This window comes from Styela clava, chromosome 11 (assembly GCF_964204865.1).
Source record: "Styela clava chromosome 11, kaStyClav1.hap1.2, whole genome shotgun sequence".
Lineage (NCBI taxonomy): Eukaryota > Metazoa > Chordata > Ascidiacea > Stolidobranchia > Styelidae > Styela > Styela clava.
This window is the reverse complement of record NC_135260.1, coordinates 8,086,542-8,222,656: the sequence shown is the minus strand read 5'-3', so window position 1 is coordinate 8,222,656 and position 136,115 is coordinate 8,086,542. Positions and strand designations below refer to the sequence as shown.

The window sequence follows — 136,115 nt, the reverse complement described above, 5'->3', positions numbered from 1 at the left end:
GCTGTTTGTGCAACAATTTGTTAGCTGTTTATCTTCCAAACAAGGCATGGTCAACCTATAGCTATTTCGCGACATGCGCACTGTAAGTAATTGGTATATATCTAACGCCCAAGGCTTGAGAGGGTATGTTGCGATATATTTGTGAAAGTCCTCGTCGAGAAGTCTATTTACATTGTTTGGGCTCAGAATGGCGACGTCATATGACATGACGTCTACTACGCTATTACCTGGCATCCACCTCAAAGCTACAGCTAGTCTAGTACTATGGCATGAGTTCTACCGCTGCATTTCTATCATTAATAAAAAAAATGGGGCCAAAAAAAAAATACAATATTACATATGATATTCTTAACTCCCATCTGACTACGTCATTCGAAAATTACGTCACTACGACGCCACAGTAACCTTAAGGTCCTCCAAACTATACCAACTGTCATCCAAGACGCGCATGCGATCACACGAAATCGAGCAAGCTATTTCTCTCGTCGTAACGATCCCGATACCTGGCGTTAATAAGTGAGTTCGATATCGCTGCCGAAGATGCCATTTCGGACGATTGTAGTTATACTCTGGCAAGCTCTTTGACGTGATTGTGAGGTTGTAGTGACGTAATCTTCGAGTGACAGAGCAAGGTTGGGGTTAGGAATAACACATGCAAAAATGGTTGTACCACGCCAAATAAAAGTACTTACGTCGTTTACCGAACATCGAAACATGCGCCAAAAATGAGTCTTCCGTCAAACTTCTGCAACATTCTGAATCGCACTTGGTGTTAACTAGTTCAGGCCGTGGAGAAATATAATTTGATCTAGAAGCCCCATTAGCCTTTTATATAAAAGTCCTCGCGGTGGTCGACGACATATGGATAGGCGCTATAAGCACCATTTAGTACTTGTTCATAGGTTCGTGTAAGGCAGGGCAAAATTATTGTGGCCGTATGTAATACCATGGACAGATTTACAATAAGGATTTTTATTAAGCATTGACGATATTTATGTACGGTTCACATAAACTATATATTAACAAATGAAATTATGAATGAAAATATCACATTGTGCAGTTGCCTGGTACATGCTATTTAACAAAAATTACCAAAATATTTATAGACTTACACCTAAACTCTTGCCCAAAAGAAAAAGTGGTTTTCTCAAAAAGGAAGCGGTCAGCGACTACAGATCAAACTATTCCACAAAAGCACCAGCTTCAGATCAATATTTTTTCAGTTGACTTTACTTTTCCTTCGAGCGTTTTAAGATATAAAAGAGCGTATGGTTTCCGTCACCATCTGCCTACACACAGGGCACACTCTGATGTTCCGTTCAGCACAGGTTGCACACGCAGCCAAGTGGGCACATGGCATAAGTACAATAGTCGCTTTTTCACGATGACATAACTTGCAATTTCGACTTTCTTCTAATTGTTGAAGCTGGGATTCAGAACTTGAAGATGCACCTTCCCCTTCTCCAGACTGTGAAGTTCCCGCTGCACCCTCTGGTGGTGGGTCAACTGGAGGAGCCGGATTTTCATCCAGTCTTGCAGCTTCTGTCTGGTATTCTGTCAAAGCTTCCACAAAATCTTCAATATTGTCGTATATTCCGCCTCCAGCTCGACACTTGCTGCAAAGTGGGGGTTATTAGTGGGATCATTTTGCCAATATTAACCGATTATACAACGAAATTTAGACGGATATCCTCATTATTAATAAGTGAAACTCGTCATTATAAACCAAAACATACTCGAAATACATTGTCCTTGAACTGTACTACTACTACCTAGTGTACTGTACTGTACAATAAGCGTAACGGAAACGTCGCAATTGAATACCCACGACAACTAAATACTCAAAATTACCCAATGCGACTTATTTTCATGATAAAGATATTTGGATGCTCATGATTCCTCATGCGAGGAAACCGAGTGTGTACATAACTTACCTTAACAAAACCACACGGATTACATCGTCCGTAAAACCCATATTTCGAGCGCTAGTTACAAGAGGTGAATTGGTCATTGCATTATCAACAGTTTGTTGATGTCGTTCAGCATCTTGGCCTGGATCGACGAATTCCGGCGCTTGCCGCTGTTGCTGCCGTCGTCCAAGTCGTCTTCCACCTCCCCCTGTTTGCACTATTCTGACATTATTCGTTCCTCGAACGACTCTATAAAAGGGAAAAGGGGGCGATAAATAAATATATGGACATGAGGGTCAAATAAATAAAAATGGGCTTTGAATGACTGAATAATCGGCATCATAAATTATGACTACGAGAAAATTTGCAAAGAATGTATAAGCTATTAAGATACTGTATTCATTTTTAGGAAATTTACATTCGATTGATCCATCAGTAGCCGAGAAGGGCTATTTTTAACAAGAACAAAACGATCCATGTCCGCTTGGTACAAGCGAGTGAAATCTGACATGTCACATGAAAAATTTAATAGAAAAAAAATAATAATAAACCAAAAAATAGTCGGAATTACATCAGTCGTTTTAGGGGCTTGGATGTAGGCTGAAACAATTTTTAGTCAATATCTGTTACCCCATTTCTACCTATAATCAACCAAATATGTCATTTCCAATAATATTATAAATTGCATGTTTCTGTAAAGCAACTAGAAGACTTCAAATTCGGCGGCTAATGCCATATTTTTTCTATGGGTATTATATTATTCCCAGCATTTGGAAACGTCGGCCACCTCAAAGCTTTTCTAGAATCCTGTGCTCGGAAGAACAACAAAGTACGCGGCAATATTCGAGCATGTTTAAAGAGATAATTTTCTTTGTTCAAAACTAACTTACGTTCTTGTAGCTCCTCCAGCTCCATGTCTGTGTATATTTATAGTAAATCCACCTTCTGGGTTATTGTTGTATACAACATTAGGCGGCATTCCTCCCATTATCTGCCCATTTACGATATTGATAAACGTTGAATTTATTTGGTTACGTCGAGGACCTGGAACACGTCGAGGGCCAACATCGGCAGGTGGTCGAGGCCGAGGAGGCGCAAGGGGGTTGTTTTCGGGTGGAGGTGGTGGGGGTTCAGGTAACGGATTGACCGCGACAGTCGGCTGGTGAGCAGGATCGTTATTCGGTCTCGGAAGATCAGGAAATTGCTCAGCAATTGCACCCACGAAGTCTGGACCTTTGTGACGTAAGAGAAATTCGCAACTGTATAAGTAAAAGAAACGCTTAATTACAGTCTTCGACTGATTCCAACGTCTAAATTTAATACAAGTTTACGTATATGAAAATGGTGAATGATGTCACGGCAATTTGTGAAGTTTCAAATCACGTTTCAGAGCATTATGACAGTAATAATTAATACCATTCAGTGCAACTCGCTCGTGGGAATAAATAATAGTATTGTTATATCATCAGCATCTCTAAATATGCCTCTCAAAACGTTTCAAGGTGCAACTCAACAACAGAATGTTTAGTATCTTTAGGTATGGTAATGTGGAATTGCACGTCATTGGTTTATCAACTAACAACAGCCGCTTCAAATTTTAGGTAGATAACGATGCATTCGCCATGAGCTTCAAAAGATCATGACTTTCATTTCCTTCTTCAAATTTCCCCCAGCCTCTCTGAGAAAAATTGCACCATCATGTAAATTTGATTGGTTCAGGGCCAGTACACGATGTCGGTAATTGCTTAGTTTCAATTTCATATTTGCATTTCTCCTTAGGCCCTAGGGCTAGGCAAACGCAATGGCGATTTTCATAAAACTTATGGAAAATGTCACTTACTGTGGAAACCATTTTGCATGCTCTATCCAAGGATCGTCATCACGTTCCCAATTTTCAAGCCCACCATTGCAGTACCAACATGTCACACGGTCCCTCTCATCTATACGTAAACATATTAGAATTAGATATTAGTTGAAAAGACATCTTTCTAAAGGGAAATAGAACATATTGTGCTGGCGAATTTCCAATCACAATAATGATTTAGTTGCCATATTAAACCACGTATAATTTAGAAGTGAAGTGACGGAGATACATACAAACTGGATAGCTTTGCTTATGACCATAATGAAATTTATGTCGCTTTATAGGAATATAACTTTGGGTTAAAGTACTTATTATCATGGATAGAAAATAAAATTTCAATGACGCAAACTCTTCCTGATGATTTGACTATGTTTAATAGTTTTCAAATGTATGTTATATTGGCGCAATTTTGTGACAGTCCATGTGGTTATCATCATAAGCTGCCCACACAAATTCAACGTTTCATCTTCCGTACTGCAGAACCATCAAATCATAGAGTGCCAGGTTTAAAATAGGCTTAACAACAACCTAAGTTGTACCTATATACTGACTCATGAAATATTATATTGGATATACATGGTAAATGAATAAAAAAAGAATTATACTAAGGGACATCTATATAAATAGGTCCGATATAATAAATACCACTTTGCCCTCTGATTTGATTTCGATACATACTAATATATTTATTTTGCAGAAACATTGCAATTTAGGCTGAAAATTTACGACATTTTATTCGGTAAAATTTTACATAAAATATCTCTCAAAATATAATGAATAAGGATACAATAAATTTTTCGTAAGAACCGTTAGAAACATGGATGTGTCACAGTGAATTTTATATAAGTACTTCCGGAGCAACGTATATCATAACCTACTTGTATAATAGAAACCAGCGTCCGCAATATTCTGCGGAGTCGCGCCTATATTTGCTTGCCAATTTCCTTGAAATGTTCGAAGTCTCTCTCGTGGATCAGCCATGTGAGCATGAAATGGATCCGAACACTCAAAAGCGGGAAATATCTCCTCTTCGGGTGCACTGCTAGAAGCTCCCACTGCTGCGCCTTGAGGTTCTGGATCTGCGGGCTGAAATGGCAGTCAATTTAAATCCCATTAATATGATGCTCATAAATAAAACCGAATAGTATTAATATAAAAAAGAATAAAACAAAGAGAACAAAATTCAAGAAATTCTAAATTCGATTTATCAAATCGGCTATCGATGCTACCAAAGATGATAAGCCTGAATTATTTCAGCGTTTGCATTCGGAACCTAAAAAAATACTATTTCGGGGCCCATGTAATGCTCATGCAATATTAATAGTACAGCGGCATAGATCTATTGACCACATCTACTGAATCAGCAGTTTATTCTTTGTGGTGTCGATTTCATTGAGAGACATTTCCGATTATTCATAATTGAAATCTTATTGAGTTATTGGCTTATAGTCTGCTTGGTATAAACTTCATTCTGAATTCTCCAACCTTTGTACTATACGATAAATACCCTATAAAGACCAGTAGGGGAATATAGAAAAATTTCCTGAATATTTAGATATTTTCACACACATTGTTGTAACGATTTCACGTCAAGTTTCCTATGAGCCAGGTATGTAGAAGTTTCGATTGTCATAGACTTTTCACGATGGAATATTATTAGAAAATACAATTGATATCTACAGAGGAATACGACTGTCGTCGACAAGATTTCACGCATGGTACGTTGTGGTGTGAGCATGTGACATCAGTGGATTCTGAGCCGGACATGTACTTCCTATTACAAACATATAAAAAACTTGACAGAAGCTCGGCCACGGAAATGTTGCGGTTGTTTCAATTTCAACCATCGTCTACCTACCTTTGAAGGCGGGCATATTTAAGTCTTGATAAATAAAGTTACAATACCTGCTCTTCCGCAGCTTGATCTTGTGGTTCGACGTCACAGCTCGGCTGCGAAGGTTGTTGAGGAATAACAAATATTTCTTCGTCCTGCTGCATTGGTTCAGATATTTCGTTTCTCTCTCTAGTAGGTTGAATTGTGTTTGCCGAAGAACTCAGACCTCCGTTTCTCAAAAAATTATGCAATGGTAACGCGGTAGGTGGATCTGTAGAAAAAGTTAGTTAAAGTAAACCATTTCTACGAAATACTAACACCTACCAATTCGCCAATAAAAAAAACGTCGAATTCGCATATTATCACAGCAAGCAAGAAAAAAAAAATCAAAAAAGTTTCAATGATATGATACATATCGTTTCCCATAATGAGTCGCCAATTAAGAATCATTATAGCTATATCATATAGTATCAGTTTTAATCGATGCGAAAGAATGATCAGCGACATTAGATAGAGTACGGGTGGATATATGAAAACAATCGCTAATTGAATTGCCTTTTCTGTATAAGTTTATATGGCTGCCATGTTCGATTTTTGGAGCAACTACGCGAAATGTGTACTGCCAATTAGTGTACATTAGAGGTGATTTAAAGAACACAGCGATTTTCTCTCGTTTCAGCAAATTCGTGAAATAGGAACTTACAAGTTGCAGGTACGTTTCTCTCATCGAGATCATTACGATGTAAACAATCATCTCGATGGAATCTTCTATCTCGTGGATCTTCACGTCTTGTCATACGCTCTACGCAATTCCCACAGCTGCATAAGAAAGTGAATTGATAAGGTTTTTCAGAAAGACTTTACTACTTACTTCGTTCCGAACGAGGCCGAGGTAGACTCAGTATAGATTAAACCAGAAGCGACTTGGGTAACTGATGGTCTGAGTGGGGTCCGAGAGGGATATCTAATCAACGGTCATTTCAAGAGAGCTTTCCAATTAAAAAAAAAAAAGAATTTTTCTTGATCAACTTGAGGCATAGAGGAAGGTGAAACTTTAGTTATCTCAATGATGTAAGTCAGGTGTCGGCAACCTACGGCCCGCGGAGCAAAATAATCCGGCCCGCGACGCTTCACTGAATTATGTAACAAATTATAGCTGTTTTGTCGAATATAGTCTTTACGCAAACGAAATTACGTGTTTTACGTGACTAAATTATATTATAACGTAATAAGTATATAATTCACAATTACTCGTTTAATGAGCCTATAATTTAATTATAATTTAGACAAATAGCAACAAAACGCAGAAAAGTTGATGCTAAGTGCAAATGGTTTAATGGCGCAAAAAATATTCAAATGGTCAGTCTTCGCGCGCTGCTTAAAATTTAACTTCTGATCTGTGTGATAAAATGTGATTCATCGGTCATCCATTCGATTTTCAACTTTGTTAAAAATATGTGCGCCCGCAAATGACTTGCAACCTTTATTTTTGGCCCGCAAGCGACAACAGGTTGCCGTCCTCTGGTGTAAGTGTTTGTTTATAACGTAGCCTATGTTCGTCCATAGGTGGTACATAACGGAATATTGTCAAACTATAAAATGTTGAAAAACATACGACGTAATGTTGCGATCTACATGAGCTCTGTAACAATTCCAATTCAACCTGTACTTGATTTTATCCATGATAAGATTTAAAATACCTGCAAGAATATTTATTTCATATTTACAGAAAATTATAGAAAAAAGGCGTTAAGTAGAAGACACAAACACGAGCGAGAAAATATATCAATCGGATATATTGCCGAATACAACAAGTTTATAAGCTGCATCAAATACCAATATCATGAGAGACATATGATACAATGGAATAAATTCAATCATAAAAATAAATTATCCACATAAACGCGCGTGAGCCAATTTTCTACTTTTTCAATGACTTCACGTAATTGGCAAATTTTATTCGTGGATTTTTTGTTTCTCTACTTCCATCCAACTTTTTTTTTCTCTTCTTTGTCAATGTGGTGTAACTAATTTTTTGTCTTCTCAACTTGGGAATATACACAAGATTATTGATCAAATATCTCGGGATAAGAGTGACGTAGTTAGCCATATCGTTGTTGTCCCAGTAGTCTATTCCACATTGACTGCAGCAAACGGCAAACTCGGTTTTCTTTGCGTTAAATAACTTTGGCAAAAACAGCCTGAATGCAAAGATGTCAGTTTTCCATTCTGGATCCCCAGGTTTGCTCCAGGTACCATCGACATCAGTCCATGTTTCCCAACTATCAAAAGTTACTCTCGCAAAAACTCGTTTTTCATACACGAAGTTGGCAACTTTAACAACACCTTTAAGGCTCTTTTTAGAACATTCGTAATTTACTAAAACAACTGAGTTCCGCTGTAGTTGACTTCGCTGAAAATTCAATTCATCGGTATCTCTCATGTTGTGGGATTCTATTCTCAAAGTCGGTGCATATCTCCGTCGTCGAAGTGCACAAACAAAAGAGTGAACTGACGATAGGAAAAGTAGGTTACCACTTTAATAGCCCAGCACAAGATCAAGCAATTGATCCTACCAAGAAATACTATTAGTCCTTCAGCGTACAATCATCCTGCAATTGGTAGAGAGTTACGTTTTATCTATCACACATGGCAAATCATACTTGATTTTCAACTGCAACTGACTCTAATTGATGTAGTTGAGAAACATCTAAACGGGTCCCACTTCAGTACCGGTAAAATGTAATGAAATAATAAGTCAATCACTACAGTAATAGTTTTTAGTTTTGTTTTCACGTAATTATTATATGAAAATATAATAACGATAAAATAATGAAGCAATAATCGAGGTATAGATGTTCATTGCGGATTAAGCAAGTGATTAACCGACCCCAGATTGCATCACAGCGTACGGAGGGATGTACACCAAGGAATCGCAACGTAAATCGTTCGACGCGACGTTTCATTATTACTCGTTTCACAGAGTCACTTACAATGACAAATGGATTGTCTGTAATTAATGGTACCATCACAACAACTCATTAGGTACAGACACACGAAGATTTATGTTAACATTTCGTGATAAATATCAGCGACTAAAATAAATCAACAGGACGGCATTTTCCCGCGCAATGATTCAAATAGATAAACAAATAAAAATATTTTCACAACAAAATCAATCATACTTATCATTGCCAGGAAAACGTCACTTATAGATTGTGACTACATATTGTGCGCGTACACGAGAAAAGAATTTAATTAATCCTGTTTGTTTAGATTTAGTTTAACTGTCATGCAATATTGTATTCTAATTCATCGTATTGAGATTTGATCAGTGAAGCAATATCTTCTGCCGCTCAAACGCTAAGGGAAGCGAAAACCATAACTTTAATGGCGGTATATTGTAAGCAACATTTTGCTTATATATATGGTACAATTTGAAATAGACCAACTGGCAGTATTAACATTCAGTTAGAACAAACAACAATTCAGGGGAAAATCCGAGGAGTTTTGAAGGTGAAGCTAAATATGTTCTTTTTAATGACTAACGACCTGACATTGATCAACCGACTGTTCTCTGATGATGTTCAGATTGCCAGCCTGATAACGACAAACAGCTTACTTTAGGAGGCTTATGTAGAGCTTCGAGGTGACGACAATAGAACAGGCACAGCACGCATAAAATGTCCGTAACAGCTATTTGTCATATACCTGTTTTTTATTTTGTTGATATACCGGTATATACAGAACAGTAAATTTGTATTGTCGTTACCTGAAGCATTTCACAACATCTCCCACTCCCGTAAAAAAGAATCCGGCGTTGGCAAGATCGCGTGGTAAAGCAGAATCACGATGTTGTGGAAAGTCTCTGAAAGTTGCAAGGCGATCATCTTCTCTGTCTGGATTTCCTGCGTTAAATATATAAAACTAAATTGACACTGAATCTAGTCTGGTCGTTTATAGAATATAATATTCTGTATATAGTAAATGAACACTTCTAGAGTACCAGCTTTTGTCAGATTCTAATCGAGATAGTCAACATATGGTTCAGAACAACACTAAGTAGGTCTGCATAACCGTAAAGTACTTCACAATACAAAATAGAATTGAGTCCACCACCTCGGCAACCGATTTTTGTACCTGACGTGCCACACTAACAGGATACCGGTAACAGCTCAAAGGACGATGACACGTAAAATATCTTGTATGGCCGGAAACGGCAATGTTTTGGTATATGATAGTGATAGTCACTGGTCTGAGATGGATATTCATTGAACTGGCATTGATCTGTGTTGAAAGTGAGTAGCTACTACCTAAATATTTATATGAGGAAGAAGGACACAGCGATATCACAGTCGCAACGATTTCTTACGCGGCTCAATAGTACAAAGATTGCGACTTGGCTGGCGTGTGGTAACTCTATTACTGAGCTAGTTTTATATAGGCTACTGTCGAAATTGTTATTTGGGTCCTTGCTTTGAATAAAGATCAATATTCAACACAAAAAAACAGTCCATGTATACATACCGAAATTTATATACGGTAAATCGTTGTTAACAGCCCGTGGATCGTTACACGTATTTCCATCGTCAGCTATATTTTCATCTCGATGCTGGCTTAAAACTTCATCAGGCATTTCTATGTTTATCCTGGTCAACAAATTAAACTGTGGCTATGCGTAGAACTACAGATTTTAATAATACTGTATGAGTCATTTACCACATCTGTGCTCGCGCGCGTTGTCAAATAAGAATTACTCAATTGCGAAATAGTAAATGAAAGTGGTAAAAGAAAATAGTAAACATTACGTGCCTATAGGCTATTCCATTATGTTTATCGTGATTTCAACTGCCTTCAAATGTTCTGCACTACCAGGGGAATCCCCGCGGTAACCAGCCGGGGTTATAAGCGAGGAGTCGTTTCACACATATGTCTGAGGATTTTCACTATTGAAAGCTATAGAATACGTGTTAAACCTTCTGTAGTGCGACAATAATAAACTGAAGTGTATCAACGACACCTGTATACTAAAATTCCATAACTTCCGATACTTATTCACACGATTTCTCTGAGCTTAATCGTACACTTCGATCAATTCACTGAGCCTAACAAATTTGCCATACGCTTCTATACGCGACGATCGCGTTATTCGAAAACAGACTTATTTTGTCACGCTTCAGTGAACGATTAATACGTTCCAGTCTGCACCAGGCTCAAAATAAACTCTGCGATTGCAAGAATGCTTGTTTTCGGTGTAGGTTGTAGTCCGCGTGGAAGGATCGACTTTACATTTATAATACAGAAAAACCCACCTTTTTATTGCAGAATGATGATGGATATTCGTCTCGTTAAATTAAAAATCCTACATTGAAGTGTCGTATTGAACTGCTGGAACAAAGTAAGATTTGTATTGTCGTGGAAATATCGCTTGGCGAGGATGATAATTTTCTACCACCTTTTTTTCCTAAACTGCCAAGATAAATTTTTGCGAAAATTCCGATGCCTGCAGTTGAATCAGATTTCCACAGTCGGATGTTCACCACTCTGAATTTGACGGAAACAGTAGATACTGCTTAGTCATAGCTTACCATAATAGCCTGTACAGTGTAGGCTACATCCAGCGCCGGATTAACCATTAAACAATATAAGCACGTGCTTAGGGCACCAAGCAAAGAGGGGCACCACAGAAATTTTAGAGCAGAATTTTATATAGTTTATCGGTATTTATTAAAATATTAGGAGTTCACCAGGCGACTCAAACTTCAAAATGTTCGCCTATTTTTGTCTTCAAGTATCATATTAACCTTCTTTACTAAAAACAAACACTGAAACTTATTTATTGGACACGAAATGGGCCTATGAGTCGTTTTCTTAAATTGTTGTTGTTTTTTCTTTCTGGTATTCACCTTGTTTCTGCATTTTTATTTTGAAAAAAATTCTATTCTCTTCAACAATTGGACCAATGAACTATTTACACTATGTGGCGGTTCCACAATCGCATTTCAACGATATATTGGTCAGCAAAGTCGGGAGTTTCCTGATAAGGTAGACCAGGGTGGTCCAAACTCTGTCATGCTGATACATTCCGTGCGGCTCACAAAACAATTTTAGCGTATATTTGTATCTAATGGAGTAACGTTTTTGAGTTTTTTTAGATATTCCAACTGGGGTTGGGATCCCGGAATTCAAACCCTTTTTCTAACGCTTTGTGCCTTTATTTTAGTAAAAACACTCCTCTGTTTACAAGCTTCGGCCATGTGACAGTAGTGGCGAAACGCAGAACCGACTTAACGCCGCGTAATCCATTTTTTTTAGCTAGGTCAGGAAAACCAACTTAGACTGACTTGGTTGGTATTTGACGATGTCACTAAGCTTGCTCAGCTGTAAGTTTTTAAATTACTCAATATAACAATCGCAAGAAAGGTGACATAAGAGAACACGGCGGAAATGTATTTTCTTGCCCATCACGCAGTTTCTGGTTTGATTTCAAGTAATATCTGTCACGAAAGAATATAATTTGAGGCTACATTATACGCGAGATGCGCAAAATACAACGGTAATTCTCGGGAATTAACTCTAGAATATCGGTTAGAAACCGAAGACTTATCGATCGAAGGTTAGGGGATCCCCCAAAACAGTGGTCTTACTCCATAATGACATCATGTGTCCCATCACTAATTAAATAATAACTCGCTAATTATAAGACATAATCCATCTTAAATCAATAGGCTCCTGATCCGAGCTATGATAAATGCACATGCAAAATTTAGAGCAGATTCAACCTCGCTTTCGTGAGATATCGCGTGCATCTAACATACAGACAAATACCTTAATATCTTAAGATCGATAAGTAATAACTGAAGGCTTTATATATCTTCTTTAAACGAACGCCAACCATGCAACATAATAAGAGTCTGATTAGAACGGTAAACTCTCGTTGTTTATTAAATTTAAAGTAAGTAAACTCGCGATATTTTGATCACTTTTGGGTTTTCTCCGACTTGCGGCCCGCGAGACCTCCTCAAAAGTTTTTGCGGTCCTTCAACCTAGCAACCTTGAACCACTCTGAGGTAGACTACTAGGTACCGGTAAAATTTCAAACTACAGTTGTGACTTTATATAACAGTTAAAAAACCTAAGAATGTTCGTAAAAGTTGTTTATTTACTGTTGGTTGTGATTATTTTTAATGGATAATACACTTATGTGGTTATATTGTTTTTATAATCAAATTACACATGAGGGGGCACCAAATTCTTCAGTGCTTAGGGCACCAAAGGGGCTTAATCCGCCCCTGGCTACATCTACCCTGTACCCTACAGACTCACCAAGCCGCCCATCGTCATAGATGACTACATACTATCATATCCGCTAGATATTTCATTCAGCAGATATCATTATGGAAGCTGTTCTATAAAAGATGTTTTATCCCAAAAACTTCAATATATAGGCCTTTGAGAAATTCAGATACCACCAAGTTGTCATGTCCACATTTCAAGTTATATATATCCGTAAATATATACTACTACGATATATCACATCAATTAGGCACAATTTATGTGAAGTCGCAATTGGGGACCAATCGATATCCCAAGTCTTCATGCAGTTTAAGCGTTTGACAAGCGCTTGTTGGCGAATTTCTTGAATGCATCCTATGCCTAAGTAATGAAATCTTTGGCTGTCCAAAGCGAGGTCGAATGTAATGAGTAATAGTATATGTGTGTGTGTATGTTCATTTATTCAGTGCAAGTTTTAAAATTAGATTTTTATTTCGAAATGGTAAGTTTTATCAGAACACTGTGTAACTCACTCCCCGAAACAATCCAGTCCGGGCTTTTCTTTGACAGGAGAACCTTGCTGTCAAACATTCCATCTGAAAACAGATGGGTTTATTGTCACTTTCAAAGAATGTAGTTTCAACACCCAAGACTTTCATGGTATAACCTATTCAGGTTTCTACACAAAAACAGATGATTTTATGATACTATTTCATATGAAGAAAGTCGATGATTTCACTTAGGAGCATAATGCAAATAGATACGAATTAAACAAAATCGACCAAAACGTTCTTGAACCATGTCCTTTGCGTATATAAGATAAGGTATTCATTCTATAAATAATTTTGTAATTGTTTGCATCGAATAAAATCATAGTCAATGCCTAATTTCCAATTTTTATATAATTTAGTAAGAATATCACCTGCCATTTTGTGCAAGATATCAGTCTCAACATGGTATGGTGGCCCTTTATGAATTGCTTCAAAATGAAATGAGTTTAACATGTATGAACCACTCTTTTCAAGTATGGATCTCATCAATTCAAGATACCTATTTTGGATAAAAATCACACTGTACGTAAACAGCATATCATGTATTAACATTTTTTACCACCATATTGATATATCAGTGATTTCATATATATTTATACAATAACCAGGAGCGTGCCAAACTTTTCTGCTGCCGGGGCCAGTTTCTGAAAATGATGCCTCTTATATATTTAAACTTAACTTAAACTAACTTGAAAATAATTTGGGGGAAAAACAAATTATAGATGTTATACGTGTGATTGAATGAATTAAAGGTCAAGGAAGAGTCAAATATTTGCAATATTATTATTTAAATCAAAGGGTTCTCAAACTTCTGGTGTTATGGAGCCCCTGAAGCGGTTGACAATTATTTACGGAGATCCACAACAAATTTATTGAAATGGAAAAAATCGCACGGAGCACTCTGAGAAGCTATGAATTAATTCATCAAGCTAACCAACAAACGCACCTCTACAACGTGATGCCCGGGGTGGCTGCCCTCCCCTGTCAATATCTCACATATATCACGCTTCCGTGATATGTATATGTCAACGATCAAATATTGTTTTCAAGTATATATATCTCGTTTACCTTGGCCTTTTGGGAGGATAAATTGACGTGAAACTTCCTCTATCCCAAATGACGTCAAATGTACCCAGAACTTGTGCATTTGCATCAAATATATCGCCTTGGAAAATTGTGATATTCAATCCTACAGCCTGAATGATTAAATAGAACCTCCGATACAATACTAATCTGAGTTAAAATCGATTATGAACTTACAGAATTTTACATCAAGGAATTGTGAGTATATATCGGTGTTTTCACGTTTTGTTATAGCTATATATATGAAAGATGGAAAGCATTTCAAGTCAATAAACATAAAATTTAAACAAACCTTGAAAATCTTTAGTTTGCTGTTGGTATGGTCAGAGCATTCGAAAAGCAAACCATTATCGTCAAAAAAACTTTTCACTGCTATCGGTGAATATTCAAGTCCAACAACATCATGACCTTTGCTTGCCAACCTAAATAACATTAGGATACTTCAATATATTGTGGGATAGCATAAACGAAGCGATAATTTCAGGTCGGAAACTTCGGTTCAACGACTTGAGCAAAAGGAAGGGAAACCACTTTCAACATGGCTACTCATATTTTTCACGAGAAGTTGATGCCTGTTACCATTACAAGCCCAGGTAAACCAACCCTGGGTGTTTTCTGGTCGCGACTACTGTCTCTTGCACAACTAAGTCATGAATCTGCAACGCTAAGAATGCAGTTCTAACTGGATATGTAGGCATTGGATAGTGTGATGTGGGTACCGGTAAGTATTAGTTAAAGAAAAGTACATACCACAACATGCTTTTAGTTTTTCCACATAACGGGACAAATATACGATGTCTTTGTTTCAATCCGAATATAAAATCATAGAATTCAATCAACAACCTGCAATAAAACACTAGAAAGTATAATCGATGAAATGGGCATCTATCGTGTACTCATTGGGGCCCATAACTTCTTGGCTCCAGGCTCTTAAAAAAGTTTTCCCACTTTTTCTATTATTTAGTATATATATTACGTGTGAGGTCCGTCGGTTTTGTGGAACGGTGTAAAATCTTTCTTCCAGTAGACGTTTTCCCATTCCTCTAGCGACATTTCTGATCCAATATTCTGGACAGTGCTGGACATTTTTATAATAGCACAAATAAATTAAAATTTTACGTTTTTCTGTAACAAATATGCGAAAATGAGGTCGATACTAAGGATGTTTGCTTACAGATCGATTAAAACCAAGGTCCGATTGGGCGTCCGGGGTATCATTATCTAAATTTGAAAGCATATTCTCTCTGCTATAATTGACGAAGTTATTTTTTTAAATTCGTTTGTTCCTCGAATCTTAGACTGCAATCAGCAGCTGATGAAGTTTAAGCCAATGAAACCACAGATTATGAAAACAAAAATATGAAATTCTGGAACGAAAAGTTAGGACCACGATCAGTGTTATCGCCCCCGGCCTAACATCAACCTGCCATGTCAAACCTCAAACTTGTAAGTGCACAGATATAAATTGCGACAATCAATAATCCAGGCTGCATTGTGAAATGCGTGACAAAAATAATGGGACGAGAATGATATATAGAAAAACTGACAAAATAACTAGAATCATATAGTATTCAATGCAACTACATGATAGGGCGGGGTTCAATAGTTATCGGGCTTACAGTAAGCACTGATTAAGGGCCAGTTTTGCGAGTAACAAAATGATCGCCTGGTACGTGGATATGATTGGGTGTTACAAATCCTATTTGATCTGACTGCTTTTTTTAGTAGAATATTGTATTGTGACTACAATCTTTGTCATGGCCACGGTACCGGAAGTTCTCATCAATACCCTGATTACCTCAGTCTGCTTACGTAATAAATCGAAAATGAAGGGCGTTACAGGTACGTATTTCTGAATGTGAATAAAACCAAAGAGTTCGACTAGAAACCTTAAATAAGCTAGATTTGTGTCCATCTTAAATTATCACCGTAAATGTTTTACAATCCGAAATTTTGTATTCGGCACCCATGGTTGTAAGGGAAGTCTGTATTCCCGATTAAGTATAATAACGTTGAGCAATTTTTTTTTTTTTTTTTCAATAAAAATTAGGATTTTACTTGTTCAAGGCAGTCTAAACCAATACGAGATCGTCCAGTTGGAACTTGAATAACATGTTCGCTCCACTGAATATTCCATAAAATATAATTCGAGTGGAAAATATAAAGATGTTAATTTATCACTTTAATTATCTTTAATTGTATCATGATGTTATAACTTTACAAAAATGTTCTAACAGGAAATCCTCATTTATGATTGAGGCTCATTTCAACTGTAAACATTATTACTTCTTTGCTGGATGATCACAGAATACCAAAGGTCATCGCAACCGGAAATCCATTTGTATCGCAGTCTTAGCTTGGATCTTACATTTATCCCGCTTTGAATATTTGTTTTACATATGTTCAATGATTCAACTTATATTCAGTAAGCAATACAAGTAATATATATACATATGCGGTTCATATTTCCGGCCAAAAATTACATTAAGCATAAGAACTGTGGTAAATGCGTATTGGGATGGTATGACAGCTCTGCCATTTACAAAGAAAAATTGAATCAGGAGGATTGTATGAAGACCGAACTGGTTTTGCAACACCAAGCATTACCGCAATTGCATCAGCGTGAAATTCTACACGAATGTTGGGGGAAGTCGTTGTAGCTTTCATTGGTTTGCAGTTCGATTTTGATACGTACAATACACTACACAATTCTATCAATATATGTGAACGATGAATTTAGTTAAAATAATCAATTCGAATTTCAAAATTATTTCAGGGTTATTCCCTAAATTAAGTATGAAATTCGTAAAAAGTGGGTAAGGAAAAAAATAATTTAATTGAATGTAATGTATGGTCAGTTGGTAGCTAAAAAAACAGTTTTTGGGGAGGAGATATTAGAAATGCGTAAGTTCGTAATTCTGTCCTAAAAATGACATATAACGGGATCATCAGAATTATTCGTTAAAATAGTTCAAACTCCATATTGCATTTCAATGACGGATATCCTCCATGGGATATGGATATTATATCTACGGTGCTTGACCAAAGTTCCATAGTAATTATAATAGCGAGATGTATAAAGTCGTGGATGTATTCCAAAGATTCATTTAGTTTAGTTTAGGAAGGTTCCAGTGTTTTCTGAACGGAGAGAATTATGGCACGCATGAAACGATTTGAGATGCTTGCAGTAGTTTTTGTAATATTTGAAATCAATTTCGTCACACCTATACCTGTTTACACCAATGAATTTTCATCTCCACCTAAAGTTGAGCCCCCAGGTAACTCTGCAAATAAAAGGAAATGTACTTTGCCATCCCAGGAGGAAATCGATTGGGACAAGGTATCTCAAAAAAACAGTTTGAATTTGATATTATCGTTAGAAAATAATGTGAAAAGGTAAAAATCCGATAAATGCGATGCTTTTCATTAAACTTATATAATATCACGCATAATATTAGACAATGTACTGATAGATTTGCATCGGACGTTTAATGTAAAATTAATAGATTTAAAATATTTCGAAATGCATATAAGCGCTGTGGAAATTCGACAAATCAGATAAAAACCGTTGGTATAATCAGTATCAGTTGGTGATCAGTATTTATAAAAATTATTAGCTCACACTAACTTTCGAACCGGACTCACCTTCAGAAAGAATAACTAAGCTTTTTTTGTGCAAGAACTACGCCAAATTTTTATTTGTGTAGAACAGATGATAACACACTTTAAAGTGATGAGTGAAGTATTTTCTCGGTTTTGGGCATTTTCGGCTCATTACTTGAAAAAGACTTCGATATCGCAACGTACTGCAAAAATTGTTTGTTTTTATTTCTGGGAAAGATGTTCTGTTTGAAACAAAGTAATCCATCGTGTTTACCAAAACTCGGTCCTTATTTTCTCATTCTCTGCAGGCTTCAGGCCGATGGTACCAAATTATGTCATCTTTGGAATATCCTGACGACGGAAAATGTTTCGGAATGAATAAAATTAAGGGAGGGAATGAAATGATGGAAGTCGAAATAATTGAATACAATATTGGGTAAGAAAAACGGTACAATAATCTCCTTTAGTACAGAATGTAGTGCGATGACTATATAATATATATATATAATGATGAGCAACAAACACATAGCACTTTTTCAGGGAAGTAAGATCAATGAGGTCATTTGTTTTTACTTGTATCGTTCTATTGTACATATATTGGAAGATTAAGCAAATCTTAATTGATTGGATATCAATTGGTCGCGATTGTCCAAACGAAGGGTATCCTAGGCGGTTTGTGTACCGGGTTAAAATGTGATTTGTATAAGACAGTTAATCCACTAGTTGTCGTAGTAAACTCAAATTCAAGTTCGTTGTATTTTGTAGGCAAAAATCTTATCGTAAAATGCGAATTCGTGGTAAGAAGTATGGATGTAAATATGAATGGGAAGACTTCCAAGGTAAATCATACAAACATATTGTTTTTTGCATAACTTTTCAATATTTTAATCTACGTCGTAAATGCTAGAATGCACGTAAAAAATAGAATGGCAATACTTTTGGCCAATTCCACTTTTTCCGAACAAAATAAATTCGATGATTATTAGTGCTTCATTTCAACTTGTGAAGTCTGTACCCTATAAAATAGCGAACCGGCTTAAAAGTTCGGCTCTGAAGTTAGTCAATTCGTTGTATTCACGCCAGGAATTGTTATTGATTATTTCAACCCATTTTTATGTACGACAGGATACGGAAGACAAGGGTCCAATTATGAATATGCAGGACCGGCTTCTGAACCTAGGATTATGCCATATTACGAAAAAGGCAGTGATGACGGGTCCGAGGGAAATTACGGTTCGGGATACGACCTCCTAGGCGGACTCGGGGACATGATGGGTTACATGACTGGCGATGGACCTGGCTACAATTCTGGCCCTAGATATGGGTCTGGAGATGGTTATGGAAACCTGGACAATGGCGGGTTCTATTCGGGCAATGGAATGTCGAATTATGGTTCAGAGCAAAGCTTTATTCCAAATACCGGACCTGGCTATCAAGTTGACGACGGACCGAATTATGGGTCCGGCTCTGGTACCAGGTGGACAACATTTAGCGGGGATGGCAGTTTTGGTGAGAGAGATAGAGAAAGCAAACGTCGTACGTGTCTCTATTATTATTTTTTGATTACTATATATAATATTATATTGCAGTGAATAACGAGAAATTCATTATTGGTACAGTCGAAAACAAAATTAAATGGACGCTCAGATTGCTCCTCCAATACGGATTAAGATTACCAATTCTATTAAACCATAATAATAAACCTTTAAATATTATCCACCGTTTCATTGGGCTATTTGACATACAATATCGACTGAACTGGGCGAAATTTTTTTCCACGTGTAAACTGGAACTGGAAAAAACATACCGCATGCACGAGACAATGTGATCGTATTTAAACATATATAATATTCAGTTAATTTATTAAAAAAACTATGCAATACTGTGACAAACTGGTGTTCATCTCCTGTTAACGAGAAGCTACCCCGCCGATAAATTTTTTATTTTCTAGAAATCAGGTTTATCGAAGACATGTTCAATGGAAAATATGTAATGATCACTGACTACGATAATTTTATGATTATGTTGATGCAAGAAAACGGTGAGTCAATTAGAATTCTTTATTATTTTATTCAATCATATTCTTGCAAAAACTTCACTATGAAGATATTGTTCAGAAAAAATATTAGGTTTACTGTCTTGCTGTTTTTATTTTCAGTATTACTTTTAAGCATTACTACATGTGAGATATGCTTCAGTGGTATATTACTAAGTTAATATTTTCCACTATGTGTGAAATAATTCATTTATGTTACAGTTCGTAACAAAATTGTAGTGTATTCAAGAGACGCACACGTGTCATCAGAGCAGTTTAAAAGATTGATGGATACTTTATCTGATATCGGTGAAGGATGGGATGAGCTTGCGATGCATCTTTCTGAATGTGCTGACTTCGAGGATGGTTACGAGCCCCTACCCGAGCAACCGCCAAAAATAGATGTTGTTATACAGTAGATGCATCCCTATCCATTTATGTATTGTGCAATGTATCCAGACAAGATATGTGTAATTTGTGCCAAAACGTTTGAAATATCCACATACATAAATGTAAATCTGATTATATTTCTGCTGTTGAAATGATGCAAGTTAATTTTTATGTTTAAGGATATTAATTTGTAATATGTACTGCTGCTTAATTATTATCTCCCATTCTCACTTCTTTATATACTTATACTTGATGCTCTATAGGTTATCGAACACCTATCTACTTCGTAATCTGATTATGAATTTTAATTTGAACTTTGAGGCAGTAACGTAAATACAAATGTAAAATAAATCAGGAATTGTAACAAATAATGTCGAAACATGTGATTACTAAAAATGTAAAGCTGGTTTTGCTATGTTTGTTCATATTCTCTGATGTACCTTTTTTCAATTTTAGTTTAGGACAAGAACAATGAGAATCTTTAATCATATTTAGAAAAGATAAATGTATTGTAGAACATGATCTTGACATGGAAATATAAAGTTATTTGTCTGATCATTTAATTATATACAAGATATCTTCAAATATTCGCAACCAGATTTATCAGACTAATTCACTAAATTCAAGTTTAATTTAGGTATGTTTCCCAATATTCTTCTCGAGTGTAATGTTATCAAATTTCTGAGGTCATGGACATGGGGGTTAGATGTTTTGAATTTGCTCAGTTGCGGTAAAGATCTTTGTAATTTATGTAAAATGTTCTGTGAATTCAATATTATATATTAGAATCAGCAATATCTGGAATGTCGAGTTACATATAGAAGATGTAAGTTGATAAAATGAGTTGAAATTTACTTGCCCGGACAGTATTTAATGGGGACGTTCACAGGTAAGAAAACCGCGAAATTCTTGAATAATTTATAATGCACACGATACTAATAACATGTACATTCATTCTTTATCACTTACTAAAACAATCCAATAAAATGACGTGGGCTACCTTTACCTTGAGTGATTCATTTGTCATACATCCGAAACATTTTAACAACTACGTGAATAATATATATATATATATTGATTTTGCGACGAACATTGTCTCGTGGTGTGATTAATAGCCAAACCAAACAAACATCACTCCTAATTTACCCTAAATGTTATTTATTGAAACCAAGTTAATAGATCGTAACTCCATCTGCAAATAAGATATATTGAACTAAGAATGAATCAGAGACCACAAATTAGTCATTATCAAGATTGCTATCGAAATCAGTATAATATCAGGGCTTTACCCGGGGGATTGTATAACAGGTAAAATGTAGATTATTATATTGCACAATATTGTAGGGAGAAAACATTTTACACTTGAGTGATAATATTACGACAGAGTGTATAACCATCATGTCATACGACGTATAATGCACGTTTACGAAACTTATTAATTCTTGGTGGATAGCTTAACTATTTTTTTGCAAGTTCAACGAGCTTTTATACACATAGGTTTAAATCGAGTTTTTATTTTATATTACAACATCATTTCCAATATTCCAGCTAGATTCCTAGTTATATATACTCAAATAAATTTTGACGCAAACTTTTTAAGAAAATGAAAAATGGTATCTAATACGAGGAAAAAAACTTTAAACTCGAAAAAATACGGTGAAATATATATAAGATTTTCACTGAAATAGACGTTGATACTCATAATGACAAAATCGCAGAATAATTTCAGCTCTGTTACTCGAACAGTGTAATTATTAAATATTTATACGTGTTGACAAAAAGGCTTTCTACGCAAACGGGCGAAGCCATGGTAACGGCATGGTATTGAATTCAGTTTCAAAGTACATGAACCGCACATGCTATACCGGTCTCGTGATAGCTCTTTTTAGTTTTTATTTAGTTTGAGGAAAACATTATTGTCCCTGGTATTTTTACGCTTTTTATTTATCATATTGATGGCCAGATAAGTTAACGTTGCAATGAACATATACTAACTATGACACAATACACCAGTTCTTGCTCAGTTCAGTTCATGTCTACCGGGCGGGACAGCTTGTCAAAACCGGAAATGCCTGGATAAACCGAGACGTATAGTAAGCCTACATTTGACACATAGAACAAAAGAAGTTCTTATGCAGCCCTTAAGAGACTGAAGGCGCTGGCATTTCTTTAACTATTCTCCAACGCCTATATGGTGGGGATAGTGTAACCTCGGAGTAGCTTCCTGCCGTGCAATGCTAATATAATGCAAGGTTTTTATCCATGGGTCAACAAGTTTGCCTTATAGACTGGCGGGCCTTATGAGTGTGACGCAGAAGGTTACATTTTATGAACAATATTTACAGTGTTACAAAAGTGGAAAACAATAAGCCTCGTGCCAAGACTAAATTTAATCTCAATCGTAACAAATTCCATGAACTTATTTGAGATAGAACATCAAAATTCGGTTTTAGTTTGGTTGCTGCAGCATCGGGTGGTCCAGATTGAATACCCATTGGGTCGTATTTGGCCCGCGGTTCGTAGTTTGCCCATGTCAGGTTAACACCCTAACTATTGAACCTTGACAACTGATGGAATGTTCAATGTACAACAGTGTGATATGCTTTGGTAACGATGGAAGATTCTTCTTTGTTGGTTTATTCGCTTTGAATTGAGAAACGATTGCGTGTGATGTTTCGAAATACAAATAGACCGACAACACGTGAGAAAGCACAAGATTCGCACTCATTTTGTACACAAAAGGAAAGGTTGAGGGAGCAATTCTCGATTATGGATACAAAGGTCGCGCATCGGTAAGTATAGGGTAAGGTACCGAGTTTGCTGGCGGAAACGCGACGAAATAAGAAAATGGATAAAACAGCAAGGTTTAGATTTAGTATTCACTAGTATATACATTGAATTCATAAATTAAAAAAGAAAGGCTTTTTTTGCCCTACAACAAGTAAATCACCTTCACAATAGCCAGTAGGCTACCTGGCGAAACAATCAATATGAACACTTCTTGTCCGAAATTGCATTTCTCCCAATCGATTTCAGCGAGATAGCGCTCAACGAACTACATTCCCTTCATTTCGCGCGGATTATATAAAACATGTGGGACGATAGATACAGCATATCTCATACTTAGATTTGGTCTCGTGTTTTTGAAAAATGCTGTTTGCTTAATCCTAATTCAAGCTCAAACTTACCCCTACGCCCGGTTTACAATTCTTCGACGGTACTGCTCGGTACTGTTTGTTCTAGAATCTATACCAGGGTGGTCCAAGGTTGCCGGCTCCGCGGGCCACAAAATTATTTTTGCATTTTTCGCGGGCCACATTAGTGCCAAGTATAGGTAAACAGTGCAAAACAAAACAAACGCTTATATTGTGCAAACACATAGTTATCAGACATAGCTATCCCAGGCTAATATAATCTGCATTCTATTTTTAGTTTTCTATAATGCCTATATTGTAAGCATATATTCCCGACCAAAAAGATAGAAAGCCAGATAATAATTTAGACTGCCAAGCACCTCATTCAACTTCGCTAGTTGCCCCAGCTAGCCATAACACTAGTCAATTTAGTGATGTAACAATATGTCAAAAGATTTTCTGATTAATTTTATTACAAAACAACACGAAATGCGATTTTTTGATTACTCTCCGAATGTGACACGAACCATAGATAATGAAGCGGTGGGCCACATGTGTCCCGCGGGCCTGGGTTTGGACCACCCTGATCTATACCATATACCATGGCAATTCTAGGCGTGACTGCTCTTGCATAACTCATTTGGATTGAAATATATGACAGAATACATCTCGAATATTTAATAGAAGGATTCAAATCATGTGTGCTTATATGATTATTAAACAACTTTCTCACAAATCACATGTTGTTACAAATGCCATTAAAAAGAAATTTTACTATGTTACATAGCTGGATTTCAAAACATTATTTTATCGATGGTTAGCGATTGATCGTTAGAAATCAATAATGTCAGAAATTCCCATTTTGTATTTAATTTACTGTTCGTGTCCTAATACGTTTTAAAGTTATATAAATAAATCTATACCGCACTAAAGTATTTTAGCATTGAAGTCACCACTCTCATGTCATATATTTATCATAAGAAACTCGATAATACCTATCGAGTATATCGAAATAATACTGAGATATTTCCTAAACGGCGTTCAATAGAAACAAATCTTCCTGGCATTTATTTGTCTTGCAAAAAAATTCCATTACAAGCCTACGCAACTTACGTACGAGCTGTATGTATCAGGTTTCAATCCATGCGTGGGTCTCGTGTACAGACTACTATTGATAACGCATGGCTTGTTATTCAAAAAAGAGGCTATACAATACAATATTATGCTTTATTCAATTTAAACAAAAACTCGATTTTGACGTCATGTGTATTTGAACTGCGATTATTCGGAAAAATTCCACAGTATATTTCCAATTACGTAACATTGATACATGCCATGCCAATAAAAAAAAACTTTCCGCGAGAAATAATATATTTAATACCCGTCACTGATTTGAAATTGCATGCAAATATGATATCTGAGAATGTACTTCTTGGCTGTCTCCATCATAACTGAAACTCCGATATACCATTTAAGCACTGTATGTATTTTATATATATGGTGTTTTGCCTAATAGATAGATAGATGGTCGTATGTTGTACTAAACCTATTACAAATTTAAAATAAACGCTTAACCTAGTATACTTGAACAAACGCAAATGTTTATCAAAATACTTTTATTAAATAGATTTCAAAAGTAAAATATGATACCAAACATAGCATATTTGAATAAATTGCCGCAAAAAATATTTTATATTTTGTCGTCTTATATTTTTCACAATGCTGCATACATGTTCTGTGTTCATTTTTAGACAGTGTCACAATTTGCCCAGTGGGTTAAAGTGTTTAATGCTTTAGTGTCGGAACCCCACCTCACCGTGGCTTGAAAGGATACATATATGAATGGGACGGAAAATATACATTTATCCAGATGAATTTGCACACAGTTATTCGGCAAGAATGCATACAAAATAAAAATTATATGGCAGATGAGGTTGACTTAATTAAAAAAGAAATAATAATAAAATTACATTTTCGACTGTCACTCCAGATATATGAACATATGTATATATGGAAATGTTTCAATGTATAAAAATAAAATTGAAGACGAAAAAAGGGACGGAAATGGACCACATTTTTAATTGAAATTTCCCATGCAAAAAAATTACACAGACATTAAATATTATACAAAACGTTCTACAATTTTTTAATATGATTTGATAAAAAAGAGACTTGTGTTAACAAAAAGTTTTTTTTTTCAGTGAAAACTGGTTTTAAATATAACACTGTTAGATTTAAATAAATTTCCATAAAAAAGAAGTGAAACATATTACAATAATGTTAATAGAAATCTATCAAGAAATGTATGTTTTGATCTTTTGTCGAACGTACGACCGGCATATTGGACAATTTGATACTCTTTGTGCACAAGATACACATGTAGATAAATGTCCACATGGTACGAAAACAACATTTGCTTCTTCATCTAAACATATTTTGCATTTTTTCTCTTCTTCAAGTTGTTTTAATCGATTTTCTCGATCTTCAGGATTACTAGGCATGAGAGTTGTGTTAGTTGAATTTTGATTTGTGGATGGGTGATTTGTTCTCGTTGAAACATGTTCTTCGTCTTCTAAATTGCCAATAGTTACCAGTACTTCGTCGATATTGCAAAAATTTCTCTCTTTGACTTGGTATTGTCTAGAATAGATTTTAAATTATTGGAATGAAAACAAAATATTTAACCTACATTATGGCATTTCCAAAAAATAATGAGAACTACTTTTTCGTAGTGAAAACATGATCTGACGAATCTCGATAATTTCTCTTTTTTTTTTTTTACCAATACGCAATATTCCTAACATAACGTTCATTTCGATATTCAAATATGAAACCGTACAAGATTGTTGATATTACAATTTTATTCAGAACTGTGACTTACTTTTGTAATGCTCTTCGAAGTTTTTCGTTTGTGAATCCCATATCACGTGCTTGTTTAATTAATTCAGAACTACCTAGTGCCGATTCTATCAAAACTTCTCTTTTTTTGTCTTCTTCTCTCGGATCCATAATTTCGGCGCCGCGAGAACGAGAGAATCCATTTCGACGTGGCGGAATCCAACTTCCGTAATTCTGGTATACCACGTGTGCTCCAGGAGGTGGAATATCGTACGAAGTTGTTGTAGACCGATTTAAGTTTGGAAATTGTGAAGTTACATCTGTTATAAATGCAGGTCCCTTGTGATGCAATGTAAACTCACAACTTTAAAGAAAAAGTAAAAATTGACATGAATTCGTTGACATTTTGGAAATTGAAGTTGTGAAAATGTTCTTTATTAACTTACTGGGGATACCACTTGGCATGCTCTATCCATGGATCGTCGTTATATTCCCAATCGCACAGACCTCCATTGCAGTAAAAACACTTCACTTTATCTTCTTCACCTGCAAGTTCAAATAAAAAATATTTTCCAAATACTAAATGACATTATCGATAACCTTAGGTAAGATTTTATTAACTCTCGTCTTGAAATTTTCTTTTAAATCGCTAAAATATGATCAGGTTTAGCATACTGTATATGCATTCATTGTTATCTATGTTTAAACATTACGGTGCACGAGGCTCAAAGATGTTGCTTACCCAAATAGAAAAAGCCTGCTTTTGCAAGTTGTTCCGGAGTTGCATGTATTCTCCGAACTTGCCAGTTTCCTCTGTCTCGAAAAGTAGACATTCTAACGTCTTCATTTCTCATATGAGGGTTTATTGGATGGTCCAGATTGAACGTCTCAAACAATTGTTCTTGATTTGTTGCTCCCGCACCCGAACTGAACTGTGGATAAATTTGAGTCAAAATGAAATCCCGTAATATTTTATATAATGCGTGGGTAATCTGTAATGTGTTTCTTATGAAACTAACACAATAAAATTGAATAGGGAAATATATTAAATTTTAGTGACAGCGAATTTAAAATTTTCCCAGTTGCACAATTTCCCGGAAGAGTGATTGAGATTTCGACATGAATCGGAAATTCGGTTATGACCGCATGATCATTTATGCTTATAGCATTGGTTATCGAACATGACGCCACAATGAAACTAAAATTCCCTCGGCTTCAAAAAATAAAAAATAACCTCGTGAGCATTCGATTCCATCGCATTCAATGTATTCGTTTGACCCGAATTCGACGAAAGTGTACGAGTAGCAGAAACCGACTGTTGCTCAGCGGTTGGCATATCTAAAATACAAGGAAGTAATTCAAATGTAAAGTTGTACCAACGGATGTTAAGCTTCCAGGAACGCAGTTGATAATAGGCTAGCATTCCAAGGACAATTTCGCAACATACTAAAAAATAGCACCAGTCATGTGCGATGAATGACCTCATAGGCTAGCTTATAATAAGATACTCAATTGCCTGCATTACGCATTTTTTGATTTATTTGCCAAACACTGATCTACGCCATATTCGCCTATTATATATATTTAATATGGCGTAATTTCAAAAACTTATCTAAAGGGGTGAATCTAAAATTATATTTTCAACGACAAATATACCGCGGTAGTACCTGTTGGTCTTTGTCTATTTATTGTACAGTCTTGTTCGTGATATTTTGAATCACAGGGATTGTCGTCTTTCTCCCAGTTCCTTACACGTGATCCACATCTAAAGCAACGCGTGATATCGTCTTGTCCCGTGTAGTAAAATCCGGCTTTGGCGAGAATTTTCGGCTGTATTGGTACGTTGAGATATGAAGAAAAACTAGCTAATCTGTAGGTCGCATCATTTGGATCGCCTATAATAATATAAAGCAAAAACTTTATTAGTATTTGTTATTTCGCATTAAGCGCGAAGGTGCGAACAGTGATTATATAAAAAAAGACCTTCAAAGCAGTATTCACATTTGCATTGCAGGAACATAATTTCCAAACAAGGAAAACTACATACCTATTCTCGTTGCAGTTTGCTTGATCTTAGGAAATTCTGACATCATAAGTCCATCTGAGGACGTTTTGTACTTTGGCATAACCGTTTGCGGCATTTTCAGTTTTATTATATCTCTCTCTCACTTTGTCGATCGATGTAACTAACAGCGAGATAGCTCAGCTGTTTTTATACATGATTTTACACGTGACTATATACAGAACGTTCTTTCTTTTTCAAGAATATTCTCTCATTTTCACACAATAACAACTGCCAGTAGTATTTTGGAGAACGTTTGTCAAGCAAGGACGAATTCTTGATCAGAAAGGAAATTGAATGTTTCTGGGCAGGAACTTATACGTTGCGCTTGCGTGTAGTATTTCTAATATATTTTAATTATTTATTATTGTATTTGTTATTACATATACGCATACATTATAAACCATTCAAAATGAACAAAAGACAGTTAACTAGTTACACGTATCGCATGCAAAGGTCACGTTAAAAATTGAATGCAAATATGTTTTATGCGTAGTAGGGGAGCTTAATAATATGCCAGGAGAGAAATGCGCCAAAAACAGTTGGGAACCACTGATTTGAGAAATATGATTGCTTGTTGTTCAAGATAGGTGATTCCTGTGGGCGAGGTACCGGTTACTATTCTGTTATTTTCCCATCAATAATTTTATGGTCTAGTTTCTTTGAATATGTTTATCGTGGGTTAGGTTGCAATAATTTCGATTCTATTTCCTCAACTTTCCTAATCTAAGATAAACAGATCAGAAAATTAGATGCAGGACGACAACAGGATCCTTAATTCTTATCTTTAATGATATCTGGTTTGCGATTCAAGAGCCCTTATGCGAAGAAATTTCTCAGCTGTCATCTGAGTTTTTCGTTCGTTTTTCAGCGAAAACCGCTAGCAAACGTGGGGAGAAAAATTGTCATATTGCAATCAATTCGATATAACTGTTTATTAAATGCCTTGATGGATAGCTCGCGTCTTGTGAATTGAATTGCACTAACAATATTTTTTTAAATAAAAAACTCTAACCATATGTTACGTTCATCTATGAATGCACTGAATCTATTGCCAAATTAGCCTAAAATAATTTTAGACGAAAAAGTAGTAGAATGGAAACCAGGTTAACGCAATCTGAGTAGAGGTGCATTCCACCTGACACAATTCTGCATTGCTACTGCATTACATCTATATAAGCTAATTTTAAAATTAGACGTAGTTCGTGTTTGGCTAAATGGTATTACCCCAGCTGTACAATGTATTATTTGTGTAACAGCACATTGGAAGCTGTGAATCTGTCAATTGTTTTTTTGTTCAATCAAAATTGCATATACGTACACCTATCCTTAATACATAGTCTAAACGAAAACTTTTTGTATATAATAGGCGTTAGTATGTAGGTTGAATGAATCGATAGTCGCAGTATACGTCACAACAAGCGGATTTTCCGTGACGAAAATAGTAATTTTGATTCAGTAAGAAAGAGGGTGGAAGTATTCTGAAATCCCTGAACCCTATTCTCACTTCTGCACGCGTCAATGGGTTTGAGCTGCTCTTGTTGTCGAAGAGGTTCATGACGCATGCACGCACGTGAGTGGAATTGTACGTCAGATTAGTTCAAAGTCCGTTGCGATGGAATGCAATAAATTCAATAGACACGTATTAAAAATAAAAACAGCAGAAAAAATTTCCCAAACATTTTTTGGTAACTTAACAATAAAATCAAAGCTAAACGCGAAGTAGGACAAACCTAAATACATACCAGTAAAACACAAATAATCACTCAGAATCACTGCATGAATTTGTTTGGAGATCAATTCAAACAAAATCGGTTGTAAAGGCCGAAATTAACATTACTATTTGTAACTGTTTATTAAGAAATACTAAATGTAGTTGAAATGTTGCGCACTACAATAAGAGGGATTTTCCGATAAATATTCAAATATCCAAAATTCCACGGCCATCTGCGAATATAATAATGAGAGAATATATTGCCCGATTATATTCAGCTTTGATACATATTTTTTGCAATCTTGCGAATTTGTTATCGCCGTTAGAAAAATCCTACTATCTGCTTTAAATTTACAGAATGTACAACTCAATTTAGTATTTATTAAAAATATATTTAAAGTATACTAGTAAATGAAAAATACTTATTCATCGCCTTAAAATTGTCGCTAACAATTTACTTATACTACGGTAGCACTCGAAGTTTTGCGATTTGCAATATCTAAAAATGCGTCTTCAATCGGTCGCGGACCGCTTTTCAATTTAGAAAATTTGGGTTACCACCATTTACACCTACCAGAAAAAATTTCTTTCTCGTTGTTCAAACACCACTTAGGTATCTATCGACACGTGTGCCGCCTCTTGTTTTCGTCGAAAATCCGCAAGAGAGTTGTGAAAACTAATCGTTTGATTAAGCGACTCGCAAGTGACCTGTCGCGTCACGTGTTACCTACTTTTCGATAAGTAAATTGCTATTCTAATAGTTGAATATACGATTATATGCCCAGCCATACTCAGTAACCGGTAATTATTGACACGATTAATGTTATGTGAAGAAATTGGCTTTTTATGTTTTATGTAAATTCTAACGTAAATCGTAACTTGGCTGATAGTTAAGAAAGTTTCACAAATACGTTTGCGGCCCGCAGTGAATTTTTGGCTCGTTGCGCACTCATTCAAACGCTCTGCGGACTCATTTGGGACCGCGGACTCGGGTTGGGAGACACTGGTCTAATCCTTTCTCTTTCGTAGTCAATATTTGCAGATCAGTTTTTGCGTGTGTGTAAGAGTAGTTATATTTTTGATGTATCTAAAATTTATTTGCTATGGCACTGCGCTGGACTGTACTCGCATATTCTCTCGTTTACTTTCTTAGGGTCTACTGACCTTTCTAACATAAGATATGCTTTGTTTGATGCTCATTTATATTTCCTAATATGACTAAAAGCTTTGCTACGTTGTGTGATACGTTAATTTAAAAGGTCGAAGGGTGCTAATAACAACAAAAGGGTTATGCTCAAATATATGGACACGAAAAAGTAATAGCCTTCGTGTGAAAATACAATATTTAACCACTAAAAATTAAATTTTAAAGCAATTGGTCCAGTAGCTAAATAGAAAGGCGATTTCATTCATAACAATACGAAGAAAATACCAAAGACAACAACAACATAATAACCAAACGATTCATAGGTCCACCACGCGTCCAAAGTAATATCTCCAACTCACATTGACAAATATCAAACGAACATCATAACTCAAATATTTTGTCTTTTATTCCATGAACGTACTCAATATACTATTCAACTTGTCGAAAATTAGTTGAAACGAAAAAGTAGGAAGAAAGAAAAGTATACGACCTAATCGGAGTACAGATACATTCTCCAGAGGTTATCCAGTATTATTACTGCATTAAAATGTGAAGACATGAATTTCATAAGGGTGTTCGGATATTACTTTAGGACTAGTCTAACATATATATGATATGACCCCACGTGCATAATGCTTTATCAGTGAAACGGCTTTGGGAATCTGTTTTTTTTTTTACAGTCAAAATTACACATACGTATTATAGCTATCTATTATAGAACGCTTTCTGAACGAAAACTTTTTGTGCATAATATAGTCGCAGTATAGTATACGTCACATCATGCGGACTTCCCGTGACGAAAGCAATACTTTTGATTCAGTCGGAAGGAGGGTGGGAATATTCTGAAAATCCCTATCCTCTCTTTTGCATGCGTCACTGGGTTTTAGATTTACTTGTTCCCGCAGAACGTGATGACGCATGTGCTCAAGACTGTGGAAATGCACGCCAGGGTCAGTTCAAAGTATGTTGGAATGCAATGCAATGAATTCAATAGACACGAGCAAAAACAAACGATTAGACAAAATTCCCGAACTTTTTTGGTAACTTAACAATAAAATCGAATCTAAACACGGAGTAGAGCAAACTTGAATACAGGCCCGAAACACACAAATGATTCATATTCTCATAATCGGAATCGATTGGAAAGTCTAAAATGTACATTCCTATTTGTAACTGTTTATTACGAAATGCTAAATGCTAAGTTGAAATGTTGTTCACTACAAAAATATAAGAGATTTCGGTAAAACGTATAATGATTTTTGTGCTTTGGAGCTCCTAAACCGATGCGAATTCGAGGAGATAAAGCTAGACCCGCGAAAAAAGAATTTTGTTCATTTTTTTGATTAGTTAAAAATAAAGCGTTTTTCGACAAGCAAAGATATGTTTCTAATAGTTGCGTAATAATCGATTATAGGCCGACATGACTGCAGTCATGATTCGATAAACGATTTTAGCCAAACCATAATACCAAATATATGTATAATCAGTGTTGCCAGTAATTTGATCTTTCTAATTCGAGTAGATAAATCTTGGAGAGTCGTCTGAGTCGATATTTATAACGATTAAATTCTAAAAAATGGTTTTATCACAGAAACGTGCAAACAGGTACACCAGGCACCCCTCGGGGAATTAACTTTTTTCGGGACTGGATAAGCACAAATTAGTTGCGATATATCGGTAAACGTGATTTCCTGACATCGTCTGAAAGAATCAATCAACATGTTTTCAATAAATTTATCAACACGGGGGAGTGGCACAAAAATCCCCACGATAAACAGTTGTTGACGAGTCGCTATCTGCAAACATGGAAATAATTTTACCCTCATCGAATCTTTCCCTCATTGTTGTCTACCATTTTCCCTCTCTTTCTTTGTAAACATTTGCAGATCAATTTTCTGTGTCGATTGCAAATGCGTGTCCTTGAAGGCTTAAATAGTTATTTTTTTTTTGCTTTGCGTATTTACAATTGACTTACTACCTTGCGATGGACTGTACTCGCATAGTCTCTCGTTTACCTTCTCAAGGCCCACGGACTTGTCTGACGTTAGGTACACTTCCTATTATGGAAGAAACAAGTTTGGTCAACATCGGCAGCTGTAGCCGGTTTAATCTGGTCTGTTCCAAAAGTTACATTGTGGTACAGGGAATAACTAATCAACGACTAGTTACGCTTAAAAAAGATTCTGGTGTAATGATTGTTTGGTTTGTAGCTCCTTTAAAGTTTAACCAATGCAAAACCTATTTATATGAACTTATTATATTTATATATATTCCATTTTTATATTATATTTATTAAAGGCAATACCTATGTACATTTTCCATTTGTTATTTAGGCGCTTTTGCCAACCAAGCATATATTTCTACTATTTGCGTAATGACCTAGTTAGCGTGACTGTAGTCATGATTCGACCAACGATTATAGCCAACTAATAATACCCAATTCAATACGTAGAACAATTAGAGTCTAGCAAATAATATTTGAAAGAGAAACGTGCAGACTGGCATACCTAATGGGGGATCAACCTCGCGGGACTGATTGAAAATGAATAAGTTACAGCATATTGGTTAACGGGATATCTGACATCTCCAGAATTGGATCAACATGTTTACAACAATTTAGCAATCGACGTGGGGGAGTCACACAAGAATCACCCAATAAGACATACTGGTTGTTCACAAATCGCGCTTGCTGTGGACATTGGGAGAATTCTATTAAACCTCCCCCCATTGTATTCTACCACATTTTTCTCTCTTTCGCAGTCAGCATTTGCAGATTTATTTCCATGACTATTACAACACTTTTTATAAATATGCAGGATCAACACATTCAATGATTTCTCCAAAAATGGTTGTATTCGCGTCATTTACATTTGGCTACGATACCACGCTGGTCTGCACTCGCAATTTATCTCGTTCACCTTGCTACAGTCTGCTGACTTTAATTACGTCAGCTTTACTGAATTTGTTGCTTACAATCTCTCCTATTATGGCTGAAGCAAGTTTGGTAAACAGAGCGTAACTGCAGCCGGTTCGGTGTAGTTTGACACAACAGTTACAATAAGATAACGGTAAACACTCAGTGAAATCAACATCGGCTTGTTTAGACCAGTTTATAGTATGGTACATATGACGTCAATTTAAAAAGTCGAACGATGATCCAATAACAATAAACAGGACATATACAGTGTGTTAAAAATTAAAAGCAAATCAATTACTTCTCAGAAAATATGAATGAATGAATTCCCATAACTGACTGGTCTACATTGACAACTGACAACGATATAAAAAAAAAACACAATAAGTTGAAAAATACAAAAATACCATTCGAAATAAACTATCTATTCTCAATCTTTATTCGTTTCAAAATAAATCTATAAACTAAGTTTTTCAAATAACTATTCGAAATGTATGAAGTATTTCATTTTTGAACCCTACCAGTTCAACATTTTTCGCGGAATGTCCAATAACTGCCCATCGTGGTTTGTATCAGACAAAACACAACACAACAACACGACCGGGGGTTTTCTTCATGAATGAAATAACTTCATTTTGACACATAACACGACTGTAAAATCTGACATCAAAAATATTTGTATGCTATTTATTATTTTCTTTTCAGACGTTTTGTGGAATATTGTTCATCTGTGATGATTAAGAAGTATTTTATGATGGAAAAACTCCAACCGGGAATTATTGTAATCGGAAATGGTATAATTTAAACAAATTCACATAATATGGTATCTTGGAACTTTCAAGAATTTAATTCAAAATAATGAATTCGATTACTAATTTAAAATAGCGATTTCGACCATCATATAGTCCACATATTTATTCCATTTACGTATCGGAAGTTTATCATTACGGCGACAAATTTAGTTATGACGAATTTCCTGTTAGCGTAGTTTCCTAATTTTTGTTTCCTTATTGGCATTGCCATTTTGCCTGACTTCCTTTAAACATCGATATACGTCACTGAACAACCCTAAGTAATTTGCTTTTCTATGGTTTTCTATTCTTTTAAATGCGTTTGTAATCATTTTGGGTGATTTTTCAGAACTTATCAGCCACTTATGCTAACTTCTGGTAATATACAAAACATATATCCATGTATTGATGTTGTGCAGCTTCCAAAGTCAAAACCGCTGTCTATGTGGCAACTCAATAACCCACCATGGAGGGGGTTATTTAAATGATTGGGGCAATATATCCATCCATGTTCCAATTGTGGTGAGACTGTCAAATTAATGCCCTACGGCATACGCCATGGATCAATTAAACTCTCCATTCTAGAAACATATATTACGTGCTGGTTTAGAATTATGTAATGGGGGAAGTTTGGAGGTCATTCAGATTTTTCACATTTAAGCTTCATATATTCAAACTCACGGTAGTTGGGTCAATTAAATTAACTTTTGCAAATTTAAAGAATCATTTGTTTGACGTCTGAATGTTCGCCGTATTGGGCTTCAAATAAGTGTCTAACGTGATATCTTGCATTTACATCACTTCGTTGAAAATAGTCCTACTAACTACTAACTACAGTCTAACATTATTATTTTGCTATCGCGCCATATTTAGTTCGCGTAGTCTGTAGTGTAACGAAGTGTGTGGTGTAACACGCATTCTTCTAAATAACTCAATTACTAAAAGTCATGTGAAAGTATGATCAAAATTTGCTAGCTTTAAGCTCAAACCAGCCCGAAAAACTGTCGGACATTTAATACACTGAAGAATATGTAATACTATTAAACCATTTGAATCATCGTCTCCATGTTCATTCAAAGTAAAACTGAAATCTGGCGGAATTTTCCAATGATAAAATAAGTGATATGGGTAGTTATCGATACATTCAAAGCAAAAAATGTACAATTCACGAATTTGAATAATTTGAATCAGAGCACGGTATATAATCTAGTTTTTCCGTTGTTTTTTTTTACAAAAATTCAAACTATATACTGCATGGCCCGTATCTAAGATTTCTACAAACAGTTAAGTGAGGTTTTAAAAATAAATCGGGAAATTGAAAAATATTTGCTTATTCGTGCACAGAGACACCTGGATGAAAATATGTAATTTTTGAAAGATCACTTGAAAAATTTGAAAATTTAAACTTTGGGAATTCACCTTGTAAATTATTCAAAACATCGCGATTAAAAATGTGAGTCAATTCACAACGGTACAAAGTTACAACATTCAAAAAACTTCCCTGCTCTGTGCAAACAACAACTTTCCAACTCACTCTCAAAAAATCTATTGGTTAATACATCTTCTCGATCGAATGCCCGATTTCATTTTGATAAAAAAATAGATGATGAATTTGGATTATTTATTTTAGATAAAAAAAATTCAATCAAATCGAATGTGGCAAATATTGACATTCGATGAATCAAGTTTTTTTTATGAGTTGGGACGTGAAACTTATCAGTAAAGCAAATATTATGCAGTTATCTTACAAGAAACTAACTAACGTATGAAAGCAGGATAAGAAGAATTCGTAATATTGATATATACATTATTTTAATGACTGTTGTTGGCAAATAAAATGATTTTACCGATGTTAATTCACATAAAATACATTTCTAGTACATGAGAACAAATACCGCAATAGAATGAAAATTTGTCGATATGATGTGCGATGCCTGATTAATGGTGCACTGATTCTACACTTTCTTGAAATAGTGTTAAAGAGAGACTGAATTCTCTCGAGTCATTGTTATTCACGAAAATGCAATCTTGACTGTTGATGAAAATTTATGATCAAAATAATGGTGTGAAAATATTTCGTTTGGTAATTTCCAAAAGAGTGCATTACAAGGACGTAAGCGCAGCTGAAAAGTTTGATGGAATTTCGCCCCAAACACCCGATTCTTTGCCCGGTGACAATAGAAAACAGCTAACATTGACAGAATAAACTAGTTTTAGGGAATATTTACGAAAACTGCCATATAAATTTCATATTTTTATTTTCAGCAAACAATTCATTATCAGTTCAATACTACAAATATTTGGTATTTTCCCCGAATATTAGAATTCTCGATTTTAGTTGACTGTGGAAATTTTTGTGGTATGCTTTGAAAAGTAAGAAACGATAATTATAAATACCTTCTGCTTCTAGGTCACTTTCGTAGCTTCAATTTCGAGTTAGCTACTCGAGCTTGGGTTACTTCAGGGCATGTTTTGCTTTCACTAGGTTCAGTTACCGGAATACGAGTCCAATTTAAAATAATACATAATATATAAGTTCACTGTTTAAAATTTTTTATTTGTATTTTTCCAACAAAATTTCCACTAGTATTGGAAGAACAGGCGAAGAATTTTCAAAATTGGCGATTCTCGGAACTGCGGGAAATCACCTTTCAATTATTCATACAGTCCGGTCTCAATAGTCGGTACAAGATATGTTTTCTTGTAGTTGTGGCTCAAAATATTCAACGACTGCTTTATATTATGTTTAAAGATAAGGTTTTTCATCCATTCATAAAAATTGATCGAAAATGTATTAACATTTGGGATTTTTATTTAAATTTCATGCTTAGTCATATCATACAGAATCAATGACGCAGAACTGAGACTTGAATAATAATTCATTGACTCAAGTGGAAAGAAGTATTGGCACGAACGAACGGTGGAATTGTATATTGAATGGAGTTAGAAGTTGAATGAATGTATTGAATAACGCAGAACAAGGGGAAATTGCCGAGGAACGTATTCCGTAGTATGAAAATGCGATGGCGATGTATCGAGCAGGTTTCAGTTATAAGTTTGTTTAAGGTAGATTTGCATTTATGTTCACGGACTTTGACCGGCACATACGTAAGAAATATGACGCATTGATGACGTGATTTATGACTACAGCAATAATTTGGAGATTAGTACAGTACAATGAGTACATGCACTAACGACTGACCCCTTCCAACAAGCTGACTGACTGTTATTAAATGGTGTATATATTTGACAGAAAAGAACAAAAATGAAATAAATATGAGAAGCAATGCTGTGTTTGCAAAAATGAATATATTGCGGGAAAAAAGGAAATTGAAACACTGAACCAATGCATAGAAACCACAGCGCTGAATAGAAAAATCCAATTTATATACGTTGTGTGCAATAAAACTAATGAAAGCAATTCTCAAAACGCGTAATATAAACACGCAACGCACGCGCGCACGCGCTTCAACGCACTAGATTATTCTGGTTCGGTAATGGGTAACCATGACACGGCAGTTTACGCACAAGAACCTTCAGTTAAGGCGCTCGACGCAACAACGAGCTATTTTCAGAATGCTGACGCAGGCTAAAGGACTTCGGGTTACAATAAAGGGCGCAGCCAGGCAAGGCAATTCTCCCACCGCTTACGTGCGTCAAACCATTACAATAAGGGGATTGGTTTGGTGTGAGGGTGGAACAGCCTCGTAAATATGGTTACAACACGTTTCGCAATGTGCCAATTTAAGGCCAGATCGGTTTATTGCCACACTTGCCAAATACTTATGTTTTGGTACCAGGGAATGGATGATATTTACAAGAGAATATACCATAACAAGTATCATTTGCGTAACATGTTAAAATCGCATGTTCTGAATAGGTAACCATTGCATAAATGAAAAAATTATACACAAAACATAGATTTGTATGCACTTCAAAGAGCTCTAAGACACTAAATCAGTTCTTGGTGCGATTTTGATTTATTATTCAAATTTCAGTTCAATTTTTAATAGTGGTACAACTAAAGATAACACTACAAAGTCGAATGGTAATTTTTTGAATTGTAAAAAGAGACACATGTACTTTTCTGGTTCAGATATAAACGTTTTTCTGATGTCACTAAATCATAATAAACATGCTTCGACAAATTTATATTTTTGGCGTTACTTCCAACAATTTTTTTATTACATAAGGAAGCAATTTTAGAAATGTGCGTAGAATGAGAATGAAATCAGATTTTTTATCAATAAATCAAAATCAAAAAATCAATCAATCGCCAAGTGTAAAAAATACTTGACCCGAAAATTCTTATTCCTTTATAACATCTTGGACATAAAAATACAGATATCAGAGCATACACGCATCAATAATCAGATAAGACTGTATAATGATCAATGTCCAGGCATTACGCAAACTTATCTCAAACTTGTGCCATGCTGCGTATGAATAGACCACAATTTATTTGCTATAGTAGTCGAATGAACTTAAAAAAGTGAACCTAAAAAAATAATCACCTTAAAATGTAAGCGATTAGCACTATAGCGCACCACATTTATAGCGCAATTTTTTTTTAAATATGGGAGTCCAGTTTATTTACTTTTTGAAAATATATTCAAAACTATATTTTGATTTTTTTCATATCCAATCAATTATTCCGTCACTTAACAATGAATTACATGTAAAACTCATTAAAATTATAATTTAGTCTGGTAGTGACAGTCAACTAAGTATGTACAGTAATAATTAATTAGTAAGTAATTAATAATCCTATATTTTTAGGATGTTTTTATTTTAATCCGAACATTTTATTTTAGCATTTCACACAATGATATAAGAAATCGTTCAAACAGTAGTATATAAGTATTATAATTTAATATACAAAACAAATGGTGTAGAAGGAAATGGAAAATAACATAAATGCAGTGCGTTAAAGTGAGGCGGCTGAAAGGCAGAGATAAGGAAACAAGAAATTGCATTCGAAAGACAATATGCACACCACTATTCCACTTTATAAAAAAGATATATAGAATTGTAGAAAACAAAACAAAAATGTTATAAATATTTATATACATATTTCACAGTTACTTTAGCTGGGACTCTAGACAGGAAAAATACCAATGTATATAGTACAACTAGCAAGGCAGCATATTCAAAAAGGCTGATCTTTTATTATACCACTATCAGAAAAAAAATACAAAAAGACAGATTGTTATAAAATTAAAAAAAATAGGAATACAAGAAGCAAATTAGGAGGTAAATAAACGTTCGAAAAAAACTAAATAAGTATATTTGTTAAATATGTATATTACACACACGGAATGCATTTTGGTAAAATAAATATGTTTATAAACACATTTGACTGGCACATTAATGATGAGTTTGAAAGGCTTTATATGAAATCAGCTTAGCTAGTATTGTTGAATTAGCAGATCAATAACATGTGACCATATCTTTCCTACACTTGAAATGCAATTAAGAACTAACAAGCTCGACCATGCTTGTACCGGATAAAAAATGATTATTCAGAGGAAGCATTACAACATATTTCCATTTATGTGCGTAATATTACTGATGACTCAAAAGTTTACGTCATTCTCTTGATTGTAACTATTCGGTTGTCAACAAACTCGAACAACCTCCACGAACTCGTTGGAATTTGTTTACCAATCCAGATTCGCTGGGTTAAGCAAGAGATTACGTAACTATTTACATTTGAACAATTCAGCAAGATGATTCCAAATTTACTATTTTTTTTTAATTTTTAAAAAATTTTTTGCTACTTTTTTTAACAGTTCAATCACAGTTTTTAATACACAATGTCTCGCACTATTTATTTCGAAAAATAAATACATCTTGTTTATTTATTCTAGATTTTACGAATGAAAAACAAACTATTTTTAATTTTTCTTTTTACTTCTTTTTTTTACTTCTTTGCTACAATACTGCAATATGGATTTTATAGAAAAAAAAAGAGTATAAAAAGTCAGATACACTTTGCCGCTTAGAAATGAAAAAAAAACAGAAATATTAGAAAAGAAAAAACATAAATACTATCAAATAAATATATGAAGCTTTAAGCTTAATTTAACAATTTTGAATAATGATCTTACAAGTTTTCCATACAGACGTAATAAATATTCGATCAAATTCCTTGCCAACTACATGCTCAACGTATTTCAAGAATCAATCGATTAAAGGTTTCTTACGCTCTGAAGGTTTTGATTGTATCTTGTATAGTTCTGGCACATAAGGGACATTTTCTCAAGTCTGTAATACATTGGTCACAAGAAGCAAGATGGCCGCACGGAATGAAAACAATGTTGGACGGTCGACTCCGACACACTTTGCAATTTCGATCAAGTTCAAGTCTTCGAAGTTCAGAAACTGTGTTACTGGATCCCTGGTTTTCTTCAGAAGGCGGAGAATGACTTCTGCTGCTACTACTAGTTCGTCGTACGGTGGTTGATGTTTGTGGAAGAGTGTTTGGTTGTGAAACTTGTGTTTGATTCCTATTATCAAGAGTGGATCCAAAAAGCGCTTCCATAAACTCTTCGCCGGTATTGTAAAATTGACCATTCGTTTCGTATTTTCTGAAGGAATGAAGATTTGATTTCAACACGTAAAATTTATACATCAATATAAATATGAAAAGTAAAAATTAAAATAAAGAGATATTGAATACATGTCCATGTTATATATTAATTTATCTAATGTACATATCGATTACACACTTTGGAGGGCAAATAAGCAAAAAACAAAAATCCAAGAAAAACTAAAAATACCAGAGATTTTTTATTGATTATGAAAAAAAAATAATTGTTTTATATTGTAGGCAATATATTTTCGAGATTTATAAAAAAAAATCTAAAAAAATTACCTTTTTAGGACAGTCTTAATTGCTTCAACGTCAAACCCCATTTCTCTTGCTTGTTTAACGTATTCCAGTCCTAAAAATCCTTGCTCGACCGCTTCCGATGTACTCAAAACTGGGGGTGGGTTTTCTACTGCTGGGGGAGATGGGGTTCTAGACTGTATCGAAGGCTGTGGTTGGGGCAAGGGTGATGGGGGAATATCCATAGGCAAGGGTGGTGTAGGGGGTTGTCCGGCAACAGCAGCCCTCGGCATTGTTCTAATTATCGGAGCTGGGCGATCAATGTCAGGAAATTCAGCAACGATGTTTTCTACAAATGTTGGTCCTTTAATTCGTAAAACATATTCACAGCTGCAAAAAAAAAAATAAAAGTGATGTTGATTTAGAGATCTTCAGGAAATCACCAAAAAATATCTGAATTGAAATTATATTTGCTATTTAACCAGAAGGAAATATTAAATGTCATTTACCTTGGAAACCATTTCGCATGTTCAACAATTGGCGAATCTTCGTATTCCCAATTTTGTAATCCACCGTTACAATACCAGCATTTTACTCGATCTCTTTCCCCTAAAATGAGAAATATCTTGCATTTTTATTTTAAAATTTATTTATTGTCAAAATCACATATAAATCAAAGTAGTCGCGCTTCAAAATAATCGATACATGAACTGTTCGTGACTGGCCAAATTACCATGTGCTTCGAACAAAAGCGAATATTCACTGTAGAATTCCTTGAAAAATCCTGTATTTACAACAACAAGTCGGAAGCATTATACCTGATTGACGATAGTGAAACTCAATAGGTAATACGCAGGAAGCGGAACGGCGCGGAAAACACTGGTAAAACCACCAATACGATTTCAAGGAAATTGGATTTCCCTCTATAAGAAAATCCTGAATTGACCGAAAGTGAAATTCATGACTTAAACGAAAAAGCAATTTCCATTTCAAGTTCCTGCAAACTTTTTGTATGAAAATCATTGGTATATATTTATCGCATCCATTGTTCTATTCCTGGACAGAGTTAAATATATAACAGATTCCGATGCCAGAAAATTTCATAACATTTTTGGGGGAAGAACACATATTGACTTTATACGCTATCAAATTCTATCAAACAATGGGCAGCTGAACACGAATAAAAAACAGCCATGTATAGACAGGCAACCAGAAGTATAAATATCATTGAATATTTTGGGTGTAGAATTTTTTTTTCTCCATGTGGATGTAACCGGTATTTTTAACTCTCCGTGAACGTAAAATTCACCATATCAAACGTCAAATATTATAAACTCTATGTTACACTAAATTGATCAAACGAAAAAAAAACTCACCCAAATAAAAAAATCCCGCATTCACAAGTTCATCAATGGTTGCTCTTAATTTGTCACTTGGCCATCGACAACCGGGACGAGGTTTAAAAGATTCCAAACGGTTAATAACGGATTCCATATGTGGGTTAACCGGCGCTCTACAAGGGTAAAGTTCGTTTCGTGTTTCTTGTGTTGCATTGGCAGGAATAGATGAAGTTTCTTGAGCAACTGGTAGTCTTGCTTGTACGTGATTTGTAGCATTAGGTGGCGAAGAGGGCAATGAAGTTCGTTGTGAGGTAATCAATGAGGGTAAAGGTGACAAGCTGGTTGCGTGTGCAGTATGAGATATGTCATTTGCATTAGTAGGTGTGTGTGTAGTTTCTGCGGGTTCATTTTGTTCTATTTGTGATATATTCAGTGCGTTACGTGCGTTGTTGAACAGGCTTGACCCCGTAGCTTCATTGTAATTAGGTTGGCATCTATTTCTGGGTGGAGACCGCTTCAAAAAATTTGTAAAAGCACCTGTAAACGTGAGAATATGCGTGTATTATATGCTGGGTAATGATAACGAAACCAGATTAGTAACAATAATGACAAGTTGGATTGCGTTGCACAACCTATAACCTTTAAATAGACATAGACTCTAATTAGAAATTAAAAACATAACCTTCATTATAAGACCTCCATATATCACGTGATTAGTTCGTATTAATTTATATTATTAAGTTAGGACTCAATTACCAGACTATTCGAACATTGATCAACTGTTGATTCTTTGTTATTGCTAGCTAATGTATAAGAGTACACGGACTTTTCGGACTTCGGATACTAGTGTAAACCAACAACAAAAAACAAAACGAATAAACAAACACTTACCTAACAAAGGCTGGTTGTTTGTTGGTCTTCCATTAGCAAAGTCGCAATCTGTTTTGTGCCATTTTTTATCTTGTGGATCATCGCCTACTGACCAGTTTTCGACACAAAGTCCACAACTGGAATAAAGAATGAAATATATTAATACCGTTTAATTTGGGCTGCCTTTCAATCGACTGTCGATGTTTAAGAATAGAACGCACGATCCGGGTTTTGTAAAAGTTAAAGTAAATTTATACTTAGGCAAAAGTCAAAGTTGTGGGGTCATATGATATGACGTTGCATTTTTAGTCAAGTGAAATAAATTTCGTCACGTGTCGTAATTACGTAATTCAATAAGTTTGAAAAGCGCAATGTTTAATCAAACAAAATAACTTGAGATGAATATTTGGACATAAACCTACTATTGAGACCCCATGACTTGAAATCAGGAAGGGGTATTATGGGACATATGACGAAGCATAAATCACGTGCCTCGACACGTGCAAATTAAAACGTAAACAAATTATATTTTGCTAGATTTCAATTTTAATACTTCCTAGTCAGCATAAATAGCAAATTTGTCTTCATATTATGCACATAATTACGTAATAGCTGAACAAACCAAAATATTTTAAACATTGATAATCACACACTACGAGAAAATTCTGGTAATTGGTGAAATAATGATTTTGTATCGCAATTATGTCTATATCAGGCAACGACCAATACCGACGGGATTGTTGTAATTAGGTGTAATCAGGAAACGTGCAATACGGCGAGCGGTACAGTACAACAACGATCATTATACAAATGAAATGCAAAGCTTACAAACCTAAAGCATTTAACTCTGTCAACAAATCCAGTGTAGTAAAATCCTGAAGCTGCCAGTCGCGTTGGACTGACAGGATAGTGTTCCGGAAATCTTGAAAACGTTGATACTCTATAATTTTCCTTCCATTGGTCACCTGTACAACCAGTGATGACATGAACATTAAATCTCATATATATTGCACATATATTAATATATACTTCGTTATGCACTTACCCGGAGTTATATAGAAACTCGATTGTCCTGGGGGGTCTCTGTGTCCAGCGTAGGTCCGACCGTCTACGTCGGTATTGCTAATACTATATACAACCATATATACTTTAGTTTCTGTCTATTCGCTGCTTTACTTCAATCTGTTTATCGTAATAATCTCAAAAGCAGTTCTTCAACAGACAGATCGTTATTTCAGTACGAGAGAAGGATCTGAATCATTTGACGCGTATGAAACGTTCTGAGCTATGCGTCGCGTTTATATTCTCTCGTTCGGGAAAAAAGAACATACTAGACACGACTGTACTTAACTGGTTTATATAAGATTTACAGCCAATTGTTCAGGAGAAAGTGATACAAGAGAGAGCGTTACGTTACGTTCTTTATTCTTCACAGAAAATGTTTGTTTGACTTATTACTTTCACTAGTGTAGCACATTTCGCGTCTTCGTTAGAATTCTATTACAAAAAATCTTGAGTTTTTACGTTTCTAAGAAAATCAACTATGTACGTTGAAAAGTCGCCTATTTGAACAACGATATACAAGAGTCAGAGTTGTTTTGTACGATTTGTAATTTACAGGAAATCTGGACTGATCTCTAACTGGACTCGACTTCACCGCTTGTGACTAAACGCCAAACGCACAGTTGAACAGTATTCCAGGATTCTTTTTCCGAGTGGAGCTTTAGACTGCCCATAGATTCACTGCCGGTGTTACAAAACTGTCCATTCGTTTCGAATTTTCTAAAATTCAAACCTATGATATATTGATAAATAATCAGTGCAAGTCTGCCAATAACTCGATGGGAGGACGACTACACAAAGCCCCTGTAGTGAGTACTATTGTACTAAACTACTTTTTATACACATTTTGACAACTTGATAACTAATCAACAAATAAATATATGCATATAATAAATATATATATATATATATATACTGTATGTTCCCAAGTAACAAAAGCAACATCGGATTGAGCCATTGAAATAAATAGTTTGCAATAGTTATCTCTGGTAATATTAAAACTTGAAACCTTAATCTTATGAGGTGACCAGACAGGCAGTTTAAAGTACTCGGTTATTGGACGCGGAGTACAACCATAGAACGTTTTGTTATTAAGATGTTCTTGTTGAACACCTAGTGGACCTATGGATCGTTTTGTGTTATTATGTTGCTGTTGTACTTGTTCTTTAACATAAAATGTTATCGTTATGAAAACGTTGATTACTGGACGAATTGCTTCGGAATTTCAAGTAGTCAAAAGATGGAAATTTTTCTCTATAAGGCTGTTACTCTTAAATTTGCCACCTTGTGGCGGCTCCTCGAACGCATATCAGCCAATACATGCTTAATAGAGCTGGGAATGGTTAACCGGTTAACCGATTTTAGATGGTTAACGGTCAAGATTTATTTTAACCGTTAACTTACATCTCAGGTAAAATCATCTTTATAATGTACAATTCATTCAAAAATAAAATGATTACGTCATCGCAAATTTATTTCCTGTGGCGTTTAATCCAAAAGAATATCACTAAGTGTATGGGTAAAAACCCAATAAATGTGAAAAAAAAAATTGAAGTACCAATATAGCTGATTATGAAAATCAATATATTGCGGCGCACTTATCAACTCGGCGTTGCTATATGGGATTATTGCGATGATGTGGTGCTATACACGATTATATAACGACCCATATATTGCCCACTGTTTACACAGAATTTAAAACGTATTATAATTCTTGATATTCAGGATGAATTGGCAAAATGTTTCATTGCCCTGTTCAAACTGGTTGATAAAAATAAAAGGAAGTTATGCTGATTGAAAAAATATATTTTCAACATTTTCATGTTCTTTTCTGAATTTAGTTTTCAATTTGAATTTGATTATAAATATTTATCTCAGTTAAGACTAATATCAAGAATTTTGAGAAGTTTGATGGTAGGTTGTGCATATATCCGTTATTTTTTTTTAAATTTACACATCTATGTTTTATTGTCATACAAATCATTTAAGAAGTTGATTGTAACGCAATTTTCAATCCGACGCATGATATATTCACTACTTGAAGTTCAATTCGCAAATATAAAAAGACACCTCCGTTAAGTAAACACTGAAAACGACTAGGTATATATATAAATTCAAAAATCAAAAAGTTAAAACTAACAAATGTTACATTGCGAAAAAACACTTCACATGTTAATTGTCTAATTTGCTTCTCCAGTGAGTGGCACATACAGACATACCATTTTGTTACAATTTGTATACCCGGATTACCGTGGAAGTAAGGCGTGTATGACATTGTAAGGTATGACTTGTTGCGATGTTCGAAAGATATAAAATGATGTCGTATTCTATATACGGTATATTACTACATCATCCACATATATGTATGGGCGAATATGAAGCTAACGAAATCCGTCGCCATGTTACGATGCAAACAATGTCTCAATAGCAAACTGACAATACGGAGAGAATGACGCGTCGTATCACCTGGTGTGACGCCTAAACCGCACACATGTTTAAATTGTTTGCTTTTAAAGGCATCTAAACGTGTTTCATAATATGAACATAAACGTGGATAAGTTCACGAATGGTGATCATTTGCTCACCAAATAGACAGGCAGCTAGTTGAAACTTTTTTAGTTGCATCAGTTGTTTCATGTATTATTTCTTTTTGACCTTTCGTACTGTCGGATGCCCGTTCGCTTATATTCATCTGTGTAGTCTACATTCAGACATCAGTACATTGTCCAAGTAAACTGGGAAGAAACTCAACAGTACAATATCAATACTGAAAACATATGCATAACTTCATAGTTAAACATGAAAAACATTTAACAATTCATATTTGATTGATTTATCTGTGTTCCGAGTCTAACTTAGCTGACGATCTGTTTTGAATTTTATGTTAAAGTAATTGAATATTGATTTCATACTCACACTACGATAAGGAATCGTAATTCATAGTCTTCATTCAGACATCAGTACATTGTCCAAGTAAACTGGGAAGAAACTCAACAGTACAATATCAATACTGAAAACATATGCATAACTTCATAGTTAAACATGAAAAACATTTAACAATTCATATTTGATTGATTTATCTGTGTTCCGAGTCTAACTTAGCTGACGATCTGTTTTGAATTTTATGTTAAAGTAATTGAATATTGATTTCATACTCAAACTACGATAAGGAATCGTAATTCAAGATTTTGAAGTTTTCAGAATAAAGTATTCCAAGTAAGTATAGAATATTATTTAAACAGTTTGCTAGGCTTCAATAGGAATTTGAGTATAGTACGTTTAGTAGAGTTTAATGTAGAAACAAGAAAAAGCTTCAAATCAGTAAAATGTTAAACTTGTGAAGACTGAAAACATGGATAATACGGTATTTAAGATGGATTCATATAAAATTTGCCTATGCAGTCATGGGCGTAATGGTTTGTTTCATAAAACATCAAAATTATATGCTTTTATCAGTTCAGGTGTTGCCTTCGCCATCCCATCGAAATTAGCCGTATTCGCTATATCCTCATTATTGAAATTTCAAATATATATTTACAGCTTATAAGTTCAGAAGCTGCCTGTCGCTTATTTCATGGTCGATCGAAAATTACTAAAGCTTTTTTATAGTGGTTTTAGCTTTGTATAATTTGGCCTGAAGAAATCTATTGGGAAGGTTCCGGCGTAACAGTGATCACTTAAGAAACATTCTTTGAACAAACTCTCACGAAATAAACAAATATCTAATGTGTGTATATGTTTCATGGCGATGTTTAATCGTTAAAGAAGACCGCAACAAACTTTCGATCAATGGAGGGTGTTATGAGCTGAGGTTTCGGCAACGTTGACAATGGTCTCACCACGCCACCTTGTGGTTGACATGTGCCTATTGCTGGTACTTTCATAATGCGACTCTCGTGATTGGACACGAAGTGGACTTTTGCTGAACTGTTGTTTGATCTTGCTGTTGGGGTTATTGTTTTTGTTTGGAAAAAATTGCCTCCCTCTAGTGAATCGGTTTTAATTTTCAAGGCTCAAAGATGGAAGAAGTTGCTAAGAGCCCATTACTTTTTCCCATTTCCCATTCATGAGACCTAATATTTCACCTAAATTTCTTGTTAATCCTAATTGAAGCGGGTACACTCATTCTGCCATGCTTTCACTCCACCGCCACGATTGTCCGCTGATCTTTTTAATCAAATCGTTGCTTATAAGCCTTACTCGCACGTACCTATGCGACTTTCGTGGTTATATACCGTATTTGAGCATTTTCTAATTTCACAAAATTATTGTTACATACATACGATTTTGAATATATATGCACATTGGTGTCTATAATACGTACTGGCCCCATCAATCATTCCATTGGTATATAATCATATCACAATATAATCATATGCTCATCATAACTTCTACAGATGTAAATCAACACAAAAAAGATAAATGGATCGTAGCGAAAAAGAGCGAAAGAACTGGAATTCGAACTCGATTTGAATATTTAAATTTATCTGATATTAATAATCACCACACAGCACAAGTTCAATCTCCTGGTCACATTTCCAATATGTCGCCCTTTTCGACGTTCGCAGTGATAGAGCAAGTGGGCTTAAGATACAGACAAGTACGTTTCAAATCAGGTGCAAATATTCTTGGGATATTGCGTAACATATATACATGATTTCCAGGCAGCTGCAACTTAAGCTACCAGTTAGTCAACTAACTAACACATTTACAATGTACTGATTATTCTGTAGCTTTCAGTGTTAGAGGGTGTAAGGTTGTAGGCAGTGTTCGCTCTAATAACATATTACATTGCGCATGTGTTTTTTTAATGAGCATGAACATTTTAAGCTTGAGCAGAGTCCTAAATCAGGGGTCGGCAACCTTTTGTCGCTCGCGGGTTAAATCTAAGGGTTGCAAGTCATTGGCGGGCGGCACATATTTTTAGAAAGTTGAAAACCGAACGGATGATACTTTTTATAATAAAAATCAAGCAGCCATACATCTCTCGAATAGAATATAGATTTATTAACTCCTTGCATTTCAAAAAATTCCACTTGAATATTTTCAGCGCCATTAAACCCTTTGCACTTAGCATCCACTTTTCTGCGTTTTGTTGCCATTTGTCTAATTATAATTAAATTAGAGTCTCATTAAACGAGTAATTGTGAATTATATATATACTTGTTAGGTTATAATATAATTTAGTTTGAAAAATATAATTGTCGACTGTTTTGTTACTATAATTCAGTGAAGCTTCACGGGCCGGATTATAATATATACTCCGCGGGACGGATGCAGCAAGTCAAAAATATGTGAGAGCCGCATAATTCTTGAAATTATTAATATTGGAAAACCGTGAACAGAAAAGAATTTTACAAACACGTCTGATTACAATAAATAATATTTAAAGTATATTGGCAGGACATATTATAAGTAGTTGACCTGTGTGTTTCCATCCTATCTGTAAGTTTTTGAAAGTCTGGACAATACGTAGTCAATGCAGTGCGGGACATAACGCACTGTAACTGGGACTAACTACAATCAAGCTGCAATAATACCAACGCAACAACAAACATTCCACCATTGTGAAGTAAGGTTTGTTGCTCGACTGATTTAAATTTAAAATTCCACGCTACAACGATTTTCATACTAAAACACAATTTGTATTAATCATTGACGAAAACTTCTTCAATCGCTTAATAAATTATAAAACTGTTACACTATAGTTTCTCTTATTTAAATTTGGATGATAGCGAGAAGAGCCGCATAAAAACTCTCGCGAGCCGCATGAGGCCCGCGAGCCGCGGTCCGCCCATCGTTGGCCTAGATCAGCGTTTCCAAACCTTTTTTGGTCGCGGACTATTTTCTCCACGACGGAAGTCTTTGCGGACTCAAGTCGCGTTATTGTGTAACTGAACTTTGTGTGAAGAAGCAATAAAACCAAAAACAACAGAATTTTAACGAAGTCCGTTTATTAACCACCTTTCCAAATTTGAATGGGAACCTTGTCCTTTAACTTGCACCACTAGTTTGTCGGAATCAGGGTCTATATTCGTCAATGCACATCAAATGTCACCTTCTGGTTGCAGTTGATTGCGACTCATTTAAGACCGCGGACTCGGGTTGGAAAACACTGTCCTAGATGAAACCCAAATGTCACGCCCCCAAAAAATATTCTTCTTATGTTGATTACCTTTATTAAATAAAAAAATATACAACAAGAGTGTAATAATAACAAACAGATATAATTGCTGTGATACGTACATAAGGCTGGTATAGAGTCGTTACTAGTTCTTAAAATTCAAACACAATCTCATTTTAAATTAACAATTGAGGGTAGCAAAATCCAGCTGCTGTGTAACTGCCCCCCCCCCCGCCCCCCCCCCCCCCCCCCAACCCTACAACAATTCAGATAAATCCAGAAACCAGGAAACACATTCTGACGCCAAGTAACAGAGCCAATTAACGCCAATTCCAGGGCATAAATAACATGTGTTAGTGTGTTTTCGTTCAATTTTAAATTGTTATTGTTGGACACGTCAGTGTACATAACGATCGTTTCAATATTATATTGTTGTTCTTGTTTATATTCTTCTTCTTCGTCATGATAAAATCGCTTTTCTCTTCGAATACTGGACCAATTGCTTTGAAATTTCAGTGGTTCAGCCAGAAGACTATTACTTTTACTTATTTCAAAAATTTCTGTGGACTTCAAGAGATTCGAAAGAAATCCTTGCTTTGCTAAGATTTGAGGAATGGTGAATGGCGAATAGTGGTACTTGGTTTTATATTACAGTAGTGACTCGGATCGTTGGTGCTACTACAGTTGTGAGTCAGACCATCTTGCAATTTCAATTCACGCTGTCACAAGACAGAAACTTCTAAAGATAGAGCAGTTCCGGTACCGTAACACAGAGCGGTGACACTGAACTAACTCGAAACTGTCTGGTAAAAGCGGGGCTTGCATTCACTGTTATAACTGGTGTCTTTAAATGTCGATAAACGTGTCCATATATTTGAGCATAGCTCTCTTGTTTTCAAGTAGAACCAAGCCATTTTATCTAAAATTGCTTCGAATTGATGTTGATTCGATTCGCTTCGATTCCAAATTTACATCCCTAGGCACGGGTCATCCGGCTCTTGCGTCGAGTCCGAAGTCGATTCAATGACGGATTCAAATGTCACTGCCATATAAGTTGAAAACCAGTCTGATCCATTTTATTCATCCGTCCAGTTATATTGAATGTTTGATAAATGGCGCCCCTAGTCCAACTCGAGTCGAAACAATCCTAAGTGCCTCCCCAACATTGAATGCCCATTTATAAAAGCGTAATGGATCCACATCGAATGGGTGTATATACTTTGTTATTATACGCTTACCAAGAGTTATATAGAAGCTTGTTTGTCCTGGAGGGTCTTTGTGTCCAGCGTAGGTCTTACCGACCACGTCGGTAATAATATACATGACCATAATTACTTTATTTTCTGTCGATTTGCTACTTATTCAACTTTTTTTTTTTGCGATAATTATAATCTTGCAAAAGTAGTTCCTCTACAGATATCTTGTTAGTTATTACCGAGCGACGGATCTGAATTTTTATAATAGAAATAGGACGACTACTTTAATCCAATGCCATTTGTTCGTTGTTTTACAGCATTTTTATGGCCATGCATAAGGTCAAGAACGAAAGATTCAATATTCTGTGTAAATTTGCTTAGATCAAATTTGGAAATAGCACGAATAATAGGATCACTGTTTTCATATCTCATTTGCGTGCATTTGAATTTGTTGCTTTAACCTTCTTTGGCGATGTCTAGTTTAGGTTGTTTTGGCGATTACACAATAGGTATAAGTGAAAACAATTGTTTTTGATTGGTATCATTAAATGCAATAATTTCACTGGAGATATTTCACCAAAGTTGATCCCGCAAAACGAAGAACTGGCCCCTTTTAGCGTTTCATACTTGATAAGAAGCAAATCAAGATCAGGCGTATATTCAGGCGTGTTGGCCACTCCTTTTATATATGAAAAGTTGATCATATCTATATTTTAAATTTCAGATTACAATTTGTATTCATCTTACGTAGTTAAGCCAGCCAAACAGAACAGACACGATGTAAGTTTTTGGCACCGTATGGTTGTACTTATACCAACTTTCCAATAGTAAGCAGTGGTACTGGAAGACAACGCCCTCCTCCCTAGACAGATTGCCACACCGTACAATGTACATAACTGTATGACCTGCGGACTGCCCTTTTAATTTAACAGTCCAATCCGTACCACGGTTTGTTTGAGATGGGTAGTTGTGCACGAAGGTATTGAAAACCGGATATCGTATCTTATTCAATCAGCATAGTTTGTAGCGTAACTTAAAACTTAGAGATATTACTGACACATAGATATACCCGATCTAGTAGTACACGACTGGTGCAACATAATATGCAAATCATATTTTTCCCCTTTTTTACTTCACATCTTAATCAGCATAAATGGGCAAAATTGTCTCCATATTATGCGCAAAATTACGTAATAGCTGAACAAACCAAAATATTTTAAACAGTGAAAATCACACACTACGAGAAAATTCTGGTGATTGTTGAAATGATGATTTTGTATCGCAATTACGCGTAATCAGGAAACGACCATTACCGGGATTGTAGCAATTATGTGTAATCAAGAAACGGGCAATACAGCGAGCGGTACAGTACAACAACGATCATTATTCAAATGTACTGAAAAGCTTACAAACTTAAAGCATTTAACTCTGTCAACAAATCCAGTGTAGTAAAATCCAGAAGATGCCAGTCGTGTTGGGCTGACAGGATAGTGTTCCGGAAATCTTGAAAACGTTGAAACTCTGTGATTTTCTTTCCATTGATCACCTGTATAATAACAATGAAAGATGCCAGCGATGACATGAACAAAATCTCATATACTGTATATTGCACATATATTAATGTATACTTCGATATGCACTTACCCGGAGTTATATAGAAACTCGATTGTCCTGTGTCCAGCGTAGGTCCGACCGTCCACGTCGGTAATGTTAACACTATACACAACCATAAATACTTTGCTTTCTGTCTATTCGCTACTTCCCTTCAATCTGTAGTTTATCGTGTAATAATAATATTGCAAGAGTAGTTCTTAACGGACAAGTCGTTAGTTATTGCCTTGCGTGAGATTCGAATTATTTGGTATGTATGAGACGCATCACGCTATCTACGCGTTCATATACTTTTCTCTCGTTTAGGAAGAAATCCCGGGAACATACCAGAAGAACGCACCGTGCATGATCCAGAAAAGCTATATATAAAAGCTATTGAAGACTCGAAGTCGAAATAGATTTTGTCGTGTCAACCTTTGACTTTACAGATGCGCGTATATTGTAGATTGTAACCGTATTAGTGGTAGCATAAAAATCATATAACGGAGTTGACGAAATATGAGAGATGGCGAAATAGGGATGGCAAACTACGGTCGGTGTATGTCAAAATAGGGATGACGAAATGCGGTCGCTGCATGTCACCCGCATTTCGCAATCCTCATTTTCACTCATCGACCGCATATCGCCATCCCTATTTTGACATCCCCCATCTGACTTTTATGCTACGCCTTTTAAATTCGAGTTCCGACTTTTCAGAATCGGAAGTTTAGCGGAATAAGGTTTTGAAAGCCAATCAACAATCACACAATGCTTCCACAACCAAGTGTATGCTAATTCTAAAAACGTGTTTGAATTTGAATTTCATCTATCCCGTGTATAACAGTATGTAATATTATGTTGTAAAACTCCATCTGTCGCGATATTGGTTTTCTTAATGAGAAAATTATAATCAAGGTAATCAGGTTGTCATTGAGGAGGTACCTATCGTCTTTCTATAATATGTTTAACTTACTACTTTTACGAATGCGGTACATTGCGTATTTTTTTACAAACATCTTGAGTATTTAAGTTTATAAAGACAACAACGCACGTTTGAAGTTAGATCCCGTGTTACCATTGCTTTTCACTGTCATTTTCATCTTCTGAATAAAAAGGACGGTGGATAAAAATTGTGTGGCTCCGGCCAAAGATAGAAGATTTCAGATTTCAACGAGACATTTTGAATCGAAATCAAACGAGATATGTCTTTGTAGTAGTTCGCCATCTACACTCTATGACGTCACAACCATCTTTCAATGTGCATTGCGTGTTTATAATAACACCATGGTTCGTTTAGAATACCATAAAGTCCCTTCCTTCTACGTAAACACTATTTCCTTGTGTAAATATAAACAGTGACACATCTGCAGGTTGTGGGATATAACTTAGATACATTTTCTCTGCACATAGCAAAGATTTTCTCATACTAAAACCCATTGTATGAATTCAAAGCGTGTATATAAACTTCAGAATCACTGCTTTCTTTTCTTTCATCACGTGGTCGAATGTAGAGCTTACCAATTATTACGAGATCAAACCTGTTATGGGCATTAGTAATAATCGCCAACGCACTGTAATCAGGCCTGGTCAACACACAGAAAAAATTCTCAATAATCTCAATAATAAATTTTGTATAGCCGACGGCTTAGGGCTGCAACAACAATTTAGAAGCATGCGATTAGCACTTCAGGATCAGTTATGACTCTGGGGTAAGGGGGGGGGGGGGGGGGGGGGGACTGGGGGGGGGGGGGGGGTCCTCTATATTTCACCGTTAGGAGGGAAAAAGGTTAATGAGAAAACTATAATCAAAGTAATCAGGTTGTCATTAAGGAGGTACCTATCATCTTTCTATAATATGTTTAACTTTCTACTTTTACGAATGCGGAACATTGCGTATTTTATTACAAACATCTTGCATTGCTTTTCACTGTCATTTTTATCTTCTGAATTAAAATGACCGTGGATAAAAATTTTGCGGCTCCAGCCACAGATAGAAGCAAATTTCGACTCACTGATGTACGCAAATTCAAAAGCTAATTTGAACTTGGGAATGGTATTTTCATAAATGAATTCACCTATCGCATTTAAAACAATATAATGCATTATTGAGATGTTGTGTTACGTGTTTCTTCTTTGAGGGCCACGGGAATATTTCTAAAAATAGAGTGGCAAAAAAGTTCGTAAAGCCTCATTGGAGTATAATAAGACTTGTTTTGACAGTATTAAGAGGCCTGTTTCCCGGACGTTATCTCTTTTTGAATGCATTGGAGGTTAGCTTCACATTACGTGATCTATTTCAGGAAATGATATTGGTAAAATTTGAGTCCAAGAGATGTTCTGGTTTCGAAGCTATGTATTATTAATTAAATATCAAATTATGTAGTTATGCGATGGTGTGAAGCAATCCACGATTATAAAACAAGTGTCACTGTTCACACAATATATTAAAACGCATTAAATTTCGTGACATCAAAATAACCTGGAAAACAATTTCATCGGCTAATTGTAATTTAATCGTGTGCTTGTGCAAAATTGTAATTGGTTGAGAAAAATTAAATAAAACTCTTTTTTTGATCGATGAAATATATTTTCAGCAACATTTCTTTCTTTCTGAATTCAATTTCCATGGTCAATTTAGCTATAGAAATTTATACCTGCATCGTGCATAGGAATATCTGCCATATTAAGTAAATTAAAGAATAAAAACGAGGTTGATAGGAACCATGACAGAAATCATTACTGTAAGAAATATTAGAGGTATTCATGGGCTGATAAAACTGTTTATTTCCTTTCTACATGAACAACTTTTGAAGTAAAAATAATACTAACTGCCGTACAGTCCATATATAAGATTCAAACCAATGTCAATATTAAAATCAAGTAGGTATATATATATAAAACAGATATTTTTTATTATTCCTATACCAATCAATTGTAGAGCTGATAGTGACACAAGTTCTTATATATAAGTTCTTGTATACAACGCAAGATAACAGCATTCAATACTTAGCGACCATTTTGGAATGTTAAAACGTAAAATATTCTGCAATGATCAAATTTACTTCCGATAACAAACATTGAGGTTGAAAGGAACTAATACTTAAAAAAAACAAACCGCATCAATTTCTAATCACTTCTACGACAATAAAGACAATTTATTTAATTTTGTTCTCACTTGAACTCTCGTTTTATATGACTTTACCAAAAAGTTCCAATATTCTAGGACGCTTTGTATAATTGAAATTTATAATTTAATATATTTAAAACTAGCAAAAGTTTATGTTGTCTCTATACCTACCTAACCTTATACAAGCAAACTTTACAGCCGCTGTGGCTAGTTTCTTCTACAGAAAAGTGTACAGGTAATCAGACCTGGGACGATGACTACCTATTTCAATTACAATCTGTATATGCAGTTTTGTGATGATACTTTCAATAAATAAGACATGTATAACAATGTAAGGTATGAGTTGTTGCGACATGTCGAATAGATAAAGTGATGTCATTTTTATATACGGTATATAAATATGTATATATGAGCATTTATAAACACAAAGCTTAAGAAATCCACCGACATATTATTTCGCCAAACAAAAGAACTACAAGCAGACAATGTCTCAATAGTAAACATGAGAAGTCCATGAATGACGTGTAGTCATCACCTGATTTGATGTCGAAGTTGATATCTATATCAAATGTTTCCCTTTTAAGGTATCAAAAGGCGTTACATAATATGAACATAACCACCACATGACCCATCGAAAATAGCGGTATCAGTTATATCCGAAGTGTTGATATTTTAAAATATATAATATAATGTTTACGGCGTATAAGGTTATTAGCTCTCTGTCGCTGATTTTATGACTAATTAAAAATTACTTTATCAGAGTTATGGTGGTTACACACGATTGAACAAATTATATTTTTGTACAGTATGTCAGACCTTCTTTCAGTCTCGGTTCGCAAACACGCCCTGAACAAATATTTATTAATGTGTATATAAATGTTACATAGTGACGTGCATGTGAAACCTCAATATTACTCGACCAATGAAAGGTAATATGAGCCGAAGTTAGGCAAAGTTTACAACGGTATCACCGCGCCACATTGTGGTTGATATGTGGACTTTATCGGCACTTTCATATTGCGACCCCAAACTCGTGACTGGGTAGAAGTTGATCTATGGATCGATTTGCTCGATTGTTGTTTAAACTTGCTGTTGGGGTTTTTGTTTTTGTAATTTGAGTAAAATTCTCCTCATCTTATGAATCGGTTTTGAATTTTCAATACCTAAATACGGAAGAAGTTGCTCATGGGCACTCATGGGCACCTCCCTTCCGCTGTGACAGCTATCACAAAAAGAAATAGATAAAATAATTTAGAACTTTTGACCACTTGTGAAATTGTATTTTCGGTTATATGGTGATGATTTCCACTTCAGTATGCTGAGATGACTGCTCACACGTAAGGGTATTATCGAATGGCAGACCCAAAATGTACATTCGACTAAATCAGGCTGACATCTGAAAAAGTTTCAAAAAATAACTAACTACAAAAAAATATTAGGCGAACACCAATATTATACAATTCGATATATACAAAACAGGGTGCCACTGTAGTATGTAATATACCTAGATGTTTAGTATGCGATATTTAGTATTTATCTGAATTAATAACAACAAAGTCAATTACATGTAAGATTGGTATATTATTTTATATTAAAAACGAATCCATCATCTAAAAAAGTTTTGTGTTTTACTTCATAATTTGGATGAAATGTTTTTTGAACTTCTCACTATCTGTTTTTTGTTTTTGGGACCTTCAATTTGCACAGCTGTCGCACATCTTAGTCTTCCACACATCGCCGTTTTAGGGTAACGGGAGTGTCCAGTGGGGGACACATAACAAGGCCCGTTCGTACGGTATCTTCATCAACGCGGGGACGTTCACATCCCAGACGTGGAGTGGGAATCACATCATAACGCTGACAAATTGAGATCAGAAAGATGAAGAGTTCCATTTCTGCTAGTCGACGTCCAATACACAAGCGAGGTCCTATACACAATTGTATGGTTATTATTTTGGAATCCTTAACTAACCACTAATAAAGGAATAATCAAATGTCAATATAGCTTTTGGGGGTTATTATTTTCGTTTTCATTGTGTTACCTAAACGTATTGGTGTTGGAGCAAATATTTATAGCTAATATTGTTCTAAAATAACCAAACGAAAATGGTTTCAGTATATATTTGAAGAATATTTCATACACTCTCGAATAAAGTACTGTTATTTTGTCACAGTTTACTCACCTAGACCAAAAGGCATGAAATATTTTGAAATATTTATATTTCCTTCTGAATCGAGATGTCTCTCTGGCTTAAATTTTTCTGGTTCATCCCACAGTTCAGGATCGTGGTGAATCGCATATATATTAGGAAGAACGGTTGTTCCCTGTAGATGTAGTAACATATTCACGACTATTTCTCACGCATACACTCTGAACAAGCAACTAGATTAGATTTATGAGAAGGGGATAATTGATGAGAAAATGAAGACTGCAGAATCGACATTGCCGAACAAATTCGTTTCCTCCTTGCTTGGGGAAGTTGTAGTTATGGGAAACTTGTGGTTCAACATGCTTGAGTCTCTCACCACTGCACCACCTTACCCACGGAGTCCACAACCCTTTTTTAATGGCTGCTTTATAGTATATATATTGCAATGAAATCATAATTCACACTGACCTACGCCATATTTTCATTTGGAAACTTCTCATTTAGTCCAAAATTATCTTCCTATACCTTTCAAACTGTAACTGTGTATAACGTTTGCTTCAAAATGTAAGTGACTGTGAAAATGTGGAATATTACTTACCTTCGGGATTGTGTATCCACGAAATGTTATCGTTTCTGACGTGCAATGAGGAACAGCGAGTGGTACGTTTGATTTGAATCTTAGAACTTCTTTTAGGAAAACCCGACAAAACGGCATCTTCTCTCTCAAGTTGTAGTGAGGCAAACCTTCACTTCCAATAACATCGTCAATTTCTTCTTGTATCTGGTTAGAATACAAAATGTTGGTATTGGTCATATTTAGGACTTCTTTGTGCACAGTGTGGGGCTATAGTTTTCTGCAAGTTAGTGAAAAAATAATTAGCAAGACCCAAAATATGAGAGCAGGGGTATGTTTTATTAATACTATATGAAGAAACATAATTGGTTATCAATTAGTTCGAATCATATTTCTCCAAATCATCAAATTACAAAATTCTGCGTTGGCATGCTTAAGCATTGTTGCTATTAGGGCAAATTTTACCATACTTTGTAATTATGCAAAAAAAATTATATATATATTTATATAATTATTATATTCACTTTTTTCAATATTTCAGGACGGTTTGCAAGTAATATGAAACTGAATATTAATGTTCCATGCACCGTCTCCATTCCTGCGCCGTATAAGTCACGAATTATGTCAGTCAGCATAAACTCTGAAAAGGGATTTATAAGATAAGCTGCATCAAAAATTATTGCCAAATTTATTGTCAGAATGTCATTCAGTTTTAAAAAGTCCAGGCAAAATACGTGCATAAATTTCCTCAAACTAATAATGTGAATTGACACATAGCTGGGTTTCATCTACATCCAATAAAAAACGTCAAAAACACGATTCACCAATAGCCAGTAATTGACATCGAAACATCCATGAGTAAGATGAATTATATGAATGAATTATATAAATTATATGAAAAATTACTTTGATCTAGTCTAAATGCACTGAAACGCAGTAGTTACATAAAATTTGGGAACGTTAGTCAGACAAACTCCGTTATAGCATAGGACTGTTTATATTAATTTTATTTGTTTGGTATCCAAATTGTGTTAAGATGCAATTATGATTTAAATACTAAATACTCACTAGAATAAAGTCCTCTCTTCGAATTACCATCACGTTTCATCTCTACTAGATACTCGTCGATAAAATCTCTCATGTCCAATTCATTCATAGATTTTTCATGTTCGTCTATTTTTTGAATCATTATATTTTTAACCTGAAACAGAGTGATAAAATAAACCTTAGGTAATTTGTAGATATTATGTACAAACTCATTTATATAAAAAATACTTTAGTACCTTTGCAAGACCCTCAATGATAGCTAGGACACTTCCTTTGACAGGTTCAATGTAACGTGTCCATGGTATTAGCGTCGTTAGCTGTAAAAAAGTTTGTGAATATATGAAATGATATAAAAATAATATAATATTATGGTTAACGAATACCTTGATGAACTTATGTTAGTGCAAACCTTCTATACCTGATAAGCGAGAGTTCCTTTCTTGAAGAAGGCATCGTATCCGCCGAGCAATGTTAATAGTTCGGGATCATCATAGTCGTATCTTTTTCCAAAAACAAATTGCCCTACTACGTTTCCAACACAATTCATCATGTTATTCTAAATGAGAGTACAGTGATATATATTAGAAGAACAAAATGAATTTTAGATAGGTATATAAAATATAAAAATAACTATAAATTGGTTGAAAAAACAGTCATTGATTAATACGTTGCCGTTATTCCAAAATTATTTTTTGACGTAAATAAATCTAATAATCATTAACGATAAAAGTTTATTTTGAAGCAATACCTTAATGGTAGCGTCAAGTTGAACGTCTTTATCTCCAAAATGCTTCATCAGTTGTTGAATCTCATCCTGAAATTATCATGCCAAGTGTATCGAAAATTGACCCCGATAAAATAAGAAAAACAGAATCAAGATCCTAATTAATTTTATTCACGGATTGAATAATCGGGATATCAGTTAAGAATTTCGATGTCCTCCATGACTGAGAAAATGTTTATCGAAACATAAACGAATATAAATAAAAAACAATGGTATTTGAGTATGTATTGTATTTAATACTTTTTAAAATAAGTTAATGTTTATGATGTGAGCAAATATTCTTGTAATTAAAGCACCATGTTTTTAATGGTGTTCAAAATTGAACATATGCTAATTTTCAGGGTCCCCATTTGAGATAGTTAACGATATAAAATTAAATTCTGTGTAAACTTATTGTTTTATTTTTGTTAATAAACTCTCTAGCTAGATCTTACCAAAATAGCAGACTCAATCACCGATTTTCCAAAACCAAGTTTACTCAGTAGAGTTTGTGTGAATTTTCTTTCAATAATGAAATTTGGTGTATAATCGTGTGATGTAATACCTGAAATTTTAATAAATATACAAATAAAATTCTAGACAAAATTGTCTGACAATTACCTACAAGGAACTGCTCGACGATTCTTTTCTGACTGAAAAAAGCTACAATACATTTAATCTACATCGGTATTATTCGTGATTGATATCATAAGTAGGTTCATACCTAATAACAAAAAATACAAAGAAGAACGAATTCAGGCATTCAAGTCTTGATGCCCCATAACTAGAGAATACGTTCGAGAAAGTAACCTATTTCTAGATAATTCATAATGGTTCTTGTCCATTCTGCGTCCTCAACTGGCTTGTGAGTTAAGAAATTTATATAACTTTTTGTTATATTTCATATCACGAAATAATACATAACCATTTTTAAACAGGATGTCTTTGAACATATAGTTGTCAGGTCTGTGGCTAAACGAAGATCCATGTTTGACCAAGGCTTCTTGTATCAACTCATAATTATTCAAAACCACTGTATGTGACATTCCAAGCCTAAAACCAATGATGTCACCGTACGTTTTGCGCCATTCCTGAAATAAGAAATTATATTAAAATGAAAGATTTTTTACCAAAACCGCATTTCTTGTTAATCTATTTTGCATTGCTAAATCGATATTAAAATCACCAAGAACAGCGAGACACAATCCATAATAATTTATTTTTTCTCGATAGATAAACCAAGTTGATGCAGGAGTCCCAAGATAGTTCGTGGGTAAAAAAGGTCCATAGATTGTGGTAAGAAAATTTCCTTTCGTGAATTTGGATTCTAGATATTTCAAAAACCATTGTTTATTTGTCCAATGGACTGTATTTCTAGAAAACCGAATACCACATAAGCATAGACGAAAACAAACATGTAAATTAAATGCACAGAGACTAATTGAAAATGAACAAATATAAAATAATAACTAATTTTGCTCACCGAAAATGTTATTTCCGGTCGGTTGCCAATTAGCGGTGCTGCACCTAGAAACGGAATACCCCTGGGTCCAGGAGGAAAATTTTTTGGCCTCTTCGAAAGTTGATAAAACAGTATAATTGTCAAAATAGAACATAGTAATATACCTAAATAGTTCCATTCGCCGAAAACAAATTCGCTTAAAAAGCTCATTGTTTTAGAGAGCAAGAGTTCGTAAATGTTGGAATAACAACTATACTCTGTTCAAACTGAAAAAAATAGTATTACATAAAAAACATACAAAGTAAAGTTAGGTCATTTATTTTTATTTGGTAAATTCATACCGATAATATAATGATAGATACATAGAGGGATGCAGTCAAATCTCATACTCAACTTAACAAGCCTATTTTAACGTCGTTAATTTGCCTTCCAATCATTCATTTATTGCTGATCTCTCGATAATTTACTAATGTCACTCAAGTAATTTGCTGAATTCCACCGTAAACAACTTCCCACTGTAATGTTGCAATACATTTATTGCGTAGAATCTTTCCTTGTTGTTGTAAACCAGATCTCTGACTAACCGTTCTAATAAACAAATGTTTATTTGCATTGAAACTATGCGGAGAAAGCAGATGATCAAGTAATATATTAAACATATATAGGACACAGCAAGCAAACAACATTATTTACTGAGTAGAACGTGACTTATTTTGTATCGGCACAGAACCTCATTTATTCATAACAGTGTTTCATAACATTGATTTCATTAAATGTAGTTCAGGCGTGGTGGGCTCATACAACTAAAATAGCACAGTAAATAAGAGTTATCAATTATGACGCCAATCATACAAAGTTAAAACCAAGCAGCAATATGTTGGCCAGAAGGCATACAAGCTGAAACAAAATGATACTAATGAACACTGTAGTTCATATTACAATACTGTATTTATAACAGAAAACGACCATAGCCTACATATCCTTAGTAGTCCTATAGCTGACAATAAACGGACTTGTAATTTCGTGCTGCAATTAATGCTTTCTGACTGGGACTGAAACGGCAACATTTCAGTCATTCTGTTCGTGTTCTTGAATATGAATATATTGTATGAAGATAGACTTGACGCAATATATGTTTGCACAAGAACTGCTCGTGGACTTATTTAAACACAGTAAAAGGCTTATCACTTTTGATGGCGTGTGACATCTTGCTTTCTAAAGGTAAAGCTCTTAAATTGTTCTTTAAAGCAATGTCAGATGCTCAGATTTACAACTATTTTTGCACTATTGATGTGTGGTCGATGGTAAGCGTACCTAATAAACATGTAATAAACATTATTGAAGCTAATGTTTGTAATTCTTTACCTGAAGGCAAGTAGCCTAAACATTGCATTAAATTCTAATTTGTTGCATAACGGCTCCTCAAACTTTACTTGCATAATAATTTACGTAAACTACAGTCAACTTAAAGTTGGACTATTGATCTTTCATACTTAACGGATAGCCGTTGCGTGTTACATCTGCTGATTTGACGAATGTTTGCATTGTCTATCATTTTTGTTACATAACCATTTAGTGTTACCAGAGGCCATATTGTTATACCGCTCTCGATTTTTTTGTGTCACGATTATGCCGAGTCAAAATTTAACTGATTACATAAAGTGAAAATTATTGGACCCGATAAGGACCTATGGATCGGTTTGTAATTATGATTTTGTTGGTATTCCATTTTTTGTTGTTTTGTGTTGTTGAGAAAGAGATTGCTTTTCTCTTAAACTACTGCACCAAATGATTTGAAATTTTTAGGGAATAAAGATTGTTGGTGTCACCAAAATGTGATTCGTTTTTCACTTTTGAAATTTTTTGAGGGGACGTCAAGAAATTACCAATCAATTGTGATTCCGCGACTACGGATCCGGTGCTACCCGAAAGTCGTAATTTTTTGCGATGCCGTACAGTGACTGAATGATGTGAGGTACCTGTACTGTAAAAGGTTTGATGCTATAGTTGTGAATTGAATCATTTGGTGTTTCGATTCACACTGAGACTAGAGTACTAGAGTACTGCGAGGACAGTCCAGTTATCGGTACCGGCAGTGGTGGGATTCAATTTTTTGGCAGCCGATTCCATCACAAAAGTCATTTTTTTCGGGCGTGCTGTTACATGTTTTTGTTAGTAATGCTAACTGGTTCGATGACCTCATAAAATTCCGTGAAACGGTTCTATAGAACCGGTGCAAACCGGCTAAATCAGGTAATAAAAATAAATTATGAATATTTCGATTTGGTCTTCGTGTCCATATATTTGAGCATTGCTCTCTTGTTAAAATGCGACTTTTTAATTAAATATGCCTTGTTTAAATCAAAACATCTTCGTAGGCACGTACTGTTCCAAATCGCACCTGTCGGTTCTTAAAAGCAAATGAATACTCATGTATGAGAATACTACTCGAAGTTTCCGATTTTACTGAAAGTTGACTACTGGACCAATTGCTCTGAAATTACCAATTGCTCTGAAATATATATATATATATATATATATTTGAACATCATTATCTTGTTTATTCTACAATTTGTTTCCCATTCGATAGTGAACACAAAGTGTACTTGTGGATCGTTGTGCCAAGTTATTGAAGATGATGTATATATATTTATGATTATTAGCAAAATTCATTGACTTTCAACGCAACATGCACAAAACGATACCGAATTGTTAGTACTTATAAAAGGGCTGAAGCCCCAAGCATGTCATTATTATTTTTTTTTTCAAATTTCGTTTGAGTCTCATAGGACCTGATTTATTAAAATTTTTTACCATTTTTGCGAATATTGCGTCACCTCGTGGTGAAACCTCATACCAGTCCGACATCTTTTCGAAAAAGTCGGTGCTCACTGCTGAGCTACAGTCTCATCCATACTTTCCCGAATTGCTACATCAGTAGGATTTGATTTGCAATTTTAATCTGAAGATTTTGAATTACCAAAAATAGGATTTCAGAGTGAGTCGAATAGGTTATGTGTATACATTTCGTCAATGACCTTGTGTCCAAATATTTGAGAATTGCTCTCATGCTTTTTTAATGTAAAAGTTGAATTTATCTTCAACTAATTGACTGATCCATTTAAAAGTTATGTATTCAAGGAGAGCTGGAAGGTCATCATTTTCATTGCAGTGGCCATATTGGTTATTTGTATCCATATGTTCGTGTATTGTTTCCGTATTTTAAATTTTTATCGATTATGATCTTCAAATAAAAAGTTATATTGCGCAACATTTAATTTACTACTATGACTTTTCATTTAATAATCTGTTCTACTCATCTCCACTCTTTACCAAAGATAATATTTGCTTTCGTTTTGCTAAAATAAATTGTTGCAGCTCCTGTCACGACTCAGGTGAGCAAATGTACATAAAGTACAAATACATTTTGCACAGTCAGTTTTCCATATGTTGCACAAACTTATATTGCTAGTGATAATTTATTCTAATATCACGTACTTGGGAGGAAAAGAAGGAATTTCCTCTGATAATGAGATAATTGAATCAAAGTGCACCAAAAAAGGGTAAAAAATCAAAGTAAAACAAGAAGTATATGACGGGTATGAAATCTCTGACAGAAAATTGTCGCAATCTTCACGACTAACGTAACCGCCACAAGGTGCGCTATGACGTTATGGCACACAAAAAACAAATTCTACAAAGCCTACGGGAATTTTTGAAATAAATGAACGTGAAAGCTTACTAGCAAAAAATGCAATCTTCAACCACTGAAAATTTCAAAGCAATTTGCCCAGCATTTTTTCCATAACGATAGCAAGAAAAATACTAACAAGAATAAGAACAACAACATTATAACAAAACGATTCATAGGTACATTTCGTGTCCAATAAATGTCAAAGGAATTGCAGGAAATTGTAATAAACTTTATTTCTTTACTATCTGTCTACATAACTATTTTAAATAAAATATAACACAAAACAAATACAATTTTTTTTATAGAAACTGCCGAAACATGCCAAATGTACATCAAGCATCAACACGTCGTTTTAAAGTTACTGGCGTGTATGGTGGGGGGCACATTGCGAGTCCAGTTCTTATAGCATTTTCATTGACGTGAGGTCTTTTGCATCCTGATTTATTAGTTGGAACCACTTTGTATTTTTGGAAGATTGTCACAAAAAATATGAAAAGCTCCATTTCTCCCAGACATCGTCCAATACACATACGCGGACCTGAAATGTAGAAAAATTGGATAAGTTTATGGATAAATGGTTTTCGATCAGGATCCCATCAACTGGGGATAGTCGGGAGTTGGAAAAATCTAACGTTCAGATGAAAGTTAGTTACATTATGACTGAGCCCCGTGAATTTTTCAACGATTGATCAACAGTGCCTTAATGCTAATTTCAACAGACCGGCACTGTTTATGCTAATGTTTTGCTCTCTTGTTCGTAATTTTTCAGCACAACAGTAATACGTGGACGATAATGAAATGCCAAACCAAACATTTTTCATAATCTCGGAAATGAAAATATTAACAAAACTTATTACCCATTCCAAACGGCATAAAATATTTAGAAATTTTTACTCGGCCTTGAGCATTTATATGTCGATCTGGATTGAATTTTTCAGGATTTTCCCAATTCTTCGAGTCGTTATGGACAGCATATAAGTTTGGAAAGATTGTGGTTCCCTGTAATAAAATCACAATTTTCAAATGCTTAAATGACTTTTCCAAATTGATGGGGGGTAAAGCTCTGGATGATTTCATGATCAAGTCACACCGTTTGTGCTTTGTGTATGTTCTTCTCACCTTAGGTATTTCATATCCACGAAATTGTATATTTTTTGAAGTGCAATGTGGTATACAAAGTGGTGCGAACGTTTTATATCTCATAACTTCTTTCAAGAATGCATGGCATAAAGGCATCTTATCTCGTAACGAATATTGAGGTATTCCTTGAATTCCAATGATGTCGTCAATTTCTTCATGAATCTGCAGCAGTAAATGTCAAAATGAATGTTATTCTCTTTATTCTCTTAATCCACAGGTGCGAACCATAGTATTTATGTTTTACGTGTTTTAGAACAGTAATAAATATCGGCAGGATAGCTTAGTTTTATGTGTGTCATAAAAAGCGGCAAACTTAGTAGTCTATGTAGATAGTAGCAACACGTGGCGAACACAAATCCCAGACACGATGTTGGGGGAAATGAAATACTGTATGTAGGGAATATCTTATAAATGTAAAATGAAAGATGCGTTTTCTGCCCTAATATACCAGTTCCACTAGTTTTCTTACCCTTTCCATCAAATGAGGTCTATTTGCTAAAATAAGGCAACTGAATATCAATGTCCCTTGAACAGTTTCCATTCCAGCTCCAAATAAATCGCGTATCATGCAATCCAACATTTTTTCTAAAATTAAAAATAACGTGAAGTCAGTTATTTAACTTAATTAGACAACTTAGGTAATGGTTAACAGTAAAAGTGCATTTTCAAAACTTATTGATAAAATATTTTTATTGTGGGTTTTATTCTCTACATGCTAATTTTAAATCTCTAGATAAATGGTAAATTTCTATATATTTTTGTTATATAATTTTAAGCATTTCATTTCATTTTGAATTACAATCACTAAAATGCCTTTGCATAAATTTCAATATCATTAATATCACTTACTGCTATAAGGTCCATGCTCCGATTTGTTTTCCCTTTTCTTCATTTCTACCAAATATTCATCAACGAAATCTCGTACATTTGATTTATCCATCGTTCTTTCATGTTCATCTATTTTTCGAGTCATTATTTTACTAACCTGTAACAATCCAGAAGGAGACTGACTTAATCCGAATGCAAACCGTTTAAACACTCTTGAATAAGAATTATGGATGTAATAGTTAGGGATAATAATTACGATGTTTTAACTAATTATCAATGACAGAGTGTAAAACATTCCAGAATTTCACCATTTTTTGACTTTCCATTTGAAAACTTCATCAACGGACGGGCATTTATGAACAACGTATTAGTACCAGTATCGATTTGTAGCGGACGGGCATTTTTTAGTTTAATAAACAAAAAAAAAATTAAACCTCCGACAAACTTGAGTTGGACAAATGTGCATTATGGATAATGCAAAAGAATACAAGGCTTAAATGATCCTGATGCAAAAAATAGGCGCTTCAGAAGTATCTGTACCAATATGGAGGTCATTAACTTTGTTCGCCTACTTTACATCAAGTTGTGTGAAAGGATTGAAGCTTATGGGCGGGGGGTATATTCAATTGACTAACAAACAGTCTCCGAACTTGTAATAAAACTAAAATAAGGAAAATCGGAATAAAATCATGGCCTAACCTTAACCTGGTACACATACTACGGGAGTATCAAAAATTGTTCATAAATGTCGAGCGTGTAGAAGAATAGAAGAGACAAATTTTGACTACACTTCGCATTATAATGTACATGTATACATGTCCATCAAGTTTGACGACGAAATAGATATATATTTGGGTAATGGTACGAGTATGTGCTTATTTTCAACAACTTACTGCCTCCATTCCCTTTCTGATCGCCATTGCACTTCCTCTTACTGGTGGAATTTGACTTAACCAAGGCATAACCATTGTCATCTGCAGAAATAAATACCGAATCAATATAAATGACAATGATGGCAGCGATTGAAACGGAATACGTAATTTTCGAAAGTACAAATCGTAACTATCAGTATTCGAAAAAGTCAATAATTATTCCATAGTTTTGGGCACTACACAAAAATACTGTAGTTGCGTTTGAAATAAATGAAAAATATTCAATTGTATATTTCCGAAATAAACGAGATGTGATATTTTTTACCAATTGCGTACTAAAGATCTAAAGATTAACTATATAACCCCATAGAAAGTAGATGCTTAGTGCAAGTGATCGTTCGTCAATTTTGGTCTGGTATTAGTATACTGTATAGTTAGTTAATTTTATTGATATGTCACTGACATCATAAATTTAACATGCTCATGATTAAAAAAAAATCAAACTTGACTAAAGGAATTTTATAGATTTGCATTCCTTATAATGACAAATGTATTTCTGTAGCGTTTCGTTGAATCCACTTGCGCGAAAGCATAGGGCATGAAAAGAAATTGCCACTAATAACACCAAGCTCGAAAAAGCAGACGGTAGAGAAATTTAGTGATTTGCAAAAAACAACAATAGAATTTCTGTGATACCTGGTAAGCCAAAGAACCTTTCTTGAAAAACATATCAAATCCATCTGCAATTTGTTCAAATTCATCATCTTCATATTCAAAACGTTTTCCTATTACAACTTGGGCGATTATGTTTCCGCTACAGTTTAGGATAATTTTCTGTGAAAAAAAAATTAGGAAATGATCTATAAAAACAATAGCAACACAGATAGCTAAACATGAACCAGTTTTGAATATCGTTAATCAACGACGATATATAGCAGGGATGGCGGACCTTTTTCAATGAATGGGTCAAAAATTATATTTTTATCGCGGAACAGAAGTGAGTGGGTCACAGATATTTAATCAATGCTTGTATCATTAAGAAACTTCTGAAACAAATCTTATAAGTTTCTGGTGTTTTGAGCTTAAGAGCTTTACTTATGCGGCACTTCTATGAGGGACTTATTATGGCACTCGAATATATTGAATTAGTGTAAGAAAACACACATATGAATTACCAAAAACGTTTAGGATGATGCGGCAAATTATTTTACGGTTCCAAAGAGTTCGGGATGGAATTCCACTCTGATAGTGTTATATTTTTCGATCGGTTTTCAACAACATTAAGGCACTTTTAAACTGCCCCATTGTTATTTCAGATTTTTAGGTTTTTAATTTCAAGTCTGAAAGATTTTATTTTCTCAATGGCATTATAGGCTAAAAACTAATGAAATGCAAAGTAACATCTAGTTCTCGTATAACCCCTAAGACAGTCTGCAGAAGCATTTCCAAAAGAGACAAGACGTTGCGAGAAATGAACGTATCAATTGCATTGTTATGTCATAGACGATGTCAGAGTCAATAGCTGATTAACGCGTACGAGATTAGGGGTTTTGATAATTACCATACCTGTCCAGAAATTAATTTGAATATTAGCGATCGCAGCCCTGACGGTACATTATAATATTTTAGTTATTGTTAGATTCATTTAAGGCCGGTTTCATCAATGTTTATAGGTTAGCATTTTTTTAAACTTATTCGTGCCTTGGCGGGTCACGAATAAAACGCAGTGGTTCGCCATCCCTGATATATAGTAACGTGCGTATACCGACTAAGCAAGTGCACTTATCAGCACTGGTTGCAATATTGAGTTATACATTATGATCAGCAAGTTACTGCAATTATTTATCTGCATTGATTACTTCTGTGAAATGATAAATAAATTAGGATGAATGAATACCTTTTACCTGAAAAAAAATAATAAAAAATACAAAAAGAAAAAGATTACTTTTATATAATCGTTCAGTTCAACGTCATTGTTTCCAAATAATTTCATAAGCCGTTTTGCTTCGTCCTGAAATTACAAATGACGTATTTTTCAAACTGAATAAAAAATAATAAAATTAAAAACGATAAGCTTTTTGTGGGCATCTTTGTTAGTCCGAGCTATTGCTACGGGGTGTATAATAAATCAGAGTAAAAAACGGGCCCCTTCATCGATGGAATAAAATTAGGTGTACGAAACCGTGTACTTTGGTATACGAATCCAGATTTATAAAACATATTGGTGAGTGAGCTCACTTGCTTAACGTGATCTCAATCTTAATTCCATGAAGACATCCTTATAGAATTCAGCTTCAACCATTACTCTATCATCGTTGGGTTAGGGTTAGGTTAATACTAAAATCACTAAGATTACACAACCGCTGAGATCGCATACCGAAGTGAATCGAAAATTATTCAGTATATCATTTGGACATCTATATATTGTAGCAATTCCATGAAATCATAAAGATTAACCAAAACCACCAAGCTTTCGCGACCGAAAACACCATACTGTCTAACTTGTTTTATTATTAATTAAAAAAAGATTCGTATTCGAGCTAACACATGTTACAATGAAACATTATTTTGCTTCTCAAATATTGTCTTACCAAAATGGAGTTTTCAATCGCTGATTTCCCGAATCCAAGTTTGCTAAGAGATGTTTGTGCAAATTTTCTTTCGACGATGTAATCAGGTGTATAATCATTCATCGTTATTCCTTGGAACAAAATTATGATTGATTTCATTTACAATACCAAAGTGAGTGATGTGATAATACGTAGGCTAATACTGTAATACATATACGCAATTGGTAAAGTAGTTTCCAGCCCTGAGCTTCTATTATCACGAGATTAAACAGACAACAAACCTCAAGCAATAGTTATGTGGTCGTATATCTTTGCCCAGACTCTCGCAATAACTTTTTAAACGTAGCCTGGAAGACAGCGAAAATATGTTCTCGAAACCTCAGAAACAGAATAATGCTCAAATGCAAACAAAATATTTGAATATACAGGCTACACCGACGGATTGGAAAAGTTCTCCCCAAAGAAGGATTCCGCCATTTTGGCGAAGAAAATCTTATTTATAATTGCTGCAGTATTACTATTCTTCAGGTCCTTATTATCAATACAGTACCTATTCATGTACACGTAATAAGGTACCCCTGTAGTATGTGTACCAGGTAAGGCCATAATTTTATTCCGATTTTTCTTGTTTTAGCTCTACTACGAGTTCGAGGACTGTCTGTGTTAGCCAAGTGAATACACAGAACGTTTATTTAATGTTAGTTGGGAACTAGACACTCAAAATAAACTAGTTGAACGTATATATCACACGTGTGGCTTTGTAATGACCACAGTGCATAACCGATTTATCGAAGATTAGTCAAAAGGCAACGTTAAATTCCAAGTATTCAGTTGTAAATCTTCTTTAGAACAACAACAAATCCACTCAAATTTCGATTAAAATTAGCAATTCATTGACTGATTGAAGTCTGTATAAACAAGTACATAGCACAAAAAAATGATATATAGATTTTACCTTTTTTATGCAAAACTTCTGTTATAATAAAATTATCTGGTCTGTTATTGAACACGGAGGAATTTTTAACTAGAGCTTCTTGTATCGCATCGTAACTGTTCAAAACAACTGTGTAATCGCTTCCCAGTTTAAAACCAATGATATCTCCGTATGTTTCGCTCCATTTCTACAAAATGCAAATTTCTAATATTATTGCATCAAATATAAAACTTTCAAAAAAGTATTTTGTAATTTTATTATCAATAATAAAATGTATTTTTATGGGATTCCGACTGTTAAAACGTTGATCCGTTAATTAAGTTATTTAATTAATGAAATTATGCACCTGAATTTGCGCCCTATCATAACTACTGTGGAATTATAAAAGCATTGTGATTAATTCTAAAATACGAAATAAAAGATTACATATATTGTTTCAAATAGTTGTAAGGCGAAATCGGATTTTAAATTTAATTTGAAATCCGCAAGTTTGTTCAAGAGTCCACTCATTGTGATCGAGTATACAGCCGACAAAATCTATTAATGATGACAAACGTTATTTAATCGGTTTGGTAAGACATCAGGGCTTCGAAAAAATGCACTGGTATTATATTTAAAATGGGAGTCCGTTTAATACGACGAACTAAACATTCTCATGCAATTACATGATAGCACTGCCAATACTCACCGCAAAAGTAACTTCTGGTCTACTCCCTACGAACGGTGCAACTCCTAAAATAGGAATTCCTCTTGGACCAGGTGGGAAATTTCTTGGTCTTTTGATGAACGTGTATAACGAATATACAGTGCTCGTTAGAAGACACAAAATTATACTCCAATTGTTTAGTATTATCCAAGTAACGTCGGGAAGAATCAGCATATTTGTGACACCTTTTCACGAGAACTATACAGCAATTTCGAAGATAGCAGTTACAAAATTATGCTGTTGTGAAGTTAAGACGCTAGGTATTAAAGCAAAAATGAATTAAAAATAATACCTAGTCCCTGATTTTTATGATGAGTGATGATGGGTGTCGATTTAATATAATTTCAAAAATAACATTTTCGCTTCCATAACTAATCTTAATTACCATAATATGTTGAGCATATTTTGCTGCAATATGCTTCGCTACACACTCAATAATAGATTAGTTACGGATGATTCATGATTTAGGAAGTTTTGTCCTAGACGAAATTTTAACATATATCATTGGGTATTAAATATAGTCGAATTTTCTGAAAAAAAGAAAAAACAACGACCAATATAGATGGTTTCTCCATTCTGTGATTGACATCAAAATCAAAGTTACTCAATTGCTCTCTTATATTCATGCGCCAACTCTTCAATGATCAGTGCAGCGCCTCATTCCATGTAATTACGTATATATTCACTTTCTGCTACTGCACATGGTGTTGCCTATGATATAATATATATATATTCGAGTCATTAGTTTTCTCGAAATACTTCCAAAGTCTAAATATTTCCGAATTCGATATATTTCCAACGTCTCTCAATCCTGACAAACAGAAAAGAACACCAATGTAATGCTTCTATTATCTCAAGTCCAGTGGGTGTAAAATATTACACGCCTTTGCGTAAATAATCATTCAATATTGCAGGGATACCTCATTGCCTACGACTGAATAACACATGCATGTTATTCCAGTAATTATAAACAACGCCTTGAGGTGATTCCATAAATTAAAAATTGTAGCAATAAAATCGACATATATGGCAAGCAATTTACTTAACGAGGCCAGGGGCCGCGGGCAGAATCACATCACATTTAACAACCTTATGGCTAAGTATTCCTTGCTCCGATTATCTCCGGTCGAATTTATGCACTGTGACATCACTTCATATTGAGCTGGTATACGTGTGTGACAATATACTTTTCCCGACGCTTGATTTAAAATTCTTTCTATACTTCACCATTTAAAAAATTTCAATGCCTATTTTGCCGTGAAAACTGGTTTGAAAAATCATTATTCCATCCTAAAATATTAAAGCAACTGTCATTCAAAAGTACTAACAGCTTGGTATAGTGTTAACTGGAAGAGTTTGATTACAGCAACTAAATAAAACACTCAAGAAGACAAATGATAATCGAGTAATGTGATATATACCTCAATTTTGGAAACATAACTAGAAACTAACAAATAACATTCAAAACGACAAAAACGAGCCAATGTTCACAATCGAAAATACGTTAGAGGGAAAAGTTCCGAGTGTTAGCTCGAATACTCCATCAAAAAGCGCAACCCCGATTAGACAATAAAAAAATGTTGAAACATTGAAACTTTTGTGAAGATTTCGTCACAAGCGATTCATATATGTTGTTTATGCGGCGCTCCCGAAGTATGTGCACCAGGATGACGCACAACCTGGACTCTAACCTGGTACACATACTATGTTCAGGTTGTGCGCCATCTTGGTGCACATACTTCTGGAGGTCGGGAAATTTTCCTTTAGCCGAAATTGTTCGTGAATAATCAAGAAAGCTGGTACTCGGTCAAGATTATAAGATTTGATGGAATATTTTATTTTAGAAGAATACAATAATATACTCATGCGATTATTAAGGTTCCATTACATTTGAACCCACGTACATTTGAACCCATGACAATTGCACCTGTATGCTATTGCACCTATGGAATTTTTTTTGTTTCATGGATAGTTAAACCCATACTAACCCTAACCCATGGGTTTTAGCACCCGCATATAGATTGAACCCGTGGATATACGCATGGGTTCAAATGTACATGGGTTCAAATGTACGGTCACCGATTATTAAACATCGGTGGCACAAATCGACCAGAGTCCACAATATGCGGTAACTATGAAACAACACTCTTCTGTATACAGGTCAAGTTAATATTCTCTCATTAATTAGCCAAAACACCAATGATCAATGATAGCGTATTAAACAACAACGATTCGTGTAATTTACTATTAACAGACGTTTTGTATCATATATCCCAATCAAAATCTATTAAAAAACAAAAATTTAATGTCAAAATATGAAATCTCTTTTTAAAATGCATTTTATTTAATGAAATTTAGGATTACGGTTTGATTTATTTGAAGCATTTAGAGTTGTTGTATATCTGTCTTTAATAAAAAAAAACTTTATCCTAATTATATGCATTTTTGAAAATAAATTCCGATCTACTAATTCAATCATACCTAATTTGTTTATTACCGCAGACGATGCACTGAAAATCTTTCATTCCGATACACGGGATTATAATTTTGATAGATATATTTTCTGCCCGAATTTATGGTGGAAAAGGATATGATTTAGACATATCGTTTGTGGGAACGGATTTCCAGCTACTAATTTCAATGGATGTTAATTTTTTGAGTGTGAATATTATACACTGGGAATCTTTTAATCTCAAAAGGAATTACAATGTTGATGGATGGGTTTGTGAAAAAGGTCAGATCTCAAATAATCATATTGTTTTTAGAAACCTATTTCGAGCTTTCAAATTTATCATTTGTAATCTGTTTGTTCACTCCAAATATGCACGGTTAACCTATTTTTTCTGAAAATGGGGTTACAATGTTGATGGATAGGATTATTTTGTATTAATATACATTAAATGATAAGCGCTTTTGGTAAAAAGCAGTTTATATATTCGCCGGTAGGCTGCGAAAATGTTGTCATTCGTAGGAAGGCAGTGAAATAGTAACAGTGTAATCTTACAGAATATGAACTGAAATAATGATATAATTAATGAATCTTCAAAAATAACTATTCTATATATTTCAAATAACAAACAAACCAGCAACGCCAAAAACCTTTTTAGCAAATGAGGTTTTTGATAATATTTTTGAAAATTGGGATAGCACCTATGTATAGTCAGGATTCTAAAAATCTATCTCCGATTAATTTTTGTTTCTTTTTTCTCGGCAGATTTGTACAGTGTAAACCCTTAAACTGTAAAATGAAAATTCTCGAGATCATCACTGCCGTTGTTTTATTTACTGGTGTAGATGCAAATCGATCATGCCCAGGTCTTGGCCATGCCTTTTCTCGCTTGGAAGAAGGCTGGGCTGTGGCAGGGAACCAATACCGTTACCTTGTAAGCCGGGAGGGAATGTCTTGGACCGATGCCGATGAGTTATGTAAATCCAAGGGAGCAACGTTGGCTACAGTAGGAATCAGAGATGAAGTTATCTTCGAATATTTGCACAAGAACTTCTTGCCACAAGGTGAAAGCATGTGGGTTGGACTCACCGACGTCAGAGATGAAGGAACGTGGGAGTGGACTGATGGTGTCACTGCTACATCAAGCAACACTCCGTGGGGGGATGGTCAGCCAGATGATTATAAGCCAGGCCAAGATTGTGCGTGCATGAGAAAGACCGTGTCAGCGTCAAATCATGGATGGCAGCGTCTAGATGACTGCGTGTGTTGGTCGACCTATCGAGCCTTGTGTGAGCTTCCACCAAACCGATTTATTTAAAAACAAACGTTTATAGAAGGCTACTATCGCCTAATTTTTTGTATTTGGAAAACTATTTTCTCAATGAAATGGGCACTCATAATTATATCAAAATGATTGTTTGCTGATTTTGTATACAATGCTTGATTTATACTACAACATTGTTGCAAATTTGTTAGTTGCAAGTTGCAAATTTAATAAAATAAAATTTCCGTGCATGTTATTCCCGTTAATTTGCAATGGGTACGGTCAAAGACATTCAATGAAATATGTAAAAATGCCACAAAAGCAAAGTCACAAAGCAGTTGCGATGAAAGTATAAAAGTATCATGTTAACGTGCCAGCCTTACGTTAGAACTGAACCATTCCCAGTTGAGACCTTAAATGCCTCCGGTATACAAAACTAATGTATCATGTAAAAATATTTTGACATAAAAGTATTCCTGACTGATTGGTACATTGGTCGTAAACGTCTAGAACACGTTGATAACGTTCACGCGTAAAATGTTTCATGGAAGGCTCGTGACTGTAGAGTTTAGGACGCCAGTCGACGTTGGCAGGATTTCATGGTGATAAACAAAGTTAAAATCAAAAAGTTAGGTTTACTAAATGGTCTCAACAATCTACAAAGAAGGGCTTGAATATGACGAATTTTTTGTTGCAAATATTCAACTTCCTCGTAAAGCCGGGCGGACTCGAGAGTCGGAAACCTGGGAGGGCAAAGGTTCCAATATGTTTTTGAACTCAAGTGGACCAACGGAGCATGTTGCCAGTTGCCACACTATTGTTTTTGTTCCAGTTTCCGGGTTGTTATTGTGAACTTTTTGTAGACTTATCCACCACCAAACACTGCGCTTGATTCGCAAATCAGAACTTGTGTGGCTGCCCTAACGAACAAAGTCATTAGAAATGCAATGTACCTCTAAATTTACCAAATAAAATATATTTTCGTTTTGGCAGTCTGATCGTTGCCTTAAACCAGAAACTGTTGTTTGACCACTCTCCAGGACTGGGTTCAGAAACCGTAAAATCTATGTTGTAAGTGCTGGTTTCTCATCATAATTCGGGTCTTACCCGTCCTCAATTTTACACGCTAAAATCTGCCCTGATAAAGATAGTTATTTCTTGAACTTTTATAATGGATGTATTATATATAGAAATGGCCAAATTACGATAATATAATTTGTATTAAATGCTTTGAAATTATTTTGAATTTGAAATTATCACTCTGACTGTTCTTTGATGAAAGTATAAGTTTTATATAACTTTTTATTATCACATTTAGCACACAACCTCGTTAGTATATGACGTAGGTTTCTTGTTTCTCATTCCGTAAAATCGTGGAAAACAAAACAGGTAGACCTGACTTTTTCCCTCCCTATCCGAGGGCGTTTTTTTTTTGGATGCTCATGGTCTGAACATGTCCGGATATAAAATTTGGTCACTCCGGAATCAAATGATATTTTTAGTCCTTTCAAATATTTATCTAGTTTTAGGTTACTAGTTTCATGAAGTTTAGTCAGTAATTATCCATGTAAGTTTCTGCACAATGCTCGTATACATGGACACATATATCACAAACATGAGTAGTTTTTGTTGAATTAGAATTATAGTTTAATTCGTTCACTTTAAAAGATACACGATTTTTAGATATAGTCAACGTTCAAATCCTTCTTCACCAAGATACTAAAGAAATATAACAAAATAAAAACAATTTTTTCACTTGTCAAATCATGTTTGTACATTCGAAAATTTGAATCACAAAATTCAAAGGGTCTAATAATATGTAAATAAACGTATTCACTCTAAACACAGTTCCGTTCAATTGAATAATACTAATGGTATTGGAGTCTATGGGAATTGTATACAATGCATTGTATCAAATACATTTCCAAGATTTGTAGTTATATTTGGCAAACAACCCCGCTTTGGTAACTTGTTGGGGCATTGTTTCTCATTCCATAAAATCCGGGCGACGAAAACAGAAACACTTGAGTGCTTTTCTCTCCCTTGAATGGTGCGTTATATCCCCATGAATGGAACACATCAGGATCGGGGTAGGTGATTTGTCCACTCTAAAAAAATTAATTGTTCGTACGTCATATGATAAGAATGCATTTGAAATGTCAATGAATATTTCTAGCTGAACGTACAGTCAAGAAACATTATTGTTCTATGAAAAATGTAGCCAGATCGTACAAACGGATTTCTGTTGGTTTTACCGATGTTGCTCTATAGTCTACTAATTAAAATGAATATATGAAATGAAAACAAATATTCTCACCCTTGGATCAACCCTGATTCCAAGCCATGCATCAACATATCCTGCACGTACTTTCGGTATTCTTTTGTTCAGACTGGCACGAACATCATCGTAAACAGATCGGTCAGGTATGATAGCTACAGTAGAATTTTTCTTTTTACATATTTCCACCGCTGCTGAGTATGTTAGGGTGTGAGAATAGGTAGCATATGTCCAGTAACATGCATCATCGCGACGTACTTCACAAAGTTCTGGAAAAACATTAACATTTTCTAGTTCATCGTGAAATAAAAAGATGTTTTAAAAAGTACATCATAAAACAAAAGCATTGTTGCTCAACGCAGTAAAATATAGCCAAAATATGGAGTTATAGTCAAATTAATAAACTTATTGAAGTTAATACTTATTGAATTTAAATACAGCTTTCAGAATTACTAACATTCGAGAGTAGAAGTTGAATTGTTTGGTATATATATGAGCTTGACGACCCTGATTCAATTGAAGATATGTCATAATGTCGAAGAAGTAATTTTCCCAGAGGCCCTAAACGACTAAAATAACACTTCAGAAAAACTAATTTTGGTATTTGGCGAGAATATTTTGTTATCCATGCTGGTATAGAAGTCGATATTTTGATTGATGAAGAGACTTTTTCATTTACGAAATTAGAATGAAACCAACTCGATCGTTCACTGAAATTTTTGTATAAAAGATATGTATCATCTTTGATTACCATTATTTACTATGAAAATGAATTGTAAAAACTCTAATGTAATAAAAAAGTTACCGCCAGAAAATTTATCTGTTCGAACTGGACAGTCTTTTGTTTTGTTGAAAAGAATAACTTCTTCCAATTTCTCTTTCATTGCTGTTGTTGCATTTTTAAACTGCTGTTTTAATATTTTTCCTCGATCCTCAAATCGATGTCGCATTTCAACGCGCCATTCCCTCATAACTGAAAAGAAAAATGTCATTATGTATTGCAAAGAAAAACGATCCAAACTAGTTTTGAACCCAAATTTGATACGACGAATGATATCTTGCTTGAGTTTATGCCGCAATAACATACCTTTGTACACCACACAAAAATTCTATTACTTGATTTTAACGAGTTTATTTACTATTTGATTTACTAAGTCCAGTAACAGCAATTGAAGTTCAACTCAAAAATGTGAACATTCAAAAAATTTGTCTATTCAAAAAATAAATATAAAATATGCATCTTCATATATTACCGAAAACAGTTATCAGTAAAGTCTATAAACAAACCAATAAAATACCTTGATCAATATGTCTGCTAACAATTTTATCAATTTTGCCATAGTTCACAGAAACTCGAACTTCGTCGTTCAATGTCGAGTCTGGCACTTCGAAGCAAATACGCTGTTCACAGTCAACGCTTCGTAATAGCAGCAACGTCATTATAGGTAGGAGCGGAACAACGTAAGATTTAACGGATGAACACATATTTTAACTTAGATCAGAATTATTGTGAAGGTATAGCAATCTCTAATCTAAATCTGCAACAATAATCTGAAACTATACTACGCGTTAATTTATTTTTTTTTGTCGCCTAAATTTGTAATATTGTTGGATAAGCGTTGGAGATCTTTTTCTATTCTCTTGTTTTTCATTCTTTCAACTATTGTAGTAATGTAGACATACTCGATATGAAAGCTGCATATCTTGATTCTAATGAATCTGCTATGACCATAGTCCCTTGTATCTAGGCTGCAATGAAGTTAATATCAATCTAGCAACTTATTTAAGCATTTAATAAAGACGTGATCAGATGTGATGTATCTCCAATGTTACAAAACCCTATTTCTTATTCCAATCGTTGTTCACGCACTGAAACGCTTAAGGTGCTTGAGGGTATTTCCATCAGATAAAATTTTTTCTGTAAATTTTTGTGAATATCAGATTGCAATAATTGCCGCCAATATAGGAAAATTACTTGAAATCGGAAACTATAGCAATTGTTCCGTGACCCTATTTTGGGAACCGAGCTGACTTTAGTATATTTTAACAAATTACTTAATTACCGCTTTATGGTTTTATTTTTCAAAATGCACGATGCTTTTACACCCGTGTCCTTGTTTGTATCAGTTGAGCTTACAAACAAACCAACGTGTAGTAACCATTCTACGCTTTTATAATTATTTGTGTACCTATAATATTCTATTTATTTTTACAATCATATCAACTCTATCTCCAAAATTATATCTCAAAAATGTCAGAAATTTGGAAGTTGGAGCAGAAGTCTTAATGTTTGGTAATTTTCGAATTTTATTAAAATAATATATTTAATTTTTAAACTGTTTTACTAAACAAGCATGAAGATGAATAGACGTAAGTAGTATCATGCTAAACTGTACGTGTTCCTAATATAAAAGGTCCTTTGAGTGTTTTCGATAATTGCAAGATCGCGGAGATTTTGATAGTTTCCGATTTCACCAATCGAGCATTTTGAGGGTAACAAAGCACCAAAAGTATATACAGCAAAATACAGTTTCAAATTTATTGTTTGCACATAAATGAGAATAAAAAATATAAGATGTTCGCTTTTGGGAAATTTTTGTATAATATTGATTGCATGAGATTTGATGAAAAAAAGTCATATTTTACAGTAAAATACTAATTACATAACACAGGAAACTATCAAAACCAGCAAGGTACATTTGCAGCTATTTGCAACTTTATAACTTTGTTGAATCAGGTACAGCAATTTCCGTCTACTCATTTTCCTATTGAGGTACTTTTACATTTATTATGAATCTGTATAAATTGATGTTCCAATAAACGAATGTTCATTGAACTAAAATAGTATGTATAATAATTTTATTTGTCTTTCCACTTGGATTGTATTGTAATGTTAAAAGAAGGTACACTTTGTCGGTGTCTGATATAATTGCCCCCGGAATAGGGTTATTTCCATAAAAAGACCTTAAGCTATCTGTGCCGCATTATTTCATATCAAATTGCATCAAATGCTGCCAATATGAAATAATAATTTGAAATTGGAAACTATTATTCGTCTCCGGGACTCTACCGCGAGGTAATTTTTCAGATAAACGTGATAGCAAGAGCACTATATAGTTTGCAAGCGTTTGAATGTAGAATCGACGATTTGCAGCTATTATCGCTGTGAGTATAATCTAAATCTAATGCCCAACACAATACGAACGCATTTTATTGCGCCACATATGCTTTCAGATACAGCGTTATTGTGTAATCTTCAAATAGCTCTTCGGTTTTGTGAGGTTAGATAGCCTGTAAATCTCTTGGTCAGGTAACTATTTAACATATTGTTAAATAATTATCTCCTGTTATGTTCGTTGGGTGATTTGCCAAAACTATACGGTTTTCACTGACAATAAAAGCACTTCCGAAGCTAAATTTCTAGTACTCCCGTAGTATAAGTACCAGGTTATGGTTAGGCCATAATTTCATTCCGATTTTCTTTATGTCAGTTCTATTACGAGTTCGGGGACTGTCTGTATTAGCCAAGTGAATAGGTTTCAGTCCCTTTACACAACTCGATGTAAAACAGGCGAACAAAATTAGTTACCCCACATACTTCTAGAGCGCAAATTTTTTTCGATCTTTTGAACCTTGGATGTCGCTGCTTGACAACCAGCTTTGAGTCACCGCGGCTTATAGGGAAAAAATGGTATCAACCCGTAATAGTGTCAATAATCTTTTTTTTTAATTTAGTTCATCTTGTTGTTGACTCGTATTAGGCTGGAATAAGCTAGGATATCCTAAGTCATTGTCGTATTTCTGAGTTATCCAAAAAAAAAAAAAAAAAACAGATCAAAAAATTTGTGACGAGGACATTGACAAAATTAAATACGTAATACGTAGAATACTTAAAATATATACGTAATACATAATCACTTGATAACTTTTGGGTTTTCTCCGACTGCGGCCATACAAATACATGATAGTATGGTAATTTTATAGTAATTTTTGTGCAATATTACAACTAGGCCATACAAATACAGAATAGAAGCTTTTCTAATATCTTCGAATTTATATATGGAAAAAGTTATACAAAAATATTCAGTTGTCAGTCTTATCTCTATACGCCACCGAGGAGAAATGTGAACTCATTCATCATAAAAAAAAAAAATAACGAACAAATAGTATCAATATACATGATATTGCGTGGCAACGCGGGTCTCAATCACAGAGTTGCTGAACAAAATGAATTAAAGAATTTATAGCAACATCTTCGCAGAATCTCGTTCTACAAACTAAACACAAATATTTTTATATAAGATAGTCATCAGGTCGAACAATTGGAGACTGAATACCATATTTGTCATGATATATTTAGATTTTATATATTTAGATATGTTCAGATTTAGATATATTTAAACTTTATTTTTGTTATGAAGGAATGGCGCATTGAAATGCGACATCGATTTGAGGATCGAAGAAAAATATTAAAAGAGCAGTTTGAAAATGGGACAACAGCAATAGAAGAGAAATTGAAAGAGGTTGTTCTTTTTAACAAAACGAAAGATTGTCCAGTTAGAAAAGATAAATTTCCTGACGGTAAAGTTTGATAAAATAGTATTTATTCGTCCTATCATTGTGAAGCATCCTGAGATTCAGAAGTTCCACTATTTCACAATCAAATTATGTATTCGTCTTCTTGCTGATCTGATACAAATTAAGACCTAGCCGATGATTCACGCCTGACGAACAACTCCCATGAATGACAGCACATATACGTGCAAGCAGGGGCATGCTAATCTTTTTTGCTGCCCGGGGCGAGTTTCTGATAATGATGCCCCTCATACTCATAAACAAATTGTAGTTGTTGTTATATATACATTAAATTGAACAAACTAGTCAACTAACTCACTAACTAAAACGCTCTTCCCAGAAGGGCTGCCGCTATTCCCCAAATGCATGCGTACGGGTCACACTGGTACGAAAGGAATGGAAATCACTTCGTTATTTACCGCCTAATATATTTACTTTTGGTAGAATGGGTGAACCGTCTATTCCTAACTTGTGATATCTACATAGATGAATCCTATGCCCTGATTGCTCACAAAAATCGACGCGTATAATATAACTCATAACAAACAATTTTCAGTAGTTCATCACATACCCTTGACCTCATCGATACATCTTACGTAGCCTTAGATGATGCTGTAAAATGATTAAATTTACCTGATATATATATCTTGGTGAGAATTTTATTTTGACAATGATTACTTTATCTTCAAAACTCTGTGAAGTGCGTCGGGATGATGCTTGTTATTGGACATATTCAACCCGTTATCACAGCCTTACATATCAGGCAGCGGAGGAAATATGTAAAAGCAAGAATTCTACTGTAGCTATCATACCTGATCGATGTGTTTACGATGATGTTTGTGCCAATCTAAACAAAAGAATACCGAGCGTAGGGGCAGGATATATAGATGGATGGCTTGGAATGAGAGTCGATCTAAGAGTAAGAATACCAATAATTCACTATATATACCTAATTTTATTATTAAAATTGGAATGGAGTTTTTGAAATATTTTTTGGATATTGTGAAAAATTCTCGATAAATTTGTTGGTTGGAACCGAATCTTTAAAAAAATTCTAATGTTTCAAAATATGTTATTGCTTTGCTTTCAAGTAATTGAACGCTACCTATTGGTGGGCAGCCGTACGGGATTGTGATTTTGTTATATTTTTGTAAAGTACTTTCATATTTGTGGACAGAATAAAAGTCCAAATATTTTCATTTTAAAGTGAAAATGTAGTTCTGATTCAACAAAAATCACTCATTTTTGTGACATACGTGTCCATGTATTTGAGCATTGTTCTCTTGTGCAAAACCTAAGATGAATAACCAACTAACTACTGGCTCAACTCCATGAGACTAGGGAAATCCGATTAGATATACGTTCTAGCTATAAATATTCAAAAAATTACTAAAAATATCATTTGATTCCAGAGTGGCCAAATTACATATCCGGATCCGGAAATGTTCAGATGGGCATACAAAAAAACACCGCCCTCGGAAGGGAAGAAAAAACTTACATCTACCTGTTTTCGTCTCCACGTTTTTACGGAATGAGAAACAAGAAACCTATACGTCATATACTGACGGTGTTGAGTGTCAGATTAAAAATGTGATAATGAAGACCTAAATAAAACTTTAATCAAATAACAGTCAGGATGATACTTTCAATTCAATTTTTTTTTAAAGCATTCAAAATTAATGACACAAACACCCTTAATTTGTCGATTTTAGTATATAATACATACATCATGAAAGTTTAAGCGAATAATTAGTTTTTTTCGGGCAGATATTTGCGTGTATTATTGGGGACTAGAATTATAATGAGAAACTACATACAACATAGTATTCACGGTTACTAAAACCAGTGGTCAAACACCAGTTTATGGTTTAAGGCAACGATCAGACTTCCAAAACGAAAAGACATTTCATCATGAGGTTCATGAATTTGGAGGTAAATTTCATTTCTAATGACTTTGTTTAGTAGGGCAGCCCCTCAAGTCGGGATTTGCGAGTTAAGCGCAGTGTTTGGTGGTGGATAAGTCTAGTAAAATTTCACAATAACAACCCAAAAACTGAAACAAAAACAACTGTGTTGCAAAATGCTCCGTATGTCCACTTCGTGTTCAAAAACACATTGAAACTTTGTCCTCCCAGAGTCCGACCGGCCTCTCGAGGAAATTAAATATTTGCAACAAAACATTTACCATACTCAAGCCTTCCTTTGTAGATTGTTAGGACCATTTAGTAAACTTAATTTTTTTTTTTTAACTTGAACCATGAAAACCTGGAAACCCGCCAACGTCGACTTGCGTCTAAAACCCTACAAGCACGAACCTTTTACGAAACATTCAACGTGTCCCAGACGTTCGCGCCAACGTACCAATCAGTCAGGAATACTTTTATGTCAAAAGTGTTTTATACGATACTTTAGTTATGTATGTATTCCGGAAGTCTTGCAAACTAGCATTTCTGGTCTCAACTAGGAATGGTTCATTTTTAACGTTATGCTAATACGTTAACATGATACTTCATACGTTCATCGCAACTGCTTTGCTACTTTTCTTACATGACATTTTTCACATTTTATTTATTATCTTTGACCGTGCCCATTGCAAATTAACGGGAATAACATGCACTGGAATTTTATTCAATTTGCGACTTCAATGTTGTAATATAAATCAAGCATTGTACACAAAATTAGTAAACAATCATTTTGATATAATTATGAGTGCCCATTTCATTGAGAAAATAGTTTTCCAAATGCAAAAAATTAGGCGATAGTAGCCTTCTATAAACGTTTGTTTTTAAACAAATCGGTTTGGTGGAAGCTCACACAAGGCTCGATAGGTCGACCAACACACGCAGTCATCTAGACGCTGCAATCTATAATTAGTCGATGACACGGTCTTTCTCATGCACGCACAGTCTTGGCCTGGCTTATAATCATCTGGCTGACCATCCCCCCACGGAGTATTGCTTGATATAGCAGTGACACCATCAGTCCACTTCCAAGACCCTTCATTTTCGATGTCTGTGAGTCCAACCCACATGCTTTCACCTTGTGGCAAGAAGTTCTTGTGCAAATATTCGAAGATAACTTCATCTCTGATTCCTACTGTAGCCAACGAGGCTCCCATGGATTTACATAACTCATCGGCATCACTCCAAGTCATTCCTTTCCTGCTAACAAGGTAACGGTATTGGTTCCCTGCCACAGCCCAACCTTCGTCCAAACGGGAAAAAGCATGGCCTGGGCATGATTGATTTGCATCTACACCAGTAAGTAATACAACGGCAGTGATGATCTCGAGAATTTTCATTTTACGGTTCAAGAGCTTACACTGTACAAATCTGCAGAGGAAAAATAACTTGTTTTATTATCATATTGTGTCTTCACTATCGTCTCTTATTTCGAATATTAGAAAAGTAACTTAAAATGCCCTGTACAACAAATGTCATATGAACAAATAGCCACATCGTGTGGCCACAGAGGCAAAGTTGAATGCTTTGTGTTTAGAAACAATACTCCAATCTAACAATTAAAGCGTTTTTATTAATATTAATTAGTTTCATATTCATTGCGCCGCAATATTAAAGTCACTAATGATGTATTTCGAAATGATGATGGGGATATTTAGAAATTCTGAACCATTCCCAGTGGAAAGTGTTTTTAAAGAAAACAGAATAACTACCATTTTGTGAAATTTTCCATTTTTTCAGTGAAAATATGATTTATAGTAAATATGACTGCTTAATAAATGCATAAAATAAATATAAAGATTTTATTGCTAAAAATCTATTTAGATCACATGAAACAAAATTCAACCGAGAATGGATTTTTAGAATCCTGACTATACATAGCTGCAATCCCAATTTTCAACAATATTATCAAAATACCTCATTTTCTACAAAGGTTTTCAGCGTTACTATTGTATTTGTTTTTTTTTTTATATGTAGAAAATCAATTTTTGAAAGCTCATTTGATTATCTCAGTATTTCAGTTCATATTCTGTAAGATTACACTGTTAGTATTTCACTGCCATTCCACAAATAACAACATTATCACGGCCGACGGCGAATATATAATTTGCTTACGAACAGAAGCGCTTATCTAAACCGCTTGAACCCGTCAAGCCGGTTTTCGGCTTGCTTTTCGTGCCAGGAGCAATCAAATTTATAATCTCATATTTCAAGAACCATAATGAGTATTTAAATAAATTTTAAATTGCATGAAAGCTAGTTATTGGGGATATTTACACTGTAGATATTTAGGCTCTATTATACGATATTTTAGTAAATTTGGCAAATCAAAGTGCGTATAAAATTGTTATATGACAACAAATATTAAATATCAAAAATATTCGAATTCTTTTTTGAATAGACACATATGCAATCAACAATATATCTGGAGTATTTGAATGTCTTTCTATAGGGACTTTCGGAACGATTGTATGATGATGTATTCAAATTTCATAGCCAAATATATAAATTCTGTAGCTTTGACTGCATCGCTACGCCAACCTGACGTTTTCATCGACGTAACGCTTCGTCTCGTCACGCACGATTATTATGTGGAGAAGAGACTGCTACACATTCTAAACCCGATATTGCACTTTGTTATGCTAATTGTACCAATGATTGTTGGTTTCATTCTCCATGCATGGGTATTCATCGCAGTATCGTCTTGCATTGTTTGGGCGACTCTTTGTCTTTAGCGGCAGGCTTGACTTTTTTCGCAATTTTGTAAATTTTGCGGCACACGACGCACGCATCTGTTCTTAGAGATGGCATTTCATGGTTTATACACGTCATGGCGTACATTTAGTTGAAGTACTTTTATACTAGTCAATACTTCCTGATGTTGAACAATCTTGCATTTTTTGGCGTCAACATTTTGCTTTCTCCAGCGAGCTCTTCAAATAATTGCTCGAGAAAATTGTGGAAAGTGAATAGACTCTCATGTTGTGAGGCTCAACAAAATTCATTAGCACGTATGAGTTGTAGGTCGCCCACACGAAAACCTTCATAACCAGTCGCCTCGTCCATTTGTAGTGCCTTCTGCACTTTTGGAGACATGTCATTTGACCATTTTTGTTCGTTCCTCCCATGAACGAATTGTGAGCTTTAACTGCTACTGGACATGTAATTTTAACCGTCTTCCGTTGCGCTGGCTCATATCTTCGGATCTGCGTGTTCGGCAAATTTAAAATGCCGTTGTAATAAAATATATTGTTTTTTTGTCTTGCCGTGCAATTGCACCGACACTGCTATTGTATAAAACGTCTGATTCTCCTTTTTCAATTTCATTCTTCTCTTTTATATTAATTTTTGAAAAATGTCTTCTGTTAGTCATTGTTGTGCCACATAGTCTGGTATCTTCGTTACACAAAAAGTAGCTGGAGTGTAAAATCGGTTCATGAATATGATGTGATTTTGACTAGAAAACGGCTTACATCAGTGTTTCTGAACCTGGGTTCGGTGGGGCTGTACCATGGGTTCGGCGAAGGATTTGTGAATTTGTTGTGTTATATGTATTTCTATTTCGAAGCCGATTAAATATGTAAAAATAACTATAATTTAAAGCAGATATCAAAATTTCAAAATTCAGACCAGGGGTCTCAAACTCGCGGCCCGCGGGCCAATTGCGGCCCGCGGGATGATAGTTTGTGGCCCCCGCCTTGGAATTAAAGTTTAATGTGAGTGCGGCCCGCAAGTCAGTTAGCATGAATAATGCTTTTAATATAACAGCGTTTCCCAAACTGTGTTCCTCGGAACACTAATGTTCCGCGAGCATCTCCCGAGTGTTGCGTGGAATAGGAATCAAAAATACATCTAAATTAGTCGTCATTGCGATCTGAGAATCATGAAGTTGTTGCCCAACTGCGCATTTAAAATCGCGTCCCCGTCGGCCTAAAGTAACCGCTACATTGCACCGTTTTTCTTTATCAATTTGACCCTTTCATTTTTTGGTGTTCCACGAGGAGATATAAAAAGTGTAAGTGTTTCGTGACTGAAAAAAGGAAACTCTCACGTAGGGCAAAACAAAATATTTTATCATCTATCCCCTGAAAGAAATATGCGGCGCAGTAACCTACCAGTACCATATCTGTAGACCTGATATTCGATCGAGGGACCGCATAAAATAATTTAAAAACAGTGTTCTATGATTTTGACGCCACAATCACTAACGTTTAGATTTATCTTGATAAATTGTAACCATGTTTCCCATGTGGCCAAACATCACTGTCCATCGACTAAATGCTTGATTGAAACATCAGCGCAACAGTTATTACAAGATGGAATTTTATAATTTCGCACATCCCTAAACGTGTCGTTGGAAGTGAAGTTTCAGTAAACAGAAAGGTTGGTAATGAGCACAGACAATTTCAAAAAACTGGGAAATGCAACATTTCTTTGTTAAGCATAGGAGCATCCCGACATGTTTTATCTGCACAGTTGAAGTTGCAGTGCACAAAGAATACAATTTAAACGAGTTGCTAAGCTTTTATTGTGGAAAACTCGATGCGGCCCGAACTCATCCAGACTCTGCCCCAGCGGCCCTCAAGTAAATTGAGTTTGAGACCCCTGATTCAGACTATTTATAGAATAGCTTATTTATGTGTAGTATTGCGCAGATAAAATGTTTTATAGGACCAGTCAATGAGAGACGTCACGCGCTTGGATGTACCTCCGTATGACCTTATTTTTAGACGCTTTTGACTTCCAAGTATCTGAAGTTGTCATTACAAACCTCGGGGTTTTGAACCTGAATATTTGCTTGAACGGTATTTTATGTATCATCTACTAATAAAACGTAGCTCATTTTTCCGAAAAGTTGAATATAATAACTGAACATAAATGAATGAGAAATCAGGGCACGTTAAAATTTCACAGACAGATAATATTTCATGGCGGAGTAAAAATATCATCACCCGTCGACGACTTTAACATAGCGCTTTACCGCTTTTACATATCGTATCACTGTTTCTGTAACACACTGGGCAAATGCTTTTATACTGGGTAGGTTGAACTGACAGCAGGTTGAAATCTATGATTTTATGACTTGAGCCACTAATGTTTTCGATACAGTATCTCAAATTCTGGATCACCAATGTTGCTATTTTACCTTCACCGTTTCGCCCTTTCCATCGGCACAACTTTTATAACAAAACAACATCTTTTTGAAAACGAGTAGGGTTGGGCAATTTAAATCGAATATTCGAATAAATAAATTCGAATTCAATATTTGAATCATAAATTATTCGAACTGGTTCAGAGAAAAGTTTTCGAATCGCCGCCTTCTTGGTTTTTACTTTCCGCCATTGGTCGAGGTTGAATTGTCCAATTTTTTATTATTGTAGCCATATTTTTTCAATGCAATTCTGACATATGTCTATCTTCTGTAGCGAGGTAATGATAAATATTTATTTTGTTATTGTGTGTGAACGCTCCACAATTAGTCCTAATAGCACAAAAGCACTGTACACTGCAAAATTGCAACATAGGGTATTTCCGCTGGCACTGAAGATTAAGCTTTTTCTGTAAATGTTTGTGAATATCTGATTGTAATAAATGCCACCAATATCGTTGAATCATGTAAAATCGTGTAAACTATAACGATTGCTCCGTGACATTATTTTGGGAAAATTCATTCACCGAGCTGCAGAAGAGACTTCAATCTTTCAATGCGTGCGTGTATAATGTCAAGAAGAAATAAGATTTTTTAACATTGGGGTTTGAATTACATCAGGTCAAGTCTTCATTCAATGCTTATAGTTAATTTGTTAGACTAGTAATTATAGCAAGCTTTTGCAAGGTATAAAGACGCGGGATTGTAGTCATGGTTAATTTATTAGATTGAAGTTACGTCTTGTTTAATATTCCTACGTACGCTTTAAAGGGTACTTACCATCAGCTGCATTACTAGAATAGTTGAAAAGATGGAAATTATCTGAAATAATAGAGAAAAAGTCGTTATATAGACCCAACAATTATTTAAATCTATAGATAACAATTTGGTGCTCCCATAGTATGTGAACCAAGGTGGCGGACAGCGGAACATAGCACCAGGTTAGGGTTGGGCCATAATTTTATTCCAATTTTTCTTGTTTATTTCTATTACGAGTTTGAGGACTACAGTTTTGTGTTTGCCCGTAGTATTTGTACCAGACATTATGTTCTAACCCTAACTTGGTACACATAGTACGTTCCGGTGTCCGTCATCTTGATTCACATACTACGAGGCTATCAACAATCTTACAATAAACACAATATTGTTTTAGATTATTTTCACAGATAACATAAAGCTTGCTGTACGTGCATGACTCGAATGAAACATGCGTTCATCTGGAAAGCCATACGCTGTTTTAAGCATGCATTGCATGACGAAGTTCGAGTTATTGTAAACAACCTTAAAATTGAAAAATTTGTTAGCAGACATAACATCAAGGTAATCAAGGTATTTTATTAATTTTTTTCTTGATTTCACTGGCAATTATTTCATGTACGTGTATAAATCTTATTAAATGTATTTTATGTATTTTCTTGTATTGTCATCGAATGAAAAAAATTCTGAATTTGAGTGTCATTACTAAACTAAGTAAAACAAATAGTAAATACACTTTAATGTAAGGTACAACTATATGTTTTTGTCACATGTTACATATGGGGAGTCAAAAATCAGTCAAGGTGCAGGTTTGGGTGCAGAATAGTTTGAATCGTTATTATATGTGATACATAATGATATTTTTCTCTTCAGTTATGAAGGAATGGCGCATTGAAATGTGACATCGTTTTAAGGATCGAGGAAAGATATTAAAACAGCAGTTTAAAAATGCGACAACAGCAATGGAAGAGGAAGTGAAAGAAATTATTCTTTTCAACAAAACAAAAGATTGTCCAGCTCGAACAGATAAATTTTATGACGGCAACTTTTATTGCATTAGAGTTTTCACAATTCATTCTCACAATAAATATTGGTAATCAACGATGATATATATCTTTTATACAAAAATTCTAGTGAACGATCGAGTTTGTTTTATTCCAATTTCATAAATGAAAAAGTCTCTTCATCAACCAACAATATCGACTTCTATACCAGCATGGATAACAAAATATTCTCGCCAAATACCAATGGAGTTTTTCTGCAGAGTGTTATTTTAGTCGTTTGCGGCCACTGGGAAAATTACTTCATCGGCATTATGACATTTATTTAATTGAATCAGGATATAGTATATTATATAAGCGAGACGATACCATTCAACTTCCACTCTAGTAGAAGCTAGTAAATCAGAAAGCTATATTCGAATTCGAGTATTAACTTCAATTAGATTGTTATTTTATATATAACTGCGTTGAGCAACAATGCTTTTGTTTAATGGTGTAGTTTTTAAAACATATGTTTATTTCACGACAAACTTAGAAAACATGAATATTTTTGCCAGAACTTCGTGAAGTACGTCGCAATGATGCATGCTACTGGACATATGCTACCTATTCTCACACCCTAACATACTCAGCCACGAAGGAAATATGTAAAAAAAAAAAACTGTAGCTATCATACCTAATCGATCTGTTTACGGTGATGTTCGTGCCAGTCTGAACAAAAGAATTCCAAAAGTACGGGCCGAATATGTGGATGCATGTCTTGGAATCAGGGTTAATCCAAGGGTGAGATTTGTTTTCATTTCATATTTTTATTTTACTTAGTATAGCGCAACATCACTTAAACCAAAAGAAATCCGTTTGTACGATCTGGATACTTTTTTCATGGAACAATAATGTTTCTTGACTGTACGTTCAGCAAGAAATATTGATTAACCTTTCAAATGCATTTAAATTTGTATCATACAACGCTACAATTTTTTCACAATTTTTTTTAGAGTGAACAAATCAACTACCCCGATCCTGATGTGTTCAAATCATGGGGATATAAATAGCGCACCATTCAAGGGAGAGGACAAAACTTACGTTACAAAACACATTCCAGATAGATAAACATAAAACAGTTTAGACCACTTAGGAATGCAGTATAGAATTATGGAATGTTTCTTAGCATTTGAAACTGTACAACACTTAGTTGACTCTTGACTTCCGTTGACCACTACTTCACACTAAGTTCCGTAGATTTTTCCCGTATTCGAGGTTGCACTCAGCTTCCTTTACCACTTAGGTTAACGTTAACTGTTGCCGTTGCTTCATCCTTGTCGCCAATGTATAGTGGCGTGTATACACGCACAATTATATTGCATTTGTAGACTTTATTCACATTTGAAACAGAACACATTCCAGATAGATAAACTTAAAACCGTTAATGCACAGAGTACCAACTCATAACAGCTAATGTAACACAGTACACGTGATAAGCACAGAATTTAGAAGTCACCTTCAGACATGAACGGACACGGGTCAAAGGTCACTATATTACATTTCTTAATTTCATATTCATAACTATTATACATGTGTCCATCAGCCCTTTCACGAAGTATATTTTTAATGCTGAATATGTTTTGCTCTTTATAACTTACAAGAGGACTATGCTCAAATATATGGTCACGAAATCCATAACGAAATGTTTTACCATCATTTCACCAAAAATCATACGGTTTTCGTGTCCCACGTGTCCCATGGGAAATACAAATGTATGCTGTCCCATCCCATCCCATGGGACGTTTTCCATGGACAAGCCTGTATTTCCCACTATGTCTCCGAGTTTCAGAGTGTAACTGAAGTCGTGTCCGGTTCTTTGAGCCCCAAAATAAAATGTCTTTGATCCATGCATTAACAACTGACAGTAGGGGAAAGCGGGCCACCGTGGGACATGGGGCACAGTGATAACTCAGCTCTCACACCCATACGGAACCAGACATGCGTTTTGATGTTTGACTCCGCCTTTCAGTGAGCTACGACGACCCTGTAAATGAACAGTAACCATGCAGAGCGACGCAAGCTATGTGGGGAAGTTGTTTTTCTCATTGTTTAGTAATAGTAATTTTATTAGAAATATCGAAGCAACATTAAATGGCACAAACAATTCATCAATTCAATTCAAATTATATAAAGTAGCTAAAAATTGTAAGAAATACATTGGATATTGGCATGATATGAATAAATTTAAAACTAAAAGTAGGTGGTGGGATGGATACTTTTAAACAGAAGTGATGAAATACATGTCATGTTGGGAATTTAAGGCGGCTCTATTGTATTCATCTATTGTATTATCTCGTATTCATCAATCTTTGAGAAGCCCGTGCGACATCAGAGTTCTAAAGTATTAAGTGCATATTTCTGAAAATGTTTTGTTGAGATGGTTTGGCGACTCTCAAAAAGGGGTTCATATGGAATACCGTTATTTAGCCACCGGCACTACAACTGTGGAAGTTGCGCACTGTATATTACATCGACGGCATATAGCCAGAGAATTAGTTTGACGAACGGCATACCACGCAACATATAGTGTGAATGTTACAACAAAAATAGTTTGTGTCTTCGTCACTTTCGTAAAAATTTTCGGTCGTATTGGTACTACTGTCTACTACTGAGTTTTGGAAACTATCGTCAAATTCGTGTTTTATATTTTTGTTTGAAATTGTACGTTTATCCGTTGAGTTTGAAAAGTTGCTGTCACTATCCATTGCACCAGTGAAGTTGACACTAATTTCTTCGTACGTATCAGTTTCTGAATAATCATCATGGGATTCGCAACATACTGTATCGTGACTGTCATTTATAATATTGAATCCGACATTGATTACGTCTTCAAAACCAATATTTCCATCGATCTTTTGTTTCTGGTCATCGCCATCACTGACCTACGTGATATCGCTGATTTCATCTCGTATTGCTCTCCGACGTTCTTCTATATCTCTTCTTTGCTGATATCGCTTTTCTTGAGCAGCTTGTCGATCTTGCCAATATCTCTTCTCCGACGCTGCCCATCGTTTTAGTTTCTCTTGTTCATTTTCGTTCTTATTTATTGTTATATTTCCTTCCTGATCAGCGCCATCTCTTATAGTTTTCTGTCTTTCTGAAATAACTTTCCTCTCTTGATATTTTTTTTCTTTAGTAGCTTTTTGTCCTTCCCAATATTTTTTTTCCGACGCTGCCCATCGTTTGAGTTTTTCCTCTTGCGTTTCGTTTTTATTTAAGGATGACGATCTATCTTTTAGATTAATATTGTTTTCGAGTGAATTTTTCTTCACTTTTTGTTCCCACAAGGTTTTGGCTTTTTGAACTGAGCCTTCTCTGACTTCTGATTTTATTTTTTCTTCTTGTGTGTTTTTGATCACTGACGTTGATTCCAGATCACTATTTTCATTTGTTTCGTCATCAGAATAAGCATCGTTTTGATGTCCGTGGTAAGATTCAATAATTGACAATGTCTTATTTGTGTTTATTGCACCTGCTTGCATATTTATTTAACCACTGAAAATTTTTGTATGTCTAAAGTATTATTTGCATTGACTTATCAGTCATGTTAGTTTGCTAGTTCTCTAATATTATTTGTTGCCCAAATGTGACAAAATTCTGTGATTTGAGCACAATGTTAGGATCGATACAATTCTACAACGAGACTTTTTATCTTTAATTGTGATAAAAAAAAATTGCCAACATTCGATAATGCTGATACTATTGTTTAAAATTACTACCTCAAATTATATCATTTACATTTAATGAAAATAGCCTATACTATATTATCATATCAAGGTTTTCACGAATAAGAAGTCAACGACGTATAACCATCAGTTACACCTTGCGGTATCTATCAAGTATTTCCACGGAATGGACGTTACGCTGCTTGTGATCAGTTAATTGTAGTTGATCAATAATTAATTACTAACAAACAACCTTATAAGCAAGAGAAATCTATTATTTTATGATATAATTATATAAAATATTAGGTACACCCGTAGTGTGTGTACCACATTGGAGTTAGGCCATGATTTCGTTTCGATTTTTTCTCTATTTTAGTTCTATTACGAGTTCGCGGACTGTCTGTTTTAGCCATGTGAATATACCATATGTTTCATTCCCTTTACACAATTTGATGTAAAGTAGGCGGACAAAATTAGTTACCTCCATATTGGTACACACACACTTCTAGAGCGCCAAATAATCAACCTGTTCATATGATTTGAAATTATTAAGCTTTCTACCCACAGTCTAAAATTATTCGACCAAAATATACCAAAAAGCCAACCACGTACCGCTACTATTTCTAAGCTTGCTTGCCATAGTAATAGATATATCATTTACCGTGACATCTCTAATAAACGTGATTGGGTTTATTTAATAAATAGACTCAGTTCGTATTTTAGACATAATGATTTAAAAGACACAAAGGATTCACAGCCTTGTCGAGATAGTGATTTAAAAGACACAAATGATTCACAGCCTTGTCGAGATAGTAATTAGTTTGTGTTGTTTTACTTCAGTATTTAATGACAAACAGATGTAGCAAATACTGTTGTCGAGAACTATTTGCTCCTTAATGAACATCTAAGTATGATTTGTCGGTCAAAAGGTCCCTCATGCAAGGATCATCATCTGCAAAGAATATTTTTTTATACCGTTCGTTCTATTTAAAATTGATTATTTGTCAAAATTTGTCACTAAAGGTGCAATGAATGAATGGAGGGTATACCTCGATTAACGTACTGTTTCATTAATGTTGCGTTCACCTGTTTTTGTACCCATTTTTCACGAACACAATTTTGTAGAATCTGCTTTATATTGAACATAGTTCATACGACTTTTGAATCAAAAGTATCTTTATTAGATCTTGCCCTCAATCAAAAATTCACGGCGAATTTTAAATTAATATATATATATATATAAATAATTAGAATCAGGTTTTGAGGTTTTGTAACTTGTGACAAATTTTATTTTCTAAATATATCTGAAATTGTAAAAAACTTTTGCATAACCTCAACTGATATATCAAATAGATGTTCTAAGTGGTACTACCTTCCATAGAATACTGAAAAGTATTTAAAGCTTGTGAACACCTGCAGTTCATTTGGTACTGCTGTCGTATGTGTACCAGGTTAAGGTTAGACCATGATTTTATTCCGAATTTCCATATTGTAATTCTATTACGAGTTCGGGGACTGTCTGTGTTAGCCAAGTGAATATTCCCCTACTCATAAGTTTCAGTTCCTTTACACAACTTGATGTAAAATAGGGGAACAAAATAGGCACGCTTTAAATGCTTTTATTTTTATCAAAAATCTGATGTATGGATTAGATACTGCTTCATTTTTACTGCCTACATTCAAAACCAGTTACGGTACTATTGTTTTACAAACAAACCGCCGTTTTACGTTTTCTACGAATACAAAACCCATGAAAAATATTGAGTTTTTGTTTGTACAACAACCAACTCCTTAAAAACCGTTGCGTCTTATGCACGGAAAAACCACATTTTATTGGCGGTGCGCCTTGCGCCTTATGCACGGAAAAACCCCATTTTATTGGCGGTGCGCCTTGCAACCTGGTGCGCATTATGATTTGTAAAATACGGTGATTTTATTTCAATATTTCCTGAAAAACACAAATGAAATTTCAAATCAGAATAGCAGGGAACAATTCTCAGGCTGCAAGTACAATTTATATTTAATATCAAAATCTTTGTGGCACATGGTATTTCTTAATAAATAAACAATTGGTTTTACAGAATAAGGGTTAGGCGGGTATAATTGGGCACAAAGTGAACTTATGGGTCGTTTTGCTAAGTTGCCGTTGTCAGTCTTTGTTGTATTTGTTGGCGGTATTGATTTTGTTGCTGAGAATATTCACTTTTTCCCCGCACGTAATGAAATAAATCTCCTCCCAATCCCTTCCAGGGGGGCTAATATTTCACCTAAAGATTTGCTGTTTTATTTCAATTCAATGACAACATTTTTTATTTTGTCATACTTTAGTGCTAATTTTGTCGGCAAACTAAGTGCTATGAGGACTCTCGTATCATGTCAAAAGGATATGAATCCGCGGTTCAAAAACCTATAATTCTTCAATATTTTTTATCACGTGTTGTGGCATGGCTAACGATATTTATATAACGCATATTGATACTAGGTCGCTAGTACTATTAAATTATTGATACTAATTTCATTTTTGCTATCACAGGTTATATTTCATAAAACATTCATCTAAATCAAGGTGTGGGCAATGTATTTGGACCGGGGCCAACATTTCGCCCACCTAGACTGGCGGGCCATGTAAGTGGGACGTAAAACGTTATATTTTATAAACAATATTTGCAGTGTTACAAAGGCAAAAGTGGAAAACAATAAGCCTTCTGCTCAAACCTAAATTTAATCGCAATCTCGACAAGTTCCTTGAGATATTTTTAGCTAAAACACCAAACTTTTAGTTTGATTGTGGCAGCATCGGGCTGGCCAGATTGAATTATCTAACGGACTAGATTTGGCCCGCGGGCCCTAATTTGCCCATGTCATATTGAAAGTATGTATATATGTGTTATTTGTGCTTTTTTTAAAGATAATTGCCGAAAATAAAGTCACACGCACTCATTGAGGAATGGAGGAAACTCAATTGTATAAGCAGATATACGGACTGCCGATAAATTGAATAGGTTCAATATGTGGTGTATCACGATTCAGTAACTCTACACTGACGGGATACTTGAAGAAGTTCTAGTCATGGCGGTCACGGAAACAACTGTGAGGTTGTTATATCTAAATAACTGAATTTTAGAGAAAATACTTTTGGCGTAGCTAAATGGTACACTAACACCTTAACAATAAACCAATGACATTCTGAAAGTTTAGAATGATGCATTAAATTATAGGCACTCCTGAAGTATGCGCACCAAGATGTCGCATAACCTGAACCCTAACCTGGTATCACGACCTGAGTTTAGGTTGTGCGCCATCTTGGTGCGCATACTTCAGGAGGTCCAAATTATAATATTTGACGAATGATTTGGATCAGCATTTTGTCGATGAGAAATAGTGTGTTGTTGGTGGTTATTTAGTTCGACACAGTATGCTTACCAGCAGAATCAGTTTAATTTTGAAACTGTTTTAAACGCTTGCTGACAGGAGCAAGAATTTTTCCAAATTTTGTGACACATGATGACCTCATCATATACATTTAACTACACGGAAATAGATTAAAAATATTTTGTTGCCCAACGAATTCCCGAGGACGATCCAAAACAAAACATCATAACAGAATACGTTTTGTGTTAGCTAGGTTCAAATATTCGAGTCATCCAGGGCAGCCGGGATTTGGTAATTATTATGTACGTTTCGGCCTCCCGTTCAGAAGGGCAGACACGACTTAGTTGATAGCTATACGTAGTAATTAGAAGGAAGTTGATATACAATATGTTCGTAAGGCTTACTTCCTCTCAAAGTTTAATGTGCAATACGTGCGTTACACTGGGAAAAAATTCCAACATATTTACTAAGATTTCTATAACTTCCCCATATTTTGTTCTGATAATTTCACTCAGTGTTGTACTTGGGTTCATTGGCCGCACGTTTATTGTCATATCGCACAGCCCTAGTTATCTGACTTAGACGAACTCGGGCTAAGGCAAACGCTGATACTATGATGAATATAATTTGTGTATTTTGCTTTTTGAATAATAATGTTCTTATTCACCGTATGTTAGTATTTATCATTTCAAACTGGGTGAAACTGAACGTGGAGATTTACTTTTTAAAGACAGAATTTAGTAGATAACTTTCAGATTTTTCAGTATGCATATTCCGCCTAAATACAGAGACGATAATATACGAATGTAAAAAACGTAAAATAAATTGTTAATATATCAGCAAACACCAAATTCGATAAAATGTTTTGCTTAAAATAAACAGGAATATTGGTGAAGATTCTTTCATATGATTAACGATAGATTGCTACTACTTTTTAGTATATTTCTTGAGTAACTCCTGTAGATGTTCCGGGAATATTTTCACGTTGATATACTCTGCTATGCAAGAATTTGATCAGATATGGTTCGCTTCATGACATTTATCATTTCATTTCTTCTTTTATTTTTACATATTCAAGGTGAGTACATATATCGTTATTTTCTGTTGTTGCATCTTTGACCTGAATACTCTTGAGTGATTTATAAAAAAAATTTTGACAAAATTCAGAAAATTTCGCGTTGCATAATCTTCTAACTTTTTGCCAACTTTGCCAACAGATTTTCTTAATCCAGTTAAATTTACCTGCTTGTTATGTTGTTGTTGCGTACTACCAAACTGGCACACTAATTGCTATACGAACTAGCGAATTATTTTCTGCGTGAATTATCGTCCTTTAGCTTATGAGTGATATAAAATAACATGTACAAACTATTTTGTGTATCAAATAGATAATAGACAGAGATACATATTGTACAAATCTAAATGTATTAGCGCAAATTTGATGTACTAATTGCACCATATGATAACAATAGTGAAATATTGCAAACGGATAGAACAACGTTTATGTAAAAAACCTCACATTAAACATTTTAAATATATTTAAACTATATTTTGTGTTTCATGTTCAGCTCAGTCGGTTTTGGTCTCTAGAACGAACGTCACCATCAACAAACCGGGCTCATACAACGTAACATGTGAGGCTGTTGGGTTCAATTCATCAATAAATATGCAATGGTTTTCCAAAAGTGGATTTGATCATATTCCGTCAATATCTAGTAACCGAGTCTTCCAGTCAATATCAAATTCTACAGCAGTTTTACATATTGTCGATGCATATTACGCAGACGAGGGATTTTACTTCTGTTCTGAAACTTGGGGAAATGTAACACATAATACAACAGTATATATTGCAGGTACATGAGCCTTTTCAGTATTTTGTGAAGTTCATTTATTTATTCATGCTGAGGACGCAATAGCAAGCAAATGCTCCTTAATTACATGCACATTCTTTGCTGATTTTCAGCTGGAGATACAATGTTAAAATGCTGTCAGATAGCACAATGATGATTTATTTAACTTTTTCATTTTCCACCGTTTTATTGGACACGTAGTGGACATAGCAATCGTTTTGTTGTTATGTTGTTCTTAGTCTTGTTCTTGTTGTTCTTTGACACGTTTTGGAGAAATCGCTTTTCTCTTTGATTACTGGACCAATTGCTTCGAAATTTTCAGTGGTTAAAGATGAAATTTTCCTCCAGAAAGTAAAGATTTTTTTTTCCGTTTTGACGTCATCAAAATTGCTTAGCTCTACGTGTCCATATATTTGAGCATGGCTCTCTTGTTACTAGTAAACAAATTTTCGAAAGTTTTTAAAAATGTCTAAATTTGAGATATATGGCTCAGAATTCACTTACTGTTATATCTCAGTTGGGCTTCCCTTTGTTGTAAACAAATTACAAAATTGTTGTGTATACAAATAGTACATAAATTGACGAAATTTGATGGAAAGCAACTTAAACAACACATAAGTTGTTTGGCGACCTTTCTATTGTGATGTATATTATGAATAATATATTTAACTGCTTTTTTCAATTATTTTATATTTAAGTTTCAGTTCCAAGCAAGCCTTCAATAAAATTAATCGAAACCGTTTCGTGTAATGGAAACGTCACTGTTCATTGGGAACCACATGCAAACGCTGTTGGATTAAGGCACAAGTGAGTAGCAGAAAAGATAAAACATTTAATAATAATGCCACATTATTGTACTTTTTAGGCCAATGCGCGGTTTGTTAAAACACCTATATTCGTACCTTCTGTATAAAATCTTCAACTATTAATATGGAGATAGTATTTGTGAACAATAATACTAATGAATACTTGATAATTTGCCTAATACGAGATGTAGCATATCTAACTTTAGTGTAGTTATCTAACTACAGAAAAAAATGTAAAATATGGGAGCATTGGTCAGTCATTGTGACACCGTAAACAAATCATAGCACTTAGTGAACAAATCATATTTTTGGCTGATTTTTTTGCCATAAAATCCCAGGGACTTTACTGTATAATTGCAGTAAAATTTGACTTTAATGAGTTCTCACACCTTGAATAAGTAATTTTCAGTCATTAAACTCATTTCATTTACCCTTAATTACAATTCAAAGTTGCGCGAAGTTACAAAAATTGTTTCTTTATTTACTCTAACCAAACTTTCTATTTTCTTCACCTTTTATTCCTCCAAATTAATGATCACAGAATAGAGGCTTTTAACTCATCAAACAATCTCGTTTCATCTAAATTTATTTCTGCCAACGCCACGACGAGAGTCGTTTCCTTGCCTTTGATACAATTTGGTGAATTCAACATAACGGTGAGATTTTTGTTAAAATTTTGTTAAACATGAACGTATTACATTTTTCTATTTAATTTGTGTTTTGTGGAGCAATCACGCAAGAGTGAATTCGATTATCAAAAAGTCATCATTGACAGTTATGTGCTAGCATGTGAGTGGTCAATGAGTGACTTAGTACTCAAATACACTTGTCTGCGGTTTTTCAGAGTAACCAACAAACGAGAATATCGGTCAGAGACCGAAGACTTATCGATCGAAAGTTCGGGGACCCCCCAAAACAGCGCTCTTACTCCATAGTGACACCTTGTGTCCCATCACTAACTAAATAATAACTCGCTAATTATAATTCGCCCAAAATCAATAGGCTTCTGGTCCGAGATAAGATTAATGCACATGCAAAATCTGGAGCAGATTCGATCTCGCTTTCGTGAGATATCGCGTGCATCTAACAGGCAAACAGACAAACAGACATACAGACAGACAAATAGCCATCAACATACTTACCGATTAAAATCGATAAGTAATAAAGTAATACCTTTTGAGCATGAACATTTCATCATTAAAGTTAGCATATTGTGCAAAAAATTGTATTTATTTATAGAATTTACCTATGTATTTTTGCTATTTGTCGCAGATGACTCCATGCTTAAACGACCTCTGTAGTGTTCAATATCTAACATGGGAAAATATAATAACTTCGTCACCCGATCCAGATCCCCAGAATGTAAATCTTACTCAACAGCCGCTGAATGATACTTGCACACTTTTATGGTCACCATCGAAAATCATTGATGAAACTTTTCGGACAACATACGAGGTAGGTGGAAAATAAGTACATAACAGATAGGAATCAACCTGTTTCAATGAATCATTTTAGTCCAGGTAATATCGTTATTAAATGTTGACCATGACTCAAATCGAAGACGAATAGTCGAAGCCAAAAGAATCATACCTAAAATAATTTATCATGTGTTTGGAGTAAAAGATCTCTGTCTTGCATTCCACATCATACATTTCAGAGAGAGATATTTTATTTCACAAATAACACACTAACAATGCATATATGCACTATTAAAAATGTAAGCCTCCTTACGGATAATAAACTTTTTAGAAATTATTGTAAGCTATTCTTAATTGTTGTTCAAATGATATACTCCTTTTCAGTATATCTGGTTCTCACCATCCCACATCCAACACCACTTCTACTTACAGTTACACACGTCTTTATCACGTATTACAGATTAAAGTTCGAAGCACAACTGCGCGGATATCGCCACGCATGAATCGCACAACAAACGCAACTTTACTCAGCAAAAATTTGTCATCGGACTCGATACAATACCAATTTTCTACAATGCCGAATACTGAGTATTCTGTACAAATTCGAGGAAGTGCGTGTTATGAGTGGGGGAATATACGTCACCCAACAGGAAAATGCATTTCCAATGCTGCAGGTTAGTTTTTCAAATTATATGAAATGAAACAAAACGGCTAAGAAAAGTTATTTTTTGTCACACACAATTAGAAATACGCCAAACCAACGCCAAATCTTTTCTCAATGGGTTTGCGCTGGTGAATCCGTATGCGCATAATGCAAGGCTGATATAGCAAGAATAAACATGACCCTACTATGCAATACAATAGTCTTGCTGCACACTAACACAAGCGTATTTCTGTAACGTTTCGTCGGACTAATACGAAATCAGTTAGACGAAACATTACAAAAATACATTTGTGTAAGTGTGCAGCATGACTCTTCTCGAATTGCATAGAAAAATTATAAATATGTAAACTTAATCGGAACCTGAAAGCATGGGCAGGTTTCTGCATTTTAATCAAGCAATCCGAATATATTTCATTCCGAAAAAACGACCAAATATGACTAATATCGTCACTTGTTCTAATAGTTGTATTGGTATGGCTGTTTTACTCTTTTCCATAATAAAAAATCTATATAACTGGTACGTTGATAAAATTGACAACTTAAAAGTGTAGTAATTTAACGATTTTCAATTAGCCTACGTTCTACGTTACTGCACCAGCTTTCGAAAAATCAATCAGAATGTATTAGTATTTCAGTCTCCTTGCAGTCCTGAAATTTGGGAGAACATCTGGTCATTACGCCAATTAGATAGTAATCCAATACTTGCTATCAAATTAATATTTCATACAGATTATGTATTTTTAAGCTCCAACATTTGTACCTTCACCGGTAATATCGAAGTCAATGAATTATGACGTCACACGGAATATCACTTTGACAATACCAAATGAAGATAATGGGCCGATCAGGTAAGCTTTTATTTGTATATATATATATATATATTTGTTATTATTCTATATGCATTTGATAATATTAAATAAAACAATTTTGAATTTTTAAACAAAGTTTCACGGAAACGAAGTCAATAAAAAAATTTGTTCATTATCACATAATTCAAAAATGGACGAAAAATTTTAATGCTTACCAATATGGCGCAAATTTTTGAATGAATATTTATAGGATGGACTTAACATACGTATTATTGTAACAGTTGTCTGATTGTAATCGTCACGCCGGGAAAAATAGATTTCGTTCCTTTACCGCTCAATTTAGACATATTATCATCGGACGGAGAATCGGAAAATGAAGACTCATACATCGCAGCAGCTCTAGACGTAACAAAGTAATATATATATACTTTTGTCCCTTCTCATCCGTTTTATTTCTTAGTCTATCTGCCATTTTTTTCATCCAACTCTCTTTTTTCGTTGATTTTTCATATCAAACAATCTTTTAAACAAATCACTTTTTATTATGCAGTTCGACGAAAAGACAGTACCATTTTAAGCTTGGAAGTGGTTCTCATTCACTGTGTAACTTATCATACATGGGAAACCCCAATGCCATATGGAATGGTCAAAACAAGAAAATAGCTCGAAATGATTGGTACAGGTAAGAAATGAATATATGAAAATGCAATGAGCACTGATTCATTTCACTTGCACTCTAAATTCGGCACTATAACTAGATGGACTAAATCAGGGGTGTCAAACTCATGGGGTTTCGAGGGTTGCATTGTATTTGGGGAATTGTGCAAAGGACCGCAAATACTTTTTGATATTCTTTGATAATGTATACTTAAAGCATATTTTTAGATAGTTTGTGACATATATTGTGATGCAATTAAACAACCGAATGAAGTTTTGTTATTTTCCTAAATTTAAAATACCATTTACATATTAATTTTTGCATTTTACTATTATTGCAATTTACTGAATTTATTACAAAAAATCATAATTTTTTATATACAACTATCCAAATCATTTTTGAACAAAGTTTTGGTAAGAAAAGATTGATACATACACTAAAAATGACTTAATCTAAATATATGCCCCAAAAATTTACAAAAATACTACAAAATAAACTCAATGTTTTTTTTATTACATATGTCAAGACGTCTGGCATGTGCGTTTGTTGATTTTTAGTCGGGTGTGACTTTTGGTTGTTGCGTGTATTGAAGAAACGGATTTCATGATGGAATAAACCATTTTGAATTTTGAGGACTTATTTTACAATACTTCGGATTCCATGTAATCTGTGTAGCATTTCAAAATTCGATCTTGTCAAATTTGAGCTATTCACAATATAGATGCAAGGTGGTTTTTGGTCAATTCACCGCAAAAATCTCGTGAAGTCGGTTCTCTAAAATTAGCAGTAACTATCCGGTTAACCGGGTAGTTAAAACATGTAATACCCGGATATATCCGTTATCCGGATAACAAAACTTATAGGTATCCGAACTAACACTAAGTACTGATGGAAAGGTGACAAATTAAATAATGTGCTTCAGAATTTTGAAAAATGTAGAAATATTTCAACTCCCATTTCTCTTCAAAAATGCCATCTTCTTCATGCACACTTTGCGTTTCATTTAATCCCTGGAGTGTTTTTTCAAGTATTCTTTTGCTAGCTTAAGGTGTAATCATAATTAGGTCAAATTGAAAACAAAAAAATTTTAATTTTCCAAAACTACTTTCAGTAAATTGTCGTTTTCTGTGTGACTATTTAAAACAAAATATTACAATTATTGTGAATCGTTCGAGGGCTGCATTGGAAGTTCTCTGGGGCCGCATGCGGCCCGCGGGCCGCGAGTTTGACACCCCTGGACTAAATCACACAGCGGTAGAATAAAAAAACGAGCCAATACTCACAACCACGCTTGAAAATCTATACTGATTCCATGGGTGCCCCGAGACAGGTGCCGTTTTGAAGTAAATTGGGTAGTGTGTGTCCCAAGCTAGAGTTAGGAAATCATTTTATTTCGATTTTCCCTATTTTAGTTCTATTGCGAGTTTGGGGACTGTCTGTGTTATTCAAGGGAATATACCCCTGCCTATAGGTTTCAACCCCTTCACACAACTTGGCGTAAAGTGGGCGAACAAAATTAGTTACCTCCATATTGGTAAACATACCTCTGGAGCGTCGTAAATTGACTGTGATTCTTTTGCTTTCGTTTGTTTAGCTTTCTTCAACGTGGCGCGTTAAGAGTAACACTAAGTATCTTTGTGAAAGAACAGATTGCCACAAGTGTTAAAAATCTTTGATACGGCCACAGGCCATAAAAGTTTTGAGAACCACTGTTAAAAGTTGTGCTTTTCTCATCAGTGATTTTTCTATACCCGACACATAACTCTTTTCAATCATTTCCACCACACCGTTTCCGTGTTTGGTTTGAGCCCAGGGCTAAGTTTTATTTGGGATCCAGATATACCTAATGACTGATGCTAATTGACATTAAATAAATAAATTGACATTTACGTACATAGGTTGCCAATGTGCAGGAAGTAAATATTATCGTTCAATTTGTTTTTGTTCTAAATTTGTTTTTATTCTACAGTGTTTATCTCGTCTCAGTCAGTGGAAATAATATAACTAAAGCGAGTAATGTGAGCACCTTCGAACACACATTGAACGTTCAGAATAGTGAGTAAAATTTTAATGAACGAAAAGCGGTAAATTTAGTTCTACCCAAAGGCATCTCGATAAAAACCGCGCCATTGGAAGATTTTTTAATAAATAGGAATGAAAAGTAAGTGTATTTGTATGTCCCAGATAAATGATGATCATTCCAATGTTTGAAAATGTTTACTTTTCAAATCTTATACAAAATAATACACTACCAAGCAAATGCGGAATCTAATATGCAATATAATGGTGACTATGCCCATCGTTAGGCATCATCATTCAACCTCATGGTCAAAGTACTAGAACATTTTTTGGTAAAAGAGGTTTCTTCTTTTGTAGTTATTTTTTACAGATTCTTGGATAATTCAAGCATGCATCGGCGCAGTGATTGTGTTTTTTATCCTTTTGGTTATTATTCTGTGCAGATGCAAAAAATCGTAAGTATTTATTAAAAATCTGTAGCATAAGTGAATTATTAGGTTATTATACGCCAAATTTCGCAAATAATAAATTTTTGCTACAAGCGTTGTCGATAAGTTTAAACAAGATAGCTATGCTCAAATACATGGACACGTGGCGCTACATAATTTTGATGACGTCATAACAAAAAATAAGGGTAATACCCTTCTGGAGGAAAATTCCATCTTTAACCACTGAAAATTTCAAATAATTGGTCTAGTAATCAAAGAGAAAAGCGATTTCTTCGAAACGATACGGAGAACAAGAACAACATAACAACAAAACGATCATTATGTCCAATACGTGTCCAGAAAATGCAATGACATCAACTTTTTATCATAAAATGTCAAAATAAAAATGGAAACCACAATTAACGATAGACATGGACACGTTATTAATATTGATTACTATCAAAATGCGATGATATGCCCTTACTCGTTGTATAATCGATAACCCCACAAAATCCAAATTCCTGCTTTTTCATTCCAAAACAATGGTCCGTACATATCATGCCACGATATCACTGTATTGCAATATTTTAACGCTTGTAAGCAAAATTACGACGGAGTTTTGGGTAATAACAATCTGACTAATGATAGCGATATAAAAAGCCGAATTCGAGTCCTATCTCCTACAGCCTTCGGCATATTAAAGATATTCCATAAAAATTTCGGTGACGTGAAAATGCTCTGTTCCAATCGTTTATCGGGTCGATTTCTATTATAATTCGTTGTATAAATAAGTTTCACACACGTTTCATTTCCTATCGACGAAATGTTCCGTGGCTGTGCTATGTTTTACAAATATTATAATGGAGCTTTGAAGCTTGTACCGTGGGTTTCTTCTGCCGCCAAAGTCGGTTGGTTAAGAGCTCTCACCCGTTTACTTCCTTTGTACCTACCAGACAAGAAGTTTTATGCCCAAAGTTTTTTCCAAAATCTTCAATTATGTGTTCTATGATAAATTTCACCAATTTCAGGCAAAAAAAGAAGCAGGTAGACAACACAACGCAAAGTGAAGGCTTAAGCAATTATTCAACTTTACCAAGAACACTTCCACGTGGTGAGAAAATTTCATGAAGTGTTTGATAGTACAAGAGTGTATAATATATTCGGTGACTGGAATTCAGATGGTTCAATATACACTGTATTTGTTATTACAAATAAATCAACTAATCTCAACTGCGAAACTTCGTAGGCAAACTTAAAATGTGGTATTTTGAATGTACAAAATTGAACTATATTACATATACCAGGGATGGCGAACCACTGACCCGCGGGTTCATCTGCAGACTGTTTTAGGGGTTATGCGAGAACTAGATGCTACTTTGTATTTTATTAGTTTCTCGCCCACAATACCGCTAAGAGAACAAAATCTTTCAGACTTGAAATAAAAGCCTAGAAATCTGAAATAACAACGGGGGAGTGTAAAAGTGCCTTAATGAGGTTGAAAGTTGATCGAAAAATAGAACACTGTCAAGGTGGGATTCCCTCCAAGGCTCCAAACTCTTTGGAACCGTAAAATAATTTACCGCATCATCCTAAACGTTTATGGTAATTCATATGCGTGTATTCGTACTCTAATTTCATAAAATCGAGTGCCTGAATCAAGTCCCTGATAGAAGTGCTGCATAAGTAAAGCCTGAAACTACACCAACAGAAGCCTAAAAAATTTGTTTCAGAAGTTTCTTATAGATACAAACATTGATCATATATCTGTGACCCACTCTCTTCTGTTCCGCGATAAAAATATGATTTTTGACCCATTCATTGAAAAAGGTTCGCCATCCCTGACATATACCATGCGTCGTCCGTATTTATGCATATATCATTTAAGCTCACTATAACGGCTTCCATTGACTATCACGGACAAGTGTACAGTTGAACTTACCTCATTCTATACGTGTTTATTTTTGTATTCAATGTTGAAGAAAATAAATAGGTGATACAAACTTCGCAATTGTATAAAAAGTCCATGGAATAGGTAAATTAAATTTCAAATAGTTAAATGGTATTTTACGTGCATTAGCCGCCGGCGGCAGTGCCATGATACTTCACAAATCGTGACCTTGTAAGTTTACTATACAGATAACATGACCTATTTTGTGATGTATATAACATGAACTGCATTTTCAGTAACTTTGCAAAGGTGGAGATAATGGTGTTTTGTATACCAGTATTTCTTTTATATATTTTGCAACGTTTCATTAGCTTCACTGGCATGCAAAATTACAAATTGGTTGTTTTGCAGTTCTGCCTCATGGCAATATGGAAGTGTGCTTTAGGGCGGTTATTGTGTAATTTGATTAGCGGATAAATACTTCCGTGAAACACTTCCTTGTTTGCTTCAATATGTTGTAGTCTCTACTATGACTTTTTCCATGTTTTTAAGGGAAAACTGCTCAGCAACGATGCAAAATAAACCCAGAAAGCACCGAAATTTCAACATCAAAACCGGACACAGTTTCCTATCACGCTTCCTCACACTTGATATCTTCTCAAAATTCCAATTTGACACAAAAACAGCAAAATTCCCCTCCAAAGCAAACTGCGGTAGAGATATCGAGAACAAATCTCATTGCATTAAAGAATCAAGATCAAGTTAGTGATGCAACGTTAAGAACACGATCGAAGAGCATAGACACAACACTAGTTGGGGAAGTTGCAAGTGATGGGCCAGCCGACGTAGACTATGAGTCAATTTCAAAACGTGACGTACGTAGCCAAAGTGTTGACGTAGCGGAATTTCTTACTTCTACTGAAAAATCAGTGGAATATCAAACGATGGCGACCACAGAAGAAGAAAATAACTTAGGCGTTAACGACGCTGGGTATCTGACCCCAATTGAAACGAAAAAACTTTTCGCATACACCGCCGATGCGGCAGATTTATTCACTTCTGTTAATTCATCATCAAAATACCAAATAGAGCAAGCTTCAAAAGACGACAACATGGTACCGGTTGATGAAATCGGTTATCTGACTCCAATGGATACAAATAAATTGTCTAAGATTGAGAAGAACGACTCTGCTTCCAAACAACAATCCAACGACGTTGTTTATGAGAACACAATGTCACAACTCGATCCTGCCTACGCTACTATAGAATATAATGAAGCAATGCTAAATGATTCTAAACGGATTTACGTTAATACGGACAATGATGAGGAAGTGTTCGTCAAGTCAGCTTATGATAGTGTTATCAATCATGAAACGAAAATAAAAGATGTTACATATGAGGATATGCGTAGAAAAACACCTGAATCGAAAACGGTTTCCAGTAGTGATACGAGCACTATGGTCTAATAATCTAATACATATATTTCTATTATCGTTTTATACTTTATGATTCCTTTTATTTTTTTGCTTGTTTTTTCGATTGAATTTTGGATCTAATTTTCAATTATTTTGTTATTCACCAATTAGAAATATGCCACAAACATAGACGAGAATTCGAAATTCACTCCTAAAACTCAACCTTAAATCTTATACGCAGGGGTCGGCAACCTACGGCTGACTGGCCGGATTTGGCCCGCGACGCTTCACTGAATTATAGTAACAAAACAGCTGTTTTGACGGTTATATTCTTTACGTAGCAGAATTTATTGTGAGACAAGTGTGGACTAAATTATATTATAATCTAACAAGTATAAAAATTACGATAAATCATTTTATGAGCCTATAATTTAATTATACTTAGACAAATGGCAACAAACGCAGAAAAATTGATACTAAGTGCAATGGGTTCAATGGCGCCGAAAACATCTCAATGACATTTTTTGAGGTGCAATGCAATGAGGAAATAAATCTATATTCTATTCGATAGATGTATCACTGCTTGATTTTTATTTGAAAAAGTATCATCCGCTCGGTTTTCAACTTTCTAAAAAATGTGCGGCCCGCCAATGACTTGCAACTCTTAATTTTGGCCCACCAGCGACAAAAGGTTGCCGCCCCCTGCTTTATGGGGTGTAAGCAGGGTATTGTGTACTGAACTGTAAGTCCTTTCTTGTTTTGTCTGAAGGAGTTAAACCATTGGTACTCAAACTAGGGTTTGAGAGCCGCATGCGGCTCTCAACAACCTTTCCTGCAGCTCTTGTGGATGCTTTCAAAAAAATTTTTTTATAGAAAACTAATCCTTGACTTGAAATTAAAATGCGGGAGTCTACTAGTTAGTTGAATAGATTCCCCCGTGTTTATTTGTGTAGCGTTGACTAGTCTACAAGATGCAATAGTGACGCAACAGTAAGCGTTTTCGCGGCCACTCGGACCAATGCTCACTTTTTGGACAATGGACAACTTGGACACTTTTTGCTTGGAAAGATTTTAGACATGGCTGTAATCATTGGCTTTCTTTCGTGGATCTTCAGTTTTTGTCGCATTTCCGAATATTATGTATACATCAAATAACTCAATGATTATTTTAATTTATAGAGCATTTTAATTTTGTTCCAGTAATTGAAAATAGTCCCGAAATATCTGGCGATCATCTCAAGCATCTACTGTACCTTGCATCCTCCGCGATTTCGACCCGCTTTGACAAACTTATTAGAAATCAAAGCCAAATTAAATGACTGTTAGTCTAGGGTGGGCAAAATCGAATCTTTTTTCGAATCGAATAATTTGAATATTTTTAACGAATACAGAAAAGTCGAAAAATAAATATATTTTTATACATAAAAGGGATCCAGAACGTCGGAGGTCGATACTAATAGAAACATTGAAAGGTCGGCAATAAAGCGTTTTTTTTACTGGTTAATGGTTAATTCCATCATAATCGCTCATTGTCTTCGTCAACGTGACAGCTGTTGTATACATTAAGGGCTGATTTCAAAACCAAATTAATTTTATTCTGAGTTTTATCCTCTGCCTTGGATTTGATCTTTCTTATCACCGCTTGTAAATTAACCGTGCCTGTTTAAAGTGAACGGTAACCGAAATGCAGATATTTATTAAAATGTTAATTGAGTTTCTCATGCTTTTTCTATAGTGTTCGTGCTATTCTAGTATTAGATAGATAAACCTAGCAAATTTACGATTGCGTGAATCCTGAATGTTGATTTAAAATAGCGATTAAATAAATTGGCAATAAAGGCATTTCTAGGCCTTTGTGCTTAATAGAGGGTCAGACTCTAATTATGACTAATTCCTTCAAGTTTCAACGTTTTTGCAACAAAACAACACCCCGATGGTAATTATAACTAAAATACTAACTGAGTAATGCTCAATTTTCTTTACAGAATTTGCAAATTTGGTATTTCACTTGATGATTTTGAATATGTCATCCCTTAAGGCTTAATTATTACTGCCCAAATGCTTCAAAATTTAACAATTGTAATCATTTTCGATGATAATAGACGCGACAATTCGTGAACGAGTCAGTGTGCATTGTTGCAACGAAATTCTTTACGTTCTACTCTTGGCTCAACGGCCATGCATGGTCGAGCAAAATGTTTACATATTCGAAACTTTTCTTGGCCAAGGATGGAAGGGATCACTGAAGAGCTAATACAAAGTGCTTTGAATGGAGTAGGACATGACATTTCATATATGGTTACAACATGAGTGTTTTTCATACAAGTAACTCATACCAGCTTTTGGAAAAACTTTTGATCATTTTTAAATTCATGCTATTTATATAACTAGAGTTTTCTAATGACCTCAAATCGCCTTTTTTTACAATGAAACGCCGAAAAGTCATTTTAACATTTAATTTTGATCAAATTTATGTTCGGTAATGCAAGAAATGGCTAATGACATGTCACCAAGCTATCGGAGTTTAAAATCTGGGATCACGATTGAGTTGGAGACGCGCGATTTCGGTGTCCAAGCAAGCGGCGCAGGTCACGTGGTACCGGATATTCGAATAATATAATACCAATATCGAATATTTTGCCCAGCCCTAGTTGTTACGTGTGTTGTTGTTACGATGACTTTGTATTTTAATTACGCGCTTAAGGTTTGTTGTTATTTTACCTTGCGTTGTTTATGTGCGGCTCTTCATACCTTTTAGGTTTGAAATGCGGCTCTGGGACTAAAAAAGTTTGAGAACCACTGAGTTAAACTATGATCTAATGAAAACTCACAAATATACTTGCTATTTTGTAGAAAAAGATGATGTTATTCTTTTTGAAATATTCAATTAGAATTCTATGCCAAGCTTGTTATACAAGTGACAATTTGCATTATCTTTCGGCGCAACCAAATATACTTGGGTATACACAGCTTGTTGAACCGTTAAATGCATGCCAACTTCTATGCATGTTTTTTTTATTTATTTACAGACTAACATTTACCGGAATTAAGTCACCATGACTTCCTATTTTCAGATAAAAAAATGTGCATATAAAATATGCATAGTAAATTTTAGAGCTGTCTCATAAACACTCGAATTCGGAATACAAACAGGCGTTTTGGGTGATTGAGTATGCGCTTGATGCTTACGTTGCGAACATACAAACGTTGATTGAAAGGGGAAATGTTTTAGGTAAAACTGCTCAACAACGATATAATTCAAACACAGAAAACACCGAAATATCAGCATCAAAACCGGACTCAGTTACTCATCAACCTTCTGCACACTTGAATTCTACTCAAAATTCCATTTTGACACAAACCCGGCAAAATACCCCCCAAAGCAAACTACCGTGGGGACATCGAGACCACATCTCAATTTGTGAATGCAAGTAGTAATTTTTGGTGTGAGCATGTGTTCTTGATGCTTACGATGTGCAATAATAAAGTCAGTGAGTGTTTTTTTCAAACGTCCGTGAATCTGTTTATTATTGAAATACCAAATCGATCAAGATAAATGTATAATTCTCATTGAATACAGTGTGTTTTTTATTTTCGAAAACTAGAAACAGTCTCCAAGAAGTTCCATCCTCAAGCTTATCCATTCGTTCCAAGTTTGAGGATACAGTCGAAAGTATCGACATTTCAGCGGTTCAGTTAGTCGGTTGTAAACGTGGGTGTTTCTATCCGTGTTAGCAGGGAAAATCTAACAAAGAAAACAGGATGCAAAATTCAGAATGAACAAAGACGTTGTTTTCAGATGGATTATGATCTTAAATATTTTAGAGTTTAGGTGTCTTTCATTGTAACGTAGAGTGTAAGGGAACAAATGTTTAGGTAATCAAAGCTAAATAACTACTATTTAGCGGGAAGTATTTCGGTATTTATTACTGCATCTACACTACCTTTACAACTCCGTTCTCTGTTATGAACGAGTTATCAGATGTAGCGTTTGAGCACGTTGCCTTGAAAGATTTTACCCATTGATTATGGTACGGTCTGCCTTGAATAATTATTCCATAAACTTTCTTCACGATTCCAAGGTCAACTTGAATCCACTCACCAACCTGATTTCGACCTGATTTAAAAAAAAAATTATAAACAAAAACGTGGTGATTTCACTAAAATTGCAAATGTGAATGTTGAATATATACGCGTCATGGTTATAGTCCGATGTAAAGTTGACTTGAGTTTTTTACTGTACGTCCGAGCTTGAGTGCAAATCTACATGGAGTGTGAATAATGTATTTTTCTACCTCTTCCGACCGACCATCCACCGGCTGCTTCCACATTATCCAACCTTGCATATTTAGCAGAATGATGTACGTCATATTTAGAGGATGAAGTAAGTGCACCATCCGGAATCTTCCTGCTTTCCATTCCCATTGGACATTCTTTGTGTTCTGGAGTAGTGGATACTGAGTGAAAAAAAAAATACAGTAATACAGTACACACAATCTGCACATTTTATACAAAATAGAAATTTCATAAAATTATATATATTCAGGTAAATTATATCGTTCATTTTTGTACGTCCTTATTCGAAGTGATAAATAACTAGTGTTCATAATCATCGATATACAGTTTGAGAAAACCAAATTTTGTTCGTAACACGGTTCCTATTTTCCGTGAATTTGTTCCATTAAATTCCCTGAACAAAGAATGTGTAGTGAAAATAAAAAGCCCATTTGCAAATAGTCAAGAAAACTCTTTTGACGAATCTGCGAAGCCTGATTGCGTGTATCAGCCAAACATTAGCAGCGTGAGTGTAAATCGAAACCAATGTGTGGGCCGCATTTTAAAATAAATCGGCGTATAATGTAGATTTTTCAAATATCACTAAATTGCGGATTTATTCGATTAGATATTGCACAACAAATACCGTATATAGTAATATGAGTAATACTTATAACACTTTGTGAAGAGGTTTCAGTCGCGAAATCGGCAGCAGTTTGATCAAATTTGTGTGAAGACGTTTCAAAATTATCAAGTTCGGTATTCAATCGCTTTATTTGGTCTTTCAAATATTCCGCTCGACCTGTTGTTGTAAAAATATCGTAAATTTGAATTAATATATCATTTTCCATTGTAAATTTAAGTTTCCAACATCAACTGTTTCTACTTGAGTTTTCGTAAAACATTTTTACTCTAGCTCTTCGAAAAATGCTCATTACAGATACTCATGGCGTCAATCCATACTTAGAGGTAATATTTTTGAAAAGACGAAAATTTTTCCTGATCGACCCTAAATTGAGTTCAATATGGAATCTACAATTTTTACCTTTCAATGTAAACGTAAATAAATCACCGATCGGCCATTGTACCAAGTCGTATTTTGCGTCTATATTACGTATTTAACTCTTTCTATTACTTGGCACAAAAAAGTTTTTTGTTAACACTAATTTTAATTTAAAGGTAGAAAGATAAATTCTTAACGTTACAAATATAGTTAAAACATACGATTTAAATTGTCCAATTTTTCTTTGCAGTCAAATCGATTCTGAAAATATTCGAAAAATAATTTAACCTTCAATATAAGAAAGATACAAGTGATATTACTTCCAACCTTCACTGACATATTTTGACACGGGCAACTCAGAATTACGTCTGGGCATTTTCGAATACCTGATGATTTCAGAATCGCATCGAATCATTTTTCGAATCGAATCCCGAGTTCTTGGGAAATAAGAAACTGTATGTAACTTTCTTATTGTATTAGGTCCTCCAGACACATAAATTACTAAAAACATAGAATACGTCACTCAGGCAGATTGTTGAGCGTTCACGTAAATACACGTTTGCATCAATAACTCACCACAGAAAAGAGTCATATGTCAGAATTGCGTTGAAAATATATGGCTCCAATAATAAAAATTGAGAAATTTACCTTGACCATTGGCGGAAAGAAAAAAACAAGATGGCAGCGATTCGAAATTTTGCTCTGAACCGATTTGAATAATTCACTATTCGATTCTAAATGCCCAGCCATATATAGAATTGGTGGATAATGCTACATAACCATCATACAACTAACAGCAATCTAATATGAAAAATAGTTAGCGTAACCCAACTGATAGTTATGAAACTCAGCATTGCTTCATGTGGTTAATTTGCACCATATATACTTTTTTTAAACTTCTATAAATTTCTAATAAGTAGTGGTCTATTGAAAATTCAATTCACCTCTATGTCGACTTGTACCCATGTCGGGGTTTGCCGATTGTTGCAAAGAACAGGAATTGAGCATTTTCGGCTACCTAAACATAAACGCGGTTGTTATATTTTAATATTCATTTGAGCATAAAAACACACACTTTCAAACCGATAAAAATTGAAACCAACAACAATGAATTAGTCAAGGTAGGCACACCGGGCTACAAAAGAGAAATTAAGTTATTCTCGCACATCTTGTTGTTAAACGATGGTTCGCATAACCGAAGACAGGTTACAGTTTTCTTTGTCAACCAATCCTGCATACTTAATCTGAACAACTGAAGGTTGTTGAGAGAAAATTGATTTCTTCTCGCAACTAAAGAAGATTTTGATTTAAATTTTTCCGGGAAAAGAGCTGAAAAAGGTTGTTGGTTCGTTTTTTTTTAATTCTCTGGGCCCGATGGCTCCGCAGGGCTCAATCGCCTTTGCATTGCTCGTACGTCGATTTTTTCAGCTTGGTATTTTTAGGGCTCAATCATCGTACCGATACCGATACGCAACTTCTTTGTCCATATATTTGAAGATTGCTCTCTTCTTTTTTTTATAATGTTTTGAAATTATTCATGTTACATTTATTTTTATAAAATAAATTTAACTTACCCTCAATACTGATAAAAATACCAAAGGGTACCAGATAAAAAAGCTTTAAAAACATTTCTTTGATATATGTTGATTTCAACGGCCCTGTTTGAAAAATAATATTTACAATAACATTTCCAAGCTTTTTGCAGCAAACTGTAAGTCAAATCTACACTACACCCGATATCCTAAAAAATAGTAGTCAGGTATTCTCAAACCCACTTATTGACTTGAAGCGATATCAATTTGTGCCAAAATGCAACTCTCATTCCCTACGTCAAGATTGATATACGTACTCTTTTTATTATTTAATTTAACTGGCGGTTTCTGTAGTCGTTGAAAGATATAATAGATCAAAGTAAATCAATTTTTCGTCTGAAATTATTTTCTATTAAAATAACTAAAACATTCAAAAACTATCATAAGATAGATTTTCAATATTTTCTGTTCAAGTAACTGCTGGACGGACGTACTTGCTTATTGCAACGGCAAATAAAGACTGCAAACTTCATGAAAGCAGATGTTTATCAGAGTGAGCATCATACAGTATTAAAACACATGTGAACTAGAATGGAAATGAGGGGTAAAAGCATGCTTTGACTCGTATATCCATCCCTTGGTCAGTAAAAGATTAAAATCGCTCCAATGGGCAATGATTTAATACCTAGTGGTTAATTTTAATGAAATTAACATTTCAAATCATATACATATTGTCTGCGTTAACCTAATAATACAAGTGATTTACTGATTTTATTTATCCATCTACCTGATCTAGCTTAATGGGAATCACGATGATCAGTGTACTTTTTGATTCAAAAAAATGCGGAAGTGAGCAGCCAGGAAGTTCCCCGTTCATTCAGCGGATTCCGTGTGGTCTGATTTTTGAACTAGATAGAACTAGTTCAAACTAGAGTTCACATCAGTTTCATCTCTATCATTTACAACCTTCTATATTTGCGAGATCCCCTTTGAACATTTTCTAAAAATACAAACAAGAATTGAAATGATAGTAATTAAAGAGGGGGGTGAAACCTCGGTAAAAAATGATTATAATATCAGTCAAGAATTTTGGGAAATCATTCATCCGCAGGGAAATATTAGTGGGTGTTGGCATAACACACTTACCATACTGTACCACACACCAGTGAAAAGAGAGTCCATAGAACTATTTTGGGATGAAATAAAAGTAATAGTCTTCATGGCAGCAACAACAATCTTGAACCACTGAAAATCTCAAAGCAATTGGTCTAATAGATTAAGGGAAAAGCGATTTTTCACGACAACAAGAACAAAAATATCAAGAAAATACTAACAACAACAACAACAATCGAACAACAAACCAACGCATTTGTCCATTTCGTGTTCAAGAACAGACTGGGGTATTCCCTTTTAACGACACGAAATCATAAATTCACGCAATTTATCTAATAAAACCACAAGTGTTTAGGACAATATGAGATATAGCATCGTCAGCTATTCAGCGATACATTTTTTGACAGCATATGTGTACTTACAGTAGCAATTCATATGTCGTTATTTCCTGCAAACAGTTTTAAAATAATTTTATCAAATGGCTTATTCTTATCCATCCACTCAGGAATCACGCATATGATCGGGGCAATGTTTGGAAGACGATATCAATAAGTCTGTACATTAATGAAGCTTACTGGAGCTCAGTTGAATAGTTGAGAAGTGTCAGAGTTATCTAAAATATATTCAAAAATTATAGAATGTCGTAAAGCGCGGGTAATATAAGTCACTTGCCAACGTCACCGAAAAAGATAAGATAGATAAGATAAGTTTATTTTGACTTCATAATCAGCAAAAAGGCGATAAAACGGTTGATAAAAACAAATAACTTAAAACTGATTATAAAATCAGGAGAGTAAATAAAATCTCGTAATGCGGGACTGATTTGACAGTGCTCAAATTAAATATGGAAATCCACGAACCCCTCTAATTTTTCGACAAATGCAGGATATATACAGATTAAACTGGAATCGCAAATATTTCGCACCCCGAGCTTGCAACCGAAGAGATTGGCGGACAGAGGTGGTCAGACAGGATAGAATGAGAATTGTTCCTATTCAATTGAGATAAAACTGCAAATTTTTGGTAAAGTAACATAGTCATATACAGGGGCGTGCCAAACTTTTCTGCTACCCGGGGAGAGTTTCTAATAATGATGCTCAACTATTCTGTAGCGCCGGTGGCTATCTTCTGATCGAATCGCAACTAGGGTTCACGAACTCGGAATAAAACTATTTTCAATCAATGTATACGAATTAAAATGACTAACCTCAACACCGACGTATGAATTTAACGCCGAAGATCGTTATCTGATCATTCTAAAATTTAAATTGCAAATCAAGCAATGTACATTGGTACCAATGATACCGCTGAAGTCGCACATCGGCATTTGAATTGCTATGAAATCTGCGGACAAGCGTGACGGAGGTTGCCGAGCAGTATGGAATCATAATAAGCACGATGGGATAAAAAGTGTTCAGCTTAAATTGAAGAAAAAAAGCAAAATTTTGGTGAAGGTTCGCGACCCCTATGAAAGCAAATTAAGAAAAAATCTATTTTCTTTGAACAAAGGCAACAATCACTCCACAACAACAACAACAACGAGAATTCAGCAAACGTTTTTCACACTTAGTTTGTGTTCAATAAATCATTTTCGCCATATATGTATCATCAGACCCACAAAATCTTTCTGCAGAACCTTAATTTCAAATAAATGTCCTCTGTACCGTCATCTTTTAAAAATCCATTTTAAGGCATTTTCACACAATATATTTTATTAGTTAAATTATTTTCCGCAATCTTGATATCGATTTATAAGCTAAAACAACGCTTTTTTTATTTCGTTAAAAAGCATAACATGTCGCTATAAAAAGGCAAAGGTAACCTAAAATTTGCCGTTCATTTTGGTTACTTTAATTTTTTCATACGTTCTTCTTCTTCTGCCTTTTTTCTGCATTTCTGTGCGCCACTGAGAGGTTTTGCTTTCGACAACATTCTGATAGCCTTCGTAATTTTTCCGGTGCGATCAAACCACAAGACGCCAAAACTCGACGGCTAAAATTTCAAAATTCTAACCGCTTGGGTCCCTTTGCGCTGTGGGCCCTCCCGCGACCACGGGGGTGGATGCTACGCCACTGGTTGGAACTGATAATTATAAAATTATATAGGAATTAATAATTTTTAAATTTCAAACGTTGGTAAAAATCAGAATTTATTCACGGTAAACAAATCATGAAAAAATTTCTAACGAGTTCATCATTACTTTATACATATTTAAATATTTTGTGTTAGGATAATGTAGAAAAAATTTGATTACGTAGCGACAACAAAACCAATGAAATGCCACGTAAACAACGAACATAAGTTTAATTTCGATTTACTTTCATTCATGCTAACTATTTGGTATACCTGTTCATTTATATGTGTTTAATGTTGCTTGGAATATAACAAGAATATACCTTTTGAACACGACAGCGAGGATCATAAGCAAGATCAAGATGTTCAACGCAAAGATAGTAGGCAGCATCCATTCTCCTGTATTTTCAATAAAACTAATTAATATAAAAATGCCTAAATTCAATTGCATATATGAATAGATACTCCATAGTTTACGCTCCTTGAACAATGTCAGTGATTAATGATAAACGTCTTTTTAATAAGAAGGCTTATAACTTCGTAGTATATAGCTTTAATTAAACACTACGAGGAAAAGATTCTATTCTGTTATAGCTCTGAACTTGATATAAAATATCCATTTTCATCATTCAATTATTTGCACTGCACTGTAAAGGATGGGTAAACTTAAACCTTAATTTTCCAAATGACGATCATGAGATAAGAGCTTTGATCTTCTTTTCATGCTCGTGAGAAACGTAAAACAGAAAATTTAAACGACTAATTTTGTGTTGAAAACAAACTGTATATTACTGTATGTTTCTCGATTGCAAAGTCGTAAGTTGTAACACGCTCTTTGTGAGATCTTTTATAGTTCGATGAAATTATTCAGGATCTTTTTTCAATTTTTATTTTATATGTTCCTGTTATAGTAACGAGATAAAAACAAATTGAAAAAGCATCAACACATACCTGTCGAGCAATCAGCAACACCTGCGACATCGGAAAAATCACTAAAGATAAAAATGTTGCAGTTTCTAAGGAGTAAACCTTTATTACATATAAATAATTTGCACATAAGAGCCATTCACCATGCTAGTGAGTAAAGTTAAAGTAAAAATGATGAGGGTCCAAAATACCATAATTGGACACGAAATGGGCCTATGGATAGTTTTGTTAATTTATTGTTGCTAATGTTGTTACTGTTAGTATACTTCTTGGTATTTTTTCTTATCGTTATTCATATTGTTGTAGGTATAAAAATCGCTTTTCTTTATGACTACTGGACCAATTGTTTTGAAAATTTTAGTTGTTGTCTGTTCAGTCGCATTTCTGACGTAGATTGTTGATTTTTCTGGTATGGAGACCTGATAAAGGTCTCGATCAGCGGATTGCACAACACAAGAATGGTCTTTGTACCAGATAACCTTGCGTAGAGGATATGTTATTGTCTGACCGCATCGTGTGCCACTACATATATGCAGCTATATATATGCACTTATTCTCAATTGCTCTATAAACAAACTCCATCACAGCAGAAAGAAAATAATTGGAATTCACATTACATACCTTGCAGTCGGAATTGACCGTCCCTTCGTCAAAGTTTTGCTGTTTTGCATGTCAAATGATTTGGGATGAACTGTCGAATTTTAGAAATATGTGGGTTATCAAGCCAATAAATTTATGGTTTGGTGCATATGCCTGCTAATACATGCATTTCTATACTCAATATATACAAAGGCAAGATATTCCTAATCCAAGGTGAACAATTATTTGTGAGCAAGATGTGCGAAGGAAAAAAAATTCTAAATTGGATTACACTTCGGAAACTATTAAAAATGTCTTCACTTTATAACAAAGAACAAAACATGAGCTTTCAAAACAACCACATTTCAAGATTAAATATATATATATATATATACATTTGCTATTAAAGAGTTTATCGGATTGACCTAACCCTTACCTCTTATATCAATATAACCCCGGCTTAGTTCTAGTGAATCATTAACGGTGACTTCAGCATTGCATCGATAACGCGAAGTGTTGGTGAGTTTAGCATTTCTGATGTAGATTGTTGATTTTCCTGATATGGAGACCTGATAAATGTCCTGATCAGCGGATTGCACAATAGAGGAATGATCTTTGTACCAGGTAACTTTGGGTAGAGGGTATCTAGACGCAGTACATTCAAACTCAATATCTTCTCCTACCATTATCTTCTTTTCTATTCTTTATTTTCAAATCAAAAGGACGAGCTGTGGGAATAACACAAATTACTTCTGTATAAAACACTTTTCTCAAACTCTAGAAACGACTAAATCGTATAGAGCTGTGGGAATAACACAAATTACTTCTGTATAAAACACTTTTCTCGAACTCTAGAAACGACTAAACCGTATATAGAATAAATCAACGTAATTCTAATTGTACAATAAAATGCATTCTCTGACAATTTCTTTTTGACATCTCATTATTACAGAGTATATTACTATAATAGGAAATTTGACACCAGGAAGGAGAGACCCTATATATTAGTTCAGATGATGCTTGAAAACGAATCAGTACGTATGATACTGTTACGCTGTAGAGGATTATTTACACTTTCTCAACGAAAAGTTAGACCTTTTATCAGTTATCTGCATTTACACAATAACCGTGTTTTAGGCCCAATACATTTTTGCCAAATGGAATTGGTGGTTCAGCAAAAATGACTTGAACTCATTGATATGTCCATGCAACACGGTTCGCGGTCTGGTATTCATAGTTTTATGCAATGTAACGTGTGAAGAAAGATGTAAAAAATATACATACTTGCTTCACAAATGCATTGAATTTTGTCATTGCAATCGTGAATCTCGAGACCATCGACGCCACATGCCAAGCATTTTTCATTGAAATCATTATTGAAAGCATGTGTTAGGGACCTGAAAAATTTGTTGAGTTTTTCAGTGTTAAGTTCAGCTAATTTGCTAAAATTACTCTGCAAATTACATTAATTGTTTATGTCATTCACCTTATGTTATTACATCACCTGTAAGAAATTGAGATTATTGGCGTGTTTTTTGCTAGTTTAGTTGTTTCGTTTTTTCTTTCTCAAAATATAGAGAAAATACCCATAAAAGCAATGTCCTTTTCACCTTCAACAATTTAGTGAATTAAAGCAAATCTATAACTTCTGCATATTGCAGTTCTATTTGGAAAAGCATTAAGATAGTTTAACTCAGGGGTGGGCAAACCACCTGGACTAGCGGGCCAGGTAAGTGTGACATAATAAGTTACATTTTATGAACAATATTTACAGTGTATAAAGTAAAGGTGGAGAACAATATGCATTGTGCATTACAGGGGTCCCAAACTCAATTCACCTAGGGGCAGCTGGGGCAGACTCTGGACGAGTCCGGGTGGCATCAGGTTTTCCACAATAAAAGCTTAACTTAAAATATTGAAATCTTCTAAAAGTTCTATATTTTTTAAAACACTTAACAAGTCGGAAACATAGGTGAACAAAATGAACATCACATGGGAGACATGATAACAATATATCAATATAAATCTAAGCGTTAATGATCGTGACGTCAAAAATCATGGAACACTGTTTTTAAGGTATTTCAAGCGGTTTCGTGATCGAATATCAGGCCTACAGGTACCGCACAGGTAGGTTACAGTACCGCATATGCCTTTCTGGGGATAGAAGATAACATATTTTGTTTTGCCTTACGTGCCCACATCTTATATTGAATGTATTATTCGTGCTGAGTGACTTTCGGACCGCACTATCTTTAAACTTTCATACCAAGGCGGGGGCCACAAACTATCGTCCTGCGGGCCGCGAGTTTGAGATCCCTGCTTTAAACAAACCAACATAGGTGGATAAAATTGCGCGTTTTATAGTTCGGATAACCTCGACGTTAAAGTAATTCTGTGTAGAGCTTCTTCGAAATATAATGAGAGGTCAGTTGTTGATTGTACCTGATCTTGTTTGGAGCAAAAGACGCGAGTACGCGTTGTATTAAATTGCATTTGAAAATAACAATTTTGGCCCTCCTACAAAATTTGTTCTGAGAATGCTCTTGAACAAGCTATCTACCAAATTGCAAAAAAATGGCGTTGTCGAACACTCTTTTATTTAACTTTTTTGTTATAAAAAAGATAGTGTGAAACTAGAAAAAAATATTTAGCAAAACAACATATGACTTTGCGTGCACTGTTACCATATCAAATATATAGACACGAAAGTCGCGCGTCGGTACCGGTACGCCAAGGACAGATATCACCACGTTTGCTGAAAAGAAATACGTCATAGCAGTACTGAGTTGATCGAACAAAGCATAATAAAAATGTTTCTCTCTAGTAAAAAAGAAAAACTTTTCCCATATTACTCAATGAATATTTGAATGATGCTGAAAAAAAAATTGATTGATACACTGGAGAAAAGTGATTTTTTTCATTCAAGCCAGTAACAACAAGAATTTAGTAAAACGATATAAGGGTCCATTCTGTATTCAATAAGGCTCGTTTTTCATGGTATGTGCATCGTTTACGCGGAGTGAAGTAAAATATGAGAAAATTTCGTTAGCGCTTCGGCATTCGCGCATTTTATGAAAAATGAATTTCTTTTCGAAAAATTAAGCTTTTCTTAAAAGATAAGAAAGGTACTGCACCTCAATGAGAAAATAACGCCACACCCGTTAGTTAGAATAGTGAAAGCGGCCGATCACCATGGTAAATAGGCCTGAGTTGAAATTGAAATATTACAGACGTTGGAAAAATTTTTACCATCAAGAAAAATTTTAAGTCTCCCTAATGTTTGAATGTGCCTATATGGTTATACAGCATCGCTTGTACCTTGCAGAATTATGGCAAACTACAAATTGCAAAACGACATTTAATGCTAAAATTAGTACCGTGTTACAAAATAGAATTGCAGAACAAAAAGGTAATGCACAGTTTTTACGAATGAAACTACTAATGCAGCCAGGCAGGATCAAATTCGATAAAAACGAGTTTTCTGTTTTGATGCAACGGTAGATTTAACTGGGCAGCATTGTTAGCACAACTGATAAAAATCCTGAGAGGTTTTGTACAGGTTTGCAGAGTTTTGCTGGTGCTACTGCAATGAATCAGCATTAATACATGGTATGTTTGAAGAGACACTTATCCATCGTTTTGCTACCATGACATTATTGCGAGGTTTTTTTCGCCCAATTCTTTGTTCGCTTTCCTGCGTAGTGAAGGAGTATGAATTGATAGTTATTTGGACAACATTTTCAACAGCGAAAAACAAAAACTAATGATTCTGAAAATCCCAAACTGATCAAAAATTTCTCCTAATTCCAAAAACTCATTTATGTAACGCGTCGCCGTAAACTAGTTCACGAGAATTACGAAGATATAATTGCTTCGAATTTTATTATAAGTTTATTATAAACCGTAATACGTAGGAACTCTTGCGAAGACAGTCGTTTTGATCTCCTATTTAAACCGGAAGATAATGTGTGTGTAAAGATCAACTTCGTCGATCGTTATATTCAACTCTTCTGTGAGTGCCTTCTCGTCTTACAATACAACAATTGTAAGATTCGTGATTTTGTTATTTATTCGAATATTATTTGATTTTTTTGCTCACAGTCTCTGACTAATTAATTCTAGCTTTATTTACATTTTTTTTAGGCGTGTGCACAATTTTGTTTTATTTGTATCTAAAATCAACAAGATTGGAATTAATATTTTACAAGACACCACTACCCTAAAATATATCCTATACACAGCACGCACGTAGTAAAAAGATTTCTAATTTGTACATGAATCTTGCCTGCTATTCATATGTATTCTGGATATAATTGTAGTCTGTATTTTAAGCCCCTAAGTACAAATATCCTTCGTAACGCCATATTACGACGTCATAATAGTAGTGATCATACCAATAATCTATAAAGAAAACTTCAGAAAAATAAAGAAACCACAAGTTTAAGGAAGACCTTATATTGATGTGTTTTAAGGTTTACGAGAACTTGGGAAACAATGAATTTTAAAAGATACGAGCCCCTAAAAAAGCCCTGGAAATCAGAGAATCATTGATATATAATAAGTAGAAATGAAGATAAACACAGTTCACAAGAGAAAAATATTTTATAGGTTAAATGATATTTATTTACTTGATCAAAAATATAATCTTTTACCATTTTTTGTATTTGCCTGTTAGCCATATTTCGAAAGTATAGCATACCAAAATATTTGGTAACGAAAGCAAAACAGTTTGGTGCTGTAAACTTTTCATCGCGGATTGAACTGATATCATATATTCCTGAGATGAGATTGCAGAAAAGGGGAAATGAAGAATAAGAATATTTGTTAGAAGAAATGAACATATACAGTCTGAATATTGCAATCTTTTGCAGCATATGTTCAAATGTTTTGAGAGTTGCAATAAGTTTTGCAGAAGGGTATATGTAAACACTCGTGATAAAGTAAAAAACAAGATTATGCAATTAAATCATTTTAGAACAATTCTTATCTGCATTGTGTGAGGTTAACTAAACATTCAAGACTATTGTTTCGTTTATCTTTTATTAATTATGCTTTATTTCAATGTTTGCTTGTGTTTTGTTTGGTGAAAGTGGTTCTCATTTTAATCAACTGCAAATATGCCATCTTCCGGCTGATGTCAAGGACGATAAATAGGTTGCAAGTAATTATATTTTTAAACCTTACTCGAACTGCGTGAAACTGCTTCCTTTGCTGAAATGTGATGTATTAGTGACGATCATTATGGAACACGAAAGGCACAGATGAATCGTTTGTATGTAGACAAAATTTTTGTGGCTTCCATGACGCCTATAATGCAGTGTGGTGGAGCTCAAGAGTTCATAAGTATTGCAAAATATTCGATACCTGACAAGTGTGTTTGCTGATCTGATTAACGACAAAAATATCGTGATCTAGTCACATACAACCTAATGACCTCGTGAGTTCTTCGAAATTTGTTTCTTAAAGAAAGTGTTGCTTATACCTTATAAGGGAGTTTATTCTGACGTGTATTTAACTACGAAAACAAATGACTGTTATCTGTTCATAACCAGATGTTTTTATGACTATAGAGCTCAGTGTTTTGGTCTACATTTAACAATTTTCATGTCTATTTTTGGCGCTCCTGAAGTATGCGCACCGAGATGTCGCATAACCTGAACCCTAACCTGGTACACAACCTGAGTTCAGGTTGTGCGCCATCTTGGTGCGCCAGATTAGTTCTAGTGAATCATTAACGGTGACTTCAGCATTGCATCGATAACGCGAAGTGTCGGTGAGTTTAGCATTTCTGATGTAGATTGTTGATTTTCCTCATATGGAGACCTGATGAATGTCTTGATCAGCGGATTGCACAACAGCGGAATGGTGTTTGTACCAGGTAACTTTGGGTAGAGGATATCCAGACGCAGTACATTCAAACTCAATATCTTCTCCTACCATATTATCTTCTTTTCTATTCTTTATTTTCAAATCAAAAGAAAGAACTGTGAAAATAACACAAATACCTTCTGTATAAAACACTCTTCTCGAAACTCAGAAACGACTGAATCATATATAGAACAAGAGAGCTACGCACAAATATATGGACACGTTAGACCAGAGCGAATAAGTCTTTACCGGTACCTTTGACGCTACCGGTACCCTCAAAAAAGTTCTGAATTTCCAGTAGCATGAATTTTGCAGAATCAAAACGTACAGCCAGTCATGACACTGACTAAAATCCGTGTTCCCATGGATAAAAAATAATACAGCAAAATTTTAGACGAAATATCAAATTTCATAGAATTCACGCAAAATTTTGAAATAAATAAAAGTAATAGCCTTCTAGCGAAGAAATTAATCTTTCACCACTGAAAATTTCAAAGCAATTGGTCCAGTATTCGAAGAGAAAAGCGATTTTTTAAAAACGTGTCAAAGAACAAGAACAAGAACAAGAACAACAACAACAACAACAACAACAACAACAACAACAACAACAACATAATATTGAAACGATCGTTATGGCCACTAAACGTGTCCAATAAATCAACGTGCTAATTGTACACGAAAATGCATTCTCTGACAAATTTTTTTGACATCCCATTATTACAGAGTATATTACTATAATAAGAAATTTGACACCAGGAAAGAGGGACTCTATCTGTATATTAGTTCAGATGATGCTTGAAAACAAATCAGTACGTATGATACTTTTACGCTGTAGATGATTATTTGCACTTTCTCAACGAAAAATTAGACCTTTTATAAGTTATCTACATTTAGGCAATAACCGTGTTTTAGGCCCAATGAATTTTCGCCTATTGGAATTGATGGTTCAGCAAAAATGACTTGAACAACTCATTGATATGTCCATGCAACACGGTTCGCGGTCTGTTATTCATAGTTTTATGCAATGTAACGTGTGAAGAAAGATGTAAAAAATATACATACTTGCTTCACAAATGCATTGAATATTGTCATTGCAATCGTGAATCTCGAGTCCATCGACGCCACATGCCAAGCATTTTTCATTGAAATCATTATTGAAAGCATGTTTTAGAGACCTGAAAAATTTGTTGAGTTTTTCAGTGTTAAGTTCAGCTAATTTGCTAAAATTACTCTGCAAATTACATTAATTGTTTGTGTCATTCTCCGTATGTTATTACATCACCTGTAGGAAATTGAGATTATTGGCGTGTTTTTTGCTAGTTTAGTTGTTTCGTGTTTCCTTTCTCAAAATATAGAGAATATACCCATAAAAGCAATATCCTTTTTACCTTCAACAATTAATTGAATTAAAACAAATCTACAACTTCTGCATATTACAGGTATATTTGGTAAAGCATTAAGATAGTTTAACTCAGGGGTGGGCAAGGTTTTTGACCACCTACACTAGCGGGCCAGGTAAGTGTGACATAATAAGTTACATTTTATGAACAATATTTACAGTGTATAAAGTAAAGCTGGAGAACAATAGCATCGTGCAATACAGGGGTCCCATACTCAATTCACCTAGGGGCCGCTGGGGCAGACGCTGGGCGAGTCCGGGCGGCATCAGATTTTCCACAATAAAAGCTTAGCTTAAAAAATTGAAATCCTCTAGAAGTTCTATATTTTTTAAAACACTTAACAAGTCGGAAACACGTGTGAACAAAATGAACATCACATGGAAGACATGATAACAATATATCAATATAAATCTAAGCGTTAGTGATCGTGACATCAAAAATCATGAAACGCTGTTTTTAAGGTATTGCAAGCGGTTTCGCGATCGAATATCAGGCCTACAGGTACCGCACAGGTAGGATACCGTACCGCATATGCCTTTCTGGGGATAGAAGATAAAATATTTTGTTTTGCCCTACGTGTCCACATCTTATATTAAATGTATTATTCGTGCTGAGTGACTTGCGGGCCGCACTATCTTTAAACTTTCATACCAAGGCGGGGGCCTCAAACTATCGTCCTTCGGGCCGCGAGTTTGAGATCCCTGCTTAAAACAAACCAATCTAGGTGGATAAAATTGCGCGTTTTATAGTTCGGATAACCTCGACGTTAAAGTAATTCTGTGTAGAGCTTCTTCGAAATATAATGAGAGGTCAGTTGCTGATTGTACCTGATCTTGTTTGGAGCAAAAGACGCGAGTACGCGTTGTATTAAATTGCATTTGAAAATAACAATTTTGGCCCTCCTACAAAATTTGTTCTGAGAATGCTCTTGAACAAGCTATCTACCAAATTGCAAAAAAATGGCGTTGTCGAACACTCTTTTATTTAACTTTTTTGTTCTAAAAAAAGATAGTGTGAAACTAGAGAAAAATATTTAGCAAAACAACATATGACTTTGCGTGCACTGTTATCATATCAAATATATAGACACGAAAGTCGCGCGTCGGTACCGGTACGCCAAGGACAGATATCACCACGTTTGCTGAAAAGAAATACGTCATAGCAGTACTGAGTTGATCGAACAAAACATAATAAAAATGTTTCTCTCTAGTAAAAAAGAAAGACTTTTCCCATATTACTCAATGAATATTTGAATGATGCTGAAAAAAAAATTGATTGATACACTGGAGAAAAGTGATTTTTTTCATTCAAGCCAGTAACAACAAGAATTTAGTAAAACGATATAAGGGTCCATTCTGTATTCAATAAGGCTCGTTTTTCATGTTATGTGCATCGTTTACGCGGAGTGAAGTAAAATATGGGAAAATTTCGTTAGCGCTCCGGCATTCGCGCATTTTATGAAAAATGAATTTCTTTTCGAAAAATTAAGCTTTTCTCAAAAGATAAGAAAGGTACTGCACCTCAATGAGAAAATAACGCCACACCCGTTAGTTAGAATAGTGAAAGCGGCCGATCACCATGGTAAATAGGCCTGAGTTGAAATTGAAATATTACAGACGTTGGAAAAATTAATACCATCAAGAAAAATTTTAAGTCTCCCTAATGTTTGAATGTGCCTATATGGTTATACAGCATCGCTTGTACCTTGCAGAATTATGGCAAACTACAAATTGCAAAACGACATTTAATGCTAAAATTAGTACCGTGTTACAAAATAGAATTGCAGAACAAAAAGGTAATGCACAGTTTTTACGAATGAAACTACTAATGCAGCCAGGCAGGATCAAATTTGATAAAAACGAGTTTTCTGTTTTGATGCAACGGTAGATTTAACTGGGCAGCATTGTTAGCACAACTGATAAAAATCCTGAGAGGTTTTGTACAGGTTTGCAGAGTTTTGCTGGTGCTACTGCAATGAATCAGCATTAATACATGGTATGTTTGAAGAGACACTTATCCATCGTTTTGCTACCATGACATTATTGCGAAGTTTTTTTCGCCTAATTCTTTGTTCGCTTTCCTGCGTAGTGAAGGAGTATGAATTGATAGTTATTTGGACAACATTTTCAACAGCGAAAAACAAAAACTAATGATTCTGAAAATCCCAAACTGATCAAAAATGTCTCCTAATTCCAAAAACTCATTTATGTAACGCGTCGCCGTAAACTAGTTCACGAGAATTACGAAGATATAATTGCTTCGAATTTTATTATAAGTTTATTATAAACCGTAATACGTAGGAACTCTTGCGAAGACAGTCGTTTTGATCTCCTATTTAAACCGGAAGATAATGTGTGTGTAAAGATCAACTTCGTCGATCGTTATATTCAACTCTTCTGTGAGTGCCTTCTCGTCTTACAATACAACAATTGTAAGATTCGTGGTTTTGTTATTTATTCGAATATTATTTGATTACAGTCTCTGATTAATTAATTCTAGCTTTATTTACATTTTTTTTGAAGCGTGTGCACAATTTTGTTTTATTTGTATCTAAAATCAACAAGATTGGAATTAATATTTTACAAGACACCACTACCCTAAAATATATCTTATACACAGCACGCACGTAGTAAAAAGATTTCTAATTTGTACATGAATCTTGCCTGCTATTCATATGTATTCTGGATATAATTGTAGTCTGTATTTTAAGCCCCTAAGTACAAATATCCTTCGTAACACCATATTACGACGTCATAATAGTAGTGATCATACCAATAATCTATAAAGAAAACTTCAGAAAAATAAAGACACCACAAGTTTAAGGAAGACCTTATATTGATGTGTTTTAAGGTTTACGAGAACTTGGGAAACAATTAATTTTAAAAGATACGAGCCCCCAAAAAAGCCCTGGAAATCAGAGAATCATTGATATATAATAAGTAGAAATGAAGATAAACACAGTTCACAAGGGAAAAATATTTTATAGGTTAAATAATATTTATTTACTTGATCAAAAATATAATCTTTTATCATCTTTTGTATTTGCCTGTTAGCCCTATTTCGAAAGTATTGCATAGCAAAATATCAGATAACAAAAGAAAAACAGTTTGGTGTTGTAAACTTTTCTTCGCGGATTGAACCGATATCATATATTCATGGGATGAGATTGCAGGAAAGGGAAATGAAGAATAAGAATATTTGTTAGAAGAAATGAACATATACAGTCTGAATATTGCAATCTTTTGCAGCATACGTTCAAATGTTTTGAGAGTTGCAATAAGTTTTGCAGAATGGTATATGAAACACTCGTGATAAAGTCAAACAAGATTATGCAATTAAATCATTTTAGAACAATTCTTATCTGCATTGTGTGAGGTTAACTAAACATTCAAGACTATTGTTTCGGTGCTCCCGAAGTATGCGAACCAAGATGGCGGACATCGGAACGTAATATGTGTACCAGGTTAGGGTTGTAATATGTGTACCAGGTTGATCTGATTAACGACAAAAATATCGTTATCTAGTCACATAAAACCTAATGACCTTGTGAATTCTTCGAAATGAATGGTGATAATGGTGGTGATGGTGATGGCGAAACACTCGTGATAAAGTCAAACAAGATTATGCAATTAAATCATTTTAGAACAATTCTTATCTGCATTGTGTGAGGTTAACTAAACATTCAAGACTATTGTTTCGTTTATCTTTTTATAATTATGCTTTATTTCAATGTTTGCTTGTGTTTTGTTTGGTGAAAATGGTTCTCATTTTAATCAACTGCAAATATGCCATCTTCCGACCGATGTCAAGGACGTTAAATAAGTTACAAGTAATTATATTTTTAAACCTTACTTGAACTGCGTGAAACTGCTTCCTTTGCTAAAATGTGATGAATTAGTGACGATCATTATGGAACACAAAATGAACATATGAATCGTTTTTTATTATGTTGTTGTAATAATTCTCGTCTTCATTTTTATTCTTGTTTTAAAATCAGATACAAAGAAACTACTGAGTACCGGTATTTACAAAAATATTGCGGTATAATAGGTTTCATCTTCCCGGACTACTGACCCTTACAAATACAAGAAATCTTTGTAGACAAATTTTTTGTGGCTTCCATGACGTCTATAATGCAGTGTGGTGGAGCTCAAGAGTTCATAAGTATTGCAAAATATTCGATACCTGACAAGTGTGTTTGCTGATCTGATTAACAACAAAAATATCGTTATCTAGTCACATAAAACCTAATGACCTTGTGAATTCTTCGAAATGAATGGTATATGAAACACTCGTGATAAAGTCAAACAAGATTATGCAATTAAATCATTTTAGAACAATTCTTATCTGCATTGTGTGAGGTTAACTAAACATTCAAGACTATTGTTTCGTTTATCTTTTTATAATTATGCTTTATTTCAATGTTTGCTTGTGTTTTGTTTGGTGAAAATGGTTCTCATTTTAATCAACTGCAAATATGCCATCTTCCGACCGATGTCAAGGACGGTAAATAAGTTGCAAGTAATTATATTTTTAAACCTTACTTGAACTGCGTGAAACTGCTTCCTTTGCTGAAATGTGATGTATTAGTGACGGTCATTATGGAACACGAAATGAACATATGAATCGTTTTTTATTATGTTGCTGTACGAATTCTCGTCTTCATTTTTATTCTTGTTTTAAAATCAGATACAAAGAAACTACTGAGTACCGGTATTTACAAAAATATTGCGGTATAATAGGTTTCATCTCCCCGGACTACTGACCCTTACAAATACAAGAAATCTGTGTAGACAAATTTTTTGTGGCTTCCATGACGTCTATAATGCTGTGTGGTGGAGCTCAAAGAGTT

General features: G+C 34.7%; 11 protein-coding genes and 1 long non-coding RNA gene across 18 annotated transcripts; 4 read left to right on the top strand and 8 right to left on the bottom strand.

Annotated features, from left to right (window-relative positions):
- Positions 1–956: 956 nt before the first annotated feature.
- LOC120347467 (baculoviral IAP repeat-containing protein 7-like) lies at positions 957–10,375 on the bottom strand. The gene is made up of 9 exons (XM_039417463.2): positions 10,136–10,375; positions 9,381–9,516; positions 6,312–6,427; positions 5,680–5,879; positions 4,653–4,860; positions 3,751–3,850; positions 2,801–3,169; positions 1,935–2,159; positions 957–1,616 (listed from the first exon to the last, which is right to left on the bottom strand). The coding sequence occupies exons 1-9, from the start codon at positions 10,242–10,244 to the stop codon at positions 1,250–1,252; spliced, it is 1,830 nt and encodes a 609-aa protein (XP_039273397.2). The 5' UTR covers positions 10,245–10,375; the 3' UTR covers positions 957–1,249.
- A 2,965-nt stretch (positions 10,376–13,340) lies between these two features.
- LOC120346892 (thiopurine S-methyltransferase-like) lies at positions 13,341–15,638 on the bottom strand. The gene is made up of 6 exons (XM_039416677.2): positions 15,494–15,638; positions 15,268–15,360; positions 14,810–14,939; positions 14,503–14,630; positions 13,806–13,933; positions 13,341–13,479 (listed from the first exon to the last, which is right to left on the bottom strand). The coding sequence occupies exons 1-6, from the start codon at positions 15,601–15,603 to the stop codon at positions 13,373–13,375; spliced, it is 696 nt and encodes a 231-aa protein (XP_039272611.2). The 5' UTR covers positions 15,604–15,638; the 3' UTR covers positions 13,341–13,372.
- A 1,425-nt stretch (positions 15,639–17,063) lies between these two features.
- Positions 17,064–21,141, top strand: LOC120347966 (uncharacterized). 3 transcript variants are annotated; one of them, XM_078118173.1, is made up of 6 exons: positions 17,064–17,857; positions 18,429–18,556; positions 18,886–18,959; positions 19,282–19,656; positions 20,072–20,161; positions 20,378–21,141. In XM_078118173.1, exons 1-6 carry the CDS (start codon positions 17,672–17,674, stop codon positions 20,572–20,574), a joined length of 1,050 nt encoding a protein of 349 aa, XP_077974299.1. In that variant the 5' UTR covers positions 17,064–17,671; the 3' UTR covers positions 20,575–21,141. The 3 variants fall into 3 exon arrangements, with proteins under 3 accessions (XP_077974299.1, XP_077974298.1, XP_077974297.1); XM_078118172.1 differs by having other exon boundaries at positions 19,261–19,656; XM_078118171.1 differs by having other exon boundaries at positions 17,067–17,857; positions 19,246–19,656; positions 20,378–21,139.
- A 3,746-nt stretch (positions 21,142–24,887) lies between these two features.
- LOC120346931 (baculoviral IAP repeat-containing protein 8-like) lies at positions 24,888–29,086 on the bottom strand. Of its 2 annotated transcripts, none has more exons than XM_078117920.1 (7): positions 28,565–29,086; positions 28,185–28,412; positions 27,752–27,855; positions 27,260–27,449; positions 26,964–27,057; positions 26,561–26,881; positions 24,888–26,319 (listed from the first exon to the last, which is right to left on the bottom strand). In XM_078117920.1, the coding sequence occupies exons 1-7, from the start codon at positions 28,656–28,658 to the stop codon at positions 25,974–25,976; spliced, it is 1,377 nt and encodes a 458-aa protein (XP_077974046.1). In that variant the 5' UTR covers positions 28,659–29,086; the 3' UTR covers positions 24,888–25,973. The 2 variants fall into 2 exon arrangements, with proteins under 2 accessions (XP_077974046.1, XP_039272656.2); XM_039416722.2 differs by having other exon boundaries at positions 26,964–27,063; positions 28,565–29,074.
- A 10,909-nt stretch (positions 29,087–39,995) lies between these two features.
- Positions 39,996–45,487, bottom strand: LOC120347965 (baculoviral IAP repeat-containing protein 7-like). The gene is made up of 7 exons (XM_078117919.1): positions 45,233–45,487; positions 45,020–45,152; positions 44,209–44,324; positions 43,354–43,854; positions 42,487–42,586; positions 42,023–42,367; positions 39,996–41,735 (listed from the first exon to the last, which is right to left on the bottom strand). Exons 1-7 carry the CDS (start codon positions 45,327–45,329, stop codon positions 41,348–41,350), a joined length of 1,680 nt encoding a protein of 559 aa, XP_077974045.1. The 5' UTR covers positions 45,330–45,487; the 3' UTR covers positions 39,996–41,347.
- Positions 45,488–57,925: 12,438 nt separating this feature from the next.
- LOC120347963 (uncharacterized) lies at positions 57,926–74,626 on the bottom strand. The gene is made up of 23 exons (XM_039418075.2): positions 74,009–74,626; positions 73,342–73,507; positions 72,408–72,517; positions 71,762–71,827; positions 70,513–70,650; positions 69,838–69,918; positions 68,966–69,101; positions 68,586–68,701; positions 68,096–68,278; positions 67,834–67,975; positions 67,315–67,514; positions 66,781–66,805; positions 63,304–63,539; positions 62,746–62,911; positions 62,276–62,385; positions 61,806–61,871; positions 61,476–61,613; positions 61,294–61,374; positions 61,079–61,211; positions 60,535–60,650; positions 60,035–60,217; positions 59,470–59,611; positions 57,926–59,214 (listed from the first exon to the last, which is right to left on the bottom strand). Exons 1-23 carry the CDS (start codon positions 74,198–74,200, stop codon positions 59,006–59,008), a joined length of 3,135 nt encoding a protein of 1,044 aa, XP_039274009.2. The 5' UTR covers positions 74,201–74,626; the 3' UTR covers positions 57,926–59,005.
- Positions 74,627–77,219: 2,593 nt separating this feature from the next.
- Positions 77,220–77,995, top strand: LOC120348104 (C-type lectin domain family 4 member E-like). The gene has a single exon (XM_039418224.2). The coding sequence runs from the start codon at positions 77,272–77,274 to the stop codon at positions 77,791–77,793; it is 522 nt and encodes a 173-aa protein (XP_039274158.1). The 5' UTR covers positions 77,220–77,271; the 3' UTR covers positions 77,794–77,995.
- A 1,367-nt stretch (positions 77,996–79,362) lies between these two features.
- LOC120348105 (uncharacterized) lies at positions 79,363–81,709 on the bottom strand. Its single transcript, XM_039418225.2, has 4 exons — positions 81,316–81,709; positions 80,823–80,990; positions 80,057–80,286; positions 79,363–79,847 (listed from the first exon to the last, which is right to left on the bottom strand). The coding sequence occupies exons 1-4, from the start codon at positions 81,500–81,502 to the stop codon at positions 79,677–79,679; spliced, it is 756 nt and encodes a 251-aa protein (XP_039274159.2). The 5' UTR covers positions 81,503–81,709; the 3' UTR covers positions 79,363–79,676.
- A 5,668-nt stretch (positions 81,710–87,377) lies between these two features.
- On the bottom strand, positions 87,378–87,893 carry LOC120347962 (C-type lectin domain family 4 member E-like). Its single transcript, XM_039418074.2, has one exon. It carries the CDS (start codon positions 87,891–87,893, stop codon positions 87,378–87,380), a length of 516 nt encoding a protein of 171 aa, XP_039274008.2.
- A 2,276-nt stretch (positions 87,894–90,169) lies between these two features.
- On the top strand, positions 90,170–94,302 carry LOC120347271 (uncharacterized). Its single transcript, XR_013479120.1, has 3 exons — positions 90,170–93,022; positions 93,332–93,551; positions 94,017–94,302. It is a non-coding gene; the product is annotated as an uncharacterized LOC120347271 (long non-coding RNA).
- Positions 94,303–100,522: 6,220 nt separating this feature from the next.
- Positions 100,523–115,973, top strand: LOC120347240 (uncharacterized). 2 transcript variants are annotated; one of them, XM_078117640.1, is made up of 13 exons: positions 100,523–101,616; positions 102,107–102,391; positions 103,093–103,195; positions 103,736–103,850; positions 104,467–104,649; positions 105,073–105,286; positions 106,022–106,124; positions 106,367–106,498; positions 106,636–106,767; positions 108,713–108,798; positions 109,133–109,217; positions 110,219–110,301; positions 111,631–115,973. In XM_078117640.1, exons 1-13 carry the CDS (start codon positions 101,559–101,561, stop codon positions 112,542–112,544), a joined length of 2,493 nt encoding a protein of 830 aa, XP_077973766.1. In that variant the 5' UTR covers positions 100,523–101,558; the 3' UTR covers positions 112,545–115,973. The 2 variants fall into 2 exon arrangements, with proteins under 2 accessions (XP_077973766.1, XP_077973765.1); XM_078117639.1 differs by having other exon boundaries at positions 100,528–101,616; positions 103,087–103,195; positions 111,631–115,971.
- An 18-nt stretch (positions 115,974–115,991) lies between these two features.
- On the bottom strand, positions 115,992–120,934 carry LOC144429560 (lactadherin-like). 3 transcript variants are annotated; one of them, XM_078117643.1, is made up of 9 exons: positions 120,839–120,934; positions 120,091–120,303; positions 119,346–119,429; positions 118,716–118,789; positions 117,993–118,032; positions 117,439–117,570; positions 116,789–116,950; positions 116,438–116,610; positions 115,992–116,238 (listed from the first exon to the last, which is right to left on the bottom strand). In XM_078117643.1, the coding sequence occupies exons 3-9, from the start codon at positions 119,398–119,400 to the stop codon at positions 116,095–116,097; spliced, it is 780 nt and encodes a 259-aa protein (XP_077973769.1). In that variant the 5' UTR covers positions 119,401–119,429; positions 120,091–120,303; positions 120,839–120,934; the 3' UTR covers positions 115,992–116,094. The 3 variants fall into 3 exon arrangements, with proteins under 3 accessions (XP_077973769.1, XP_077973770.1, XP_077973768.1); XM_078117644.1 differs by having other exon boundaries at positions 120,450–120,893; XM_078117642.1 differs by lacking the exons at positions 120,091–120,303; positions 120,839–120,934 and adding an exon at positions 119,621–119,972.
- Positions 120,935–136,115: the final 15,181 nt, after the last annotated feature.

Excerpts from the sequence above, each read along its gene's own strand:
- LOC120347467 (XM_039417463.2), bottom strand. The coding sequence starts at position 10,244 with ATGCCTGATGAAGTTTTAAGCCAGCATCGAGATGAAAATATAGCTGAC. Across the intron at positions 9,517-10,135 it reads TTTACCGTATATAAATTTCG|GAAATCCAGACAGAGAAGAT; the intron begins GTATGTATACAT and ends TATTTAACGCAG. Across the intron at positions 3,170-3,750 it reads CATGCAAAATGGTTTCCACA|TTGCGAATTTCTCTTACGTC; the intron begins GTAAGTGACATT and ends TTACTTATACAG.
- LOC120346892 (XM_039416677.2), bottom strand. The coding sequence starts at position 15,603 with ATGTCCAGCACTGTCCAGAATATTGGATCAGAAATGTCGCTAGAGGAA. Across the intron at positions 15,361-15,493 it reads AAAACCGACGGACCTCACAC|GTTGTTGATTGAATTCTATG; the intron begins GTAATATATATA and ends GTTTTATTGCAG. Across the intron at positions 14,631-14,809 it reads GCAAACTAAAGATTTTCAAG|GCTGTAGGATTGAATATCAC; the intron begins GTTTGTTTAAAT and ends TTAATCATTCAG.
- LOC120347966 (XM_078118171.1), top strand. The coding sequence starts at position 17,672 with ATGGCACGCATGAAACGATTTGAGATGCTTGCAGTAGTTTTTGTAATA. Across the intron at positions 17,858-18,428 it reads AGGAAATCGATTGGGACAAG|GCTTCAGGCCGATGGTACCA; the intron begins GTATCTCAAAAA and ends CATTCTCTGCAG. Across the intron at positions 20,162-20,377 it reads TATGTTGATGCAAGAAAACG|TTCGTAACAAAATTGTAGTG; the intron begins GTGAGTCAATTA and ends TTTATGTTACAG.
- LOC120346931 (XM_039416722.2), bottom strand. The coding sequence starts at position 28,658 with ATGCCGCAAACGGTTATGCCAAAGTACAAAACGTCCTCAGATGGACTT. Across the intron at positions 27,064-27,259 it reads AGCAGGCTTTTTCTATTTGG|GTGAAGAAGATAAAGTGAAG; the intron begins GTAAGCAACATC and ends TTGAACTTGCAG. Across the intron at positions 26,882-26,963 it reads CATGCCAAGTGGTATCCCCA|TTGTGAGTTTACATTGCATC; the intron begins GTAAGTTAATAA and ends TTTTCTTTAAAG.
- LOC120347965 (XM_078117919.1), bottom strand. The coding sequence starts at position 45,329 with ATGGTTGTATATAGTATTAGCAATACCGACGTAGACGGTCGGACCTAC. Across the intron at positions 42,587-43,353 it reads TGCGGGATTTTTTTATTTGG|GGGAAAGAGATCGAGTAAAA; the intron begins GTGAGTTTTTTT and ends TTCTCATTTTAG. Across the intron at positions 41,736-42,022 it reads ATTAAGACTGTCCTAAAAAG|AAAATACGAAACGAATGGTC; the intron begins GTAATTTTTTTA and ends TCATTCCTTCAG.
- LOC120347963 (XM_039418075.2), bottom strand. The coding sequence starts at position 74,200 with ATGCTGATTCTTCCCGACGTTACTTGGATAATACTAAACAATTGGAGT. Across the intron at positions 73,508-74,008 it reads GACCAGAAGTTACTTTTGCG|AAATGGAGCGAAACATACGG; the intron begins GTGAGTATTGGC and ends TGCATTTTGTAG. Across the intron at positions 61,212-61,293 it reads TCATTGAGGGTCTTGCAAAG|GTTAAAAATATAATGATTCA; the intron begins GTACTAAAGTAT and ends ACTCTGTTTCAG.
- LOC120348104 (XM_039418224.2), top strand. The coding sequence starts at position 77,272 with ATGAAAATTCTCGAGATCATCACTGCCGTTGTTTTATTTACTGGTGTA.
- LOC120348105 (XM_039418225.2), bottom strand. The coding sequence starts at position 81,502 with ATGTGTTCATCCGTTAAATCTTACGTTGTTCCGCTCCTACCTATAATG. Across the intron at positions 80,991-81,315 it reads TAGCAGACATATTGATCAAG|TTATGAGGGAATGGCGCGTT; the intron begins GTATTTTATTGG and ends TTTTCTTTTCAG. Across the intron at positions 80,287-80,822 it reads AACAGATAAATTTTCTGGCG|AACTTTGTGAAGTACGTCGC; the intron begins GTAACTTTTTTA and ends ATGTTTTTCCAG.
- LOC120347962 (XM_039418074.2), bottom strand. The coding sequence starts at position 87,893 with ATGAAAATTCTCGAGATCATCACTGCCGTTGTATTACTTACTGGTGTA.
- LOC120347240 (XM_078117639.1), top strand. The coding sequence starts at position 101,559 with ATGGTTCGCTTCATGACATTTATCATTTCATTTCTTCTTTTATTTTTA. Across the intron at positions 102,392-103,086 it reads TACAACAGTATATATTGCAG|TTTCAGTTCCAAGCAAGCCT; the intron begins GTACATGAGCCT and ends TTTATATTTAAG. Across the intron at positions 103,196-103,735 it reads GCTGTTGGATTAAGGCACAA|AATAGAGGCTTTTAACTCAT; the intron begins GTGAGTAGCAGA and ends TAATGATCACAG.
- LOC144429560 (XM_078117643.1), bottom strand. The coding sequence starts at position 119,400 with ATGTTTTTAAAGCTTTTTTATCTGGTACCCTTTGGTATTTTTATCAGT. Across the intron at positions 116,951-117,438 it reads CTCTTCACAAAGTGTTATAA|TATCCACTACTCCAGAACAC; the intron begins GTATTACTCATA and ends TTTTTCACTCAG. Across the intron at positions 116,611-116,788 it reads TGGATGGTCGGTCGGAAGAG|GTCGAAATCAGGTTGGTGAG; the intron begins GTAGAAAAATAC and ends TTTTTAAATCAG.